The 105143-nt window shown below is 41.6% G+C and overlaps 2 protein-coding genes and 1 long non-coding RNA gene across 7 annotated transcripts in view; 2 read left to right on the forward strand and 1 right to left on the reverse strand.

The window, feature by feature from the left end:
* Positions 1-21996, forward strand: part of gpc5c (glypican 5c) — a 95405-nt gene extending 73409 nt beyond the window's left edge. For all 4 annotated transcript variants that reach the window (XM_069511218.1, XM_069511219.1, XM_020113078.2 and 1 more), the window contains 2 exons: positions 3013-3151; positions 19054-21996. In XM_069511218.1, coding sequence (XP_069367319.1) covers positions 3013-3151; positions 19054-19241 — 327 coding nt within the window. In that variant the 3' untranslated portion in view covers positions 19242-21996. The remainder of the gene's footprint in view (positions 1-3012; positions 3152-19053) is intronic.
* A 13798-nt stretch (positions 21997-35794) lies between these two features.
* On the forward strand, positions 35795-103832 carry gpc1b (glypican 1b). Its single transcript, XM_020112207.2, has 11 exons — positions 35795-35950; positions 36072-36592; positions 73941-74099; positions 86572-86799; positions 87077-87240; positions 94762-94927; positions 95084-95214; positions 97704-97832; positions 98126-98259; positions 98458-98633; positions 100240-103832. Exons 2-11 carry the CDS (start codon positions 36433-36435, stop codon positions 100443-100445), a joined length of 1653 nt encoding a protein of 550 aa, XP_019967766.1. The 5' UTR covers positions 35795-35950; positions 36072-36432; the 3' UTR covers positions 100446-103832.
* On the reverse strand, positions 49148-68264 carry LOC138405062 (uncharacterized). Of its 2 annotated transcripts, none has more exons than XR_011238723.1 (2): positions 52561-68264; positions 49148-51246 (listed from the first exon to the last, which is right to left on the reverse strand). It is a non-coding gene; the product is annotated as an uncharacterized lncRNA (long non-coding RNA). The 2 variants fall into 2 exon arrangements; XR_011238722.1 differs by having other exon boundaries at positions 52243-68264.
* Positions 103833-105143: the final 1311 nt, after the last annotated feature.

Here is a 105143-nt window from a genome sequence, read left to right on the forward strand (position 1 = left end):
CATTTTATTTTTGCATGTTGGAAATTAACATATGTTGCTCAGTATTAATGTGCAAGAACTTCCTCAGATGTGGTCACTGCTTATAAATGCCATTTTCAGTACAGCAAAAGTCTTTCTGTGTTTTTAAAGCAGTGAGGGAGGGAGGGAGAGGGAGAGAGGGAGACTGTTCACAGCTTATAATTCATTCTGCTGTGTATAAGAACTCATATTTCAATAATGTCCATCTCTCTTCCTTTAGCTCCAGAGACAAATTAGAAATTTCTCCTTTAATGTGTTGTTGGAATGAAACAGTTCACTTCCCTATGTGTTACCTCTGAATTAACCACAGTGGAGCTCTGGCACTTTTTCAGACCTGACTTCATCACAACAAACCAACAAACTGCTCTGGACAGCGGCCAACCAACAATTCTAGAACGATCCGACTGTGGTTTCCACAGCGACGGCGCCTTAATTGATTCCCTCTCTAATTAACATGCTTTAAGGACAGCTGGGCCAAGCGGCATTGTGTTAAACGTCCTCTGAACGGCCCGGTTATTAGCTTAATACCCAACTGGTTATCTGGATGGTGTTGGTACACAACATTCTGCTGTTCAGCACAGCATTTTCTTGTGAACTCATGGAATGCGAATTGGATTTATTCAGTTGCTCTGCATAATAAAAAGGCTTAATGTGTTTATCATGGTAGCTGTCCAGAAACAAGAAAGACGTTTTCTCTCTCTTTCTGTCGATCTTCCATTATCTCTTATCTTTTCTCTGCAGGCCTCAGCTAAAATATCTGGATTAATGCAGTGAATGAGACTTAAATTCATACGTTTCTTGTACACAAGTAATTGTACTTTCACCTGTAATTCATAGCAGCACAACAGTTTCCTCAGAGTGTGAGGAGAAATATGAGTATGACACTTTACTTGGTATAGTTTACAGCTGAAGCAGGAATGATGCTTTTTATTGTGTCTCTTATGAGCCACAAGTCCCAAACCAAAGCTTGTCCTTATTTCGACACGGCATATCACATTTCAGCCTCAAAACAGGTGGAACCCAGACTCACAAAGAGCCTGTCAACAGGCTGTAATGCGAGCCTCTCTATAGCCATAAAGTGCAAAAGTGTGAGTGTGTAATAATGTTCATATTTTTTCAAAGTAATCCTCTTGTACCTAACTGTCCAAAAACCAAACTATTCACTGACCGTCAGTGGCTTTCAATTTATTTTGTGGTGGGCATGAGTGATATGTTTTAGCTGCTTGTGCTAAAGGGCACACTCCAGTTTCATGAAGCTTGGCCTCGTGTTATGATTGTTCATGACTCCTTTTCTCCCACTCGGGTCTGAGTGAAGGGGGGTGCATTCACAAATGGGATACATGACAGTCATATAGAGTTACAATATCAAAAGTGCCTGCTAGTGTCGGGAATGTGTTTGGTTGTGGTAATAACTATTCTGGCATTAAAACCAGAAAGGATACTGATACCTGTTCTTCTGATAACTTTGACATCAGCTGAGCTGCTGCAGAATTACTGTTGACAGTCCAACATTTATATGCTAACGTCCTCTACGCTTTGCGTGGGTTTCTAACAAGGTGGGAAACAACCTTTTCTAATTTGTGAACTGCTGCTAGCACGGCTGACTCTTAAGGGTGGGTGATGTGACCAAATATTATATGAGGTTAATGGAGGAAAAAATGGGGAATTTTGCTCTTGAGATGGTTGTGGTTGTAATGTTTCTTTTGGGGTATTCAAAGCTTGAGAGACTGACTGACTTATAGAATCTGCTGTCAATAACAAGGATAATAGTCATTCCTCAACATCCCAAGCCACCTCTCAGCATGTCTTTAGTGCTTGTTTGCTCCATGTGAATGTCAGTTTTGTTCCAGGAGTTATATTTATCTGCTTTCTCATGAATGTTTGATGGTGTGAGTATGTGCACATGAAGCAAAAGGATGGTCAACATGAGCAAACCGCATGTGTCTTTATTGTTCCACATGTTCTTCAAATCTGGTATTCATGCCTGTGTCCTGGCTTCTTACTCCAAAGCACCATTTGTTCTTGTGTCATCAGAGCTACTCAGATATGGTGTAATGGAACAAAGACCACCTTGATGATGGTGGACAGCAGGAAGGGCCAGCAGGTGGTCCAATTAGTTTTCCCCATGCTGAGATGAGTGTTAAAGAAGAGTGCTTCGTGCCTCAGGCTGAGTCTTAACTCTGAACTCTGGTCGTAGTACGATGTGATATGCTTCCCACAAGTCAGGCTGTCAAATAAAATAAAATATTGAAGTAAAATTGCGTGGCAAATGATTCACAATCTATTAAACTGTAAACTGTATAAAATCCGTTGATGGTTTGATGCACTGAAATTCAAATTTCACAGATCATGATTTGCTCAATGAGTGAACTGAAATATAAACGAACATCAGGATGATTGCAGATGTAATTGCCACAGAAATAGATTGTGCAATGAAAACTCTGTCATTCTTATTATGTTGAGCATTAAACATACATGAGTTATCCAAACTGAACACCAGGAACCTTGTACTGAGTTTAAAAGAAAAGCTGCATGTTGCAGTTTGGGGATGCTGTTCCTCAACCTTATAATCAATGTTCCTCTTAAAATGTGGTTGTAATTAAATGCAACACATCATCCTACCACCCAGGGCCCTTGCTCTTGTACACCACCCACACTGCTCTACTCTAACTCCAGGAGGCTATGTGTCATCTGATGGACACTAAAATATACGAGGCCTGTTAAATCTGGGCAGGAGCGGTGTTGTGTCAACTTAAGCGCAGTAACACAGGAGACACGAGGAAGCTCGATGATCCACTGGGACCCTCTGTTCTCCTTACTGGTATTATGTGGCGTTGCAGGAAATGGATTTCAACTGTCATAAATCAAATGTTCCTCCCAGAGAGACTAGAGGGTGGAAACTGTATAGAAGCAGATAATTATGATGCAGAAAATAGTAATATCATACATGAACCAGTGCTTTATAGACCGTGTATTGCTTTGTTTGTGGTTTAGGAGACCCAGGAGAGGTTTCCGAACCTGGACCAGGTGGAGGCCTGGGACGAGCTGGGCAGTGGGAAGTCAGAGGGCAGCTCCACAGGCTGTGATGATGAAGATGGATGTCAAGCCTCAGGAGATGGTCAAGAAAATATCTGTAAGTGTCCGTCACTCTGCATATAAACCCTGCACCTATTTTACCATTCACATCCCACATCATGCCCACACCGATCAGTATGGTGATTTATAATATCATTGTGATATTTTTAATTGTGCTCTACCTTTAATCCGATAACTTAGTGCAGTTTAAAACAAAGAACAGAGCTGCTTCTGATCTTTTTTTCGGAGCCACAAAGTCACTCTTTGATTCACCTCCTACATAGAGAGGGAAATTTACTTTAACACACATTTTCACACTCTGCAATCCTGGCCAACTGCATCTCCTTGAGGTTACAGCAAAGGTGGCAACACAAGAGGCTCACAAACATATACACACTAGTGAAGAGGTGTTAGGACTTGTGTTGGCTTTGATGATAATCATTTGATCTCCTGTAGAAGCTTCATGTTAATCATCTCTAATTATCATGCTGGTATTTTTTAACTACACGGTAACACTTAGGAGTTTGTTGTACAGCATTTACTTACTAGCAAGGTGAGACTAGACAGAAACATGGAGAAGCAAAAACACACTCAACCATATACACCATAGCAGCGGGTGCAGGTTAGATATAAATGTTATTATTTCTTTCTTTTTTATGTGGTTGGTATATAGGCCATTCGGGGATTCTGTGTGCTGAGGCATCCAAGCAGACAGGAGAATGTAATGAGGGGAAGGTCCAGTGATAAGCTGATTCTTTTTGGTCTCCAAGTTCAAGACTGCAGAAATTTTGCATATTTACTCAGTTCAACATAGAAGGATTTTTCACAGAGGGCTACATACATTAACATGTGCCTTATGATGTACACGCAAGTAAATGCAAGACATTTGAGTGTGCTAGTCGTCTCGATCTTCTTACCATGACATTCATCATTTTTGGCAGATAATATAAATTGCATTAAATTATTATTATATCATTATTAATATCAGTCTACTCGGCTTGGCCTTGGGAACGATTATGTACCAACTGTCTCTACCTGTAGTCTGTAAGATTATGTCATGTGTCAAGGGTTATTCTTGACTAGACTACTTCACCTTCGCTGTAACCATGGGGAAGTGTAAGTAATTCTGTGACTCTGATATACCTTTATATCTGTCATACTTGGACTTTATCTTAAACTTCATTCATTCTGATCTGAAAAAGATCTTAAATTGAACTTATTGGAACCTACAGAAACCCTTGCATAACTGGATCTGTATTTTCAACAGACCTCACTCCAAGTGCAACACTGACGTATTTTAGGACAATTTTCAATTTTCAGCACACTTACAATTTAAGTGTTGACAGGAAGTAAGACATATCCCATCAGTGTTTTAGTGTTTTCCTCAATCATGATGACGACTGCTGGCTTGGTAATTAAATCCTTAAAGTACTCATGTAACATAATGTGCTTGTATCATGTAACTACTTGCAGCTATATTTAGTCCTGGAAGTAAAGTACTAGGCCACAATTGTCAATCAAAATTAAACTAGAACAAGAAGTAAAACTCCCTCTATGACACATCATCCAATGCAATTTATTACTGTACAACATAATACTCACAAGATGTCAGGGCTCTAAGTCAGCAATCAAAAGATAATACAGTCATGCCAATATACAGCTAATGCACCAATCAATAGCCATTACACTCCCAGTAACACAGCTCTGGACAGGTCTTTGCTGCCCTGCTCCTCATTGTGACACGCCTGCCTTCCTCAGAGCTCTGACAACAGAGGCAGTGTGTCAACAGCAGGGGATAATCAATCAAAACCACAGACCGAGATTTACAGAACAATAACAATTAGACTGTGCTCAAAGTTTAAATCCATATCTTGATAAGCTCTGTTCAGCTGTACTTGAGCTTTCAAAACAATGTTAGTTACACAATGCAACTTGGAAAGGTGACCGGCCGATTGGTGTCCATAAAAACAGACTGCAGATTATGAGGCAACTCTCTTTCACATCTTTCAGACAAGATCTATGGAAAATTGGGTCTGGACATTTTCTGGACTCAACCAGATATTGTTCAGATTAGACGCGTTCACAATAATAGGAAAATGTCCGGAACATTCAGGCGATGGGGTTAATGAGTAAATCATGCAGGGGGCAGGAACCGGCTCTTATCAACAAAAGCTCTTGAACCCTGTTGTCTGTCCAATTTGACAACTTCTTCTGCCTCTTTAACATGCACCTCTTTCATTCTGAGATATTTATATTCTTTGTTGTTGTTTATTAACTTTTGAATCTGTCTCATGTTAGAAACGTATCAACCTTTGACATTTTCTTGCTGTATTCTCGTACAGGCTCACACAGAGATTTTAGGGTATTTCATTCAGGGGTTGGTAGGAAAAGTTACAGAATACGTCAGGAGCAATTGACTTCGACATTTGAAATCTAACGTACAGCCCCTCCTGAGAATTTCAGGAAAATTTCAGGAGTTCATTGCATGCCTCAAAGCAATTCACTTCTCTGTGGACTATGAATGGTAGGAGCTGGACAACACTTGTCCTCTGGAGTAACGATACTCTATTTGTATTTTCCATTTACACTGGCCAAGGTTAAGTAATGCATGCACAATAAAGTGACCAGTTCTGGATCAAGGATTTCCTCTGACTTTAGAGCTCAATATACATCTGACATCTTGCAACAATGTATTGCTCGACACTTTAAAATTAGCATTTCAGTGTAGAATCGACTCACTGAGTTTAAAATATGTTAAAGAAGAAATAGAAAAACAAAAAACAGATTGTCTGATCTATTTCTCTCATGATCTCTCATGACTTCACAAAAATTGGTTTAACCTTTATTAATACAAGCAACAATCTTGGCAACTGTTAAAGGAATTCCTTGCGTTGGTGGAATTGTAAAGTGATAGATGGCATATTTTAACTTCCATCTGCCTGTTCATTTGTATGCTACTGTAGATGTGGCAGAGCTCCCAAGGTCCATGTTAAAAAGGGGGCATGACCACCCACTGTTCTGCTGAGGGGAGACTTCATTACATGTTAATGAATAGCACTAATCTGCAGAGGACAGACTGACTGTCTCTATCATCACTCAGATATGATGGAACTGCTGCAAGTCTTATAGGAGATGGGATTCATGCACACAGGGCTCTGCATACTGAAATTATGTAGATGTATGTGCTTCTTCATACATAACTAAGAATAGTTGTGAAAACCAAAGGATTGCAGGCAACTTTAAGAAAACTGAGTTATACATATGTAGATCTATGTATGTGTAGGCTTGAGAGAGGGAGTTGGAAAAGTCACATTTTTTTCACACACTCCAGTTTGCTCTCCACTACTAGAAGAAAGCGCAGTCTGATTGCATGATCTCATGCCTGTTTGATCGCGGTTCAGATCCTGCTACTTTTGCCTGGAGACATGCTAGTGTACTTTGTGTGCCAACTAAACAAGGCCTGGTCATGTACGAAGCCATGACCACAGCCATGAACAGGAGAATTATTCAGTGAATCTTTAATGAACCATATCATCCCTCTGCCCTACGGCTATGAGAGCCTCCTCTGTGGTACATTTTGTGGCGTGACTATGGCTTATTAACTGTATTAGCCCAGGAACACTTATGACTGCTCTTTCCAAAGGAGCTATTCATTTGTAACTGCCCTATTAACGTATTAATCTCTAGAAAAGACCCAGAGTGGCACATTAGACCATCTCTCCATTAGATATAGAAAGGAGACTCCAAATGTCTTTGTATTTGTCTGCCTGCTTCCTAACAATCTTGAGTGAATTTCCAGCAGTTCTTTTCTGGCCTTTTATGCAAATCTGAGAAAATAGACATGGAAGAGATGTTATTCTATTGCATTGAAAGTGCAAGGGAAGATGGAAGTTTGCTTTTAGTTTTCATGAAATGTTAAAGGAGTTTAGGGCGGAACATGGCAGAAAAATAAAATCCCACTGCTATACCCTTTGTGTTTGAGTGCAGTATAGTTTTGTTTGTGCTGCTGTCGAGGCAGTCCACCTGGAAAAAGGTGTGAGAAGCACACGCAGGAGAAAAGCAGGTTATCCATCTCAGAGGAGGAGGCGAGGTACACGCATGGATAAACACTATCTGTGATTGAGCCAGAGGGATATGCAGTGAAAAAGTGTGAATCGCACAGCCATGGAAGTACAATTCTCTTTTGGTAACAAACACCATCTGTCAGGAACACTGGTGAGCTCATCAAGAAAGTGAAGACACCCCTGGCATTGCTCTCACTCACTGCACTTCAGTCGCTAAACCTGTCTATTAGCATGAAGCCGCTGGCAATGCTTGTCTTGCTTTGCCATCCTGTTCAAGAACATAATTATCTATATGTGACAAGATGGGAAGATTTAAGAGGGGATCAATGTGCTTCTGTTTTCCTTGGAGAGAGGGACAAATATATTAACTTTACTCTCCGTGCATACCCTTACACAGAAGGAAACAGCTGTTTGTATGTGTGTGGTGTAAATCTGACCCTAAGGGAAGTAAACTCTGAACACTATTTCAAATTCACAGCTGCTACTTTGGTGAAGTGTTTTTTTTGTATATTTAACCCTAACCCTTAAACACACACACATATATACTTGGTCTTTTCCTTTGTGAGGACACAGCTACATAATACTTTGCCTGTATCCTATCCTAACCTTAACCTAATTCTAATCTTAACCCTAACCCTAAAAGTGTTATCCCTTACAGCCCTTTACAAGTTTTACAGAAGACTGACCAAATTGTCCTCACAGTTGAAGGGCTAATTGTCACATGGTCCTCAGAAAGATAGTTGTACACATATACTTTTGTCATATATCAATGTTGGGGGACTTTATAGACATGCATGCATTTCCTAGAGACTAATCAAAAGGACCCAATCAGCTCATTTTAAATTTAGGTCTGAAGCGCACCTATTTGAGACTTGTATTCACCATCCCTCAATACCCAAAGTTCCTTTCAGCCTTTCTTTTGTTCATGCATGCACACAATTATTCTTGTGAGGAGATACTGTGTCTGATATAACCTTGAAATAATGACTTTGATTCTGTAATTCAGTGTCATACCATGCAGTATGTTTTTGAGTTTCTGCTGTGTTTATACCTGAATGTCAAAGGAATGGAGAGAACGTCTCTCCAAAGACTATAAGGCTGTAAAGGTGTGCGACAGCTGTTCACCCTGGCAAGGGCAGTACATTCCCAACATTATCGTCTGCATTGGCAGGATATGGTCAACCTTACACCAGTATTAGCAGGATTACAATGGATTGGCCTCAAATTTACTGCAGAATGTTTTTGCTCTGGACCCAGCACGTATTGACCTTTCATTTTAGAAAACTGGAGATTAAGGGAGGAGAGATGAAAGTTGGTGTTGGAGAGAGAACAAATGGTCAAAAGAGGTATTAGAGCAGGAAAACCCTTTGACACGAAAATGCAGGGCTAATACCATAGACCTGTATGACGTGATGCTACAGTGCAAGAGGTAACCGAGGCATGGGAGTTCAGCTAACGTGAAGATAAAAAGTTAAGGGTTGAGGTTCAAAGAGGTGATTGTAGAAACCTATGATTCAATCTAGCGTGAGAGGGTGGATGAGGGATTTGGTGCTCGTATTCTCTGCCAGGCTGGGTAGACCCAATCCAACCCTCGTTCTTCCCATCCTAGGACCTGGAATGAGCCTGGGCCTCTGAGGACTAGCGTGTGTAGAGGCCGGCTGGACAGCAGATGTCCCATTGCGGATATTACCAGTAGGACTGCCATTTCCCCTAGCCTTTCATCTAGAGCTCAAGGGGCTGAGAGTGAGCTCCGCAGGGCAGAGCAGGGCTGGGGAAGAAGGAACCAGAGGATCAGAGATAGCTTTGGCGGGGCTGGGAGATGGTCTGGTTTGCGTATGGATGTGGGAGGAGTAAGTTACAATTCCTCGTAGATATTCCGACTCATCTGTGACACAGCTAGTGAATAAGATTGCACAATATTTTTAATACTTACCTTGAGAAAATCTGTGAATTATATTGAGAAATGTCAGTATTATTCCATATGGAACTAATTTGAGGAAATATACCTTACTAACAAAACAATTATAGTGATGATCATTTAGAAAAAAGTGCTCAAACCCATTTGCAGCACTAAAAATACCTGATATATAGGCCCAATCCCATTTCACCCCTTCTCCCTACCCCTACTCCACAACTTGTTTGCGAGGGTTATCTTGCCCATTGAAACGGAGTCACAAGGGGTAGTGCTTGAAATCTTCCCCTATGAATTGGGAGAGCCCTTCAAGAAGGCGTTAGCTAGACTGTTTGCAACTCTGCCAGGATGCTTTGTTATTAGAGGAGCAGTAAAGTTCAGTAACATCACTGATTAAAACAATTTTAAACTAAGATATTGTAATCATTATCTTAATTTTTTAAATCCATATTAATGGAGAAATTGCTACATTTGCAGGTCTCTCTCCCAGCTTTCTGGTGATTTTCAAGGCATTCTGGGAAATTTCCGTACCCCTTGGTTTTAAGTGAGGGTCGGAAAAAACAATCTTTGTTTTGAGGGCTATAAAGCCCAAACACTTGGCCCTCTGTCCCAACAGGTATTGGGATAGACTAGCCCTACACGGTAACTCACAAAACCAAGGGGAAGGCCCAAGGGCTAGGGCCAAGGGGTAAAATGGGATTGGGCCATATTATGTTTTATTGAAATCTTCAGATAACATGTTTTTTTTCTATTTTACACAATATAATTAGTTATCAACTATCTCCAATTTCCTGCTGTCCTCATCCATCCTTTTTTATATTATCTTCCACCCAGCTTTTCAGTAGTCTCCTCTTTCATCCTAGCTTGGCACATTCTGCCCTGTGGCTTTTTTATGGCACTTTGAGAGCATATTAGCTTGAAGGGCTCCCTAGGCATGAGGTCATCAGAGGAGAATGGTTCTCATTAGCCAGCATCATCATTTCCTTTCTAAGCAGTATCGTTGAAACCTTTATGATTGAGCCTCTCCAGCACACCTTTGGGATCCTGTTTGGGAAACACCAAGAATCTTTGGTGTTGATATAAACTAAAGGAAGTGTTTGGAATTACTATGTCGGAAGTTAGTAAAAAACGATACATAGAATTTATCTTTTTGTATAATTGCAATGAAGTTTACTAGCCGAGAAAAAAGGAATGCTCGTGACTCAATGCTCTGATTTTGTCGCCACATAAATGTCTTTAACTACAGTACTACAAAAGGAGCTCTTATCCACTTATATAGCGAGAAATCCTTACAACATGTGCAGGTTCCCAAGCAGTAAATGGCAGTTTAAAGATGGTGTCCAGACTCATAAAGAGTTATTTTATTGAAAGCTGCAAATTCAGTAGATATGACTTGAAATTTATTGTGTGCTTAACATACTCACACACCACCCTTTCCCGCAACTGCAGCCACGCTCAGATTAAACTTGTCATTGTTGTCATTGGGACCACAATTAATCAGTGCTGAATGGATTTATGGAAATGTTGCAATGCTGCAAGCTACACACACCAACAGAAGGAACTACAACTGAGGCAACCTTGTGACAGCCCTAGTTTATTTAGGCTTCTTTATTAATGCCTGTACCCATGCAAGCTTCTGATTGTTGAGATGGAGATTGGATGGGATTGTGGGCGGGGGAGTTACCCTTCTTGACTGCCTGCCTTGCCCGTAGCCCAACCCTGGCTCCTAACCCAGAAACTGGCATTCCTGCCGTAACACAGCACTGAGAAAATAAAGACAGACATTCCATTGATATTGAAAAATACTGTTGAAGGATAAGCAGGGATGAGTCTGATCCTCTTTGTCTCAGTTCACCCTGGTATGCAGGGGGAAATACAAACCTAGTGAGGAGAAAGGGAAAGAAAGCATGGAGGGACTTGAGATGGAATTCTCCAAATGAGGCAAGCACCTTAAAAGAGAGCAAAGATTAAAACTAATTTTTAGGCAAAACCATGATCAGACTATCTGCTTTAGATAGCAGAGCTGCATTAGCATTGCATGACTGGTCAGATAATGGAAGCTGAAAGCAGTGAGCCAATTTTTGTATTGACTACCTGCGGTGGGAGTCTGTGTGTGTGGTCTTATAAACGTGTATGTATCAAAGGGACGCACATGCAAGACAAGTCACTTCATTAAAAGCCTATCCTATTGACCAGCAGTGAGAGCGACGAAGCCCTTCTCTCTTATCCATAATTGATTTGGCAATTAGAGTTGAACCTGGAACAGACTGTCAGGCCTGCGGGCTGGGATGGGGCTGACCTCTCACTGCTTCAGCTGATTACAGATCAGATTGGAAGGCCCACTGACAGCATAGATAATGTAGTTCACATGTCTAATTTGTTTCTAAAACTGCAGTCAGTTATGCAACCAAAAGTATACATCAAAGTATTTGACTCACCCCCACAAAATCAAACATTTATAACATCACACCACGTTTTTCTTTCTCCTTTCCTAACCCACACAGATCTCTGAAAAACCTTTGAAGTTGAAAAGGCGAGCATCACTTAGATGGTATCAATTCATAGGAGGCTGGTCACATGGACTTACACAAGGTGGCAATCTATTCTCTGCTGCTTACTGTTACCCTATTGACAGTTTACACATTCTAACAAACTTGAAAATATTCAGCTTATATCCTCTGAAGCATTGAAGTCATCATTGGATTCTTGGCACACAAAAAAAAGCTACATTCGCTGTGCAGTATAAGAGAGAATCTTAGAGGGGATATTATTTATCTTGAGACTGTACTGATTGGTGGACTGCAGTGGGCAAGAGAAGAGATTTGTGTGTGGAATGTTAAGACAGGAGACATAAACAGCAACAATATCTCTTGAGTGCTACCTGATGTGTTCTTCCTATTGACTATAATGGATGGAAATGAAGTGTGTGCACGCATGTGTGTCTCGGTGAGGGGGCAAAAGAATATGAATGTGAGTTTATCTCTGCATCCTTCACGCTTGTCTGTCGACAAGGACAATCTGACACCTGCCAGTGCAATGAGGCATCTGGCGTTTGAGTGCAGGCAGGTGTAATGTTGGGCGTGTGTGTCTCAACACTGATATCATCCAAATGGCAAATGAGTGTTCTGGTGGGGAATGCAGTGTATGTGCCACTGTAAGATTGAGAAGTTGTACTTGCTCCTCTGTCTCATAGAGGTTGCTTTCTCCTCAGGAGTCCCCTCCATCTTGTGAATCTGTCACATTGACTGGTAGAGGTCACTGTCCTCCCATGGCCCCTTTAGCCTATTTGTTTCTGTGTGTATGTGTTTGTGTGTGTGAATCTAGGGGAGTAAATCTTAATCTTGCCAAGGAGCTTAATAGTCTTAGAATCGCACTGGTTAGATTCCATTGCACTGATCCCTGCTCTGGAGTTGCCATGCTGCTGTGCCCGTTGCTAGGTTAGTTGTAGGCTCTGATGTGTACCCCACTGGTGCCCCTGTATTTTTGGCCCTTTAGCCCCTCGAGTGGCCTGCCAGAGACCCTGTACAAGTCCTGGATTCCCCTACGCAGGTTGCCTGTGAACCAAAAGGACAGTTCCCAGAACAGCGACTTTGTGTGTATGTGTGTGTGTGCAAGGAAATTCAGTGTGTAACTTAGAATACAGAACAGGGAGATTAGTTTGATGGGTTGAGGAGCCTCAACCTGACATGGCACCACATAAAGAGTGAACCATAGACAAAAAGAGCAAAGAGATGAATGGCCAGTCATGAACTGCGTGAATGCATCCTTTCCTTTTGCCCACCCTCTAACCTTAGCACCCTTTGAGAGAAAGTGTGTGAAAAGAGATAAGGAAACATTGTGTGAGTTCTTGGGAAGGTAAATGTCTGTATGTAAGACAGTTAAAAAGAAGCATTAAAAATACATTGTGACCCATAGAGTTTTAACATTCTCCTGATGTACCAAATAGTGTCAGGACAGTCTTGATCCATTGCCACAAGGAGCAGCATCCATCTTTTCTTGGTATTCAAAGGTCTGATTGGAGGCAGATTGATTGCTCTGTGTCTGTTGAAAACACTTGTATACACCATTTGTTGGTGTCTATTGGACAGCATACATTCAAGTTTGTTGTGCATGTGAAAAATATATGTTTATGATAATATGGGAGTTAGGAGTAACTGAATGGATGTGTACTCTAAGGATGTATGACGACCATTCCTATCCTAACAGTAGACCATCTGATTGCTGTGCTGCAAAAGAAGGCAGCTGAACAGTTAATCCACACAAACATCTTCCAAAACTTCTTTGGATAGATGACAAATATATAATCACACATCATGGTGAATCATGGTCTAATAGAAAAACTAATTTCACTGTATTTGCAAAACCCTGAGCTGGAACACATGGACCACATATTGGCTGGTTGCATAAAAATCTCTTTAAAGCAAATAAGGATTCATCTAGCAAATCAACAGTGCCATTATTTGGCTGCCTACCAGAGCTGTCACAGAGGAAGTAGAGGAACAGTTGTCTCTGAGGCATGCTCACAACTCTTGGACTTAAACTGGAACCAAGCACATACTCGTCCACCAACTAATTCAGACAGCATGTCCGCATGTGTGTCTGTGTGTTAGTACATGCACCATGTGTACTTTATTTTTTTTCGTCTGTGTGCATGCTTACATATGTGTTTCTGACTGTGTGAGTGATTAAAAACAATGAGTCAAAGGTCAGCTCTCTTAATGAAACATCGCCGTGAGGCAGACCCAATAGCCTTGTCAAAATTCAGGACCATGAGCTGCTTTACAACCCCTCCCACCCCACCCCTCTGTATCCGTCTCCCATCAACGGCTTAGCAGGGAGAAAACCTGCAAGGTCAAGACATGGGTGTGAGCCTAGAGAGAGGAATATGGTGAGAATGAGAGAGAGAGGAGGAGCAAGCTGTTGACCTCCACCACACTCCCTCTATGTGCCATAAATCAGCGCTCTACCTTCTGACCATTTTTATAATTGTACACAGCAGGTGGATGAGTGAAAACTACCACAAGTGCTCTAAAGCTCCTGATAAACAAATAAGTCTTCCAATTGCAGATCTAACATCTGTGGTTTGTTAAGCTCAGTTAAACTGTACAACATAGGTTACTCTAAAGGAAGAGTGCGACGCTACAACACAATTCTCATTCAGAGAAAACACTGAACAATTAAATTGAGCAAATAGCTGTGTTAATAATGGATACAAGTCTGAGCGTAGATTGGATGAGCTGCCTTGTCATCTTGATGGCATATAGCATGACAACCTGCTAAGCCCCAGTGCAGTAGCACAATTCTCACTGGATTACTGCTACAATGCAAGTATTCTGCGAAGAGGAGACTTGCACACCTCATGCAAACACACATACACAGACAAACATGCAAAACACATACATGGACCTTGTTTTCCTTTTTGGGTGTCCATGTGTGTTGTGTGCATTCCTACTGTGAGGCTATGTTGGCCGGCTCAAGTGGCCCAAAACTCTGGCCCAGTGTGAATAGCACAAATCACATCTTTTGCAATTCGATTTTGGGGCCACTAAGAATGTGTTGTCTTGTCTATGCATGACACGTTGATGGGAAAATGGGCAGAATCTTATCAAGAGACTTAAATATGATGATTTAGACTATGCAGCAGCAGTGACCGGTTTGCTGACAAACCAAAACAAGTACAAAGCAGATGAGGGAAGGAAAGCGAGAGGGAGAAGAGCAGCAGAAAAATAAAATGGCTGCCCGGACAACCATCATGCAATTTTCTGTCCCTAAGAATTTTTCCAAAGAAATGATGGCCAAGACTTTTGTTATTCCGCCCACTCACCTTCCAACCCTTAGTCCTCCCTTCCTTTCTCTCCCTGCCCTCCAATCCCTCCTTCCTCTTGGCAAGAACCTGGGGCCCACCTCTTCCTCGGTGCAGTGTCCAGGCGTGTTAGAAGCAGCTGTTGTTGCTCCTAGGCCAGTGGGAATGGAGTCTCCTCCAAACACACATGCTGCCCCTCGAGAGGCAATAATGGCAAAGGACACTATGAACCATGCATTTCTCACACACTCAGCCAACAGAGAGGTCAACAAGGTGGCAGAGGGTCTTGTGTTGTATCTGTAGTATTAAAGGTAACACAGTCCCTGTATGAGTGCTGGATATTCAGATGGATTAAGGGACATGATGCCACATCCTCTTTCTTCTCACGATCCGGTCTGCTGCAGGCTTTCATGACAAATAAAAGCTCCCTCAACCCATTCTTTATGCTATTACAGAGCACAGACACACACACATTTACAGATTTCCTCCTAGACATTAAAGTCTGTGATGTTGCACAGATCTCTCAACATCTATTTGTCTCCCACGTTTGTTTTGCCCTGTTCTTGTTTGTCACTGTCACCGTTTGCTGACTATAATAAAGCTTTTTACCAATTAAATCACATTTGTCTTTTACTGGTAGAGAACATATGTCATTTAGAGTTGAATGTTGTTGTGATGGGAGAAGCAGGGCGGTGGGCCATCATGTATCCTTGATGGGAGCGACATCTCTCTCATGCTGAAAAGCAAACCTCTGAACTATTTGCCTCTTCTAACCCTTTACATCATCTTTCACCCCTTTCCACCCTCGGTTTTTCTGCCTTGCTTGTTCTCTTTCCTTCTTTTGGGGATTTAGTCATGAGCCAGCTCATGAAACACAGCTTATCTGCTAACATTATCTCATTATGACAACAACATCACATTCCATTATCCTCCTGCCTCTCTTGGTTTTCAGTTTTGATGTGCCTTAGGTTGTTTCATGCTTTTGGGGACTTAACTATTTCAATAAGCCTCTTTTTCCCCCCCTCAAATCTCTACTGCCTCTACTGTTCTGTTTTATAATTACGATCATGTCATTTCTCTCACCTAATGCTACGCTAAAATGCTTCACATATCCATATTATATAATAATAAGCATTAGAGTAATATGTAAATATTTTCATGACACAATATTTTCACACCATGTGATAACAGTGTTCATCACAGTCTGATGTATTCTTTAAAAAGTTTGTTGAATTAGCTGATTACTTGCGCATGAAGGTTTCTCCTCAGTTAGGATAAAGATGAAGAGTTATTAATGCCAAATCTACCAAACAAAAATGTTCTCTTGTTGAAAAGTAATATCTCCAAGTTGAATATAGTGCAATGCATTATCACGTATTCTATTTTGGAGCTCTTTATTTTCCCTGTGTAACAACAAATTTAAATGTTTCATCGAGAACTCAAATCAGTGATAATTTTATCAATCATTTTATTCTTGCAAATAGTTTGATCTAAAAATAGTTTGATCTAAAACATATAGACACATATAGATGTGAGATGTAATTTTGATTAAGGCATTTGAAACTATATGAGATTTAAAATAAAATACTACTTTGATTCCAACTCGTTTATGTCTCCCAGCCAGTGGCACTCTAGACAATTACCAAGTTTGGCTTTGCCCACAAATGGTTGCCTTAGTTAGACGATCAGTTTTACTGCCTCCATTTTTATTTTGTTTAACAAATCACAAACCCTTCCACCAACACCATTCATTCCTGAACAGCTACCAAGGACCTGCTCCAGTAATTAGCCACTTGGGCAGCCTGCAGTGGAGTAGTATTAGTGTTGTGTTGTACTGCTGTCTTCTGACATGTCTCTGATGAGATGCAGCCCATTTCCACTGAAACAATAATAGCAATCTGATTTGGGATAAATGATGTCTTTGTCTATTGTCTACTGGAACAAAAAAAACATTGGCGGACACTTTCTCTCCCTCTCTCTCTCTCTCTCTAGAGCCCTGCCAAGCCTTAGTAAGACTTGCATGCACATAAACCCATGTGCATAATAGGGATGGGTCGATGTACATTCTCAGTTCTACAGAAGATGAAAAAAAACATTTATTACATATTTGATATGGCATGTGTGAAAGAAAAATCATGTCAGATGACATCTCCAAAAGACCAAATTATATCTGTGAAGAAGTGATTTATTTAGCTATGCAGAGCTCTTTTTAGGTTTCATATTCACGCAACGTTTAACACATACCTGGCTGTCAAGTTGTTTGGCAGCCAAGTTCACAGATGGATTTAAACAATCTAGACAGATTGGTTTACACACACACGCTGGTTTCAATCACTGCAAACCTGGCTTTTTTTGTGACTGCCTAAAGAGACATTTTGACACTGATCATTGTCAGTACTCTGATAAATAGTTTACTCCCTGACACAACACACACTCGTTCTATCCTTCACCCTTGACTGCATGTTTTTCTTGCTGTATCCTTTGGGATCAGCAAACCTTGATGTCACGTCATCTATCTTTGGGTGCTCACACAGGGATCTCTGAGCCCTTCACTCCTGTTGGAGGGAACAAACTAAATGTATGACTCCACTGAGGGTGGTCATCTGTCTTTAATCCAATCATGTACATTTTTAGGTTGGGTTTGGTCGTAAAGAGGAGCAGAGAGAAGGATGCATGATTTCTTTTAGACAATAACACATTTTCACCCCCCCAGAGGGAAGCAAAATAACAGCTTAAAAGCAAAGCAAAGCAAAGCAGCATCAAGCGTAATGCAAGTGTCTTTGCCAGTTTCAGTCCCACACAGTTGTTATTTTCCCATCCAGCTTGTTTAAATAGCAAAACCACCTGTGCTTGATCTTAAAATGAGGTGTGGTCGGGCACATTGTTGCTACACTGCCGAGGCCGTGGAAAGTGATTGTGCTTTTGACAAACATAACCTGGTCTGAAGTCAGGGGTGCGGTATGTCACTGTTATTTTGAGGACGCATTAGTAATAGGAGTCCACATAGATAGGTGCACATCACGCGTACACTCTGTTAAACACACAGATTGTCTGCAGACCTGGCAAGTCTGCCATTGTAATTGCAATCAACCAATGCATGACAATTTCATCTTCTATCACTACACCCGGCCTTCTATTGGTTTGGGAAATTTAGACAGACTTGTTGCACAAAACATCCAAGAGCAGAAGAAAACTTCTGCAGACCGAAGCAGCATGAGCGCGAGGAATAGAGCTAAAGCTGTCACCAGCAGAGCAAATCTAAGCACAAGCAGGAGCTATTTGAGTGAAAGAGCAGGGGTTTGAGAGAGATCATTACAAAATCTGAACATAAAATCAGGAGGTCTTGCTCTCAAACTGAAAGACCACACTCTTGAATTAAGGTAGGAATAAAACCCTGTCTTGCATCATGTGCATAAGAAGATGATGTGATCTGATCATTGAAATAAAGCCCAACAAGGGGGATGATGTATGTTCACCACCAGAGCAGTGATATTGTGATATCAAAGTTATTAAGCCTGAGAAACTGGAAGAGCAGCCAGTGGTAGAGATATGAGTTAAGTCCTTTTTCAGGAAAGCTTGGATTTCATTGATGTCAGCAACAAAGTGTTTGTGTGTGCAGCTTTATGTGTTTGTGTGTTTTGCGGGGACTGTGATAAAATGGCTGCTTAAAGGGTCCTGTTGGAGATAAGATGACCCATCAGTCCACCACCGGATGTGTGTGTGTGAGTTGAGTTGAGTTTTTATTTTACTGTGTCTCTGTAGAGCAGAAAAAGCACAGAGACAAAAGGGATTTGCTACCTACAAAGAGAGTTTGTAGTTTGAGAGCAGCCTAGTAGCACTGCACATGAATTTCTGAATTTTTTCCAAAGCACTCTTCAAAATAAAATTTGGGTCCTTTCCTCTAAAACAGCCACAGCTGTGCTTCTTCAGATGCACATATGAACTCACTTTAACTGTAACAGACAAAATCGCACATCATTTTCATTTCAGATTGTTTTTGAAAATCCTTGGAGTGAGGTGATGGTAATGGTAATTGGAGATGATGAGCCCCTAATATACAATTTTACAAACCTGAAGGACATTCAACAAAGCAGATTACCATGATTACAGTGACGTGCCAAACCATTTATCTGTGTCTGTCTCTTCTCTTCTTTCTCTCTATCTGTTCCTGTCTTCCCCAGCACAAACAGACGCCTCCAGTGAAAGGAGGCCCATCGGCAGAGAGCCTGGAGGTGACAGCGCGCACGAGAACCCTTCCAGGCCCCCCTCGGTGAAGGTGAGAGGGGGTTTGCCATCTGCCAGCTGGGCAGGATCCTGGAGCCTTGCACTGCTCTCTGCTGCACTTTGTCTGCAGTGGACCCTGTTCTGATGCTAGCACCGCCTGTGAATCTCCCTTCACCTTCTAGGAAACACGTACATGCAGACAGACATTCATATCGTATAAATCACATAGAGTATCCTTACTCCTGTCCTCAATCTGCACGGATGGAAAGTAACGAAGGAGAAAGAAAAGAAGATGGAAACGGAAAAGAGGAGGACAACATTGTAGATGGGGGGCTCCTGCAGGAACTTTACTGATCCCATGCACGGCCATCTACAAAGATTATGCCTGCTGCTTCCACTAGGCTGTTCTGGGATTAGATGTGTGTGTATAACAGACACCAATATAGCCCTGCAGCTCCTCGCTCCACTCACACTCAACACATACTCCATAGTTCAGAGCAGGATGTCATCATAATGATTTTACTTAAAAACACATTTCGACTCACGTTCATGCTTTCTACACAGAGCTGTCCTCATTGTCTGCTGCTGGATTTTACTTTCAGGCTCTAAAAAAAAAAAAAACCTCATCACAGCCCTTTGCCAGCCAGACTGAAGAATTCAGCTTATTTGAAAACTCAAACTTATTTTCTTTTTGAGGATTAAGGAATGCATGATAGATTGATAGATCAATCCCAGGTGCCTGGCCCAGAACAGCAGATTGGATATTATCTGACTGTGTACTTTGGCAGGGATTAGAATGTAATGAGTTCACAGATAGAGCACAGGCACACTTGCACGGTCGCAACACATTGCGCAGACAAAATAGGTGTGTATAGTATGTAACTGTATATAGATGGAAAGATTTGATGGGAGTGTGTGAGGTTCTGATTCTGCAAAAAAGCTCTTAACTGATTTAGCTGAATGGGTTTTTTCTTTTGTTTTCATCTTGCAATGAATGGACTGTGCTAGTCTGTCCATACTATGTAGAAAACAATGCAAAAAGACTATAGAGATTTCATATCTATAACAAATAAAGCAGGAATGTACATCATTTACCAACTCAACGTCATGACATGAAAGGACACATTTTGGTCCACACATTGTTGATTTTTATGATGTTTATCCTGCATCCGGTTTTGTGTGTTTGCTCGTTGAATTGCACATTAATGCATGTATAACCAGGTTCTCCAAATCTCTGATGGGATCAGGCCTTTCTCCAGAAAGCATAACAAAATATAACATTGTCTATATCACAATATATATTCATCAGGTTCTACCTTTCTTGCTCAAATTATTGTTTGGTATTTGAAAACAAGAGTAAGGTTGGGCAGCAGATTCAAATGCAACACATTAAAACATTACTTTTACATTATTGGGTGCATCTATTGTTTGGCGTAATTCAGTGGCAGCCATTGTATAAGTCCTTCAAGGTTTTTAACATATAATTTGTCCTGTTGTGGATTTCTTCTTGAATATCATTAAGAGAAAGGGCAGCATGGCTGTAGATCTGTCACCTATCAGTAAGGGGGTTCTGGGTTTGGCCCTCTGTTCTTAGCCCTTTCCACCAAAACAGCTCAAGGGTCGGTTCGGAACTAGTGCCTGTCTCAAACCAGTTCTTTGAGTTTTGACCATCAAAGAACTGTCTTTTGGCAACCCCCCCCCCAAAAAAAAACTGGTTCGACTGGCACCAACACTTTGCTTGACTACAAGAAAGAACCACTTACGTCAGAGACTGGGGTTGGGATTATTATACTTTTTTTAAAAACAGCTTGTGTCATGTGTAGCAAAGAGACACTGTAGTCTGTGCTAGTGACGTATAGAGTGACACTGGCATGTGGAAAAACAAAACAGGTTTGCAAGTTAAATTGTGGAGTTTTCCGGTGCATGTGAGGGTCTCCTCTGGGTACTGCAGCTTCCTCCTCCAGTTCAAAGAGATGTAGTTCAGGTTAATTGGCGACTAAAATGCGTAGGTAGTTGTGAATGTTAGCTTGAATGGTTGATTGTCTCTATCTGTTTGCTGAAATTAGTTAAAGGCCCCATTCGACCCTTGAGGGATAATTGTTAAAGGAACCCTAAACATGCCCAAATGCCTGCTGACCATTTCTTGAATCCCAACAGTAAGAACAAAGTATTATTTGTTTTAAACGATTTCTTGTGATGATGGAATAAAAGGGAATTTATTGGGGAAAAGAAACCAACCTGTGTGACTTCTACAATGGCTTCCTCTGTATACCAGGTTTGTTTCTTGTGTAGATGAGGATTTTCTATGCACAGATATGGTACAGCAGTGTGAGTGAGGATGATGAATGTATGGTCAATGCTATGCAGATGCAATATTAAAGCTGACTAAGCCCTACACAAATACAGTGTCTAAGCTACGGGCTACACACTTTAAGCTTGACATGGGTCTATGAGCAGTGATATACCTCTTCCATTAACTACACTTTATTCTAAACAACTTTTCCTGTCTCTACTAAGAAGTAATTCACCTTAAACTCTGCCTAACAGTGCAAAAAGGATGACCCGCTTAACCACACGCAAACATATACAAATGTTCATTAAATGCCTACGCTTAATGAAGAATGACGATAACTACTTCAACGTAAGGTCTCAGCAGTTTTAAAGTGTCACATTTCATGTTCTGTAACCACGATTGTTTAGTTCTTATAATTTCCTCCATGTTTGTTTTGTTCCAAACTGGTGTTCATTGCACCCACAGGTCACTTACAGCCCTATACCCACGCATGTGTATAAATGTACATATTTTAAGTCACTTACCATTTGTTTTGTGTCTCATTTACTCTCTATTGTTTCAGTATGATACAGTGTAGTTGGGCTCTATTAAAGGTGCTCTGCTTTTTTGTGCTCGTCTCAACAGCCTCTCCTTAAAGAGTAAATCAGCCACAATGGACACTGACAAACAACAGATTTTCTTGGGAATACGTGTTTGTTCAAGGCTCTACACACATGGCACACCCACACAAGCCTTTACACTCATTAGTCCTGAATAATCATCCTCTTAGGTCTGTGTGGGCCTGTGCAGACCATACTTGATTGACATTTCCCTCATTCTCCCATACTTTTGTTAATTATCTAACTCCCAGTTTAGCCTCAACCAACTTCCACCTGACTGCAAGTTGAATCAGCCATAACATGTAAACATGGGCGAGTAGGCACTGAAATTTTTGTATTTTGATATCACACATATTCCACGTCTTCAAAAATTAAGCTTTAACAATGAGATGGCCACACTTTGCATATCCACTGATGCTTAATGAGCAGTTTAAATTAGACATGACTAGGCTTGAGCAATTAGCTTAGCTAGGCATAAAGACTGGAAACATGGGAAAACATCTAGCCTGGAATCACTTCTAACACTAATCCCATTGTCTCATTTGAAATCTAAGACTCCTGGAAGTAGACAGCACCAGGCCAAGAAATAGGTAGAGCATGCAACTCCCTGTAAATAAGTTCCGGTCATTCTTAAAATTAAATTTGTGCATGAATTAAACCATGGGTTCCCAAACTTTTCAGCCCTAAACCCTTTAAAATAACAAATGAACCATTATCACAAGAGGTGGTTGGATATTGTTTTGAGCCAGTTCAGGAAAAAAATCACCTACATCCACATGTAGCAATGTTTCCTGTGGTGCTGTAAATTGACCTGCTGCAAATGGTGCTGTTGCTAATCTGTCATAATCACCTCATGTGGTCATGTGGGGACCAAACAAATCAACTGGTTTTTATCATTTTTTTTATTTTATCTGATTTTTGGCAGGCTTCACCCTTGCACTAATATGCAATCCCACTGGGGGACCCCTAGTTTGGGAACCACTGGATTAAACAATCAAGATATGTTTGTGAGCTTTAGAGGTGATAATAGACATGTTTTTAAACCTGGGTGTGAGCCAGTCTAGCTGTTTCCTTGTGATTTCAGTCTTAATGCTAAGCCACATTAACTCTCTCTCCATAAGTGAGCATATTTCAAGTATCACTTCAAACCAAGAGGAATAAATAACACTTTCACACTTCACGACCTGCTTCCTGTCCCTAAAAAAAGTTACATTGAGCATACTTGTTGCTGGTCAGCATTAGAGGATGTCTGAGCTATGGCGTAGGCAGGGAGTGCTAATTCAGTCTGACCTTCCTTATTTGCATCCATTAAGACTCTTGCTAAACATATCTGTCTGTGTGTTTGCACCAGGAATAGAGGCCTGAGTGCAGAGGACGCGAATAGGTTCTGTGCTGGAGAGGACTGTGGCAGACAGTCGGTGGCGATGAAAGCGGCGTCGACGGTGACAGTTTGCTCACTCAGCTGACGTGCGGCTGACCCCTTTGGCTGCTCCTGTAGGGGAAACTTTGCCTGTTCATCAGCTATAATTGCCCTGAATTTGTCTGTGCTGTCAGCTGCAATGCAAAGCATCACTGCTTGACTTAGCACGCAGTGTTTTTACACATTATTTCAGATGCACGAGTCACAAAAACAGACAATGGGACCGGAGCAAAAATGTTTTGAAGTAATATTTAATGTCTATTTTTCCTCCGCAGTGATTATAAAAGCATTCAATGGCAGCGTATCAGGCGACAGTGGCCCTCCAAGTCTCACCACACCTCCCGCTGTTTTAACCATCAGCCTGGGAACACATTAACTAATAGAACTTTCCTGGCTAAAGCACACTTTGTCCACAAGCTCTTTCTCACTCTCTTATAAACACAAATCATCACAAAGGCACACGGATGATCTCACTGACACACCCTGTCCCATATTCGTGTATGTCCAATTGCACACAGGCTGACTATTTGCTCCTTGGAGTCGATTTCATGCGTGTCGCTGTGAAACTGAGCGTCTGGCTTTATGTGCAGACGAAAGCAGTGCAAGTGCCCGGTCCAAGGATACTGTGCCTGCGCTTTGCGTAAGCTGTAATTGGACTGCATTGTCCCTGCCTGGTAAAACCAAAGCTGTCTGTTGTCCCATAATAACCTCCACTGACTGACAGAAAAGCCATGCATGACTTTAAAATATGGACAATAATGGGAGCTAACCCAGACACTGAGAGAGAGTAATTAGTCCGACAAATCAACTGCTATTTCTTAGCCTCACAAAGACAGTTTAATGTCTTGAAAATTGGTGTGGATAATTCAGTGCGTTACACAGTGGGTACAGACGCATACACACGTTGCAAAGAGCAGTGTGGTCAGTGAGTGTAACTGAGAGATCGAGGGACCTGAGGTCACAGCTGCTCAGCTGTCTGTCTGGGCTATTTTAAATGGTAGCACACATCAGCGCTTCTGTCCGACTGGCTTGGCCAAGTCCACACTTACAAGTCCTCACACACACTGAAATCTCTTCTTGCCTTATAGTTAGGAGTGGATCTAACACTTATTAACACATTCAGAGGGGAAGCCCAGCTGCACCCCACAGCGTGGACAGGACCTTGAGATGCATAAGTGCATTTTCAAGCAGATGCCCCCTGAAGTTAGCCTGATAGTGCAGTAACAGAGTGAGATCAGTGGAGCACCCCCCACAGCAGATTGTCTTACCTTTTCAGCCAGGGGATCAGAGTGACAAGTTTGAACCAGAGGAGGGTGCAAAGGAAGGAGGGGAGGGGGACACTGGAAATAGCTTTTCAGAGATGAACAATTGGGTGAGGCAGAGGGGAAACACAGGGGAGACCTGCGGCTCCCGTTAACCACAGCTCTCCTTCTTGAGTTTCAGCCCTCTGCTGTATCCATTCCCCTCAGTTCAGAGCTCCCTCTTTCCTCGCGACGGGCCAACACAAGCTGTCACTGCCAATTCTCCATCTGTCACCCTGCTCCGCCAGCCAATTAGCATTATGCTCAATGAGCTCTTGAGCCGACTAATTGAGTCCAATTAAACAAATTTTCGACATGACAGACCATCAAGAGTCTCAGAAGCCCCGGCAGAGATCAGCTCTGCAACAGCAGCACAGGAACTTTAGCTTGATTTCTCCTTTTTACTGATTAGCCTTGCTTGCCATTTCTGTTTCCCATCATGCAATGTGCTGCTTGCGGACAACAAGTAAACACGAGTTTGAAGATGTTATTCTCCTGGTAGTTTCTGTGAGGTTTTGACCATTTATATACCACTGTTGCATTGAAATTAGCAAGTATATGTGTATTTTTTAAACGTGGGTAAACCTGCTTAAAAAGACAATTGACTCCTTTCCCATTACCAGTAGAGGAGTTGGTCTCTGCAATTGGTTGGTCACTGTCTTGCCAAATCATAGCGTTCACCAAGGTGTCTCGTTTCCATTAACACCAATCTGAGCCATAGCCATTTAAAACACGTGTCTACTGCAGAGTCATTTGACCTGGGAGTGAATGGTGATTGTATCCATTCCCACTGCATACAAAAATCTAATTTTAGAAGGTTTAAAACAATGGAAAAGGGGCTTAATCTGCATGTTCCAAACTTTTATAAGTACAAACTATTTTACAAGATTCTGATTGTTCAAGATCATACAAGTCAGATGAAATGCTCAGCCAACGTATTCCTCTGAACATCGCTGAAAATAAATGCAATAATGCAAAAGTGCAGTAACCTGAGATCCCACCATGGCCTTTCATGAAAGAAACAAAGGATTGACATGAACAACCACAACACGCCACAGGACTGGACAACTGGGTTGGTCACCTTTCTAAAAGCTCACTCAGGAGATCTGAGACATCATTTGGACATCCGTGCCCACCTTGGTAGGAGGTCAGCAAGCATCATGTTTATATGTATCCCAAACCAAGCAGATGGGCAATTAAACAACAGCAATCTTAGACACAGTAAGAAAATGTTATACATGCCCTATATCTATAACTTTTAAAGGTACAAAATAAGCACAAGCAATGCATTAAGTCAGGCCCAGTTTTGAAAAAGATGCCTAAACATCTTTTCACCTGCAAATACCAAAAAAAGCTCACAAGGCTATGCTCTGTCAGCTGTACCAATAATAAACTGTAGTTGCAAGCTGGGTCTGATACTCTGTGCATAATAAATATTTTTTCCTGTCACAAAAGAAGAGCATTGAAGTTTAATTTGTTTCAATTACATATATTAACGATGTCAGCCTACACAGTTACATACCAGAATGGCTCTCATTGGAGCCTATACCTCTGCCAAGGCCGAACCATCCGATTCAATTTTTTGGTCTAACAGTAGAAAAAAAAGATACGCAGAGAATGCAAAGAAAAAAGGGGCAGTGGTCTGATGATGTAAAAGACTTATCTATCATTAAAACATAGTTAAAGATGTAACAAAGGAATTCCTGGATCTGCCCCTAAATCTGCATTGACCTCCAGTTTTAGTGGAATGTTTTACACAAATCGATTTGAGTTTGAATTCCCATCCTACAAACAGACACTTGAGGTTGTCATAGAACACAACAGTACATAGAGAACCACACATGTACTGAAAAAGAAAGGGAACGGAAGTCCTTGGTGAGGAGGAGCTTTCATTAGAAAGTATTGTGTCTTAATAAGGCGCTGCACATGAGGTCTGAACATTGCTCACCATGGAAGTCTGGCTGTTGGGAATACAGATTAACTACGTTGCCACATGACAATGGCCGGACTGAGAGAAATGCAGTCCCGCTAGCATGAGCTCCCATTCCAATTAGAGTGGTGGGCGCTGCACTTGTGCGTGTGGTGTGAGGCATGATTGAGGAGTTTGAGAAGTGTGTGCATGCATGTTCAAGGCTGGCCAGCATCTCGTGTTGAATTCTCTGTCAGACTCACTCTGCTTTGCATGCTACAAGGAGCCTCCTTCCTCATGTCCCTGAGATGGATGAGCTCTGGTGTGAATGTTCCATTGCTCCCTTGGGTGCCATTCTACCTTTCCGGCTCTCTCTCCCTCGCTCTGTCCCTGTCAGGTTAGAACTGAATTCACACAATCCCCTGTATGATTATTGTTTTAGTTGATATCTGCTTTTTTTTAATGCTTCCCATGTTCTTGTCAGCAACAGCATTAGATATAAGCACGAATGTTAACTTGCTAAATACTTAGTAAGTGTGTGTGTGCATGAGCATGTTGGCCACATGTGAGTGCTGGTAGACAGGAGCATCATTGATCGGCTCTGATTAGGGATTCAGAGACGCCTGCTGCTGCTGCTGCTGCCGATTCATGCAGCGAATGAGAGAGGGGAGATCAATGTTGCAAGGCCACTAGATCGTTAGCCACATACACCCTCATTCATACTTACAACACACATCCTCCCTCTCTCATACCAGACAGGATTTGGATTACATTAATGACACTAATAACACATTGCTGCACATTCTTGTGAGTTCTTCAGTATTACCTCAGTCGCTGATGATTAAGCTTTGACTAATGGTGTCAGGGAGTGAATGGTAGATTGAGGTCAAAGTGGCCAGTTCTTTACTTTGTTTATTGATTTATGTGTTGGTCAGTGAACTTGTTAGCCAGTGGAACTTGCTTCATACACTGGGATGAGTAATTAATATATGAAAGTGATATGTTTCTCTAACACTTACTCCTGATGAGCAACAATGACTTATAATGAGAAATATATAATATATTTATATAAATAAAGAACAATAGTAGGCATTTATGTAGTCTAAGTGTTGAATGAATTATTGACAGATTTCATGCTGTTGACAGAACCAGACGATCAGTGCTTGGGAAGTTACTAGGAAAATATCATACCAATTAGTAATGTGTTCGGAGCCTCCATATACATTTCATATACTGTATTTAAAGTGTAAGAAATCAAATTGTATGTAAGCCAAAGCAGCTTGAACGCCACCTGATGGCTGGATGCAGTATAGGTCATGAATCCTACCTTCTCCTTGTTAGTAGATTGGGAATGGAGCGAAGTTAAAAGTCAAAGTACATGTCACGGTTTTTGTAATTTTCTTATCGTACTGATGATGATTCAATTGTTCATTATTGTTTAATGTTTTAAAAACACAAAAAAACGTCATGATTGACAGTCGACACTGACTTATGTTTGGTTGGACTGCGCTACTGCCAATTTAGCCCAGATGGCCACTCACGCATCTTATTATTTTGGCCTTACTTTTGGATAGTGGGAGGAAGAGGATACATATCCTTGGCTGCCCAAAAACAGCAAGCTTAATGTTAGCATTATAGCACTGGCTGGGGGACTACACCCAACATGTCTCATGCTCAATGAAGGTGGGTTAAGTTAATAGCAACAACAACAGTCAAACATTAGATTGGTCACAGAATAACACTGAACATCGAACTGTGAACAAAAGTGTTTCTTTTTAGCATAACTGCAAAGAAGAAATCTGAGCCTTTGTCAATTTAAGTCATCAGGAGTCTCATTTCTGCGATTTTTGGTAAGACTTACCAGCCCTCCCCCTCCAGTCCTTGCAACAAGCTTTCAAGACCAAACTCTCTGCTGAATGCAGACAGATATCAACAAACCGTCAAACTTCTGGTAAAACAGTAGCAACCGCTACTAAAAAGGTAATTGCAATATTGTGACAAGAGTCAAAGTTACAAGAAAATGGCTCACAGATTTACTTTTTTCAGAACCTATACATTTTTTTCCAACTGTTTTCCAATAGAAAAGTTTGTTACTTTGCTAGCAAGCATATTTCTTTGCAGACATTGTGACATGTCATTGCAGGATGATGAGAGCTGTGTTTTATGTGCAGGTGTCCAAAGTACAACCATCCTGATTTATTATTGGTGATTTAACATGTGCTTGTCCTGACATGTCAAATTCTCTGCTATGAAAAAGGTCTTACAGGTTCACTGGCATAGCTCACTGGGATACTTGGATTTTGAAATGAAGCCACTGTAGTGAATTAATTTAGCAATAGCGATGCTTTTGCAATTGATTTGTCAATTTTAAATTAAATTTATTTGACTTTAGATGCACCCAGTCTACAAATGTATTCATATTAAGATGAGAAAACTTCAACCTGATAAAGATCGAACAGGAATCAAAATGTTATCTAAAATAAATTAAGTTTTTCTTTTGTCAAATGATTCCTTCAGATAGCTTGGAAATTACAAATTATGTGCATATAAAAATAATTGTGCTTTCCATCTTCTCATGACCTTATAAAATACAACAAACAAACGTTTTCTGCATATAAAATAAGGGACGTTGTAAATATGCATGTAAGCAATACTAATCATGGCAGAGGTACATGCTAAGCACAACCTTGTTGCATTAGCTGCCGTATATCATGCTGCAGTCGGGGGGGGGATTATCAGTGATGAGGCTGCAGGAAAGTAGACAGTATTACAGCTTCATTTGAAACCAATTCAAACACAGACTGTTTCTCAGACAGATTTACAGGCTGAATTTGTTTTATCCTCCAGTTTACAAGGCCATATGTATGAAGGGAATGCTAACAGAACTATCCAAATAAATGGCAATTGCCATTAGCAGCATCACTCTGATCACAGAAGACGATGGGGAATGCTCCGGACACTACCAGGCCAGTACCAATAAAGCCGCACAACTTTCAAAATGGGTGGTTTATGAAAAAATAAAAAGAAGCAACAATAAGCAGTTACTTACTACTTATTGTCTCCAGTGATTGAACTGAGTCAGCACTGATACATTCCTGTTTCTATGCAATCTTTCCCATTTGAAACAAATTGGAGAAATGTGAGGAGGAGTAATGTGATAAAGTGCTTCCGTACAGGGGAGGGCTGGGTAATGTTGAAGGAATGTGCGGATATTCCAATGTGGCAGTGGGAAAATAATGAAGGACTCCTCATAGGGGGCTGAGAACCGCACAGAGATGTGGCCTCCCACTGTTTCCAGAGGCCGATGTGGAGGAAAATGCTGCCAATCTGGATGAAGATTTGCAAAAGAACCACTGAAGACCTGAAGAGACCTGAGGTTAGTTGACTCTGGATCATCTGCATGCATTGAAATTCAGAGACAGACTTGTGGCCTCTTCATGGGTTTCAATTTCTGTTATGATACCAAGGTCGTGCTCAGGGTCAGTCTCAGAAAAACACTATCCACTTGTTATTTTTCAAGCAAATGAGAAGAAACTTGCCATCTTGGAATACATGAATATATGCCCAGCTAACAGTTAATGGCACAAGTAAGTCAAGACAAATGAAAAATAGTGGAGGTGAAATTTTCATATGCAGGTAAGCGAACAGAGCAATTTAAAGCTGGAATGAGGAGACGCCACTGCCAGATGGGTACAGTCTGCCATTGTGTTGTGTGTGCAAAGGGCTTGGTTCAGCATGGTCCTCATTTAATGAGTCGACATGAATAAGATGTGCGCTTTCATTATTACAACATAAGTGACTGTACGTGGACAAATAGCTGCGTTCAGTTGCTGTTTTTCAGTGTTAATTCAATTTTGTGCCATCCACCTCAGCATGTTGCGATTTGCGAAGTAGGTAGATTACATTTCATTATATTACAAGGTGTACCCAAAATTCTGTGCGTGCTCAGAGGAGAAGGCTGGAATGTGCTCTGATTATAGAGTGGAGAAAGTGCCAGGATGCCCACAGAGACATACAAAAGCACAACGCAACACGCCACGGGGGGCATTTCTCATCCACGACAGCTCCTGTTAACAAGAACAACCCTGAGAATCCACAGATCGGACCGCGCTGGCCGTCGGTTGTTTTGACTTAATTTGAACCCCCTTTTCTTTTCACTCCCCTTGCTTTGAAAATGCCGTATTTGTTCTATTCCACGCTCTTCATTCTTGGCACTTTTGAATGTGCAATCCCCCTCTGCTTTTTTTCCCTATCTCACTTCTCTGTCACCCACCCGAGGCCTTCCATCACCACACACTCTTCCCGCCTTATCTTGCCTCATAAGCTCACCCCCCTCTCCTCCTCCTCCTCCTCGTCCCAGTTTCTTCACTATTTCTCAATTTTTTCCTCTATAATACTATCTGTCGACCCTTTAACACTTACCATCAAAAAATTCTCCCTTTTCTGTCATCTGTCTGTCTGCGGCAACTGGGGAAGGGGGATGCGGGTGCTCAGATATGCAGATCTACTGTTTGTGGAAGGCTTTGTTTGCACAGGCAGACACTGGGTAAATGTCATCAAGGAATGATGTGTAGCATTGCAGAATGGCAAAAGGGAAAGGCGAGAAGAGAAGGCAAGTGTCAAAACAAGTAAAAGTTTTAAGCTTTATGCATGAGCATATTTGAATAGGCGAGGATGATGACATGAGTGTATGTTCTCATGAGACATTGAAAAGGAAGGATAGACGACAAAACAGGTAGGTGTGTGTGTACGTACAAGAGGGAAAGTAGAAATGAGATGGACTGAAGAGAAGAGACAATGAACGAGGGAATGGGAGAAGGGAAGAGATAGGCCTGATGAGTCATGTGTACACACTCGAGCACTCCGGTGAATGTGCTGAACTCAGGCTAATGGCCGACATAAAAATCCTGGGAAGAGGCGGAATCGATGCAATCCGCAATAGCCCAGGATGAGACTGGATTTAGGGAGAGGACACAATGATCTTCCTCTTAACGGCTGATTACATCTGTTGAAACAGCACACTGATATTTACATAGAAACCCTGCTGAGGCCTGGGAGTTGGCCCGGTATGCTGGCCAACCCTTCAGGATATCTGTTAGTTTGTGTGTGTGTGTGTGTGTGTGTGTGTGTCCTCTATCAGATCTGGATGTACCCTACTCTTTTTGTCATTTATTTCTTCATATTTCTGTACTCATGGGTATAATGGGTAATAACACTCTGTTCTTCTACATTTCAGCTACACAGTATGAAAACGTTAAAAATAAATAAATAATACTCCTTTGCACCATTTTCATTCGTTACCCAAGTATGTATGTGTCTATAACTGTAAAAAATAAATGTGATAGACACAGCTGTGTCTCAATTCAAGAGCAGCATCTTCCAGGGACTGCATTTGAGGACAGATTGCAACACAGTGGCTTGACTAAGCCTTCCCATTTCCAAGACTCAATCCTCAAATGTGTCCTTCCATCCCTGAGCAATGACAACTCCGGCATCTTTGACAACGGAAAAAGATCCCTCTCAAGCTAACCCAGGATTCATAGCGCTTTGGTGACGAACCTTTTCTCAAAGAGGTAATGGTGCTATTATGTGTAACAAGTGAAAGCAGTAATGGCGGCATAAGCTGGTGACACAGATCACAGAAATCCTTTGTAAACCAGACCTGCCTCCGTTTGTAGGACGCAGTCTAAGAGGTCCACGATTGGTGCTTGCACAAGAGATCACACCAGTAGAAGACAGGTTTACACCATGATGTTCTTCTCATTCCCTCAAAGCAATATTTAAAAGTGATCATTGAACGTAGACACGGAACAGTTTTTATTCAACAACTACTTTCCAGTCCTTCAACATTTCCTGTAGCTCCTTCACAATAAAGGCATACAAGTAGCTTGCAGAAAATGTTACACTCTTGTGAATAAAGGTTTGATACAGCTTCAGTCGTAGAAGTGAGTGCTTAAAGTCTAATCCAATATAAAAGCTGGTTCTGTTTTCTCCAAAGAAACACAAACCAGTGTGTGTGTAGGTGTGTTGAAGTGAACAAACCAGATCAGGAAAACAACTTTGGTGCTTTTTTCACAGTTGATTTATAATGATTGGCTACCAAATTCAACAGACTGCTTTTCCGTCCACCAATACTCAAAGACGACTTGTCAAGGGTATAAAACATTTCGAGGGAAATGAATTTCTTCCATGGATCTACTTTCACATCAACTGTGAGTGTTGTTGCTTAGAAGCCGTGGTCTCCCATCTGCAGCATTTCTGTATGGATGCAAAGTAATTTTCACCAGAGGAACTCATCACGCCCCAAAAGCACTCACCACATAATTGCTGCACACATACACTAAACTGACAGTTGCTCCGTGCACACCCTCACACCCCATTCTCTCCTCGCTCTTTGCTACCATCCTGCCTCCCCTCTTCTCCCTCTCCCCGGTCTCCTGAACTTCCCCCAGCATCCTGCTCCTCATTAGAAGGCCTTTCATGGTCAGGGCCAATAAAACTTCAATGGGAGGCAGCCTGAAGAAAACATGGCTGTTCTGTGGCTTTACTGAGCGTTAATTACATGATCTCCATACCAGACAGTGGAGGGCCCAATCAGTTTCTCCAACGCCGACCTATGGCCACATATGGGACACAGTCAGACACATAAACTCACAGCACACACACAAACTGTCTCTCGCACACATGCACGCATAAAGGTCATGCATACACAAAGCCATATACAGGCAGACATATCATCACAGACACACACTTGGAGGCCACCAGACTTATTAACCTCCGGCCACATGTTCTTAACTTTGCCCGGTATTCCCCTTTGGCAACAAGAGCAGTGAAGCAATGGTATTACACATAATTAGAAAGAGATTTACATCTGCTGTGTGGCACAGTTACACAACTTTAGCCGCGCAACCGCAGTGCTGCAGAGCCACAAGTGACCAAGCAAACACTCACATGCTGCAAATGCTGCTTCATCTCGTCATAGAACTGTACTCATGGGTGGAATGCTAATACAGTGTAAAAGTGCCATTTTCATTAAGATTCACTTTTTGTATAAAGACGTGGGATCCGAAGGATGCCAGGAGAATTGGGTTCACATTTTCACAACAGCACAGAAATCACCGGAGCGTTCAGGATAGGGGATGTGCAGCTGGCAGAGGCGGGATGTAATGTATAAATTACACTGCGGAGATCAAGTGTTTTCAGCAACACCAAAAGTTCTCTTGACATCTAAGCCTGTGTTGCTTTTTCATCCACAGATATTTGTTTTCCTTTTTCGTCATTTTTGTGATTGTCGCGAGTTAGAAACGTCAACACCCCTACTCACTCATGGTGAGTCCTGCAGAGGATCTCCTACTCTTGAGAAAGTTAGAAAGATCTCTGGAGTTCGGTGCCAATCTCAAAGCAGCTCCAGTGTTCATAGAAAATTTAGAAAAACACATTATAGACAGACACAATGAATACAGGCAGAGCGCTCTGATGTCAAACGCCTGCACAAGTGATGACTACAGTCTTATCAGGGCCGATTGTACATGACAACTTTGCATCTGCTGCGTGGCACGGTTACACAACTTTAGAGTAACCACAGGGCCGTAGACCCACATTTGACCAAGCGAACACGCACAAGCTGCAAATGAGTGAGACACTTGACATTACACAACTAACGTGTAATTCATGCCTGTGGAGCTGCAATAATGTGGAGGCGAGTGTAGCGGTTTGTCAGTTAGTGATATGTGAGATGTCGGCTTTTGTTTGGACTCATCCACTAGTGAGGAACAGACTAATTATAGAGTAACGTTTCCTAATGTATTCATAAAAAAAATCTCTGCCTTCATAAATAGAGTGATTTTGAGGCCCAGAAATGACTGCAACAGCCGCCTCTCTCCGTCTTTTTTTGTCTCTCTGTTTTTCTCTTTTTGCATCTTCACATTCGTTTGTCTACCCCGTTATGATGGTCGGTTATTTCAGGAAATTTTCCACATGTCACTGTGATAATGTGCAGTGGCATTTTTCAAAAGAGAGCCTCATCAAACCCGTTCTGATTCAATTCCATACACCGAGATGAGTCAAGAGACTTTATTTTAAGCAAGAGAACTGTCTCTTTGTTGCTACAACACAGGTCTACCAGATTTCAAGGTTTCGCAACACAGAACACTCCTTCTGACTTCTGACTGTGCTTGTTCAAAAGGATGCCATATAACGAGAAGCCATGTAAACCTTGCACTCACACAGCCAATTCAACACTCAGACTGTAATCAGCTCACTTATTACAGCACAAGACCTTTAACCTCAAATGCTGCTTCATAGGGAGGGGCCCTGGGTTCAACCCAACCAGAACTGAGTGAACTTTTTTTTCCCTCTCATGTATTAGAGCATTAGTCATGGATATATTATGGATATGCTGCTGCCACGAGACAAGAGGCATTTGCTATCTGCGAGCTGGGAACCGGAAATCATTGATCCCAATAAAAACAATGAATAAACTAGGACAAAAACTTCCAAATAGCAAACAAACAATTTCCTTCAGAGATTAATAGAGGAAGCAGCCTCATGTAGAAAAAAAACTAAACTGGAGCATTTAAAAAAACAGAGAGTGGGCTTTTGTATGATTGAGACAGCACATGCTTATAGAATGTGAGCATATTACTCATCACTTGTTTTCTTTATCCAGTCAAGTCTGAAGTTAAATCAGGAACATTTCGTGCTTGTGTTATTCACAGACACGTACACAGAAAGTCACATAATGAAGGCATTCAGCAGCAGGTGACAGGTAAACCGGGAAAAGGTGCAGGGCAGGTGGTGACTTGTTGGCCTTGTAATTGCAGCTTGAGGAGCGATGTGATGCGCGCGCGCGTGTGTGTGTGTGTGTGCAGATTGGAGGAGAGGTGACACAGTGACTTGTGCTTCTGGATGGGTGGGTGGGTACGGGGTCGAGGGCGCATTCCTTCAGCGAGAAACCAGCTGAGCGCACGATCCGGAGAACTACTGGCTGCAGATGTTTCCTAAAACTGCACACAAAAAAAATCAAACCTGCTAAGAAGCTGATGTGTCCTGAAACATGACTGCAAATGAAGGGGGGGGATAAAAACGGAAACGACAGGAGGAGCGTGAAACCTCGTGCGTCCCTCTCCCTCTCTCTCTCTCTCTCTCTCTCTCTCTCTCTCTCTCTCTCTCTCTCTCTCTCTCTCCCTCCTTCCTCTCTCTCCCCCCTCCACCTCACTTCAGAGAGTGGCAGCGTTGGCATCGTTTAGAAAAACCCTGCGCTGGGAAATGAGCTGCGGTGGCTGCCGGTGCGCACTTATCCACTCGGATCCCTCTGCGCCGTCACACAGCCGGTAGGCGTGCGGCTATAGAACCAGGCTGCACCGCGTCAGCGCAACACTGCTATTTTCATGACATGACTTCAGTTATTCCTGCTGTAAGTGCGCATAACCTGAATCTTTCTCCCCTCTTTAGGTGAACCCACGAGCAAGGCGTGTAACAGTGGATATATGAGAGATCTGCGCGTAATCCGGAGAAGACAGTTATCTTGGCGGAGGGGTGACTAATAAGAAAAGAAGGTCCTGTCCTGTGCACTTATTAGGACCGGGGAAGAGACGGGACCTCTGCGCGGTGAGGAGTCCTCGCTCCGGTCGGTGCCGTGCAGCAGTGCGCAGCAGAAGAGCAGCCACAGACTCGGCAGACGCGCTGAAAGGACAGAGAGGAGGAAGGTGGCGGATATTTTACGCACACACGTCTGACACTGCGAGTCTCTTGCTCCTACTTTAGGACCTCAACACGGTCGGATTTGCGCTTGACTGGGTCCCCACGTTGGAGGATGGATTCATTCATCATAGCGGCTCTGGCACTGTGCTCGCTGACGGCACCAGCCCACGGAGACAAAGGCACCAGCAAAGCCCGGAGTTGTTCGGATATCAGGCAGTTTTACAGCGGGAAGGGTTTCTATCTTGAGGGTGTCCCTCAGTCTGAAATATCAGGTAAGCTCCTCCATAACACCCGCAATTACTTCCAGAACCACAGGCCTGGTCAGATGCAATGTATGGATTGTGTAAATTGCGCAATGATGTGTTAAGTGCACAGTAAAGAAGCTCACAGTTGCTTTAAACTCATTGCCACTGAGGAGCATAATCCCTGTGCAAGTCCCACCAGGAATGTTGGTCTATTTTGGGGTCAAAGTCGCACCTGCACTGGTGGCCTACCATTTATAATAGCTGGTGTGGATCAGATGTATGAGTTGCTTGAATGTATTTGGTCCATAACCCCCCCCTGCTCAGTGAGGTGTTTAGGATGTTACAACTTAAAATACATGAGCCACAAGCATAAAATGAGGTTTTAAAGTTGTGAGCTGATGGGGCGTTACACTTTATAGCTCTTATACCTGTAGACACACTCATGTCACATGTTGAAGAAGGGGGAAGCTCTCAAGATGAAACGCTGCTTTGAAAATATATGACAGACAATGTGGCTGTTTCATCCCTGATAAAAAAAAAAGTACCTTAACATTTTATTTTTTACCTATTTGGAAACAGATGCAGACTCAGCACTTTGCTTTCAGTTTTCGTCTCACAGTTTTCTCCCTTATCAGTTTGAAATAAGTTGCTATTAACCTCTTAAGACACTCCCGGATCGTTCCTTCCTCTCCAAGCTCTCTTAACATGCCTTTCATGCGCAGGACATTCTTCCTTATCGCTCACCAGCCAATCACTTGACCATGTGCTGTACAAATACATGATGTGGCTCACTGTGTCATTCATGGCCTGATGTCAGACGGTCACAAGCCCCTCGACAGTTCCTAGAAGATTACATGTGTGCCTCCCCTGGAATTTGCTGCAGCGCTTTTCACACACATGAACAAACAGACACACACATACACTTAGGGTTTACTGCAATTTCAGGTTCTACAGTTACGGTAGTGTACATGCATGGACAAGACGGGAGACTGTGCCCATAATGCTCCTAATTCAAAGAAGCTGTAACTTGAAACTGAACTTTTGTTAAATTTCACTGGACCCAAATTGTGAATGCAACTCATATTTGAGGTCATCTACAGAGCAACAAGAAATGAGAGTGGAATGTGCACAATATTAATCTGAATGGTTCTTATATGGCTGCATTCATCCACAATCTGATAACATACTTCCTCAAAACCTCGACCAGACTCTGCATGAGCCACATCCGCTGTATCACACGATTCATTTTTCACAGAGCGCTGCACTATACCGTGACAGTAGATAAACTCTTCCTCCCCGCGAAGACGGAAATGTTTATTGGTTAGCCCAAGCTGAACAGGACTGAGATGTACAAGGGTGAATCTACGCGGTATTTGCTGAAAAGGTCACACACTCATGATGATCTTAAAGTAGAAACTGCTCTATTTTTGCACAGCACAGATCGCAGAAAGTGTCTTGACGGAAATAGTGTGCAGTGACTTTTGCTTCTAACTTTTAAGCTGTTTTCAGACATGACCTGCGGGTGAAGTCTGGAGAATTGGCTACAGATTCTGCGAAGTGTTTGCCTTTCACACATGCAAAGTGCAGCGGGAGATTCTCTGCACAGATGCGTTCACAACAACAAAAAATCCTTCATATGACACCATTTTTTTTCCTTTCGTTTATGGTGAATCCAGCAGCGATCCCCTAATGTGTTCTCACATCAGATTCCAGACTTTACACTAGGAGTCCAGGTGGAGAAAGTCTGCATAATCTGTAGCCTCTCTCTCTCTCTCACTCGGATATTTGCGTTCACATGTGCATGTCCTCTGGAGAAAATACGGAGGATCTGTGGAGTTCAGTGCATGTCTGAATGCAGCTTTAGATGTTTTACTGTTGATTGTCCTCTAATATTCTTGAGCTGGATGCATGGAGCATTAAGAGCGCACACATACAGAAGATCCTTCCTTTCGATTACACTGATAGGATGGGAGAGATTTAAGGGAGGGGCGCTAATGTGATGAAACTGTTTGCCCATGTCATCACCACCATACATCATCAGGTAGTGAAGGCCAAGTAGGAACGGGACCCTTCTAATTTCACTGATTGACCATACTGAATAAATCATTTGACAGAATTAACGCCAGCCCCGGCCCCTTAGAAAACCCCCCTTTTCTTCCAAATGTCTGCAATCCATAACGCTTTAAAGAGCAAATCTGTCTTGTCGTGACACTACCGATTCCTCTTGTTGCAATCAATGGCGTGGAGCTTACTTAAGGCGTTATGTATTGACACAAGTCTGAAATGTATTCTCCGTAAAAGGGAAAATAATGGAGTGGAAACTGAAGGTCAGGAGGAGCTAGATAAAGGAATGGCAGAAATGAGAGATGAGAAAGAGGTAGACATAAAGGGAGATGAAGAGAGGGAGACTTGTGTTTGTACATCAACAAAATTTCTCTGGCGTCCCTGTCTCTTGGCTGTCAAGCAAAAATAATAGTCTGGCATATTAAACACCTTAGTAATATATGAACACTTTAATTTATGCCTCCAAATTATGGAGCCACCTGAAAGTCGTGGATGATCCCTGACATTTGTAGAGGAATGTTTCCTGCCATGACACCGGAGCTTGATCAACCTAATGTATTGGCTGGGCCCAACTCAAGGTCACATGCTAAGTACATCACCCAGGTTCAGTCTGAAAATTATTTCTGCTCTTCGATCATTTCTCATTGCCACTGCTCAAGGAAAAACTTCTGGGCACACTTCAATTTCAGATGCACCAATTGTGTTTAGTCAAACACAGAAGCAAATCAAATACAATTTGAACAAAGTCTGCAGGCAATATAACCAGAAAAGGGTAAAAGGAAAAGCATGTTCCTATAAACCAGTGCCATTTCATTATTTTTTATTAACTTTAGAGATTATTTGGTTTAAATATATTATTTTACTTTCATACCACCATTCCTTAGATTTGAAACAGGTGCCTTTCTTGTCATCTGAAGCAGAAAAAGTCAGAAGTCTCCAACAACCCTGTCCCATATTACAGTGTGTGTCTGATTATGCTCAGTCAGCAGTGAAAGAAGATTCCTAGATATTGCTTTCACATAGATACGCCTCATATAGCAACGCGGATAGTCCCCTATTCTTAAATAATTTGCCTCGGGGTGGAGGCAGAAGAAAGAAACTACTGAGTTAAGGCTGCTGGTTGTTATCATTGTGTTTAAGCAGAGTTCACTGGACCATAAGAACAGTATCAAATAGCAAATAATCCACAAATAAACTAAAATAAGTGTGATGATTATAATTTAACACTCTTCAGTATAATCAGTTATTTTTGTTGGTGTTTTCCAAAAATGGATGATTGAATTTTACAAGGCTCATCTGTCTCCTCCCTGCTCTGCCCCCTCCCTGTCCCACCCCATCATTACAGTCCCGATGACTTATCTTTTAGTATTGCAGGGGATGACATTCTTCATCTCTCCTTTTTTTTCCTCTCTTTCTCTCTCTCTCATCGGCTCTGAAACAGAGAGGCGCCAGACGCTCTTTGAAAGCAGCTGGCAGCCAACGAGCGCTGGATGCTGAATGTCATATAAGCCCGTACAAAGAGACGAGCTGCATGAGACATCTGCAGGAAGGCTGGTAGCATTTTGGTATGGCACTGGCTTTCCCATGCTGTATTTGTGTTGTTGTTGATTGCCGGTTGCTACAGGCTTCGCTCGCTGCTCTGAAGTGTCATCTCTAACCAGTGTTTGGGTAATGATACAGTGGGGTTGCAGCTTACCAGGCCTGCTAGGAACTGTTGTTGACTAAAGACCGGCTTGTGGCTGGAAAAAACGGGCTGATCAGCATGTCAGCCCACAGCGAAAAGTATGGGAATATTTTGAACTCAGTCACTTGGCCGATCATTTAACTATAGGTCTTGAAATGTGTAGCTAAACCACATCATGGGATTTCACGCAGTTAGCTGAGGATCTCCCCCTGTTTGCCTCACCTCTTAAAACTGGGGGTAATGATAAGATAATGGCTGCTACTGTGCTTGCTGCCCCCTGCACCACTTTCCAGCCGAGGTTAAATGGAGATGGGAGTCGGCTGCCAGCAGAAAACAGAGCTGGTTACCCAGGCGGAGACTGTGGAGTCAACATCAAAACGGAATATGAAAAGAGGTCATTTAATACATCAATTTAAAAGGACACTTCTTCTTTCACCCTCATTAGTATATACAGTAAGACCGCAACTTTAGGAATCTGCATGGTCTGCAAACCAAAAGGCACATATACTTTTTTAAGAGTTTTATACTAAATAAATTCCCATATAAAGCTGCTTGACATGTGATGCTGTCCTTCTCCTGTCCCTTCAGCTCATGCCAGAATATATAAATATATATTATTAATTACCAGGAAACACCCCATTGTTTTATTATCAGCATGGAGACTTTACCTTGTGACATTTAAGTAACATAATTGGCCGATGGATTCTTGGAAAATGGTTTATCATAGTGTAAGTGATGGCAAAGCTATGTTAATCCCCTTGGATGAATACTTTGATGTCTGACTCATTTATTTCTTGTCATGTCTGTGCAACAGCGGAGCCAGCCTTAGCCAACGTGATACAATCGCTGGTTTTCAAACTCTGTTAAGCTAAACATTTTTTTATCGTGTCATATAAATCAAAAGCATTAAGAAATGGACTCCTCAGGATTAAAACATGAAACTTGTTGACTGACTGAGTCATGAGTTTGGCTGTGGTTTGTTCAAAATTAATTGGCACTTACATTTTCAGTTACATCATCAGAGAGGAGATTATAGACACTGATGTCCACTAAACGCATTAATCACCAGACTCCTTTAACTACTTTGTCTCAAAAAAGTACCCAGTGACAAATGAAAAACCTGACCGTGTCACCAGTGTTGCCCCTCGAGCACGAGGTCGGACTTTCCCTCTGCTGGCACACCTCTATGTGTCTCAATCACAGCAGCTGGTATAAGCTTTCTTTATAACTTTCTCTGTAAGTGATTCTATTTATATTCTTTAAATATCGCTAAAATCACAGCACAGTTGTTCTGTGTAACGTCTGTGTGTTTTTTTTTTTAAAAGCACATTGTTGTGATAAAATCAGGATTTTGGCCTGGGAGTGACTTCCAGTTAGGGATGTAGTAAAACTCCTACCCACTTTTCTGTACTTCTGTACTCTACTGTACATGTTCTATTTAATTGAATTTCTTTTAATGTCTATTTTATACTTCCACATGTCTTGTCTCCCTCATCTGCTGCTGTAAAAAGTAAATTTCTCCCTGGCATGAGATCAATAAATCTTATCTTATCTTATCTCATCTTATCTTATCTTATTTTTAACCAATCATTGATTGTGAGAAAAACAAGTTGCACTCTACGTGGTAGCCTTATTAATTTAAATTAACAATGAATAAACATGAAAAGCTAGTATATGCTGGGTGTGACACAATTGAACCTATATAATTATACTAAACAAATTGAAATATGCCAATGTGCACTGAAAACCTCAGGTGTGAAACATAAGGTGACCGCTACAGCAGCAAAAGGTTAATTAGGCACAAAGTTAACAAGTAATTCTCTGTGGTATTAGTAGAGCTGCAATAATTTAGTCAGCGAGGAAAACAGCAATACTACACCAAGTAGTCAGAGTAAAAAGGATGTTACTTCACCACAAGAATCCAGATATGTTATGTTTGAAAGGGGCTTCAGAGAGATAATGGGACAGATCAAAGTTAACTGTAAATCTTATGTGTGTTAAGATGCGTGAGCAGCGTTGCCATTTCTGGACAGTAGTGTTATCTCCATCCCATTAACACCCCAGCTGATGTGCCATTCTTACTCTCCATGCAGCGGGTAACTAATTGATCGCGCAGAATTACATGTTGCCGCCTTGTGAATGGAACTCATTAACTGACTTGGAGATAAGAGCGCCGGGGCTTATTTGAAGGTTAATATCAGCAGAAAGCCCCGCGCATCTGTTGGTCTTCCTCTTCACACAGATTAAAGCAAAAAGCAACAGTTGCCTCCCTATCACAGAGTGCAGCCTCATAACTGCTGCATGTTTAAAAGCGCGTGAATCCCTGCATCTGGACTCCTGTCTGTTACTGTTTATGTGCAGCCGCGCGGGCGTGTGTGTGTTAGTTAGCGTGCGTGTGTCTTTGTGTACGTGTGTTTGCCTACCAACTGAATATGCTGGAGTTGTTAAAGTGCTGAAGTCAGTAAGAAGCCTCTTGAAGCATTAAGCCATAATGGGCTGCAGGGAGCATGAAACAGACCACAGTGTGTTTGATGTTCACCATAGAGAGGGGGGGGAGACAGAGAGGGCTGACGGACTGCTGACTTGGGCTGCCCTGGTCTGCTTGGTATTGCTCGGCGCTGCTCTGTTCTCTGACAGCGTACGCACAGGGCAAAAACTACAAGAAGAAAAAGAGAAAATGCTTAAAATAAAACAGCTCTGTTCTAAAAGTGTGTCCTCGGCTGCTTGGCCTTATGTAACTGTTCATTCTGGGGCCTGTTAACGTGGACGACAGTCTGTCCAAACATGTTTAGTTGCTGTGAACACTTTGCACAGATTGCACACTTACCTGTTTTTATGTACAGACCATCACGTGTAGTCAAACTAATCTACAACATGATTGGAGGGACAATTTGTCTTTCCTATTTCCTGTGAAAAACGCAGAATCATAAAAGAATCAAACACTGGGAATTTGACGCTGGGAGCATTATTGGTCTTTTCTATTTGCTTTGACTCACTTTGCAAGGTGACAACAATTTACCAGAGTGACTAAAAGGGAGGAAATGAATGTCTGCGAGTGACTATGTGAATAGGATGCACTACTTCACCGAGTATCAGCTGTCTCTCCTCTGACCAGCGTGCACTTGAGTTGCTGCCACCCCTCTCTCGCTTCTCCTCCTGCCTTTCGCTCCCTGTCACCTACCTTGGCAAGCGCACACAGACACACAGATGACAGCTTAGGCCAATCTTTCTTTGTCACAACAGGGGGGTTGCAATGTCATTGCAACAGGCGCGCGTGTGTGGAGGGGGTTTATGCATTTTGTGTGTGTGTGTGTGTGTTCCTTCCCTCTGAGTGCTGCAGTGTGTTGGTGTTTGACTCGTCTTTTGTCTTCAGAGGAATTGGATGTGTCAAAAGGAGAGTTATTCCCTCGTCAAAGCCTCTTCCCTGTCTCCGGTTGTATGGGGATGTTGTGTGCATATGTGTGTGTATGTGCATGTGCCCAATGTGTCAATGGGCAAATGAAAGAGTATCCCTCTGTGTGTGTGTGTGTGGCACAGATGTGTGTTCTCTGCATGACTTCTAAAGCCATTGTGAGGACGTTATTAAACTGCTTCCTCTCCATTTGTTGTCACTGTGCGTGAAGTGTGTGTTTGATTGCTGACATATTTGTTTTGCCCCTTTGTCGGATATGTAAATGTGTGTGTATATGTGTGTCATGCCAAGTTGTCATGGTTCACATCCCCTCCAGCAGTGACTTCTGTGGACAAGGTGAGTATTTGAAGTGACAAGGAACTGGCTTCAGCTCTCAGCGTGGCTTCACTTCTGCTCCAGCTACCTCTCCTCATGCCGTCCCACTGCTTGGCAGATGGTGCAGACCCAAACCGAGGCACCCACTACCATAATAAGTGAGGGCATGCAGGATGAATTTTATAGGGTGACGCCCTACACCAAAACACACACATACACACACCCACACACTGTCTGCAGCTGTGGACCAAAGTATTTGTTAGGAAACTTTCGTTCGTTGGCAAAGACACATCCTGGAGGGGAAATCCTGTGGCTATGGCACTATGGCAACAAATTCAGCAGGATCACAAGAAGTGGACAAACACAAAAATGTAGGGGAAAAAAACAAACTGGACAGAAGAACTGGTGGAAAAGTTATGTAATTGGTGTGTGTCTGAACACTGTGTAACACGGGTACGCCAACAACAGCCGCAACCTTCCCTGCAATCAGCTGTTTCCTTGTTGGTGCCCGTCACAGATGCAGCCCCATAAGCAACAAGCAACAAGTGTTTCTGAGGGCCGATTGTTGGATCGGAGATAAGAGTGAGCAGACATACAAATATCTTGGCCTGTTGTTTTGGCTTGACTGGTAGACATCATATCTTGTTTCACTGTCAATATTTGACCCGTGATTCAATCAATGTTGTCATTGCATACGACTGAAAGGCAAAGGGAACATTCTTGAACTTCATGTGCAGCTGGTTTTGACCATCTCAAGCCATTTTTCCATTCTGTCCCTGAAGCAGTTTTCAAACATGAACTCTAGGAAGTTGGGTATGGACATTTGGTCACATATGAAGAATGCGGCGGAGGATTGTCCATTTTACACGTTAACAAGAACAGGACAACATCTGGAACAATCATTGATCGACGGCCCCATGGCTCCGTGTAAATCACTGCCTGCTGTTTTAAATGCTTCTCTGATGTCAGTTGATCTTTTTGATACTACCAAATTACCTTCATTATTAGTTTCCCAGTGTTGCTTGTCTTCATGCTGTCATTAGCTATATAGATGACAAATTCTGGCCAATTCCTCTCCTGTCCTTCCATAAAAGTAACTCATGATGAAGCTTTACTTTCTTTTTCATCAGCACTTCCAGACACGTTGTTTCATTCAGAAGATAACATCATTGCTTGATGAAACTGATCAAAGGCTCATTTAAGCCTTGTCTGTTTAGAACTATGAAATCTCCACATGATTCCATATGTTCTTGACGTTAGCATGCTTGTTAATTAATACATCTTGAGGGCAGCACTGAGTCAGAGGTTTCTGACAATACAAATCAACCTCTTAAGAAAGAGGCAAAGTAACAGCATATGGATGTCTGCGGAGGTTAAAGCTCCACTATTGATGAAATTTCTTCCTCGTGTCTTATGGTCGCCTCACTTGAACTATTGGCCACACTGCCCCCTGACGATTTCTTGAGGTACTGCTGAGTTTCGTCTGTTTCATTCATATTCACGTGGACGGAAGTCTCTGTCCATTCTGTATTTATATCTAACGTTTAGTATGATTGAGCCCAAAGAACACAGGGGTTGAGAGATCACAGAGGTGTGGCCATCAAGTAGCCCACTATTTTTGAGTGGGACCAAAAGAATTACCGTTTTTAACTGTTTAATATAAAGACTGATTAACTAGTAGTAGTTTTATATCAGTTACACTGAGAATTTTTGACAACCTGCAGAGCAGACAAAGCCTTACACCATCCCCTGTGATCCTCTTCCCTTGACGCTGCTGGGCTCCTCTTACTCTAGGGCATTACTACTCGGAAATGCTTTGTCATGTCCTCCACTGCGTGAAATTGTTTGTGTGAAACGAACACACTGTCTTTTGTGAGGCCCAGTCACTTTTTTTGAGCTCTCCCTCCAGTTCTTGATACCCAATCTAATTGCAAAAATAGATTGATATTCTCTCAGATGGAGAAAGCCCAGAGGCTCCTATCTCTCAAATATATATAAAAAGAGGAAATAGGAATTGAATAGATGAGAGATGGGGTTTGTATAATAAAAGATAGGACTGGATGATAAAAATCAGTGAGGTGTCGTCTCGCCGTTCAATGCCTGTGTCCAGCACCTCTGCGCTCTAGCACCTGCCACACACAATACAGATTTAATAAAGATAGGACACACAGATTCAACCATACACACATCCCTCAACTACACACCTCCCTTTGATAAGCAGTCATGTTTGCTCCACTCGGTTCAACAGTGGCCCTTTTCTTCCACACGTACTGTAGGTTGTTATTAAAATACCACAGCTCAAATCCTCGCAGAATAAAAAGAGTGCAGAAGTAGCTGGACTGTGAGTTATCTGACTTTTAGCATATGTGTTTCTCCATGTGTGTGAAGCAGATCTCCCAGGTGCTTCCAGTATTGTGAATATCGTCTTTGTCTCCAGTTTCCTCTCCTCTCCCCTGAGGTGTAAATATTATTCTCTATAATCTCTTTCAAACTAGAAGCATGTTTCCATACTTTGTATGCAGAGGAGTCACCACTTTCTCCCCCAGCTATGTCAAATCTCACTAGCTCTGACACTTCCCTCTTTGGTTTTTTAAATTGGTCATTTGGGCGGATTTGGTTTTTAGCTGCTTTAGGCAAGTGGCTGCGCAGTACAGCAATGTTTTTGCTTTATTGTTACTTGGTGAAGATTTTCTCTCATCGAGATAAACTGTTTCGCATTGGTTTCCATTATCGTGATTATTTTCTTCTCTCTTTTCCCTCTCGCTAAGTCGTTTCTGCCTTTGAGGCTTCCCCTCTCTCTCTCTCTCTGTATCTGCTCCTGCAGAAGAAGTTGTGAATTCATTTATTTTTCATGTGAAATTTACTGCATGCTCACAGATGCTCTCCAGAAAAACATTGCTAGTTTGTTTCTGGTACTTGTCTGCGATTTTTACGACTCCATATTTTTGTAATCTAGTTTTACCATGCATTTTATAGTCTGAACATTGAAGCCATGTGTTTCAAGACTGTAATTCCCAAATCCAAGGAAATCATCATTGTCAGTGGAGCTTTTCATGCACCATAGCAGACCGACGTCTTCTGGGCTCTGGGAATAAGCTGAGTAAATTCTTAAAATGTTCCCCTTTAAAAGTTGTACTTAATGTGATTAATGGATTCTGCAAAAATGTTGTTGTTCTTTTTATTCTTAATTTAAAATATGTTTTCTCACACTCACTTTAATCGCCTCCCATCTTCCTCCTCTCTGAGTTTGAAGGTAATTACAGTGAAATCTGCGTGTTGTTTTATTGGCTTCCTGGAGCCCTGCGAGCAGTTTTTCCACACTTTAGTGCTTTGTGATACTGCTGCGTGTCTTCTTTTTCCATCTGGTACAATTTCGGGGGTCTACGCTTAAACAGAGACGCTTGGTCCCCCTAAACATTAGTTATTCTAGCAACCAGAATACCCAAATGAGTTGTTCTGGCTGTGCACTGCAGCCCCTTTATGTCCAACTCTCCCAGTTTGTGGTGAAGCAGCTTTCTCCCGTCCTCTCTAAGTCCACTCCAACCCTCGTCTCCTGCTGGATATTGTGCTTCCGAAGCACATTTTTTCGGTAATTAGATAGTGAGATATGTTTTTTTTTGTGACATCATTTCTTGAGAGTTATTTGTGGCTAAGGAAAGCCCCTGTAGTTCACGGTGGTTTGCTTATTTGGCTTGACCATGCAAGGCTATTTACAACATAGAGTTAGAGGGACTCTGAAAATGGAGGAGTGGGAATGACCAGAGGATTATGAAGGACTTATGGGAAGTGGGGGTGAAATATAAAAAGCTCCTAATTAGAAGGAAGACAGGGTGTAATTACTATCAATTGTAATCCTGTTTGCATGATTATCTTTTTATTGACGAAATCCTTTTCCACTTTTCCTACTTTCTCGACCCCTTTCCAATTCCCCCTGTTTCCCCCCATGTATTAGTCTGTCTCTACTTGAAGTCCATTATGTGTCTGTTGTGAAGAGAAAGTGTCTTGGAATCATCCTGAAACATTGCCTCTGTACCACTGCTTTCAGAGGTGCCCTGAGTTCTGTATACATTTTTGAAAGTTTCTGGAGGGGCTGTAATGTTCTGGACATTTTCCTGTTGTTGTGAGCGCATCTGACCTGGACAATCTCCTGCTGTGTTCATTGTACATAAAAAGACCAGAAAATATCCAGATCCAATTTTCCGGAGCTCATGTCTGAAATCGGCTTACAACTAACATCATGTTCTCTGCATACACCTGGAATTTGAGCCAAGTAACAGAGAGGAACCCACTCTGTGCACCTGAAGAGGTGGAAGAATATCGGAAAGAAAGTGGAATAAACATGTGGAAATGTTTGCGACTGTTCACATTCACACTTATAACCAGAACTTTTCCCTCGTGTTAGCAAAGGACTATTAAAAACTCACAAATAAATGACCAATGTGAGTTATTCTTCTATCATACAAGAGCTCTGGGGAGTTTTGCTATTGTGCAAATATACCTTTATACACTAGTCCCCTTATTCAGTTGCTCCCAGGAGGGGACGGTAGGCAACGAGCTAATGAACTTGAAATGACAATGACACATTTAGCTTGCAATTCTTCCACTCAGCCGTAACAGAGGGCATTTCAGTTGGGCCCTCTCGTCACTGTTTCGTTCGTCTCATTATTTGCTATCCGTCCATTGCACCCGCACTATTTTCATCTCTTCTTCTTCCCCTGCAGAGTCTTCTCTCATAAATATTTTACATCTTCCAAATGAACTCTGTCAACCCAAGCTTAGCGCATGGCTGGCTGCCTTGTGTGTTTCTAATGTGTGTAATGTGTTTATGTATAGTGTGTGTGTTTGATTGTGTATTTAACTATATACTGTGTAAAAATGTGTTTTATCTGTGCGAGCGTCTTGCTACATTGTTCTAATACACGTCTGTTTCTGCTCACATATTTTGATAAATACCCACATAGACGTGTTTTGCATTATGTTTTCATAGTTGGACTGTTACTCCACAAGACAAGGTGAATACAAACTTCCTATTTACAGCAACAAACTGCCAGCTTGTGCTGAATCACAGGTAGTAAATGTTGTACATATTAGATTCATCTGTCAATCATATATTTGTAATCATTTTTATTAAATAGCTGGATTATTTGCTTTATTCAAGGGCAGCTTGAAATTAGCTGGGGAAAAAGACAAAAGCTTTTTTCCATTCAATGTTGCCCACTTCTCTCTGTTTGAGACTTAAACTCTGCAACCTGCTGGGCAAATATCGCCCATGGAAACTCGCAGCTTAGTCAACACAAAACAGTGTGGATCTGTTCCATGGTCCTTATACTGTTTTTATATTATTTTTACCCCAGATACATTGAAAAGTAGCCTGGGACTATGAACAGCACATACCTTAGCGAAGTCCCAAAAGTCCCTTTAAATTCAATCAAGCGGCATCAAATTTCACACACTCATTTTACAGTTCCCTGAATATTACTGATCTAAAAGACGATTCCCTGGGAAAACTGAGAAAATGTTGAAAACACTGTATTTTGTAATGTAAAATAGACTGACAAAAAAAATCCTGGATCTGCACCTTTGTCCAGATTCGCCCCAAAATTGAATGGCTTCTTCCCTGACTCTGACCATGTCCTTCCAACACGTTTCGTGACCATCCATTCAGTTGTTAGCAAAACAACTGAATGGTGCTAATACACAAACACAAAAACAGCAACAAATAGACGGAGGTGAAAACATCACCTTCCTGGCAGAGCTAAGCAACTCCTGTGTCTGGTGACTCAATAAGTGCAACATTTTGCTGCAACATTTAACTGCAATTGTCACCTCAACAGTATCATATTAGAAGATGTTTCTGAAGGGATGCTAGGCGATCACATGTGCAACTCTCTGTGTTTATATCACATTTTTGTCCATCGGTGTTGGCCCCACACTAGATGATAATTGGACAATTTGTGGTCCTTTTGCCTCTTTCCACAATCGCTAGGGGCGTTCCCAGGGTTATTTGCCAAAATGATCCTGTAGTGTAGATCTGTAGTTTCACAGGTATAATCTAATTGTTATTGACTAGGTTGAGGTTTCTCTTGAAATCCTGTAGTTTGAAAGGAACAGCAATGGAATTCTGAGCAGAAATCAGCCCAAGAAGCATCCCCAATGGGATGTTGCTTCAGTAACAGTAACTGTTTTAAAAGCCCAGATCCGATTGACATTCAATTGAATGGCGTCTCAATGGCTGTAAAAGGTCAGAAGATGTTTTGACATGACTACGTTTAAAATGATCACAGGCTGCACAAAAAAGAATAATATTTCTAACTTGCCTCTAAATTGAGCTGCAAAATGTATCACCCACACTGATTCCAACTTTATTGCAGCCTCAACTTCGTCCACAGTTTTATTCTCATGTTTAGTTTTTCTGTGAAAGGCAAAGGACAGACAAGCATAAACAGCTGATTACAATTTATTGCTATTTTGGTGAAATGCTGAGTTTTAAATCATCTGCGCTCATTAAAACCATGAGACAATAAATCTGACAGTGTGTCAGTGGTCTTTAGTTAGTTAAGATTTGTTAATTGTCTAGTGTGCATTTCTTGGTATTTACAACATTATGATTTGTCTGAGAGTCTGAGATCTCCTTCCCCTCATTTCCTCTATTCTTCCTCTTTGGGCCGGGCTCTGGTTTAAACTAAAAGCTCTCTCTGTAAATCTTTCATGCTCTTGCCACCATCCTGCTGAGAAAAAGAGGGAGGCAGAGATGATGCATAGGTCTCATGGTAACTTTTAACCACTTTCTATTTCATCCTGCCATTCTGTTTTTTTTTTGCATTTTCTGCATTTTTGAAGATTTCCTACCAAACAGCACATTAGGATACATTCTGTTTGATCTTTTACTCATACATATACTGTATTTGTGTATTTCTCTGACATGACTTCTATTAAACTAGCTAGGCACATTTACAATATGTGAATAAATGGCTTCCTCCAGCTGTGAGGAAGTAGCATCCCTGTCCGTTACCTGTGCGCCCCTGCACCCCAGTAAAACCCAGCAGCAGCTGCAGGTCCAGCCCAGGGGCCCAAGACATCACTCAGTCAAACTGAATCACAAATCCTTTTGGGCAGAGGCGCCTGGGAGCGTCAGGATGAATCATGACTGTGGTCTGTCATGTGACGTCTGCTGATAAATGACCAGGGCCCAGTGGACTGGATGGACTGAAGGAAAGAAGATGCAGTGTAGGACTCGTCAAAGGTGGATTGTATTATGCCTGCACACTAGTGAGAGTCAGTGTTTTCAGTTTGTCCGTATGTCGCATTCTTTAAAAAAAAGATATCTCAAGACTTCCTAAAGAGGATATCTTCAAATTTGATTTAAAAGATGACAGTTCAAGGATGAACTGACTTTGATGGTCAGAGGTTAAAGGTCAACGTCACTGTGACCTTGCCTCTTGAATGTGTTATTGTAAGAAATCCGTGAGACAATAAGTTGATTTAAATTGGGGGGATCAAAGGTCAAATGTCAAGATCCTGGTGTCCTCACAAAAAGTGTTTTTTTTCTTCATGAACATGATATCTCAAGTCTGCCTTTTGGGAATTTCCCTCACATTTTGACTATTTGTCACCCGAACATGATTAGATTCCAGTGGTCAAGGGTCCGTGGGACCATATTTGATTCTAGAAAACAATGTATGTCAACTGAAACTGCACTGATTGCAAGGCAGAATGTTTGGTTTTCTTAGAAGCATACAATTTCAGATATGAGACAATTATTAAAAACATTTACCTCGATTATGATTAATGAACAATTATTTTGTGTGTGTGTGTGTGTGTCGCTTTTCAAATAAATGTACCTTTGTTTAGTTATAATGGATGATGTTTGATTATGAATCTGGATCGTTCCAGTCACTTTAAGCCTGATGCACATTATGTCCCGTTTTGTGTAAATAAGTGTCTCATACACTCTAGAGCGAATCAAACAAACACAGAGTAAACTTCAAGTACTGTACGTGTCCTGATAACTTCTGATTAGTGTTGATGTTTATTGCTAACGTTTTAAGTGAGTGCAGATCGGTGGGGGAGTGAGGAGGGAAGATGCAGCAGGAAAATACAGCACGGAGCGTAGCAGAATCCTGATGCACTGGGGAACGTATTAACCAAATTAACCCTACATGAGCAAATCAAAATGGTTAGAGGTTATAAATGTCGTTTTACCTTATAAATGTTAGTTGCCCAGCACTATCAGAGATGAAATTAACTATTACCCGTGGAATAGAAGCGAGGAAAGTAAAGAACAGTTTCATATAACCTACTTTCCTGTCTTTGGTTGTGGCTAATTGAGTCCTACATGCAACGTGGTGGTGACACAAAAATAAAAGTGTCATGCCTTTGATGTTTCATACTGGGGTGCTCTGACAAGACGGTTGTAAATTCATTTGGATTAACTCCCACTATAACAGCCCTGCTTTTCTTAAGCGTTCATCCCCTTTTTCAGGCTCATTTGAGACTTGTATCTCGTCTTTCTCTTTTTACCTTCAAGCTCTTCCTTCATGTCTGCCCAGCATTCTTCACCTTCCCTCAGTCCTTCTGTTCCTCTTCACATCTCTCTTGACTTAGTTCCTGTGATTAAGCACAGCTGTTTTGCTCATCACAAGGCCCCTCTCTTTTCACATTGTTATATAAAGTGACGCTCTATCTTTCTCAGGCCTTGGCCCTGTTGATTTTGGGTGATGTCAACAACTGTTGTTTGTGCATTGGACACAGACTTGATTCTGCTGTGTCTGTGTGTGTGTGCATCTGTGTGTGTATGTGTGTGTTTATTTGAGTATGCATCAGTGGAGCTCAGTTGTTAAATTAAAATCAATCACAAATGACTTCTCCAAACACATCTCTTCCCTAAATTATTTACAGCAGACTTGATTATTATCTTTCATGCTTTGACGGGCCAATGATATCGAAATTCCTATTAACGTCAGTGTTTTCTGGTCGACTGGGGAGGAGAGTAATAGATGTCACTGGCAGCGATGCACTGCTCAGTGCTCCTGAATCAGTCTGCAGCCGGGATGTGTACCTGAAGGGTACCAAGGCAGACTGGGCTGTGACATTGAGCTGATGGGAACTTAAATCATTCACCGCTGTTGTAATGTGCTGCTGGCTGGGCAGGAGTAGAGCTGAAAGGTGAGATCAAAGGTCAACAACTATGCTGTTTCAATAAAACATCTCAGTACTGGGTTGCTATAACACGAAAACCTTAACCTGAGTTCCCTCATAGCTTGTCAGATTGACATCAAATTTTCACAATTTTACTGCTGTAACTAAGGATTATTTTCATTATCAATAAATCTGTTGATTAATACATCCACCAAGGGGGTTAAGTTTTCACTGTCTGTTTGTTTGTTGGTTTGTTATTTAGCAGGACTCACAAACTAATACTATGTTGGGAAAGACAATCCATATCAGGGGGTGGAATTTTTTTAACTTTCTTTATATTGTGAGATTTAGTTTTTCAACATTTTCACCAATTTCGCAGGGAATGTCATAAACACTCAAATAGTTGCTGATCAGTGATTAATTTTGACACAAAGTGACAAATGAATAAATACTGGAACTAGAATGGTACTCAAAGAGCCCTAATGAAAGCACCTTTAAATCACTTTCAGATCTGCACTAAATTGCACAGACTCATAATATCATTGTGGTAAACATGCCTGTTTTTTTTCCTGACCAGACCACATCCTTCCACCAAGTCTCGTGGTAATCCGTCCAGTAGTTTCTGTGTAACCCTGCTTGCTAACAACAAACAAGGGTCCACGGCCACCTTCAAAATGTATCGACATGCTGGCCGAACACATGGACCATACATGCAGACAAATGTGTGGACTTCATCTGGCACAAATACCACTTTGAGTCCTGTTACAATCCACACGCTTCCTTCACAGCGGACAGGCAGCATCACTAGAATAGAGATTGCGTCTCAGACAACCCTCAGAGGACATCGCTCCATCGTGATAGGAAACCACTCCAGTTCTGAAGATGAGGTGCTTTCACTGTCAAGCTGCAATACCCCCCACTCCCAACCCCGCTTTCACCATATTGTTACCTTCTCTAAAAGCACTCTCCGAGTTTACTCCCCTCTTAACCAGGCATGGAGCGTTATTCCATGTGGCAGCCCACCAGCGTCTCTGTAGCTAAACGACATGGAACGGTTATTATGAAAATGGTTTTAACTTTTGGAACTGCCCACCTCCTACATCGCCTTTTTTTGGCAAATTATAGCCCCTACGCTCATGGGAACACAAAGCCTAATGCACCATTACACTGCTATAAATAATGCTTTTCATAGACCACAGTTACTCTTTCAGTGTAAGGTGATGATTATTTTATTTCCACCTATTGTCATGGGCCTTTAGTGCAATGTTAATGTCCATCCGTTTTGTGAAAAAGAAGTGGGTGGAAAAGAAAAAGGAGCCTTGCAGGTTGAAATCATTGTCGAATGAGGTTTTTATAGCTTCCCATGTGTCTGATTATTAGCAAAGTGAGATGCAAATCGGTATTTTGTCTGTTAGTTCATTAAGCATTTAAACACAGCTGCCCCAAGCACCGAGTGTCCTCTGCTTAGTTGTGTTTCACTAATGATCCCCTAAGCAGAAGTTGTTTTTGATCAGTGCCCAGAAACAATCATCTTCTTTATGCATTTTAAAGGTTCAATTAAAAGCTTTTTATGCTGAGAACAAAATACACAACTGTCTACAGGGCTGGTCTAAGACTGTGTTTGTTTCAACATGCAACATTTCAAGCTAAAGGAAGTTGTGACTTCAGGATTTGTTTCTGTTTTTGCTCTAAACTCTGTTGCACACACTCAACACTCACACCCCTCCATGAAAATATTTTTTGCCTAATCCTGTTACCAACCAAGGCAAACATTGCCAACTTGGCAGAGGTAAGAACAGATGAGAGCATATGCAAATAGATTCACTTCACCATGTTGTTCTTGTTTGTTTTGTTGCCTCTGAGTCAACATTTCAAGTAGAGGCAATATATTGTATATTCAAATTTACTCTGTATCTTTTCACAATCAGTTAATTATTATTATAAATGAGTCATAGTGACTGTAGTAGTTGGGGCATCAAATCATTGAGACAAAATATCTAAAGATCTGCATGTTTAATTCCATTGATTGTAGCCAGGAAGTACAGCATCCTCCTCAAGATGTTATCTGCACAATCGCTGAAGTTGCAGATGACGGATAAACAAAGCCAGAAGAAAACAACTAAAACCGAGGAAACTGCAGCTCTTCTCTGACCAGTCCCTGTTTACTCATTGATTAGATGCTCATCTCTTCTTATTGAGTTCCCTGGGAATGGCACAATCCCTCCACAAACACAGCCCTGCTGCTCTCACAGCATCCACGTGAATTCCCGGCATCTGAACCCGTCTGCAGTCCAGCAAAACACTGCAGCAGCAGGCTCAGACAGTGCTTTGTCACCTCAACCACTAGAGCCCATCCAAACTGAAATGATCTTCTGCAGCGAGGATTTTAATGAAAATATTTCAGCTGGCGACCTGGGAAATGGATGGATGTATTTTCAAGGCCTTGTGCCGCTGCGTGTCCTCGCAGAGATCTGTCTACTTGTTAGAATTATATCGTCTCTGCCTTGTTTAGCAAACAGAATCAGCCGTGGTTGAGGATTTTTATTGCACCTCTAGGCATTTATGTGGTCTGTATGGTTACTGTATGAATGTGTGTGTGGAGAAACGTTGAGGGGACATCCACTTTTATTAGCACGTCTGTCCTCGTAGTTAAAGTGGCCTGTAGCACTTGTAAGGGCCAAGGCTGTGCATTGCATGTGGTGATACAGATATCTGCCCTGGCAGTTAACTGGCTACTTCCCCTGTAGTTATGATTGTGGTCTATAAAGGAAACCTATAGTGCTGTCTCGAGAAAGTCTTAATAAGATTGTCAAGTTCCTGTTCCTGTTCCTTTCTGTGCAGTAAAGAGACGTCCTCTTTCTTCAACCTCTTTTTAACCATTGATTTTACCATTTCACCATTCACCCCGTCGTTGTCATTTTTCTCTCCTCTGCTAAGATTCTCTGTAAGGACCCCTGGCTGTCAGTTTTCGCTGCCTCCCCCGCCCTCCTCTCTTCTCTCCCCCTATTTCTAGCTCGGGCTTTGATGTTCAGCGTCTCTTCTCTCTGAAGCATCGCGGCTCTGCTGCAAAAAAGAAACACCCCATCCCTCTTTGCTCTCTCTCAGCTTGTTTAACGCTGCAGGTGAGAAGAAACCTGCTCTTCATGCCCCATGAATTCTGGTGTGACAACAGTGCCAAGCCACTGGTTGGGTAGCCCAGTGTTTCTCTCTCAGTTAAGCAATCTCATTCGGAATCTTAGCCTCACTTGTGATTTTCACTTCAGCAAAGCTAAAGAGACAGGTAATTAGTAGAAAAAGTAATTTCCATGCTCACTTTATTACATTTTCATCTTCAGGGACAGGGGCAATAAAAATAATTTGATTTATTAAGGTTAAGACTGGACATTTTGAATTCACAGAATAGTTCTTCACCTTCACATTAAATGACAGATAAAAACATATTTGACTTTTTGTAGAGATATTTTACCTCCTTTGTCAATGATAAATCTGTCAAAGCAGAAGCTGATGCTCATATATCTGCTATCACCACATAAATCTAGACATCCATTTGTGCAGCGTGTATCCATAAATACACACTGCACGTGTTCTTAATGCATCATATATTAAATAAAGTGTAATGTTAAGATAGATTAAAATCATGTGTCTTGTTGTAAATATGCGTTAACATTTTGACCTTTTCTTGCCTTCAAGTTTATGAGTTTCTGGGGAATAAGCTGTCAGACGCATTCCTCTCTTGTCAGGGAATGTAGATCCGAGGCTTACTCTACACAATGCCTCAGGAACACGCACAAACCCAGTCACACATAAACCCCAACCGTACCACCTGTTGTGTATTTGAACAAAGGTCTACACATTAAAGTGCAGCTCTCTCATGACGTCTATTTGTGTGAATATTTGCCGGTTTTTGTCTTGGCCTTTTCCTCTATTAATTTTGGGGAAAAGTCCCCTCAAAGATCAAATGGGGCATGATCTGACATGTCTTCCTTGGCAAAACTTAGTGCTAGCTGACAGATTTGAAGTTAATTAAAAGGGCTGCGAGTGCACGGCGGGATCTGGGTGGCATTGCGGGCGTGGGCGGAGGGCATAGGCCGGGCCACACAATGGTGGGCTTTGTAGGGGGCTGTGATGGAGGGAAAGGTTACATGATGCCGGCCGAGTGCTGGCTTTAATCCATAATATGAAGTCCAGCGGTCTTTCACACCACCTTCTCACAGCTGGATGAGGAGGAGGAAGAGTGGGAAGAGCAGGTGGTGGAAAACTATCCTGCTGGAGGAGGTGCAGCACAATGCACTGCATTCCTTGTGGGGAAGACATTTGAGAGAAAAAAATATTTTCATAAGGACTTCAATGAGTTACTGTATATGTCAGAGGTACTCACACATTTTGCAGGTGCACGGAATATAAAACAAATCAACTGGACTCACGACTCAGACACTGAGCAGCTGCCAGAGCTTTCAGCAAAATAAGCAAAAGAGAGTGCACTGCACAATTTGCATTTTTCTATTTTAAAACAGATTTAGAAATGAGTTTACAGTGATATGAATAAGTTAAGATTTATCTATTTAATAAGGATTATCAGGTGTACATAAATACATCTCCTCTGTAAATAATATAAGACATAAATATGCAAATTAATAAATACATATTAATATAGAGAGTAGGCTATTAGAGGTGCTGGTTTATGTATTTTGTTACCTTTTGACAGAGCCAGGATGTTTCTCCCTGATTTCATGCTAAGCTCTGTGGTTGCGTGCAGTGGCTTGAATTTTATTGCACAGACATTAGAATCCTATAAATGTTAAAAAAAAAAAAAAAAAAGATAAATGTTGAAGACATAATTATGCAACTCCATCTTCTGGAATATGCATCTGTAGCTTAATTAAATGAAGCCTGAGAAGCATAATAGCTTGTCTCACTTCAGCGGCTGCATCCTTTGGAGGATGTGGTCTAACCAGCCCAGAGGTGGTCTTCATGGGCTGCATACACTGAAACAGTGTGGTCTACAGAGGCTTTTCCCGTGATCTTTCTTTCTGCCCCCAATGCACCGTCTGTAAATTCTCCATTTCTTTGTCTACTCTCCTCCTCCCTCCCTCCCCCTGGTTCGTGGGATAACCATCTAACCCCTTCAGCTAAAGCCAGCACCCCTATCTGCCTCCCTGTGGCCCAGCTCTCTCCTCCTCCTCCTCCTCTGCCTCTGTCTTGCTCTTCGAGGATAACCATCTAGCCTTTCAGCATAGGCCAGCTCTTTCTAATGAACTGTGTCCAGCAAGGGAGGACAGTGGAGAAGCTTTGTCCTGCTCCTATGGTGCACTTCAGCTGCACGGGTGGGTGGGCGGACGGGGGGTCTATACCATTTTTTAATGTTTAAACAGCACATCAGAGAACAACATTTAATTTAATGTGTTGGCAGGGTGAGATGAGATAAGATTCCCCTGCTTCTTCAAATTCGACCGTCTTGTTGAAACCACATGTCAGCTGATATGACAACAGTGCTTATATTTGCACTGGAGGTTGAGTCAGGCAACAATAATCCTGCACTGAAAGAAAATTTAAACTTTTACATCAAGATAAAAATCGAAGGTTTGGTGTCACATCATCAGTGGAGCATCATCTTAACTTGTCTGCATGCTGAAGCTTGTATGTCTCAACAGCCAAACATTTTATCTGTAGATTAAAACTAGTCACTCAGGTTCTGCACTGCAGGTGAGAATCTTTTGACAGCTCATAAAAAAAAATGAGGAGTAAAATATAGAAAAAGTAAAAGAGCAATGGAGGCTTCAAATAAAAAAAAGGAAACTCAAAAATGTTTGTAAAAGTGATTCGACTCACAAAATGCGAGGATAAAGGAAACAAAGAGGAGGAAAATATGGATGTTCAAGCTCCATGTTTTAAGCACAGCCAGAAAACCAAGAATCAATCATAGCAGGTGACGAGAAAACATCTGAAACTCTTGAAGTCAACAGGCACATGAGCACTGAGAGGAAAAAACATTAATAGAGCGTGTGACAGCCCGAGTGAGCGAAGGAAGGAGCAACAGAACTGCAGCACTTACAAGTTCACGAGTGCAGATTTGACAAGCATTTAGGTTTTCTTTTTTTTCTTTTTTTTTTTGTCAAAGATGAACCTATGAAAAGCTTCTTTCAGGCCTGAACTGAAAGGGGGGATTAGACGGAGGCGTACTGAGTGAAAGACACAAACATTCCTTTACACATCTTGTGCATTTACCTGTCAGAGCGCTGCAATAAAGCTGCTCCCACATGGGCAATATGCCAAGACTTTCTATTCTAAAGGCCTAAAGGGCTGTCTGTGAAAATCTTAACAGCACTGTGCCTGTGCCAATGGAAATAAGTGCTTTCTTTTAGATTATAGCCAAATAACATAAATATTTCTGTAATATGTTTTACGCAACTTTCCCTACACTATTTAAATGTTTGTGTAAAGTATGAATCATGCAGTCCTCGGAGTCTATTACATTTATTTTTCTCTTCCTGTGCTCGTCTGACCTTTTAGCATCTGAGTTGCACATCATTTCCGAGCCCTTCTGGTTGTAATTCCCCTTACAGCTATGGTGAAAAGTAATTTGCTGTGGTCTGATCTATCTGTGAAGAATGCTGGGATTGTGCGGCACAGAGCATAAATTCTCAAAGTGCACATAAGCCGTCCACTGTCCCCGTCAGCGGTGAGAAAACTAATGATTTTTTTTTTACATCATTAAGCTTGTTCCAGTGCTTGAAGGGTCATTTTGTGACCGCTCGGCCTCGCACTGTCACGCTAACAAGTGCTAACCCATGACAAATCCACTGTTATTTGGATGTCAGGCAATGAGCGAAGGAATGTGTAAGTCTCTTTTTTTATTTTGTTTTATTTATCTCCTTGTTTGACAGAGATCAAGTGGTCTGGTCTGACCCAGTCTAAATGAACCCTCTTCCAAGCAAACCCTTTATTCTTTGGTTTCAGTCCAAATTACTACACCATCATAAAAGTATTTGTAAGGAGGCCATCAAGGCCAGCAAGCAACACTGTTAGACACTCGGTTAAACCAATACGTCTCTGCAGACACTGCAGCGATAGTGTATTCAATAATTCTGGGTTTGAATAATTTTAAGAATTAGGCCATCTGCTTTATTTCATGCATATTTCATCTGTATGCTTTATGCATATATATCTATATGTATAAAGAGAGAGATATATAGACAGTATATCAGTGTTTGGTTACTTAGAAGTTTAATTTCACCTGTAACTACAACAGAATACACAATGGAATCGCTGCTTTTTCCCACAGTGATAACAGAAGGTCATTTAAACTTGGCAGTAATGATGCACAGCTGTGTGCAGTGAGAACAGTGGAGAGGATACAGTGCTTTTGTCACTAACTGGGCCTGTGTCAACATGAATAATACAGTATGCTACTTCACTTTTATGGGAACTTTGAATCACTTTGGCCTCCGTTTTGTTGTTTCGGAATCGTTTCATTTCTCTGCATGCATCACAGAGTAGCTTTTATGTTTGAAGATGGTCAGCAGGTCCAAGTTTTTGCATGGACATGCTAAAAAAAATAGATCCCTGAATTACAGCGTACTACAACCCACCGTGTAGTTATGCAGCAAGAAGCACTTGGCGGTCAAATGTTACGCATTGTAACGTGAAGTTTACCACCAATTACAAATGTTGTGCTTCCATTGTCTTTTGTAGATCTATTTGTTTACAACTCAAATGTAGGATTAAATGGATGACAGATAATTTATGTACAGATGTTAAACTGATTCAGGGCGAAGGTCAGATCTGTGACGGCAAGATATTCACTTTTAAATAGGCCTGTAGCTAATGTTCCCACAAGCAATAAGTGAAAAAATGATTATTCAACAGGGTTATTATGCAACAACAGTATGTGTAACACTGAGTAATAGATTTGCCAAAAAGATTTATTTCTTGTATAATTTGAATATGTTTACATCAACACTTTTGAACCAAATACCATTAAATTTTGTGGCCGGGTGGGGCATGACCCCTGGAAGAACCCATTCATTTAGGAGCAGATCTCGATAAATGGGTGGATCCAGGAATTTTTTTTAACTTTTTCTTGACAGGATGAGTTAGAGGTGTTAGCGTTGTCCCCTTTAGCTATACAATATGTTTGTAAACAAGGTGTTATCCAGCACTGATGCACAACCAAAATTATTTATAAATACTTATTATAGTATACTATATAGTTATTAGTAAAACAAATACACAATAATAGTAAAACATAGAATTAGAAAAATAGAGAGTACACAGTACATATTCTGTGTGAACCAAATATAAAGGTTCAATGCAACAGGATTGTACATTGCACATGATAGAAAATGGTTATTACCCAGATTCATTAGTTAAAGTGAGTTTGTAGCTAAAATGGTGACAGACAGACTATCCCGAAGGTTACGCAGCTTCTCAGTTATCTGGTTTTTCCCCCGACAAATGCAGGCACAGCTGGGGTTTGTGGTTCTTTACTCATTATGTGTAAATGGTCAAGGCCCATGCTGCTTTGCATCAGGCGGGAGATGCATGTGACAACAGAGCCGGTGGTCTTAAACAGAACAATGACTCGGTCGGTGCAGAGCTGGTTTCTGAACTGTCCCACTGTGGCGAATGGCGCCCTGTGCTGTTCCACAGAGCGTCATTGTGGTTAGTTGGTGGAACGGGACGGTTGTGATGTGAAAACAAAAGCAGATACAGCTGATTTAATAGTTTGGACATTCCCTGAGCATCATCACCTTTGTCCTGTCACTGCTGTTGCTTTGATAACATTGTCTTTATGTTCTGTCTGCCCACCGTCTAGGAAAATGTTGTCTTGCCATGTGACTTCGTGCCTGCTTGCTGCTCAGTCTCTCGGCCTGGCTGTCAGTTAGCCGTGCCTGTCTGTCTGTTGTCAAGACATTTCACTGACTCACAGTGACTAAGAGCAGCCTGAAGTGCTAGCCTGTCCTGACCTGACTTCAAAATAGACAGCTTGGCACGCACACCATGAACTCACAGCATCGCCAAAACAGGGCTTTCCTTGTACAGCGTTCGTTCCCATGTCAGGCCCTCTTTCAGATCAGGCTTTTAATATGACTCACTGGTTATGAGACTTACGAGCGATCGCTTGAGAGAAGAAACCGTTGGAGGACACATATATCGTCATAATGCATCTGATTGTCAGTTACACAGGAACACACACACACACACACACACACACACACACACACAAAACACACGCCCTGGCAGGCACAGCTTTGATTTACTGATTAAAGTGCTGCTTTGTTGACTGATCAGACTTCAGCTGGATTGTTTATTTCATTAAAACACAGTCTCTCTAAACAATACTATATGCAGTTTAGTTCCCATCAAACCAGTAATGTCATTAAATAACAGATGATGATATTATTTATCTAGATTTATACGAAATGTAGACAAATGACATAAAAGGATACAGATAACAGAAAACCCCCTCAAGCTTAGGACTGTTGTTTAGCCCCAGCTATTAATAAAGAAGTGTGTTTGAGGATCCAGGCAAGTGAGGATCTGCGCTTTAGAAGCCCAGATTCCCAGCCAGAGGCAAAAGAAGGAAAAATGCGTGAAGCGAGTGCGTGTGTATGCATGTGTGTGATGAGTGAACTGCAGGAAGGATTGAGAGGCTTTTATGTGCTTTGATCTGATGACTCAGGCAGAGAGTGTCAGTCATATTTCCTCTAAAGCGCTGATCTATAATCAGATCACTCAACATTTTAATACATTTCTGACTCGCTATTGTGGATTAAAGGAACTCTAATTGAGTATTCGACAACCTTTCTATTCGCCTTTGAAAGCGGTTGCACGGGAGTGGCCCAGGGGCGTGTGCTCGTGGGTCAAAAAGCTGATGATTGACGGCTTTTTGTGAAGACCCTTTTTCTACTGTGGCAGCAGGAAGAAAGGAACCAGATTAAAACGTAGAATTATATGCATGTATGCCATTTGAGTTCTATCAGAAATGAAATTCTCTTCTGCAGCTGTGCCTCCGACTGCTTTATGAAGATTAGCTGGTCATTTAACAGGGTATTATTAAATTGCATTGCTGAGAATCTACTGTTTTAGTGCAATACCCTTGCTTTACTTTCTATACTTTTGCTAAGGAGGTTGAGTCAGACAACAACTATCCACAGCACTAAAACTGGATGTGTCACATTGAGCAAAAATTGATATTGTTATCTCCTTATAGTTTGGTTAAGTCAAGTCAAAAGTACGGTTCGGACAAACATTTTGAAATGATATTCAGGTCAATGGACTGATTTTTTACATTGCATGTGTCTGTTATCAAGAAAAAAGACCAATAACCATGTCAGAGACTGGGTAAAAACTTCTACTACACATGGATCTAGAGGAATATAGGAAGAAAAGTATTTGAGGGTAACAAAACAGTATTGTGACACAACACAGTAATCCTCAAAAAATATTTTTGCCGGGATCCTTTAGAGAGGTCTGTTTTTTTGTTTTTGTATAGTATTTTGTATTCTGGCTGCTTATTTATTCACTATTCCTTAAGCACATAATCAAGCAGCCTAATACATGTTTTTATTAATTTTCAACAACAATAATTTGTAGTTGAAAGACACTTGGCAATCACTCCTTCCTTCCTTTCTCTTCCTTTTGTTAGCTCTCAATCTTTGTTTTCTCGGTGAAAACTTTTCTGCTTTTTGTTTTACATCGCCCCGGCTCTTTTCATGTGCTCACCCTCCCATTTTCTCCTGCGTACACCTCTCTCATTGCCACATCACCCACCGCCCTGTGTGTGTGTGTGTGTGTGACTCAGTACTGGCTGAATGTGTTGTAGCTCATGTTGCTTTGACAGGCCCTGACAGCAGCAGGTCAGCTTCTATCTGTCAGCCTCTCCACCTCTGAGCAGCAGCGATGCAGAGGGGAACTGGCTGCTTTGTTTGTTCTTCCACCATCAGGAGACAGGGCCTGCCGCAAAGGGAAGCTTGCAAGTGTATAGGAGTCAAGACATGAGCTCGATCTCACTCACAGACACACACACAAAAAGCTCAAGGCAAATAGCTATGTCTTCCTTTGCCTGTCTGTCTATCCCCTTTCACACGGGCTATTTATTATAGCAATTTTACATGTCAGTGATGTTATCCAGAGCATTTTTTCCCCACAAATGTTGCTCTGGTGTTTTGCTCACTCAGGACCTCATAAAAAGTCTTGACTATGAAGTTCCCACATTTAACCTGCAGTGGGAAACGTTTATCTCCCACGTTAAGTTGGAGTGTATTACACAAACACTGTGGAATACAGAGAAATTATCATTATCATTGTTCAGGTCATGGAAATATAAAAGCAACATAACTATTCTCAATAATCCAACTGTTAACTAGAAAGGCTCTCGTATGATCAGCAAACAAAGCCAAACGAGCCTCTACATGATTGTGTATAGTATTATAGTAGAAATATAGAAAAAGTGATTTATTTTTCATAAAAGATAGTAAAGAGAATGAAATAAAGAAATAAATAAAAAGTCCTCATCCACCACCAATGTTGGTGGAATTCAGTTTACTAGCTTTTGCGTAATCCTGCAAATGAATAAACCAACAAACAGGCACTGGTGAAATATCCTTGATGGAGCTAATAAAGGAATCCATGTTTATCTGTCTGTATTTTGATTTTCTCAAAAAATGGTTAAAGTAATCCCTTAAAATATGGTGTGTGTATTACTGCAGAAGTGCAGTATTGAAAGTTAAGTTTTTTTGGATCAACGAAATAATCTATATGAGCCCTACATAACCATCCAACATAGCACCCCTGTCATGGATTGTGTCACATGAATGGACATCAGCACTGTGAGATCATAAATTAAGACTAATATTCGCCATGTAAGTAGTTTAAAGTTAAGTTCTGATTATAAACCAGGCAATGACGTAAATTGTTCGCTACCAATGCACGACTCAGGAATGTTACCGAAACCGATTTTAAACTGTCCTATACTGTGAAATAGATTCACCTGGTGCTGATAGGTTTAAACAGCGTTGTGTGAACTTGGCAACGAGGAGGCAGAAACGTCAGACTTCTTTCGTCTCCATCATGTGATAGTCAATGTTCTATCAATTAACTGTTGACACACACACACACACACACACACATTCCTCCAGACACAGAAATTAGGTCAGCTCCTTGTACCCTGTAGTTTCTCCACTCATTTTGCAATTGCCTATATCACAGTGTTTCTTCACTATGGGTAAATATTCTTCACAAGTTGTTTCTTTGTGCAGAGATTCAGTAAGTCAAAGCTCAGACAAGCTCAAGTTAAGACATGTCTGTAACCAGTACGAGACTTCAGGGTGGGTCATACTGTAACTAGGACAGTGTGGGTGTGTGTGTGTGTGTGTGTGTGTGTGTGTGTGTGTGTGTGTGTCTACTGTCTGGAAAATATATTGTTGGATTTGTTATTCTTGTCAGGGCTCAGCAAATTACATTCTCCTGCATTCCAGGTCAGTCCAATGTGATTTCAATCCACACACAGAGTGGGGATGAACAAAGCCAGGACATGGTCGGGCAAGTTGGCAGCCTTGTTATTTGACAGCACTGTGACTGTACCTACTGAGTGGCTGCCGTCACCATTTGAGCTGGCACTCACGCTCTTCGGTTAGTCACTGGGACCACTGGGATTCGTTTGTCTGTGTGTGTGCATGAATGGGAGAGAGCAACAGAGAGTTGGTCCAGGGAGAGAAGGAGCAGGACAAAGAGCAAATGTGTTTGTGTGCGTTTGTGTATGCGTGTCACTCCGTGCCTGTCTAATCAGAGAGGGCACTCAAGCGTGTTTCTCAGGGCTACAGCAACTTAATTACAAAAACTGTTGTAATCCATCATGTTCCGTATAAATCACAGCTCCTATTAGAGGGCTGCAACAGGATTGGAGTCCTGCAGGTTGTGTCTGTCCCAGAGCAAATTATGCAGGCGTAGGCCACTGGGCTTAATAGTCATGTTATGCATTTTCTTCCACTTAACTGTACGCCTTTAAATAAAGTATGAAATAAAGTTTCAGTTTAGATTGTCCTCCTCTCTCACACACCCACATTCTCCCTCTCTTTTGTAACATTAGAAATTGCTAACCCTAATCCATTTTGATCTGTAAACAATGACAGTATCGCTGTTGTCCTCTGGCCTGATGTTCTAACATCTGGTTCACATCTGTTACTATGGGAGACATTATAAACTATCAGAAAAACAGGGACTTGATCCATAATCATGTTATTTCCCAACTGCCTCATTCAGAATCTGTTTCTTTTTACTTTTATAGGCATGTAATTGGGCCTATTTTCAGTTCTCAACCTAAGTTATTAAAAAGCTACGTACAGTGTGTTTCATTGGGCAACAGGAGACTGTGAATATCTACTAAATGTTGCATCCACATGCAAGCACACGGTAATGGATAGAAGAGGATACAGATAAAAACTGCAGGATCTTTTTTGCACATGTAGGTGGTCATAAACCATCTAGGAGCGAAGAACAATATCGTGTCTTATCTTATTCAACCAAATTTAATCTTGTTCATTCGATCTCATCCAATCCTGTCCTTTGCTTATACCCCGTTTCCCCTCCTCAGTCTGTTTTTGTCCGGCTCATTTGTTAACACAAGCTGACCATTGAGTTAATCACAGCCGGAGCCATTTACCTCTACCTCAGGAATCTGCTCCAACTGCTCACATCATTACCAACATTATCCTTTTAACCATTCCTCTTGGTAGTCAGAGCAGAGTTATCCCCAGTTTTCTGTTGAGTCAGATGTGGCGATAGAAAGTTATGTTTCATGATTTTAATGCTGTAATAATGTATAGCAGTCTGGTTTGTCAGACGTGCAGGTAGCTGGAAAGAAAAGAGCAGCCAGACTGATCCGCAGGCCTCAGTGGTAATATGTTATTAAGGCGTTGTGTGGCCAGCACCTCGTCTGGCTCGAGATAGCTTCATACGTGACTTACTTACGTTGGCTCTCATTACCTGACTTGTCTGGCCATCTGGGGCAGAGGTAGGGAAACCATTTTCAATTTAAATTTTTAAAACATCCTCCGAGGACCATATTTAATTATTTAAACATATATCCCACTAGCCTCTCTATGTGATGGCTGGACGAGGCGTCTGATGTCAGAGGGTAGTGATGATGATACTACTTGCAGCTGGTTTTAGCCAAAACAACTTCCGCACACAAACCATTTGCTATAGTGCCACTTTTGCTGCTGTAGAAATCATCAATGCAAAGCCACTCACTGAGATTTACAAAACTAAAAAGAAACTCAGTAGAGCCCACTGGCCAACAGTCCCCTTCAATGCTATCAACCTGCACCAAATTTCACACACTCATAGATATCAGTTCACTTAATGTGTTTTTTTCATATATTAGAACAATCATGAAGATTTAGCAAACCGCCCTACCTAGCTGTTATATGTTAAATGACAGTGGGGAAACAAGTATCCTGGGTCTGTCTTCTCCCATGTCCTGGACTGCATCCTTCCAACAAGTTTTGTGACAATCTGTCAAGTTGTTTTTGTGTTAGCTTGTTTACAATCAAACAACAAACCAACAAAACAACTGACGGGTGAAAACATGGCCTTGGACAAATGCATAAAAACAACTGTAAGTAAGAAACATAAAGATACAAAAGGGCATATGTACATGTGTAAAAATAAATCAGGATTATCCAGTGGAGAGATTGTGTTACAGGGGCGCAGAGTTTAGCAGAGAGACTCGTCTCACATGGTTTTTAAAGACACAAAATGAGTATTCGAGTGGTATTTGTTACGTCTCTACAAGGTCAATAAGTAAAATGGCTTTTCTTTTTCCTCCGTTTCTCTTTGAAAGCACATTTTACATCCTTTCTTGATAGTCACCATGATGCCTGTCAGTGATGACATAACAGTAGCGTGTGTGTTCAATGTGACAGCACAGACATACACCCAGAAGGGACAACCCCTGAAGGACATGTTAGTCTACTTTTAGATTTTTTATTCCATCTCTGTTAAAATAAATAATTGCTGCCTTGAGAATTCTTTGTATTTCTGAGTTGTTTTTTATATTTATAAGTTGTCTCTTAGGCCGGATAAAGCTCTCGTTTACAGCCCAGCGGCTCCTCACTCCTGGTCCAGGTCAAAGCCCGGGTCTTCCTGTGGGCTGGTCTGTGTGTGTGTGAAAGAAGGAAAGAAGAAAACTGGACAATAAGTAGATAGGCTGTCAGCAAACAGGCATTGAGGGTGGTTGCAGTTAGACAGAGAGCGTGGGGCGTTTGTTTGGCCGGTTTGTGAGATTTTAGCGTGTACAGTTGGACACGTCAACTTCTGCTGCCAAATAACCCTGTTGTTTTTCATCTGTTTAACCCTAATCCACTGTTCAAGTGTGTGCGAGGGTGTGTGCACATGTCTGTGACTCCTGATGTTCCATGCGAGTTTTCCTTGGCACTGGCAATAATCTTCCCGAGCTGTGGACACATACACACACACTCTCGCCAACGACTGCATTAGGCTGCTGATCTCTCACATCCCACAGCATGTGTTCAAACAAACACACACATATTCTACACTTATCCTACAGTTACTGACACACTGACTCGCTATTGTTGCTAACAGTGTCCATCCAAGTGTGTTTCGGATGAAAAATGTGGAAATTTACCAACTGTTGGTGTCTTCTCTTTCTAACGTCCTACTCTATATCCAAACTTTAGTGCAAGCAAGGTCAAACTGAAAAGGTCAAACCAGAACTCTTTTAATCTTATTTACATCTTGACTTTCAACTGCATCCTGTAGATTTCTATATATTTCTACATTTTGTTCACAGACTCCAACAGAAATGACACAGAGGTTTTTGGTTTCCTCCCTAATTTCCTGTTGCCCTCTCCTCTCTCTGTGTTTCCCACCATCTCTAGAAGACTGTCACAACCTTATTTTAACCCCCCCCCCCCCCCGGGTGAACAGTGACAAGCTAATAGTTGGGGCTCACCATTTAGCAGTGTGTGAAAAGACAAGGGAAAGAGGTGATGAAGGACTGCTATGGGATTAAAGTAATGTTTTGGTGGCTGGGTGGTTTATGCATGTGTGTACAATGATACAATTGCCAGGTGATTAAATTGCTACCTCTTTGCTGATTGGCGTCAGTCGAGTGGTGGTTGATTAATGCATAAAAAACAATTATTTATTTTTGAGTAGATGTCATTTGTGGTTTTCTTTCATAGCCGTGCACAAAAAGAGTTTAAACTATAATTCACCTTCTCTTGCAGGATATGAACCCTAATATTGTTTTGGGCATATTTTTTTATTTATTTGTGCATTCCTCTAAGTTTAGTCAGACTGCAGCAGCAATAGAGACAGGAAATAACAAGGGCAGGGTGGAAATTGGTTAATGCGAGAGTAAATCTATGTACAAGAAGTGGTCTTGTGGTACGCAATGAAAACATGTTGTTTGGTCTAGCTACAGAAAATTGTCAAGCAGTAGTATTAGCTGCCTGCTCCTTTGTGGCCCAGTTGCTGCTACTGTTGGAGCACACTAGCTCTTCTACAGATTGATGTCCTGTCCACTCTAATGCAGATATTTTGCTAAACAAACTTTTTCCTCTGCATTTGAGATTCTTGTCCACTAGCAAACAAACTATTTTGTCACTCAAACTTTTTTTTTTTGCAAACCAGGCCCGCTTCCTTGCTCTTTACCAAACGAGTACCTCAGTGCGCCCAGCAAGTGTTGACAGTTAATGTTCCCTAAGGATTGAAGCTATTTACATTTTGTGCACTTTTGTTAGTTTTTCTGCATTTCACCAGGCTGTGACAAAGTTCTTTGTAGCTCTTGGTGCAGCACGGATCGAGCCTAGTTTGAAGATTACAGTTTTAAGGATTGTATAACCCCATAATTGGCCCCTATTTTTGGATTAATTTAGTTGATATATTACTGAGTTTTAGCAAGTCTGTAAAGCAGACAACTACTAATTTAGGCTAATGTATTCAACAGTGTGAAAAAGAGTGCACTATGTCTGCTGGTGTTCTTTCAGTTGGTGTTAATTACTGTACAGTTGTACAACTTTGAATACTTCCTTACTTTCACCTGATCCCTGTGGACAGAGTTTATGTTAACTGACTCTTTTTGCAACTTGTCAAAGAGATACAATTTGCCCTGGTTTTTGCTATTGTTAGGATTGCCTCAGGGAGCACATCATCTGTTAAAGTAGGATGAAGTATACAGTTTTATTTGAAAATGTTACAAATAAATATGGTCTTCTTATTTTGACGGGTTAATGTATACATCTATAAAAGCAGACATTTTATGTCTGCATCTGCCATTGGGCTATCAAGACACGAGTTGGCATAAATAATATGTTAATCCCACTACAGGAGAGACTTCATGTTCTCTGCATGAGTTGGAAAACTTGCATATATCAGTATCGGCAATCATCTAATATATCGGATATTGGCAAAAAATCAATATCATGCATCCCTAGAAAAGCACTTAGGTTTGAAAACTCCTGGGCTGTGTTGCAGTATGGACGAGCAATATGAATATTGATAATACAGTCGGCCACATTTGCTTCCTGATGCGTTGTTATGAGTCTCGACTCGACTACCAGCAGTGAAGGCAAACTTTCAAAACACTCACAGTTCCACTTCACTCGGTCCAAGAAAAGAAATCCCTCACCTAACTTTTCACCATTGTTGTTTGTCATGCGTAGTTTTTTCTGTAACCAAGCAACCAACTGTAAAGTGGACAATTTGCTTCCTGTTTACATCGACACTCACATGCTGTAAATGGTCACGTGATATAGGTTTCCAGGTACGTTAGTAGGGACGGTGATAATCGTTGACAGGAGGAGAGTCATGTCTGGTTGTATTGATACTGTACATTACCTCTACACTTTGATTGAAAGACACTTACTGTTGCTAACACACAAATAGACACACACAGCCTTATGCAGACACATGCATAAACACACTCACTTGACGTGCACACATACGCTCACACATGCTTTAACCAGCTGGAAACGTTATGCTCTGCTGCAGGTGACCTTTCCTGCTGCACAGCAGATGTGTGTCTTGGACTGTGAGTATGTGTTTGAAACCCAATGCCTTTTAGTGTCCAGTTTGCAGATGTTGTGTGTGTACGTGAAAAATCATCACCTTGTTTTTCATATATTAAAATGGACCCAAAGAGCCTTTTTATGCCTGGCAGCATCTGGACACCTCACACTATCCGTGTGTGTGTGTGCGTGTGTGTGTGTATTTAGTGTGTATTCTTGATTTTTAAGCAGACTGCACTGGAAGAAATGGCCACGGGCCCATAATACACAAACATATACTAAAAGCAGTCCACACATTTAAACAGCTGTCCCAGGGGCTGACAGATTACAGCTGACCCTGGATAGTACTGTGCTACTATTCCTCTTTCAATTTCCTTCCTTTTTCCCAGACAGTCCTCCCTCCTTTTTCCTCTATTTCTTTTTTTTTTTCTCTTCTTCACATCCTCACTTTCTCATTTAATTCAATCCAACCCTCACTGACACAAATCTAAGGGTGCATTCACCCTTATGAGTGGGTGTAAGCCACATCACAACCAGTGAAAGGGTGCAGCGGGATACTCAATGTCACCTTCTCCTAACATCTGGGCAGCTTTTTCTGCACCTTGGTTTTGAAAGAGAAAAATTGCTTTTAATTGCCCTTTAATTGGTTGACACATAATCAGTGAAGTGCATGGATTCTTGTCACTGACTGTAAAAAATAGCTCAGATCACAGACTGGATTGTGGGAAGGGGGGGCTGATTCACTCAGGTGAGAACTACAGTAAATGAAGGTGAAATGTCGTCTCGTAATCGTTGAGCCAGTGTACAGAGAAATCAGTGGCCTTGACGATGAATGATCAATCTTATTGATGGCAGCACTGTGCCTGTAGACTTGGCTTCAGGTGAAAACTCTGCCTGGTGCATGCTAATGACAGACCGAGGAACATTAAATCATTAATGCTTTACTCATGTGTGTTAACAGATATGCCTTTGTTCAGGCTATGTAATATCAATAAAGCAGTACAACACTTGTTGCTTATCCTAATGCTTAGCATCAGGCTTACTGTTAAACTTCAGTCAATCAACAAATGACAGAACAATGACATCTTAGGATGTGTCACTGTTGAATTGTGGTTTTATTTCTTTTGAAGAGACACTGCAAATTATTCTGTATTTTGTGTTGGTAGCAAGCGTCTATTAAATGTTGTTAATAATTGCCATCACACAAGAGGCAGGAAACAGAATGACCAGATAATTATTATTATTATTGTCATAACAACACATTTCCAAGAGCAAAAGGAAAATACCAAACACAAAATTAATTAATTTATGATCTATGGCAGAGGTTGCTAATGGGCGGACACAGGCTCCATCTTACCCAGAGCCAGACGTTTAACTGATAAATCATTGAGAGCTTTTCTATCCGTTCACCAGGTCAGTGGCCGAGGAAACTTACACACCAATTACATGCCCTGTCAATCATGTCACGTGATGCCATGCAGCCAATCAAATCTGCGATTCTGATGAGCATCAATACTGAATGATTTACACACATCAGGGAGCGATTTACAGAGAAGTAAGAAAAGTTAAACTGTTAAGTGGAAATCCATAATTCAAGAAAAAATTCTAAAATTAAGCACATTTACAAAAACAGCTTTCTGTATTTAATTTTACTTGATATGAGAAAAGAGTTATGTATAATCCCTCGAGATGTATCTGTTGACTATACACAGCATTGAAACATCTAATATTTCAATGTATATTTCACTGAATCTTAACACTTGCAATTTTTGTTGAATACTCCTATTCTGGGTGTGTATCGGTCCCCGTCTGTGTGTACTGTACAATATTGTACTATACATCAGTCTCTTCAGACTGCTCGAGGCCACATAAGGGAATTTCAGAGAGTCCTCAAGCAGGGAAGAGAAGCAGGAGAGAGGAATGGACGACGAGGGTGGGAATTACACAGAGCCAGTTAGTTCTTAATGCTTGTCACTGCAGGGCGATTGGGTGGGAAAGTGGACTCAGTGAGATTCAGTGCCTCTTTCATATATAGGGTGATACAATCGGAGTAGAAATACTACAACCTGCACTCTATCTGTGAACACTGCTTACTAGAAACTGCAACCAGTGGCACATTAGTATCAAATCACAAAAGGGCTGCTTGCTTCTGTAATAAAGACTCTGGGCTTGTCAATAACAAATGCTATTCTCATTGTTATCACTTTAATCGAACCTGTAAGTCTTGAACAGAAAAAGGTACATCCCAAAATGTTCTCCTTTTTTTAGAGAAAGGTTTAAGTCCTTAGTGTGTGCTTGCAAGGGGTTATAGTTATAGTTGTGAGGAGTGTTAATATGAATGTAATTGAATGTTCCCCTCATAGAATGTTCTCACCTGAAGCCTGGTTGCATTGATGTGGTTGATGGAATTTTAATTATGGAATAATTTGTTCTGGTTTCAGCTGCAGCAAGAAACTTTGTAAAACCTTGTTTAAATTCTGTCATTGTGTGTTTGGGCACACTCACAGCTTTTTTTTTACTTATCTCCCTCTCTCTCATTCTCTCGCTCTTCCTTGTTTTGAGACACTCTCTTCCTGTGTGTGTGTGTGTGTGTGTGTGTGTGTGTGTATTTGCAAATGCATGCACCATCATGTTTTTTTCCCCCAATCCTAAATCTTCCTCTTCCCTAGTTGCCATCGTTTTCTCACTATGTGCCTAACACTTCTCTGTCTCCTCGTGTCCTGCTAGGGGAGCACCTGCGCATCTGTCCCCAGGGTTACACCTGCTGCACCAGTGACATGGAGGAAAACCTGGCCACGCTGAGCCGCAGGGAGATGGAGGGACTCCTCAAAGATGCTGGACGATCCTTACAGACCTCACTCAATGGACAGTACAAGGTCTTTGATGGTGAGTGTTTGTCCTCTCAACCCAGGAACAGAATCAAAACATCTGTGATGACAGCATATGCACGGACTCAGTTTGGGGTGTTTTTATGTCAGTTTTGATCAGTATAGTGACGTCTTTCATTTCACAATGTCCCTCTGGACATGTGAAACCTGCACAAACATGCACACACAGACTGACAAGTGTAAGAGATAAGTAAAAAAAGACCTTGTATCATAAAGAGAACAATCAAGGGGGGAGAGGTTAAGCCCATTCCAGAGCCCATCTTTAGGGGCTGCAACTAAACTACTATTTTGTTTTAGATTAGTGGAATGATTGACAATAGCAAGTTTTTGTGAAGCTGTAACGCTTACTTGCGTAATTTGTTAATCTAATAAAGTATGATTAAGAGGAGTGAAAAAAAATGCAAGGAGTGGGAGAGTAAGAAAAGTTTAACTGCATCCTGTGCCGCACTTCCATCTCATTTGTCCCCTGACACAACAGCTGTGATGATTGAACACAAACTAGCGTGACTGCTACTAGCCCAACCTCAAGTTTCATGAATCATGACGTTCAGAAAACTCACAATTTTACAGTGAAATGACAACTTACAATAATTAGAATTACGATTGGTGTGTTTTGGCAACATGCACCATAGTCTAAACTACTACTGTAAATCTCTTATTCTTAATAGTGTGAAACAAAATCAAGAGTTAATTGCAATGCTTTGGTTGTGAGAGAAGAAAGAGAAATCAATCTTACAATACTGGCACACCAAAGCAATTATTTGTGCCTAATGACCTGCGGCAGTTAATAGAAGGGTCTCTGTGCTCCACTTGTTCCCCTTGGCTAGTTGGTGACAATGAATCTGTCAGCTGGAGCTCTGAGCTTAGTTGGCCTGACCTTTTCAGACGATACTGATCACAGTGATCTCAGCGGCTGAGTGATATTTGTTTACTCTTCATCTGTCTCCATGTGTCATTCTTTTGCATGGTCCCTCCTTTTTTCACACAGGGTGCTGTAATTGTCATGCCTAAGGGATACGGTCACCCTGCCAAAACAAACTACGCACACACACGCACACACTCTCACGCAAACCTGTCCAAGATATACAAATTCTCTCCAAGATAGTTTATGTCATCCTAGAGTCGTTGAAGTTTCCCATTTTTCAGGAAAACACCTCATTTAGCACAGCGGAGCAAGTAAACAACACTGACTACAGAGACACGCATTCAAGCAGCACTCAGCCGAGACCTCTAAACATCCTAATGATGTACATCCCAAAACTTGTGGATAAATACACTAAGAGACGCGTCATGAATGTGGTAACTTGTGTTGCCTCACCATGAAGTCATCTGGAGCTTTTCATGTTAATGAGCTGTATTTTTTGCCAGACTTTTTGTATTTCGTATGGCTGATCTTTTTTTTGGTTGACCTTAAATTGAGCCTGCACAGGCTGTCCTCTCTCCAAAGCTCATCCATTCCAGCACTTTTAAAATGTGCGTCTTTTTTGTGTTTGTCAATTCTCCTCATCCTCGTCTCACCCCTGTGAGCATCAGATGGGGACGGCAGAGTTGACAGAGGGAGGACAGAAGTATATGTGCGTTTGGGCCTTGAGTTCTAGCAACCATCTGTTGTTGACAGCGTCCTCTTTAGACGAAAGCTGAGTGATCGACTGGGGTTGATTGGACTATAATACTTTACATTTGCTACCACGTGATCGCTGCATTTTGGTGACTGAACTAAGCCATTGTGGAATCTAGTTGCTGCTTTTACTCTATGTGACATTGTGCCATGCTGCCAGTCCCTGCACATCTGGCTGCGTTTAGCAGGGTGTGGGCTAGCTATTGCCATGTGGCTAAGTGTAGGGTGTTACTGTTCCAGCCCAGTCGGACTCGGCCTTTTTAGGTCCACAGACCTTAGATGAAGCCTCAAGCAAGCCACAGATTAGAGGACAAGCATGCAGCACATACAGCTGAGAGTGTGTACACTGCATATATGTGAGCACAGAGATGTGTGTTTAAGTTTGCAATTTAGTGTGTGTCAATGTAAGTGACTGAGATGATCTTTGTAGCCAGTATGTGTGTATGTGGTTTGCACCTAGTATTTCCAATCACAGCTGCCACTGATAGTGTGTTACTGGATACAAAGAAAACAATATGTGATGTTACACAAAGACGCAGCACAAATTGCCGAGAAGTTGGGTGAAGGAAAGGACAGAATGAAAATGAGACAGATTGAAGGATAAATATGCAGATAAAAAAAGGGGACGGACACACAGAGCACAGACAAGGGTAAGAGATAAACAGGTAGAGATGGAGAGTGGTAGCCAGAGAGAGACAGAGAGAGAGTGCGACAGAGATAAACCGAGAAAGAGAAATTGGGTTACATATGAAAGTAAAAAGGTCAGAGAGGACATAGAGTTCTGGCAACAAACGGAAGTGTGTTTGTGTGTGTGTGTGTGTGTGTGTGTGTGTGTGTGTGTGTGTTTGTGTGTGTGTGTGTGTGTGTGTGTGTGTGTGTGTTAGATGACACCCGGGTGTGTTAGACAGACGGAAGCCTTAAACCTGGCAGGTGGTGTTTGGCCTAATGGTGCTATCATTGGCATCTGGATTCACTGTGTGCTTGTGTGTGTGTGTGTGTGTGTGTGTGTGTGTGCGTGTATGCGTGCATGCATGCGTATGTGTGTGTGCATGTGCTTGTTCACTTGTACTACTGTCACATATAACTTCATACATACCTTTTACATTATACAAAGTGAGACTCCTTTACTCTTTACATATACTAAGGTCACAATGAAAGACCATACTAACAAAGTGTAGTGTGTCAAAAGCCATTTGGCAATATTTCACACTGGAAAGTAAAACGTCCCTGTGTACCATATGGCTAACTTGGCACTAGTGCTGCCAGTTACAACATTAGCAATAGACCTTACACAAATACAGGATTAGTAGCATGCAACGGTATCGAATAAGTTCCTGTTATCGGCCAATACGCTAAGTCCAGGTATTTGAATTGTAATTGTGAAGGAAAAATCTTATTGGAACGTCTCTCCTGCCTGATCTCTGTTTTTAACTGTACATGGCAGGGAGATTTAAAAGTAGAACTGAAATTAGTTGATTAATCAGCATGTTGACAGAAACAGAAACTGTTTTGGTCGAAAAATATTAATGAAATCAATTTTCCATGCCTAAGATTGCCTGGTTCCAACTTCTTAAATGTGAGGATTTATCTTACTGGATATGTATAAATATTAAGTGAATATCTTTGGGTTATTTTCAGTCCAAAATAACAAATCATACTTTAAGATGTTACCTTGGGGTTTACTAAATTGTGGTGTTGTTTTTCCATTATTTCTTCGTGTTTTATAGATTAAATGATAGTAGATTAATAGTCTTATAAATGGATGACTATGTAGATACATGGAAAACACGTGAAGACAAAAACAGATTTTGTTTTGATCTTAACTCAGGTCTTGAGTCATCACCACACACACAAACTGGCACACAGTATTTTATAACAGACTCATAAGCCAGTGTGTTCTGGCCCATTTCAGCACAAGGCAGATCAGTGATCATGGAGCTTAATCTGATTTGAAGAGCACTGGCTGGCTGGATAGCTCATGGGTACACTCATTTCTAGATGACCAGGCAGGACTCACTTATTTATTCATTTTAAGCAGAGCTCCAAACAGCTCCCAGCTGGCTTGTTAAGTAACGCCATCTCCTCCTGTGGAGACAGTCTGAGGGGGAGCGATCCATGAGAATGACATCAAGCGCACCCAAAATACATCCTATATCGCATTCAGGAAACAGGCACTAAACTTGGATCTAAGGAGAAGCCTGCACCGCTGTCAGATGACAGCGAGCAGCCTGCTGTATTTCCTTTCGGAAAAGGAGTGTGGCAGGCAGCTCATCAAGACGGGTTCTGGCACCAAGAAAACTAAAATCCCAGTAAGATCATGCAGCTTTATTTGCAAGTGAAAATTGTCAAATAAATGTCATTTACATTTGAGTATATGAGGATAAGTTAGGACCTGCTACACACTGGCGTCTATATATGAAACTAACAAACTAAAAAATAAAAACCTCTTGCTAAGATGAGTCTTCGATCAAAGCCTTGTTTTAAAATGAGTCATAAAATAATTCTAAATATTTCCACACAGACGAGAACACTCAAGCGACTGCAAACACTTAAACAAGTATGTAGCGATAAAGTCTACATCAACAATTTATCAAATACCAGTGAAGATAGCTGTGATCCAAGCAATGTTTTGCAGTGATGCTAAAAAAAATTTAATTTTCTCATGTGCAAGCGTACAATACAGAAATGAAATGCCTTCCTCCACTGTCAAGACTTTTACATAAATAAAAAGAGAATATAGCTAAGGCATAAGTTAAAAACATAACACTGTGCAGTGTAAAAACCCAATGCAAGAAGTGAGAGTTCAATCTCGTGGTGCCGATAGGTCATGTATTGTAAAATTCCAACATTGTAGCGGGGTAGCAGCATGTTTCTAAAACACTGTAGAATTGCAGAATGAATTGTCAATAATAAATAAACTGTCCTGTAATTAGACCAAGCAGTGCTAACCAGACAGAGAACAGGTATATTGCACCCATTCTGTTTTACATGTAAACACAGATACACAGATAAGTGCTGCTGAAAATCTGCACTACAATGCAAAAAAAATCATCGCTTGCGTGTTGTCGAGAGACCCAAACTCAGAGAAAGATTGCATTAGTGTGGACAGGGCACACGTTTTTCTCCTCAATTTCAAATCACAAAATCCATGTTTACTAGGACTTGTGACACTCTCAACGCCTGTGTTGCAATATTCCTACAAGCAGGCAACAGTTTTGATTCACTCTCACATCACCCACCTTAATTTCCTGCTTTCAGGGTCACCTCTGGTGATGTCACGGGAGACAAGGACGTCTGCTCCCATTGTGGCTCATTTTATCTGCATGCAAATCACATCGGTAGGGACCTGGAGTACACTGGCCTAATTATGCCAAACGCATTACTCACGAGGAGCAACGGCGCCTTGGTAGGATGAAATGAAAGCGGGAGAATGCAAGGCAGGGAGGCATGAGAAAGAAGAATGCAGAGTTGATGGGGCAAGCAGTGGAAAGTACGTTTAGATAGAGGGGGAACAAGAAGAAAAGGATAGTGAGGGCAAAGAATGAGTGTGGAGTTTGGGAGGAAAGAGCTGAAAAGGAGAACCAGATGGACAGAAAAAGAAACAGGCATGGGTGAACGATACATAATGCCAGCAAGGGAACATCAGAAGAGAGACAAAGTTGAATAAAGGCATCCGCAGAGAGCCTGTTGATAAATGACGTGTGCTATGTGATGTGTCAGCTTGTTTAATATAAGGGACCTTTTAATAGCATCTAAATGCTGGCTAAGGGCCTTGCCGTACTCATGGGGCACAGTCTGTGTGTGATAAGTGTTGTTATTGATGAGAAGTCAGGCTGACACATGAACGGTCTAATGGCTCCCAGATCATCAGTTGTGCATTCAGTGCACCCAGGACAAGGTTTGTTTTTGCCTGTGATGTTTGGTTTTTCTTTGTCCTTGTGCAGGTGGGAAAATAAGAAATAGAAAAGCAAAGGATCCTGGGTACTCATGCAATGGGGGGGTTGTTCTGTTCGGGGAACAAAACAACAAAAAAGCAGTGATCACAAAACCATCTGCTGCCGGCAGAAGAGGCTACAGGGACTGCAGGACAGGGTGACAAAGGAAGGTGGGCTGTGCCTGCAAATCTACAGCTCTACAACCTTCCTTCTCTTTCCACTCACTCCATTCCTCTTGTTAGCTAGTTCTTCACTGTCTCATTTAGTCTGTCTCTCTGTTCTTTTGTCTATGCAGTCTTTTTGTAAATACATTCATTCATACATTCATTCATACATTCATTCATACATTCATTCATACATTCATTCATACATTCATTCATACATTCATTCACATTCATTTGTTTGTTTGTTCATGTCTTCATTTGTATGATAATTTGTTTGTTTTTCAGTTCATTGATGGGCAGTAAGATATCATTCCTTTGTCTGCTCCCTTGTTTACTTATTAGTTTGGTGCATAGTATTATTGCATAAACACAAGTCTTTCATATCAATTTTGGCCAAAGTATATTTTTGGTAATTTGATTTCTTCCTGAAACTGTTTTGCAGCAAGGCTGCAAATTTCATACATGGTCAAATGCTCCTCAAAACTAAGCAAAATGTACGTTAAACGCTGGTGACAGATTCATAAGGTCTGAGCCATCCTGCAAAATGCGAAACCATGTAGCTTTGCTAAATTGAAAGGCCCATTTATCAGTAGTCCTGAGCTTGAGCCTAATAAATGTTGCACAACTCATCCTTGTACAAACACCTTATAGACCCAGACAGGATATGAATGCTCTCAAAAAGCCATGGCAACCACCAGCCAATCAACATGAATCTACATGCTGATATAGATTTGATCCAGATGCAGCATAAAATGTTCTATTATTAAAATAACAAATTTAGAAGAGAGTACAGTCTTGGCAGAGTTTACGGTGCCGTCGTCCCTTGAGTGCTCTCTGGTTTTATTTCGAAGTGTACCTCTGCCAGGCGATTTTCTCCTCTTCTTGGCGTGTCTCATCGTTTGCTCTCTCAGCCTCTCTCCTCTCTGCCAAAGAATCATCTAAGTAATATGATCATTCAGCACTTGTCAAATGGACAATAGAATTAAGGCTGTCAGATATGAAACAGATACACAATTTCTGCTTCTCCAGACCTGTTTCTCTCCCTTTCTCCCTTTCGTTCTTTCACCAGTCCTTTTCTATACAGCACTGCCAAAACTCAGTTAATACAGTATGTCACGTTTCTCAGCTAAGTATGGCCCTTTATTGTACGGGCGGGGAACCCCTAACCTGCAGGACATGTACAACAGTTTAATCTGGCCCACGAGACAATTGATAAATACAAACAAAGCTACATGGCGCACATCACATGCTTCACCAAAGACAATCTGTTCTCTCCAATGGATGAGGAGTAGAGACAGAGACTGAAGTTGAATTTTATTGCACCTTTCAGAGATACAAGTGCAGACAATGTGGATTTCATCAATTAAAAACACATTAAAAGATACATGATTGAAAACAGGAAAGGGAAAAATCTAAAGCAACAGCTGACATCACAGCAACAACTAAATGAGGGCAGAGACTCATAAACAAGGACAAAATATATGTGTTCAATAATTTAGGATGGCCCACGAAGGATGTTATAAAAATTAAATTGGCCCTCTATAGGAAAAAGGTTCCCATCCCTGCTTTATTATATGTGGCTTCGTGCTGAGGCATCAGGAAACAAGAACCTGCTTTCAGTTTTTCTTTTTTCTCATTTCAAAACATTTCTTTTTGTGTTTTCATTTTCTGCAGATTTGAGACAATGTTATCTGCCAGTTAGGGGAAACTAAAAACCAAAAGTAGTTTTTGCAAAGAGACAAGGGTGAGGAGTTAGGAGGGAATCGACTGTTGTCAGCCTGTGATTACATAATGACAGATTAGGTTTGGATCGGGTTGTTCAATCCACCGAGTTCAAACTTAATTAGACAGCGGCAAGGTTGTCAGACCCACTAAGCCCTCTGTATGAGAAAGAAAAGATTGTGGATTACTCTGAAGCGAGGAGCACAGATCTGGTCAGTTAATACCTCTGGGTGAGAAGGAACTCAGGATCAGTGCGAGCACTGAGTGATTGGCAGAGGAGGAACATCAATGGTACCTGTGTATTACACTGAGTATCGTGTCAATATTACAACTTGACACTGGTGACAGGGGGGGGGGGGGGCGGGGGCTACAGGCAAATCTGGCACATGGAGGCAATGGTGTAAAGCACTGTACTGACTGATAAAAGACTGAGGCAGTGTAAGAGGGTGAAATACTTGAAAGTGATTTTATGGTACATGAGGGTTTATGTGAGCACTTGAATGTGGGTGAGTGAGTTTAGTCAGATGTGGAAGCGGTGGGATTGGAGCGGAGGTAAAATGAGCTTCTGACATGTCAAGGTGGCCTGGATGAGAAGCTCAGAGTGATTACAAATGAAATCATTAACTCCACTCTCACTGCAGGAAGACAGCCATTAAGACACACAGGCCTGTGTGTGCGTGTGTGTGTGTGTGTGTGTGTGTGTGTGTGTGTGTGTGTGTGTGTGAGTGCTTTTACTGTGTGAGTGCTTTTACTGCATTAAGACCTTTTCCGTTTGACTCACCTTTGATGGGAACTAGTTTTAATGAGATAAGGTTAGGCGGTGAGGTATGAATTAGTTTGGATTAGTGTCAGGATTTGGGTATTGTCCTTGCAATAGATGAAAGTCAATGTCTAATGTCCAATATGGATAACTACCCACAAGTGTGTGTCTGTGTTTATACATAAATATGAACTGTCGATACAATGTTTAAAATGACTGTTGACAAAAAATGACAGAAATGCATGAAGGGATGTTAGGGTAAGTGTTCAACTTAAACTTGATGCACGACTTTATTGTATTATTGCCCACTCTTGCTACAAGTATCATCTAACTGATGTGGTTATGAGTGTTTTTTTCTGCATTGATTAAAAAGCACTTTGAGACAATTGTGTCATTTATGATACTGGACCTAAAATTAAAAAGCACTTGCACACTCACTTGCTGCAATGCCAATATAAATATCATGGACTAAAATGTTCTGATACTGGTCTGGTGGCCGATATTTATAAGATGTCGTTATCAAACACTCAAAGAAATGTATCTGAGGTTTGATATTTTACAGTTTCACTTTATTATAAATAACTTTAACTAAAGGGAAAACACATGTACAACCAAATATATGGAATTTGAATTAAGAGAATAAAGTTATGTTTCAGTGAACTGTAAACAGAAATTAACACATTTTCTACAGTCTGTTCCGTAAAATAAAGGTTCTTCAGCAGATGCAAACATTAACACAGATACCAATATGTGTGTTTGCCCCCTTCCCCATCTGCTGGGATGTGTGCCATCGGGCACCCTCTCCCATCACTTTGTCCCTGGAGGAGAGAAGGTGGAGGTCAGGCTTTTAAGGGATGATGTAGGATTGAGGGAGAGTGTAGTGGTATGGGTGGGGGTGAAGGAAGGGGTGAGTTGTGGCTCCGTGTCATGGAGACACAAACAGATGAACAATGAGAAAGGTCATCTCCACACACATGCACAGCAGCCTCGTGTCACACTAATGACGATCATTATTCACTGCAGCTGAAGGGCAAAGGAGAATCGGACAGAGTGGAACTATTTGCAAAGATCTCTTCTCCACATGTGCATTTAAAAAATAACATCTCCCCACCACATTAGGACAGTAAACATGTGTAAACTGTTCAAAGTAGAATAAAACTTCACTCTTTCACCTGAGTGAAAATATTTCTGCTGAAGCCCATTTCATTTACAGCGTTTTTTACAGTTCGTCTGACAGTCCACAGCAGGAATGAATTCTAATGGGGATTAAAAGCAAAGCTGCACCTGTCACAGCAGCTCCCCGTCTATCTGTCTGCCTTATGTGTGTCTGTGTATTAATATGGGAATGTGCTGCCACTTTGAAGTCGCTTTCTCTGCGTGCACATGTGTCCCTTTCTGCTGACTCCTGGAAGTAGGATTTTGATTGTTGCCTTGCACAAATCTGTTATTGACACAGACGCGCGTCTCTCTCCCCTGGTACATTAAGGCCGGCCCAGAGCTGTGCCTGCAGATAGTTTGAGTGACAGGAGGGGAACAGGGGAACGATGCGTCATTCGCTGAAGAAGTCTCGCTGTACCAAACAAACACTGGACATATGGCTGCTGCATGTCAGAAGTTAGCGATCCGATCACGCAAGATTACATTCAGAGTTGTTCACCCCCTGGTCACTTGAAAGGAAGTCGAGTTAAGATAATTAAATATGGGATGGCACCAGAGAGGCATACACTGCAGTTAAGCAAAAAGATCAAAATATAAAATAAAGCTATTTTTATTCTTTAAGTCCTCCGATGCACACATTCATGCACAAAGCTCACTGTATTTAATTGCGAATGACTACTTTATTATAACTCTGTTTTAGAAATAATGCATGCTGATTCTGGGCGTGATCCCAACTGAGGCAAATGGCAATTTGACATGGTACCCAACAAGATTGTGTTTGCAGGAAAAGGAATGTGAAAAGCTGCTTGAGGTTATAGAGCTTCACAAAACGAAGATGAACTTGAAGAATGAATCTTGATATTTCTCCTTTGACTGAAATACTTTTAGACTTAAGCTCTCTCAAAGCACAGAATAACCATTATTTGTAGCAAACCCCAGAAAATGAAATGATGCATTGTAGGTCTCAGAGTGGTTTTCTGCTAATGGACTTAAAAATAAGTCCTCACAAGAGTGTGCTTCTCCTAACATTCACTGCTAAATACATCTTTTCAGATCAATGGCTCCGGTGAGAGTAGACCTTTTAGCTCAGAGTCTGAGAAAATGCCAGAAGAAAGCAGCAAATAGCAGCAGCAGCTTTGAAGCAGACGGGCTGGTGTTTGTTAATGAGTGGGAAAGCAGCATCCAACAAGGCCAGTGCTTAGATAATGTCACGTAGAGGGGTCAGGAAGAGCTTAGCATATTAACATGTTATGTAACTCCAAGTGCTATGATTGCCTACAGGCCCCGAGCACATGGGTGTTGGAGTGCTGCGACTATATAACTTAGCTTGCCTTTTCTCTTGTCATCAGGGAAAGTGTTAGAATTGTTTTAGGGGAAATAAGCTGGAGTGTGGGAAATGTTACGAGAGGATGTTTTTAAAAAGCAGCTTGTGGAGGGGAATGAGCATTCTCCCCTGCGGAGGCCACAACCTCCACTTTTTCTCATCTCTTCTTGATGTAGGGTGGTGGCAGGCAGAGATAAACACCTACAAAGTAAACACGGCTACAGACTACAGGGTTACATCTGCCTGCTACACACACACACACACACACACACACACACACACACACACACACACACACACACACACACGTACCAGGTTTGAACCCTCTGTGTACGTGGAGATGCAGAGCAAATGTTGGCCCCAGTGGATATAAATATATATAACATATCTATATAGCTGCCATCTTATGAATTGGGAGCCAGATTCTGCGCAGTAGTGATCGGGAGATGGAGTCACTGTAACAAGGTCCATCCGATAAATGTTAACAACATGAAATAACTCTTTAAAACCAAACCAACTAGAAAATAATAAAGTGATAAAAACTGCCTAAAATGACTGAAGATATCTTTGAGAAAAAGTTACTTGACGTGCACTTTGACTGTTTTAGTTTGGTCCATGTCCCATCTATTAACATGGAAGAGGTGGGATTTATGACCTATACTGCAGCCAGCCACCAGATGGCACCCAAACACATTTGGGAGGCAGACATATCGTCCGTCTTGCAGTCAGTGATCTGGACATGCTGTTGTTGGGCTACACCCTGTGCTGTCATACTCTTGGCAGAACACGAGTCTCATTTATAAACATTGTTTACACACAAAACGGATGTAAAGATGTTTATGCAGGATTTATGAAAACGCACACGCCCACCTCACCCTGCATGACACATGAAATACAGTCCAATGAATGGCCAGTTTTAGCTGCACCTGTCCAATGCAATATATTGTAATCCAATGCAACTGTCTTCTATTGAATAGGATTTTGAGCCTAAGTTTTGTTGACTGTGAGTTTGAGGCTGTAGTTAGTGGTTATCAATAAGATGTGTGTTACACCCTGTCGCCCTCATGCATGTAAATCAGGTGGGTGGAACATTAGAATCATTAGGGAAGGGTTAGAATTTGTTGTACTTCCCCTGTTTCCTTGTGCTTTCCAGTTTGTGCTTGTTTTTCCAATATCCTCTTTCTCCAGGACTGACAGCCTGTCGCATACCTGCCCATCACTATGTTTACCTGTCTGTCTGCTCCACTGCCTGTACCTGACTCGGAGCCATATATATACTCACATACTTTACCTTTGGTTTCCATTACAGCGTGAAGCAGTTGTGGTGTCTATAGCACAAAGCAGAAGGAATAAGAAAGGGGAAAAACATATGTTTTTTCGTTCTTGCTTTTCCTCCATAAGCACAATCTTTCCAGCATGAAATTCTGTAATAGTCATCTGGGATTTTCAGAAAGCTTTATTGCTCTGAGAGATTGACACATCTTGTGTTGTTGAGTGATTTTTTCCCCCTCATTTTGCATTTAGAGTTGTATTGAACAACCTTTATTGTATGTGTGAGGATGGTAATGTGAGGATATTGAGGGGAAAGAGAGCACATAATGGTACAGCAGGCAGTGGGCCTCAGGTGTAGGCCCTACCCCTCCTGATCCTGGTTCTATCTGCAGAGTATCAGGGGCATGAAGAGCGAATAATAATGTCCACAACAAAATAATACTATACAGTGTATTTGCTGACTCTATGGTTCTTAATTGATCTGTTTTAACCTTTTACTCTCTGTATTTATATTCAGGTTACTTCTTGGAGTTGCTGAACCACTCTGCACTTAGTCTACATGAGACTTTCACTGCAACGTGGGGTTTACTATACATCCAGAACTCCCAGGTCTTCTCTGAGCTGTACACGGATCTGAGGCAGTACTATCGAGGCTCCAACATCAACCTGGAAGAGGTGCTCAACGAATTCTGGGCCAGGCTGATGGAGAAGCTCTTCTACCAGGCAAACAAGCAATATGTCATTGGTATAAAAACACACATTTATTTTCTAGAACACAAAAAAGCAACCGCCAACTAATTCACTGCTTAATGGTGCATGACTAACACAGATTAATTGCCTGGGAACTCCCCTCATTAAGATGTTATAAAGTAAATACTGTACACAAGTAAGATAATGAGAGAATATGACTCAGCTTTGACATTGTCAGTGATTTATTCACCTCATAAAGATCATATTTCATTTAAGCTTAATCTTTTTTATGTAATCAGATAAATTTGAATGAATGTGTGTGCTGGTTGCAGGCGAGGACTACCTGGAGTGTGTTTCTAAGCAGATAGAGACACTGCGGCCCTTTGGAGAAACCCCCCGGGTCATGAAGATGATGGTCACACGCACATTTGTGGCTGCGCGTTCCTTCGTTCAGGGACTGGTGGTCAGTGGGGAAGTGGTGCGCAGGGTGTCACAGGTAAAAAGGTTTAATCTCCAGTTTTCTTAAACATATTCTTCACTTCTCATTTTGCATCCCCATCCATCCAATAACTAGTCTCTTCCCTTTAAATGTACGCCGCTGCTAGCCTCTTTTCCGCACAAGTTAGTTTTATTGTGTTAGTTTTACCGATTGAAGTGAATGAACTGCCTCAGATACAGTTTTACTGATATCTAACTTTTGAAGACCTATTATTCTCTCCCAAGCCATCTTTATAAGTATTCCTGTGTTATTCATTGTCACTTCTATGATCGTGAGTCATGGTCGGTTTAGAAATACAGAGGGTTTAAAAACTGAGCTTGCCTGGGGCGATTTCCCTGATCTGCAAATGTGCCCGCTCAGATGTTTGAAGGGCAAGCACTGGATAACAATAGCCTTAAAACCATGTCAGTGAGCAGTAAAGCATGATAATCAGGTTGAATGTTGCAAGTACATTAAGTTGTGAATAAGAGCAAAATTATCCACCAACAGAATTTCACATACATTTTTTTATAGATATTACTTCGTAGGTTAAAAGGCATTGAACAACTATGGATCCGCTTGTAAAATTCCTGGTTACCTGCATCACACTTCAGCGGATTTAACTGCCTGTCCAATTTGTTCACAAAATCAATTACCAATGTTTAGAAGATCATTCACTCCATCCACCAACACACTGATGATGATCTTTTGTTATACACCCCTCAGAAAACAATACCAAGGTCCAGACTTCGGTGATGACCTCTGCAGTCCTCCCTGATATTAACGCACACTCACACACTCAACTAGTCCATGCGCATAGTATAAAATAGAGGCAGGCCATTGTTTGGTGGAAATCAGAGGCATCATAAAACATAGCCCACGGCTCAGCCAATCTGCCCCTGCAACAACACATAATGTCAGCTCCACACTAAAAAAGAAAGAAAGGATTTTCCAAGGCCAGGGGGAGGGTTAATATCTCCCAAGAGAAATGGCCGCCTCTGTATATAAAACAAGCGTGAGGTTAAGATCAGAGCAAGTCTGAGAAATCATTTCAGCTCCTGAAAGAGAGGTGGTTGGTGTTGATGCACTAGTGAAAAATATCTCCGATCAGACACTGGACAAGGAGAGTGTTGAGAGCAGTGGCCCCATTAGAAATATATGCATCCTCTGAGAAAACAGATGCCGCACCAGGGATTAATATTATATGTCCCTTGATTAGAATACTACAAGGTCAGACTTGTGTAAGCAGACGAAAAGCAAGAGAAAAGAAAAGCATATGTTGTGGTGCAAATGCAAAACCGCAACGCTGCCATTTGGATGCATGTCAGAGAAAGATCGGTGTGATCCTTTCCCCTTCCACACTGATGCATGTGTTCTGGCTAGCACTGCGGGTGGGCACACACTGTTCTGTTTGCACCAGCATGAGATACCCCTGGCCCAGTATATCTTCTTCCACATGTCTTTGACCCAGAAATAGGTGCAGCGTCTCACTCCTACACACAGGGACCCGAGGATTGTGTCAATTAAATACCTGCATGCAGCAGAGCCCGAGCACATCCAAGCCACAGGGGAGCTGGGAAGCAGTTAGTGACAAAACTCCCCGACCTGAAGCCAAGGCACTCATGCAACTCGTCAAACCAGAGACACAACATTCGCGGTTTATCTTAGACTCAAGCAAGCAATCAGGGGAGTTAGGGTCAGAATTAGCATGCAGCACGCCATGTTGAAAATGCTATTCTTGATTTGTGACACATGGGTGCACCCCTGGGCCAGCCAGAGTAGCTTACGACTCCTGCAAGAGCTATGCCAGCAAGATGCTAAACTGATAAGCATCTCTCTTAGGCAAACATTCATGCACACGCTGGAGCACATTTGCACACAAGTGCTTAAAGGTGCAACCACACACACACACACAATTGATTTCATTATCCCCCTCTATCAGTGATGCACATTTCCCCAGTGTGGCTATTTTGTTAATAAACATCTCCCAACTGATGCCATTATGTTTGTGCTGAGGGACAGTAAGCAATGAGTTCATTAAAATAGGCTGCCATGGGGAACGAGGGTAAATAATTAGCACAGCTTTTACAAAATTACAAAACATCATAGCAGTGCTAATGCCAGGGCACTGGAACCGCTGCCATTCTGAGTGAGGTCACGGACTACCCTCTGTCCCATTTACACACACTCATCACAAGTCCCAAGAGGGAAAGCAAGAGCACACAATGCATGAGAACAGTCACTATGGACACACTTGGTCAATCTCCAAGTCCATTGAACTGTGCAAAAAAAAACAGAATACAGGGCTGCCTCCTGAAGGTCAAAGAATTGAATCATCAGGCGGAGACGCTTGCAGTCGTCTTTTCTTTTTCTTTTCTTTTTTTGTCACTGTACTGCTGGAGACATTTCAGTCCCCAGAAATAGCTGCTGCAGTGCAAGCGCTCCTCGCTTTCACGCTGCTGTCCAGGACAAAATCATTCCACTACGTCAAGTCGTCCTTTCCACTCGGTGAGGATGTCTGCGACGGGTGCAGGCAGCTGCAGACCCAGATCTGAAGTGATTCTGAGTGAGGAGAGGGCGGCTGCCCCAGAGGAAGGGAGGCCGGCCTTGACCGGTTAAGCTCTAAGATAACGTTGTCTTCTCCCTTTTGCTTAGAGGTGCTGGATTTACAGCTCACAGCAACCTAATATAATAAAGTCTCTGGCTTTTGTTTGATATCTAGTGTCTGCAAAAAATGTTGCACATTTTCTATCCAACTTTAGAATATTTAGCATGCTAGATGGAAGGGATATTTTGAGTTGTTTACTTGCCCAGCCCTATTAAAATATCTGGCAGTCCAACAAAGTATACCTTAATAGCCTATATTTTAAAAGATGTGAATAATTGACTGTTTGCAGTGAATAGCCAAATCTGATTTGGCTGATCAAAAATTCCTGCAGTTTTAATGGATTGTCAAATTTTTCTTTGAATCATCCAAGTCAAGGGTGATACAATTTCACAATTTCACAACAGCAGCACACAATGAGCACCATGGTGTATGTGTGGATTGGAACAGTGAGAGCAAGAGAGAAAGTTAATAAAAAATACTGTAACAAACTCCAGCAACCTCTCCTGTCTCTATCCTACTGCTCTCTCAATCCTTTATCCTCCGTCCTTGCCCAGTAAATTGTACTGCATCATGTCTGTTGATATTTCCTTGAACTGTGCCCTGTTTCGTCCTCTGTCTCCCTTTAGCGTGAATAGTTCTGTATGTTCATTTAGATCTTAGCTTTCCCCTCCTGTAATTCTATCTTCAATTGATTGGGCCCTAATGAGAAAACCGCTCCTATTTATAGCGACGTATCGCCACTTAAAGGGCCCTGTGACTGAAGACAGCTACCACACGCTGCTCAGGGAGCTACTAAACCAGTTGAGTGTAAAACAGGAGACAATAAAAACACACCTCTCCGTGCATTTGTATGTGTTCTGCAGAAGTCAATGCTACCAAATTATACGAACATTACATGAATCCGTGCTCTGTTTTAGTTTGCTTAGCCATAAAAAATAGGAGATATAGGGAAAGGTTATGAAATATAGTCACCTGAAAGAAGGCTGGAGCAGAGCAGTGAGAGAAAGGGGGAGAGAGATACGTGGAAAGACTGAATAATTTGAAAGAATGTTTTTATAGAGATATATTGGGAAAAAAAGTATGATGTAGTTTTTCTCTCTGGTAGAGTATTAATTCCTCCCTTGCTTTGCTTCGGGCTGTACCAGTTGCTGTGTCCCTAACTTTTTCCGGATTGTTTTTATTCCCTCGAGTAGGGGAGTGGAGGAAATAGGCCACGCGCCACATAGCTCACTCTGGAGGCAAGGAGTCTGGATCAGCTCGCTCCATAACACAAGGGGGAGAGGTCGCTCATATATCCTTACTAATTACACAGGAAAGACAAGTGGAGAGAGGGAGGGAGGGAGAGAGAGAGGAGTCTCAGGCTTCATCGCCGCAAGCAATACGGAGGGCACTGTCAGGTATCGGGGGGTGGGGGGTGGGGGGGGTGTTGTGTAGGTGAGGCAAGGACAAGTGAGGGTACGGCTGTTTAAAATGTAACACAATCATGTCAGAGAACCACATGTGCAAATATCAAAGGGAGTTTTTCAAACCTAAAGCTCCTGTTGAGAGGCCTGCACGGAGATGATGTGAATCAGGTCAGAGTGAGTGCAATGTGTGTATGTGTGTGTGTGTGTGTGTGGGTGAGGCAGAGAGAAAGAACGTGCACAGTGCTAAAAAGAATCGTCGATCATTTGACTAGTTGATCGATTGACAATTATGATACAGAATTTAAGACATTGACGAATAACTTTGGCTCCAGGCCCCCTGCAACCCCCAGAAGTAGAAGTGGTGGGTGGATGGATGGATGGAGGGATGGAGGGATGGAGGGATGGATGGAGGGATGGATTGGGCAAAACTGGCAGAAATCAGCTATCGATACGTTTTCTCAAAAGTGAGGATTTGCTGTTTTTTCTTTTTTGTGTCTGCAAATCAATTCTCTTGTATTTCAGACACAATGGACAAACATACAAGCTATTCAAAGACACCCTTTTGCAAACTGGGAAATCATAATGGGCAATTTTATCTATCCTGAACATTTATTAAATTACAAAAGAATCAATGAAATGATCCATTATGAAAACGACCCTTTGTTGCGATCCAGTCAACACTGGTTCTAATTTGACAGTCCCTCCCTCACCATGCCTGGTGCACCACATGCGTCTCCAAGGTTACTGAGGAAGTTGTCAACATCAACCTCCAATTAGTAGCACAGAGAAGTTACACACTGTGTCATGTCTGCTGCGCCTGGCCTGGGATCCCTAGTGTTAATACTGTATGGATGATTTAACAGAAACTAAATGAATGTCTCTCTCCCTAATATGATTTTCATTTTTTTTTATTCCCTGCCAACGCCCTTTGTCGAACCCTATTTTCTCCCCATCTCGCTCATTTTCAGGCATTTCTCCACTGATCTCTGTACACTCCCTTCCCTCACTCTTCTCTCTCACCAAAAAAGCATTTGTCTGACTCATCCCTGGCTAATGAGTGGTAGGATAAGCAGGGGAGGAAGGGGGGAGAAATGCAGGGCAGGAGTGAGGATCTGACTCATGTCTCTTATGACTTGAGATTAAGCCTGGGAATGTGGTTATTGCTGCTCTGTGTCACTTACTTCACTTTATGCTGTGCTCCTCGGGTAACTGGCAATGATTACCAAGTTGATCTTTCATGCATCAGAGATGTATTTACTAATTTAGGCCTATTACGTGTTTTTTTAAAATGTGGTGTAAGATTGCGTTTAGAGTTGAAACAGTATCAAAATAAATTGCTTTCGCTCTTATGTGGATCAAATATGATTAGATCACATTTTAATTATCCCTGTGGGGGATTTGGGTTAATTCTGAACAACCATAAATAGCCATTTAATTCAGCCAAGAAGAAAACAGAACACAATAAAGACTGCTTGATTGATATTTTACCACCAATATTTTTTACACGAGAGCTGATGTAAAATGGGAGACATGAGTTACACCATGAAGGAAAGGAAGAGGCGCTGCCTTTGATAATGATTAATGATTAATGAGGAGAAGGCCACCATCATGAGAAGTCACTTTTGGACTGAAAATGATTGTGTTCACGTCGAGCAGACAGGGATCAAATGACTGACAGCTCGTTGTTTTCCCACCTGAACTCTATTGTCGCCCTATTTCCATTGTATATTTGTTAAAACCTGGTTTTACTATGACTTTGCTGTTGGAAGCACAGTTTCCAGGAAAAGCATCAGACTGGCCCAGATGTCAGCTTAGAGGAGCTTTGTATGTGTAGCTAGGCTCGTTCCATCTCTCTCTCTCTCTCTCTATCCCTCTTTCTCTCTCTCCGTCTCACTCTCTCTCTCTCTACAACATGCACACACACTTCCTGGGGTTTTGCATGCATAGCTGTACTCTCTTGTGAACAGAGCTTACTGGTATTAACCCAGTTTCATTTTTCATGCACGAAGGCCCTTTCCATGGGGGAACAACCTTGTGGGATAGAGAGAGAAATTGAGGAGGCAGGAAGGATGGAGTGAGGGACCGAGAATACTCGCATGAATGTCAGGGCCTTTTCATCGCATGTAAAACAAAAAAGCAAATTCTCCTAAAGTGGTTTCCAAGGAAACTGTGCCAAATGACGGTCTGGCGAAAACTGAAAAAGGTTAGTATGGGCGGTGACCTCCCACGTTTCTGCCAGTATCAATGTCTGACAACCGAGACATCTACATATACACAGATCTTCATATAAAACAGATCTTTAAAATGGATTGGATTATGAAGTTAACAGTACATTCGTAAAGTTGCATTTATTTTAGTCTTTGTATTGTATTGATCTCACTGTAACAACATGGAACCAATAACCATTATGTGCAGTCCAGTCTTAATCCAAACACAACCAATTAGTGTATTGTGATGTGGGATATCGGCTAAAGTATCATCGCTCTGCTTATGGAAGAATTTATTTAAACTCATTAGTTCTATTCATTAGACATGTTGTTTATCTTTTGACATTGACATTGGGCAACCATCACAGGGCTGACGCAACCCTTCACGCTCAAATTTACACCTACGCACAATTCAAAGTGGCTAATTAACCTAACCTTATGTGTTTGGACTGAGAAAAAAAAACTCTTACTGGGACGTGAATATGTTCAAACAGATTCTCACATCATTTATATAAGTGCAGGTTCAACAAGATCTAACTCGAGAATTGTGCATTAAGTGCTTGGTTACAAATGTAATCCCTGTTGCACCGTTTGCAACAAAATGCTGAAATTCAGAACTTTGGTCATTAAGGCATGAGAGTGGGAATTCAGAAAACATAAAAGCGTCATAAAAACGATCAGCAAACACCTGCCGTCACCCATTACAGTTCTGGAACGTCTCCGTAGTCCAGTCCCAGCACGACCCACTCTGTGCTAACAACATTAACTCCTGCCACTCTGAAAAACCTTGGTGGAAGGATGTCAGGGAAGAACCCATTACATTTTGGTGTGGGTCCAGATTTTTTTCGTTTTCTTTAAAATTGTTAGATTGGGCTTTTCCTACAGTATCCACACTTTCCCAGAGAATAATTCATGAATCTTTATGGAAAAAATCCAGCGTATACAGGGAACTGATATCTATGAGTGTGTGCAGTTTGGGCAAGGGGAATGTTGGGCCTTGGTGAAGGTATGCACTGTACTCACTTGTAGTTTTGAATGTGAATAAATTGACTTTGCAAGTAGTTCGGGGTATTTGACTCTTCCTTTTTTTGCCAGTATGGACATGAAATAGGTTGTAAATTGCATCAATAATTTCAAAAGCTTGTGGCTTGTAGAAACCATGTACCTGCATAGAGTAAAAGCAGAGCTTTTCACTGTGGTTAAATATAAAGTTTGATCAACTGCTGCCTTCAGTTTCATCTCTTAAACTATTAGATCACACATGCTTGACAAAACAGACATTTTTCATCCAGGTGTATTTTTATTTTGGTCTGCCCAGGTGCAGTTGAGCCTGGAGTGCATGCGGGCCATGATGAGGATGACTTACTGTCCCCACTGCCGCGGCATGGCCTCCGCCAGACCTTGTGCCAACTACTGCAGCAACGTCATGAAGGGTTGTCTGGCCAACCAGGCTGACCTCAACACTGAGTGGAAGCATCTGGCAGGTGGGTAACACACACACACACACACACACGTTCACACATGAAATCAATTCAGACTCATATCTGCTCAAAGATTCACCATTGGTCAACTTGTTTAACTTCCTGCATATGAAAGGTTTCATACTTTCTTCACGCTAACTCTGGCTCCTTTCATTGCAGAAACCATGATGCAGGTGGCCGATCGCTTTGATGGTGCATCTGGCGTGGATAGCGTGGTCCTCTCCCTTCCCAATCGCATATCAGAAGCCGTGCTTACAATGATGGATAACATGCAGACCATCAACAACAAGGTCAGAACCCAGGATGGTAAAAGCAGCTGTGCACAGCTGACTTAACCATACAACCTCTATTTACCACAGAGAATACAGTGAAGAGTTCAGGGAAAAAAGACATCAAAGGAATATCGATGGCACTATATTTCAACATCACTGAAGACAAATTAAATGTACACTGCACTTACCCATGCTAACTGTGCATGTGGCAACTCAACTCTAACTTTTATATTGGTTAAAGATGTAATATGTAACAATTCCTCATTGACTTTACTTTCATATAACTAGATCTATGTTTTAAGTCACCCAAAATGTTTCTAACAATGTTTAAACTTATTTAAGTTAATGAGGTATTTCATTGTCATCGCCGTTTAATTGTGTCTTATGCACTTTATCTGTAGCTTTCTTTGTCTCTGCCATAACTTCGGGGACAAATCCTGTATGATGTAGTACAAAAACACTGTTCAGCAGTGTACTTTTTCCTTCTACTGTTTGTATTGGTCACTTCTAATCGGTCACAGTTATTCACTTCAGTTTGTCTCCGTTAAGCAGAAACATTAATGGTGGTAAAGACAAAAACTCGAAAACATTCTTATTGTTTTGATTGAGAGACTCCGTAGTCACATATTTAAAGACTCAATGTAGAGAGCGCTGCAGATCTTTTAAAAACAGTCCAAAAAGTCACCACTTACCAGTTACTGGAGTAAATGTAACTTGTTACTACTCCCCAACTAAAAAGCTTACTCTTATAAAGTTCAGCAAATGTATAACAAAATGAAAAATAGATAAAAAACGTTTATTTATTGAAGTACTCTGACCCCTCTCATTCTCCTTGCTTTAATCATCTTTGAGACGTGTCTTGAACTTGACTTCAGTCCACGTAAATTGAATTGAGTGGACAGAGTTTAGAATTAATAATTCACGTTACACATCTTTGAAGTGTGTGAAGCTCAGATGGAAAAAGAAAATTATGTTATGCACTTCTATCCACCATATGCAGGATTAAGCAGGAGATGAGATGAGATGAGATCTGGGATTGTTTACATTTGTAGCTTCTCATCAATCAGATGTGTTTAAAGCACATCTGCACGGTCCCGGTCGAGCAGATAAGTTGATTGTTGCTTATTTAGTCATGAATGTTTAATGTTATAAGGAAAAAGTAGATTTGACATTGTTGGGGCTTTGAAATGTTGTTCTAAGTTGGTTAAGCTTTAAAAGAAATGTTAAAAGAAGTAAGACAAAAGAAATAGGAGCTGTGTCAGGAAATGCCACTGTGCAAACTAATAAACACTCATTGATCCAGGTTCAGTGCCAAACAATGTTGGGCTTGACCCCGGGCGGTTCACTGTGCTACCTCATTGCCCTTACTTTTGCACAATTATCACCTATCCAGCCACTGAATAAATGCTGTTACACTGCTCCACGGACCTGACTTCAACTGGAGGGATGTGAGTCATGCCCGAGCCCCGTGGGCCAAAGCATTTACTTCACAGTTTAATAGTGTTCGAGCCGCAGTTTTATTTGATTCTTTAAAGGCACAAAGAAAAAGAGACATCTGACTAGAATTGTTTGGTAAAGGTGGAAAACAGAATCGAGGGTGAGAGGAGAGACAAAGGTTCTTCTGTGCTGGTTTGCCGTTTAAGAGCCCGACTGGGCTGACCGCCCCTGACCTGGTTCTGCCTGGTGATCACGCACAGTTTCAGCCTCTGAAGTTCGTCTCTCCGGGAGAGCGATACGTTGACTTCAGAGAAGTTGATCAAGACTCAGAGTTTAGCTTTACGGTAGATGGACAGATTTATTTACATAATGTGTTGACACATGTTTCCCTAGTATGTGGAATGTAAGTGAGTTAGCATTTGTTTCATGTCCATCATGTTCAATGAACCATGTAAAATATGGCGACAGACATGACTGGAAGCTTACAACAGGATTATTTTCTAGTTAAATGTGGAGGTTCAAAGGCTCGAGGCTTCTGTAAACAGAGCAGATTGACAGACAGATTGACGGCAGTTTAACTCTTCTCCCTGGACACCATTTATAAAACGTGACAGGGACAAAAAAATTATTCTGTCAGAACTACGCTCAATTGACTCTCGGGTTCACCGAACAACTATCACTTGTGTGTACTAATATGCTCAGAGATTCTTTGTGTAACTGTAGATAAGTTTGTCTGACAAACACTGCATTTTGCTGATGCAGTGCGAGTATGGGATTATAGGATTTTATTCAGAGAGCTCAGCGTTTTCAGTCTTGTTGACACCACTACCAATAAAGATCCAGAGTATGAACTACGTATGACAGGAAAGTAAAGTTTATAGAGCACGTACAAAGTTAATAGTTGTATATGGTGATGGATTTATTAAAGAAGCATTTAGATCTGCTGTTTGGAAAGCTAAGCTAAACAGAACTCAAATAATTTCCTTATTTTACCCTCAATTTGTCTGTCTCTCATTAATCCTCTCTCTGTACTCCCATCTTGTCTTTTCCTCCCTTTCTTGCTGCTCCAGTTGTTCCAGTCATGTGGAAACCTCAGAGAGGGCGGAACCAGCAGCACAGGAGTCGATGAAGCCACAAAGAGAGGGAGGGTCACAGTGGAGGACAGGGTGGAAGCCAGCTCCAACAAAATAGACAAACTGGTATGTGTTTACCTGACTGTGTTGTTTGTCATTGCTCTCTGATGGATATGTCCTGTTCATGGTGATGGTTCATGACACAGGAGCCATTGACCATCATGGACAATTAAACCCATTTTGCTGTTCATTTAACCTTTATACAGACATCTAATGGGTGATTGGATGGGAATGAATGCTTGGATGGATGAATGAGTCAGATGAACACTGCACATGGTTATTGAGGAAACAGGATGAACCATCAGGCTGTGATTTGGAGCAAAGTGAAAAAGCTCATTAATCTGCTCTTGTCAACTCAGGTGTCTGACGTAACTGTGAGGCTGAAGGACCTGCAGTCGTACTGGGTTTCTCTTCCAAGTCTGCTCTGCAGCGATAGAGTGGCTACTGGAACAGGGGCCGAGGAGAAGTGTTGGAACGGGATGAGCCGCGCCAGGTAGGAATTTAAACTGTAAATTAAAAGTGAATTTCTAAGTAACAAAACACTCTCCTCCAAAAACTACTGAAGTGATCAGACATTGAGAAAAATAAGCTTTTACAAATTACCAAAGAAATAGTTCCAGCAGTCAAATACTTCCAAAAATTTCCAAATGGATGCAAGAGACCATGTTAAACGAGTATTCATGTCTGCCAGGTACCTTCCAGAGGTGATGGGCGATGGCCTAGCCAGTCAGATCAACAACCCAGAAGTGGAAATCGACATCACCAAGCCAGACATGACAATACGTCAGCAGATCATGCAGCTGAAGATCATGACGCACCGCCTGAAGAACGCTCTCAACGGCCAGGATGTGGACTTTCAGGACACCAGTGAGTACCATTATCACTAGTCCACAAGTTTCTATAGGACACTTCTTTTCAGATTGGTATTGATTAAAGCAACACTACACAACACAACTTTTTAACTTTATAAAAACCACCTTCAAAATTAGTTCAATGGTTCGCTGACTTGGTTTAGCAAGAATGTTCCGGCTTGCATTTCCCACTCTTTCCCCTGAACACCGTTCTTGCTCTGTGTAACTTTGGTTAGCAGGTACAATCTGTATGATCAGTTAAACACGCTTTGAACTCGTCAAAAACAACGTTAATATGGTAGTTTGGTGCATTTGTTACCGGGGATAGCTCTATTTGTAAAGGAAGCCGTGGATCAGGGCTATTGTCCACCGTTTCTGATCAGCGAGTGAGACTATGCGGTCAAGAGCTCCAGTCAACAGATTGATTTGGTTTCGTTTTTTCTCTACATGAAAACCACTTAATCACTCAGAACAGGCTGCAGAGGGCGCTGTTGCTCAGTGAAACTTACACACTATTGCTTTAAGAGCAATCAACTCAGTCCCTGTACGTCTGAGGAGGCAGAAAACTTCTGCCTTAGTTCCTATAAACTCTCGAAAAATAGCAAAGGCAGTAAAATTGGAATTAAGAAACAGGTATAAAAAATGCTCGGCCTGATTCATAATGCTTTTTTGTCATATTTTGTAAAACAGTGTGCGCACAGTGCTGGCAATAAAACTCATCCTTCTTCTGCGGCTTGCACCTGCAGAGTCAACCTCATCTGTCATGCCAGCAAACAAACAGTGTATAAGCACATTATGTCTAATAGATTAGAGTTTTTCTCGACTGCTAAGGCACGCTTAATGATAGTGGGATCTACTTGATCTTCATCATCACCTCCTCAGCACAGCAGAACTCTCTTACAAATGTGTTTACACCATTAAATGGGGTTCACACATTTTTTACACCATCTCATAAAACATGGAACACAGGTCTCTTTCAGAGACCAAACCTCTGTTGGTTTTATGTGTTTAACAATAGGAAAACATCTAAACAGAGCAGGTAGAGGTTACTTGCATGTATGAATCACTTATTCGGCTGTGTGAAGCTCTTTGGCACAAATATTCAAAAAGCAATCAGCCATTATCCCGCTGCAAAGAAAGTGACATCTCTGTGTTGCTCTTTGCAAACTTGGAGAAAGAGACCAAACACATGTCGGTAGTACAAAAAGCATAAGCAAAATTGTCTAGACGCTAAATGTATGTCTTACATGTCAAAGACAGCTTATAAGAGTAAGCTGGGTCATATCTAGAGTAAAATCATCTGGTGAAGACAGACTACAGGCCATGCTGTAATATGGTTACCTCTTTTTTTTTTGCCACAAACTATAATGATGTAACACAAATACTGTAAAGCACATTACAGTGAGGCTGAACTGGTTTATATAGCTGTATTTTGTCATTCACTGTGTGTGCTTAATTAAATTAATATCTTCACAAGTTGTGTTTTTAGGGAAATATTTGCATTTGTTGCATTTTGTGAGTGTTTTGCAAACAAAATGTGTCATAATCGAGAACAACTGTAATTATTTGAATACACATATTTTGTATCGTGAATCTCATGTCCGTACTCTCTCTGTCCACAGGTGACGATGTCAGTGGTTCAGGAAGCGGCATGTGCACCGAAGAAATGTGCTCCAGGGGCCCGCGTCTAATCGACCCTGTCACCGAGCGGCCCATACGCTACCCCTACCCTCCGGAAAACAAGAAGGTGAAAGCATCGGCCAACAACAACCTCCCCTGCGTCGCCACTTACCTGATTCCACTGCTCATTTTGCTGCTGCGGCGATAATTGAGGGGGAATCCACCGACTGGGACTGAGTATGGGACACAGGGTTGGGGGAGGCTGAAAGGGGAGGGAGGAGAAGTTGGGGGTTAGTTACTTTGCCAAAACTAAGTAAATATGAGGAAACAACAACAACAACCACAAAAAAATCACTTGGATGGACATTCTTTTGGTTCTGAATTAGAACAAAGTGGAATTGCGAGTATTCATAAATGTTTTGATTCTGCTCTCTTTTATTTCTCGCTATATTATGACGCCATTAGAGCTGGTCTTTTTGCATCTTCTGTTTTGTTTCTGGTGTTTGGGTTCTCTGAGATTATATCTGTACCTAAGACATGTGTAAAAACTATATTGCTAACAGTATGTTGGTGTTGACACCACAGGGAGAGGGAGAACGGGGCTTTGCAGTGGTGCTCAGATCCATATATTTGTTACTTCACTCCCTTTAAAACCGCACTTGAGTTCAGAATAATTATTTATTTATCAATAACTCACAATAATAAAGCCTACGGAGATTTAATGACTGCAAAGTATTTAAAGAAAAAAGAACACAAACCAGAAAGTTGGGTGAAATTAAATATTTTTGACTTTTACAGGAGGATAATCTGGACATTGTAGCCCACCAGACCTCTTAACGCATTAAGCCTCAGAATATCTCGCAGCAAGGATGAGAGCGCTCTGCATCAGCACTTTCTGCCATTTAAGCTGTAATAATAGCCGCGATCACACTCACACTGACATGATCGTCTAATCTAGGGGTAACATGACCCGCCATTCACCACTCCATCCATCCACTCATCCCTTCCCTGCCCCGGCCCCCCGCTGAGGCAGATCTCCCTCTCTCTCTCAGAAAAAAAAGAAAAACCCCTGCTGGCAGTGTAGGATCAACTCGAGAGTCGAGTGTAAGCAAAACACGTGCTTGGTCGCGCCAGGTCTCAGATGACAGCAGCTTCCCACTTTAGAGTGCTGTGTTGTGTGCTGAGCGGTGGGTGTCGGTGTGAGGTCGCAGCGAATTGCGTCAGCTCGTGATTTTGGAAAACGTGTAGCATAAACAGAAATATACAGAAGCAGAAACACTGCTGTCATGTAGCGCTTCTTTTTTTTTTTTTTTTTGTCCTTCCAGTATTCCTTTTACATGCACGGCAGAGTAAAAATATAATATGCATAATTTTGTGTGCTCCCTGCGATTAGCATCTAAATTGAAACCAGCAGGGTCATAAGTGGGTTTTTTTTGAGTTGCAGCAATGATCCAAGCCACAGCGTGCACGTCTGTGAAGCAAATTTCTATAGCAACCGCTGCAGTGTACATATTTTGATTGCTTCTTTGTGGTTTTCTAGAGAAAATAGCCAAGTAGGTATCGAAATGTTATAACGGCCAGATCATGGTACGCTACAGCTCTTATTTCTTTCATCACCTGTCACATTCGTATCTGCCTTCTTTGTTCTGCAACTTTTTTTTTTTTTATATCAGTGCCTCTTTCTTCCCAGTCCCTCCTCACCCCCAGGTCCCCCTGCCCTCCCCCCTCCCCCGCTTGTCAGTTATTATGACCTTTAAAGCTTTCCTCGTGCTTCGACGTGATGGCAAGGCAATATGACAATGACACAGTGCTTCATTACGTGTCAACCTTAGTGGGAATGTTGTGGGGAACACAGTGTGAGGCTTTTTTCCTGATGAGAGGCTCGCTGGATTAGGAAACGCATAACCACGTTTTGATTCAAACAAATGTCAACGCTCTCATTTAAGAATACTGTGTGCAGGATGATGGGACTATGCTTGTATATGTGTTTGTGTGTGTGTGCGCACATGTTTGTGTGTGATTGTGTGTGATTGTGTTTTGATTGATGGAGCAAAAGAGGGGACGGACAATATGAGCATTTATAAATCTAGTTCGGATGCCACAGAAATGAAATGTATTAAAATGTATTGGGCCCACATTGTATTCTAGAGTGCTATTCAACGGACAGCAACAGGAGATTAATCTTTCTCATTTTACAAAAATTGTATTTTCAACCTACTACTGTAATAACTCCCAATCCGTATTGATCGTATCTCTACTTGTCAGTATTGTATGGGACAGAGAAATGAAACGGGGGGAGACGCATACGAGCTGTTCCTTTTAAAGTACATCGTTTCTTCAGTTGAACACGGGGACATTCCTCTATAATTCATTTAGTGAGTAAACCTATACAAGATCAACAGTTGGTAATACTGCAGATCCAGTTTGAGACTCTGTCAAAGTGTGAGCACGTCTGTCAGATTCTTGGTTTAATTACTGCTCTGAAAACAGGAGAGGTTGTTGTCATATGTGAAACATGACAGGATCTGTTGATGGTGTTCTCTGTTTTTCAAATGCTTTATTAATGAACGCTTTATTGCTCTGCGCGGGTTTGTGTTTGTGTGTGTGTGTTTGTGTGTTAGTCCCTGGTTAAGAAATCTGCCTGTGACTGCCTTTGACACTTTGTATAAGGTTGGGGTCAATTTTAAGATAGAAAAAGACAAGATGTAATGACATTAGATACAAATGTTAAACAAAGAACGAATAGCAAGAGCGTCGTGCGGGTCGTCGTTTTCTTAGCATGAATGTGAACGTACACGATGCGCCCTATAAAGAATGAGAAATTACTCCAACTGTGATGGCGACATTCCAATTCAACGACGACTTACGACCCAGACTTCAGTCTCAATGACTCCCTCACGATGTCATCGGCTGAAATTTGCACAACCCCTCCCCCACCCCCATCACCACAACCACTCCCACCCCACACCCCTCCTCTATTCCATCACTTTTTTGATCTCATTAATTTGTTGCTCAAAGTCCCCCTCCCTTTTATAAAAACCAGCACTTTTATGAGGCCAATAAATGGCATTGTCAGCACAAAGACATCACAGGATGGTCGATCAATACGTGAGTCAACACCTTCCAGGAATGACTATTGATTAGGGATGTGTGTATGCAGATAGATGTGGCCCAGCAAGACGTCTCCTCTCCAACTGTTCTGAAACAGTGTTAAAGCCCCTACAAGTGAGAGGAAGCAGGAGAGAGGTCTGTCCAGAGCGCTGATATCACATCAGTGGGCGTGCGCCTCAATCCTGACCTCATTCATTACTCTGGGTGGCAAAAATGCAAAGCTGATTATCCGACCATTTAAAACAGCTTTACTCTACACTGAGTGGAGTACGGGAGGTATTTCTGAAAGGTGCCAATTTATTAAGAAAGAAATTTTAAATTTTCTTGTTTTTATTTACTTAGGTTTTGTCTGTTATCAGAAATCTATGGAGAGTTTGTGCTTATGGTGGAAGTAGATGCCAGAAAGAGGATGAAAAATACAAATGTCTCATTTGCTGTTGTACCTGAAATCTTGTGTCAATTATATACATTGTAAGATTTTCAACACTGTCTGTTTCCTGTGTCTTCAATGATGTGTGTGTGTGTGTGACAGAGAAAATGAAGTTCACACCAGAGACTATATACAAAGATGGACGACACTTGTCCACCTTCTCCCACTGTCCAGATTTGAGGTTAAAATATCGTGGGTACAAATGCCACCGTCTTGTTCGGAGCAAGAGTCTGAGTGACCGGGGAAAGGAGCCACGTGCATGTGCTCGGCCAATCATGAATTAGTCTCTTCTGTCAATCATGGTGTGTCACCTAATTTTTATCGTATCAAATATTAAATAGACGATAAATGATATGACATTATTATTAAATATATTATCAGTGTGATAAAAATTACCTAAAATCTTTCACAAAAATTATTTTTTACTTTAAATGTTTTTCTTATTTGGTCCATGTCCCATCCATTTAAGTGGAGGAAGCAGGATTTTTGACAAACTGAAGCCAGCCAGCAGGGGGCAACTGAGACACTTTGGCTTCACTTTTGGGGCGTTGTCCTGTCGTCCATCTTTATATCCAGTCTATGGTTCATACAAACAGCATTCAGAACCATTATGTGTAGGTTGCTTAGGAAAATGTCTGTTTTCTTTAAATTGTCCACACCATCTGTCCTAGTAGTTTCTCAAGGAGCACAAGGGCCAATGATGTTGGAGGTGACAGCTGCTGCCTGCTGTTGTCACGCTGGAAAATGACCACGTGTTCAGAGCTCACTAAGTGCTTTGTCTTGTTTCTGTGTGTGGAAAATAAAATGATCTTCCCCTCAGGATGGTTTTAACAAGGTATACTTGACAATGATCCTATGGGACACTGAAATGCCATGTGTCCCGTGGAGAAAGCATATCAAACACTGTGTGTTTGTAGAAGCAAAGAGCTTTGTGGTTCTAGTAGAGAGCAGCAGCAGCAACCTGTCATCAGCTTATAAATTACAGGAATTTAACAATTCAGGAGAAAAGCCCACTTGTACTCAGGTCAGGGCTGAAATATTTAACCAAGATTATGAATATTAAATGTGTCTCAGTAAGTGCCATCCTTCTACACCTAAACAGCCCAGAAATACATTGACTCTGTCCTTGTAGGTCGACCTTGTTCAGGCCTGCATCTGTTTTGTGTAACAACACAGGGATTGAAACAGATTTAAACGACCAGTGTGTTTGATTTAGGCAGAAAAATATAATTTTCATTCGTTTATAATCACCTGAAAATCATTTCCTCAACCAGTGAGTTTATGTTTTCAAACCCATCAATTTGTTTGTTGGGTTGAGGAATGTGGTACGGATCCAGAAACCGTTACATTCTCGTGCTGATATGG

Source organism: Paralichthys olivaceus, chromosome 16 (assembly GCF_024713975.1).
Source record: "Paralichthys olivaceus isolate ysfri-2021 chromosome 16, ASM2471397v2, whole genome shotgun sequence".
Lineage (NCBI taxonomy): Eukaryota > Metazoa > Chordata > Actinopteri > Pleuronectiformes > Paralichthyidae > Paralichthys > Paralichthys olivaceus.

What these genes read in the sequence shown, in the direction of transcription:
- gpc1b (XM_020112207.2), top strand. Translation starts at nt 36,433, where the DNA reads ATGGATTCATTCATCATAGCGGCTCTGGCACTGTGCTCGCTGACGGCA. An exon ending in CCCTCAGTCTGAAATATCAG is followed by an intron (nt 36,593 to 73,940) that starts GTAAGCTCCTCC and finishes GTGTCCTGCTAG; the next exon opens with GGGAGCACCTGCGCATCTGT. An exon ending in TGGTGCGCAGGGTGTCACAG is followed by an intron (nt 87,241 to 94,761) that starts GTAAAAAGGTTT and finishes TGGTCTGCCCAG; the next exon opens with GTGCAGTTGAGCCTGGAGTG.